Below are 143,548 nucleotides of genomic sequence, written 5' to 3'. Positions count from 1 at the left end.
CTGGAGATGTGGCCCATGCAAACCTGCTCCCCGAATGGCTCCCTCCTGGCACAGCTGTCCAGGACGAGAGGCACCGCTGTGGGTGGACACGGGCTCCCTGCGCGGTGACCTGATCTCTTCTGAGGTCACTCAACAGCACAGGCCCCGGGCATGGATGAAGTGACTTCCCAGTCACCTGGCTCCATGCAAGGTGGGAGCTGGACTGCAAAGGCTGTCTCCTGGGGAATTCTAGCCACTGGCCAACCACAGGCCTTGGTACCCCTAGGGTTCAAGCCCTTCCTCACAGCTGGGTCATATGGGCTGGGAGGTACACAGCCCTAGAGCCAGACTGCTGGGGAGGCCAAGTCAGGAGTGATGTCCCCAGCCAGCCGCCCAGGCAGATTGACCAGGCCCACTCGGCAGGCGGACCACACAGTCAACAGGCACTGATGAAGCCTCCCTCCTCTGCCAGACACCACACGGACTCTGCCATCAAGGAACTCCATTTTCCAAGAGGGCGAGCAACCCCCAGAACAGAAAGTGGGTGCTGGGGGTAGAGCCAGCACCCAGTACTGAGCTCAGTGCCTCCCACACTGACAGTGCCTGACACAGTCCCCACCTCAAGGAAGAAGGCCAAGACTGAGGGCCCTGCCAACCTCCAGCCTCAGCACAGGAGCAGCAGTGCTCAGGACCCTACGATACCTGCCTGGGGAGGCCCCCCTGGGTGTTCCTGATACGCAAGCAAGACACAGCATGCACTGTCCATGTACCCTGGTCTGGGTACATGCCACCTACCTGGCAGTCCCTCTGCTAGGCAATTAAGATTACAAGGTTAACAAACAACAACCAAAGGCCGAGCACAGTGGCACACGCCTGTAATCCCAGCAGCTTGAGGGGCTGAAGCAGAAGTATCTCAAGTTCAAAGCCAATCTCAGCAACTTAGCAAGGCCCTAAGCAACTCAGCAAGACCCTGTCTCTAAATAAAACACAAAAAGGGCTGGGAATGTGGCTCAGTGGTTACTGGATTCAATCCTCAGTACCAGAAAAAAAAAAAAAAAAAAACCACCAAAAAATAACAACAACAGTCTCTGTGCTGTGGGAGTTTAAACAGTGAGGCTTGGGTGAAGCTCAGTGGTAGAGTGCTTGCCAAGCTTGTGCCTCGCTGTGCTGGGCTCCAACCCCAGCAGGGCAGTAAATAAATAAACAGACTGGGGCGTACTGAGAACCAAACTAATAATGGCCACATGGCAGAGGTGAGGAGATCAAAGGCAGGATCCAACCCCTGGGCAGTGCACTGCAGTGTGGGTGTGTGGGTGCTCACGTGCACCCCATAACTGAGCTCACCTTTAGACTACAACCCACACCACTGTCTACCCACCCCACCCATCTCTGCCAAAGCAGGTCTCCTCAGTACATCCGGCCAACACCACGGACCTGGGAGCTTTGCGATCCTTAAGAGGATGCTCTCACCTATACCCCTTTTCAAGATTCAGGAAGCATTATCCAGCATGAAAATGGGGAGGTGAAGGCACCCCACAGCCCCACTAGGGGCCCTAGTGGAGTGCGTACCCCAGTGCATACCACCCCCCACAGCAGTGGCAGCTGCTCTGAACCACAGGGGATTCCCCTGCTAATACACTGCCATCACTACAGCAGCCCCCACCAGGGCTCAGCACCCCTAAGTGCCAGGCACGTGCTGAACAGGTCATTCACGTTTCTTAAACTACTAAGATTTCACCAGTGACTTGCCCAAGGTCACAGGGGCTCCTGGAGAATTTGCATTCTGGTCTGATTCATTCTGCACACCCACAGTTGGACAGATCCCTCAACCTAGCTAGCTCTTGTTTTCCAAAAGGGGCCCCCAGCACGCCCTCCACCATGCAGCCTTCTGGCCAGACTCCCTGTATAGGGGAGAGGAAATCCCCCAACCCATAGCATTCCCCACTCTCCCACCCAGTAACCTTTCCACAGCTAGGGTTCACCTCCTGCCCCCCAGGGAGCTCCCAGAGGAACTGGAGGGAACAGTCCACACCAGGACCCAAGTGTGTGAGCCAAGCCTATGGAAGGAAGGGAATGGGAAGGGGACTGACTAGGTCCTGCCATGAACTAGCCTCAGGTACAGGGAAAGTGACCCCGTTAGGCCTGTTCCCACCCTCTATAGCTGTCTTGGACAACTTCCTGGGCACAGTGGTGCAGGAGCAAGCTGAACCCAGCTCCAGGTGTCTTGGCTGACCTGAGGAAACCCCGACTTGCCCTGCAGGATGAAGGTAGAGGGAAGGTGTGCATGGGAAGGTGGCGGATTACCATCCTCCCTTTCAGGGGGGGTGTGAGGGCCATCTGCCCAGGAAGCATAACCTAGTTGAGATGCAGAGATGAGTCTCTCCCTGTCCCAAGGGCAACCCAGGGTCAGATGGGGAAATAGGCCAAGTACAGTCCCCACAGGCAGGATATGGCCACTGAGTTCCCAGTGACCACAAGCTCCATTCTCCGAGCTGTATTAAAACCATTTTGCGCGCATTAACTCTGAAGTCTTTGCAAACAGCTGGGGAGGAAGGTGCATGGGGTTCCCAATTTACAGAGGAGGAAAATGAGACTCAGGGAGATTTGAGAAATTCGCCCATAGCCTTGTGGCCAGAAAACAGGACAGTGAGGACTCACACCTGGTCCCTCAAACTCCAAAGGCCTTATTCTCAAGACCTACTTAGAACTTTTCTGTGCACTGTGCTCAGTACCAGGTCCAGATCCTCAACATCCAGATGTTGGATGGAGGAGGAAGTGAGTGGATGAGGGAGTGGGCAAGTGAGTGAAAGCACCAGGAGGTGAGCGAGTGGATACATGAGTGGAGAAGTGCACCCACCTTCTCCATGACCCCCAAGCAGGTGACTCCGTGAGCAATCAATGAGCAGACCAGTGGATTATGAGTCATCAGACCAGTGAGCAAGATGGCGTGAGTGTGTGGATGAGTGGTTAGGCTGCTGAGGAGTGGACCCGTGAATGGGAGAACGAATGTGAGAGTGAATAAGTGAAGGAGGAAGTGGACAAGTAGACTAGGAAACAAATGGTAAGGTGGCTGAAGGGCTCAGCTGGAGAGAGAAGTAGACCGTCTCTGGCAAATGGCCTCCTTAAGAGAAGAAGGAACATGGCTTCTGAGGAATTAGGTGGCCCATTGGGGTACTGGCTCATCATGAAGAATGCCTCCCAGGGGTCTCTCCCCGGAAAGAAGTCTCTAGAAAAAGGGACTCTGAAGGGCTCAGGGTCCCTGTACTCCATGACCAAATCAATGGCCTGGTCAATCATTGACAGGTCTTTGAGAGCTCCATTGCTTAAGAGGAACCTGGTATTGACCTGCTGACCCCTGCTGGGAGGAAAAGAGAGGGAAGAGACCATTGGCTCTGCCTGAAGTAGAGGTGGGGCGAGGTGGCCAGGAGGCCCTCAGTGCTATGCTGTGAAGGCAGGGAGGCCTGGCCAGGACAGCACTACTGAGCACTGGCACTGGGTCCTAGGGGGGTCAGTGCCCTGGCCCTGTTTATCTAAGGGAGTGGGAATGACGTGGCATGAAGTGGCTCACTGTAGAAAGGACCACTGCCAAGACCAGGGAAGACTAAGGGCCCCTCCCTCTGAGGTAAGGCCCACTTGGGATCTGGCTGTTGCTTCAATATAGGGCTGTGTCTTAGAATCATCAAACTGGAGAGAGGGGTATTTAGGGGTGAGCCCACCCCAACACTTCCCATGAGGTCCAAAGGGAAAGTTACTGGACCAAATCAAAAGCAAATTCAAGAGTTAAAGGGCACAAAGAGAAACTCCCCACATTCCCCATCCAGTCCCCAGTCAACTCTGAAGTAAGCAAGAGGCAGATGCTGGCCAGATTATTTTAGGAGAACACATTCAGATGCTGCTCAATTTTGGGACAGATAAGAGACTCCTGCAGGGGAGCAAAAAATGTCTTCCTTTCATCCTCAGTTTTTAGCTGTGCTACAAATTAAACTGACACAAGACAGATTAACAGGAGAAAAGTCATATTTAATTACATATGTTTGCACTTAGTCCCACAAAAATATGAGACTCAAAGGAGAATCAGATGACTGAAGGGTATGCAGCATCCTAAACTCCAGAAAGGAATGGGGACTGGGGCTTGGGGAGGGTGGGTGGCAACACAAATGAAGGGAGACTGGGTAAATAAAGGCTGCTTTGTTATGCAGACAGTCTCTCCGGGGGGTGAAGGTTGTCAGGAGTCATCCCTACCAGATACAGGCCCTTTACTAAAGGAGATCTCCTTTATGGTTGCAAATTTGTTACAAAAGAACAGCTTCTGAGCTCTACTCCTGGGACTATAGGCTCGCAGAATAATCAGCTCAAAATATGCCAGAGAAGTCTATTTCGGGGTCACATATTCTAGTCTCCCATATTGGGGTGGCACGTCCTGAACTCTGACACCCCAGAGCCAGGCAGGGCCAGGCACAGCCCCTCCCCAGGTGGGAGTCCTCGGGGTGGCTGTGTCCTGTGGTCCCTGGGATAACAGAAGACCTGAAGGGGCTCTGGGAGGGGACGGGGAGCGCAGGCCCTGGCCGTGCACCCCCCTGCCCCGAGCTGCCAGGCCAGAAGGAAACCTCGAAGGGGACTGAGGGGCAGGGGAGCACTGTCCTCCCTCCCCCAAATGGGAGGGTCCGAGGAACCTGGACAAGGACAAATGTTTTCTCCATCCGGCTCTCGGACAAACCCTCATGTCCAAAAGAAGACCTTCAGAAGACGACACTCCATCCTGGAAAACAATACCAGAAGGGCCAGTCGGGGCTCAGCACAGGGCTGTTGTGGGAGCCGGAGTGTTCAGAGCGGGACACCTTCCGGTCCCGCAGGGTCCCTGAGGGGGATACGAGCGCCCTCTAGTGTCAGCTTCTGGCACAGGCTTCGTAGAGCCTCCCTCTCCACAGACAGGACTCTTCCTAGTACAGGCTGGACCCCAGCCTCCTATGGGACTTAGAAGTATTGCAACCCTAACCCTCAATTTTCTTATGTTTTCTTTCATTTATTTATTTTGGTACTGGAGATTGAATCCAGAGGCGCTTTACCACTAAGCCACATCCCCAACCCTTTTTATTTTTTATTTAGAGACAGGGTCTCTCTTAGTTGCTTAGGGCCTTGCTAAATTGCTGAGGCTAGCCTCGGACTTGCAATCCTCCTGTCTCAGCCTCTCGAGCCGCTGGAATTACAGGCGTGCACCCCAGAGCCCTGCTCTCAATTTTCTTTAAAAAAAAAAAAATGATAGAACTTACATCAAAAGGTCAGTGTAGGGCTGGGGTTTTGGCTCAGTGGTACAGTGCTTGCCTAGTACTTGCACATGAAGTACTGGGTTCCATCCTCAGCATCACATACAAAAATAAATAAAATAAAATTACTACTTAAATAAAGGTCAGTGTATTAGCCGGGTGCTGTGGTGCACGCCTGTAATACCAGTCTCTCAGGAGGCTGAGCCAGGAGGATTGTAAGTTCAAAGCCAGCCTTAGTAAAATAGAGGTGTTACCCTGTCTCTAAATAAAATACAAAATAGGGCTGGGTATGTGGCTCAGTGGTTGAGTGTCCCTGATTTCAATTTCTGGTACAAAAAAAAAAAAAAAGTCAGTGTATTGTAGAATAATGATATAAAATATAAGTTATTTATTTTAATTCAACAACCTGTGAGGTAGGTGTCATTTCTCGTTTACAAATGAAAAGGCTTACTCAAGAGCAAATCGATAGTAATGGGCAGAATGTGGACACTCAGGTGAGAACTCTAGGCCACTTTAACTGCCCAGATTTTAACAGGAGAGGCTGTATCCAGCCAAGGGGGTACCCTTTCCTTTCTTGTTACCTGCTCCCTTAAGAGATTGCATTTTGGAGGGAAAGCAGAGAAATTAGTGTCCCTTCTCTCCATAGTGAGAAGGATCAATGGTAAGCCTTTCTTTATCTTGTTATGCTTTACAAAGGACCTTTGCCTGTGTTATCTCCTGTGCATTTCACCACACCAGCCCTGTGTGGGAGGAGGCATTTGTCCCAGGCAGCCATGTCATCCCAAAGTCAGCTGTCCACTCACTATCCACTCACTGCCAGCCCTGAGCCTACATAAGCCCCACCCCACCTGGGGCCAAACCCAAACTAAGTCTCAGTAAATTTAAAAAGATAGCACTCCGACCTTTAGATCTTTCACAAGGAAGATCTAGTCGTATGAGATGGCATACAAATGAATCTTCATATATTTCAAATAACTATCATCCTCCAACCCACGACAGGAGAACATTTGAAATCCATAACAGAAGTAAAACTGGAAAATACCCCAATTTGTGGAAATTAAACAAGACACTCTTAAGCAATTAATGTATTCAAGAATAAATTACAAGGAAATTAGAAAGTACTTCAAAATATAAAGTGATAGAAGTTGGTGTAAAAACAACCCATCAAAACTTATGAAATCTAAGGGAAGAAGTGCTGAGGGAGGAACTTCTAGCTCTGAGCAATAACACGGGGGCAAAGGGAAATTTCCCCTCTGCTCTCAGAAGTTTCACTGGAACAAACCAATACAGACAGATTAAAACCAGGCACAGTGGCGCAAGTCTGCAATCCCAGCAGCTCGGGAGATTGAGACAGGCGGATAGCAAGTTCAAAGCCAGCTTCAGCAACTGAGTTGCCCTAAGCAACTCAGCAAGATCCTGTCTCTAAATAAAATGCAAAAAAAAAAAAGGGGGGGGGGATGTGGCTCAGTGGTTAAGCATTCCTGGATTCAATCCCCAGAATTTTAAAAAAAAAAAACAAAAAAACGGTCAAACAGGAGAAGAGGCATACAAGTCACATGCGCAGAGGTAGTCACACAGGGTAATTACCCATGTCCCTACGTGCTTCAGAAACTTATTTCCCTGGGAGAAAAGGAGGATGGGGGCTTCTAAAGGAATTTGGTGGGCGTGGAGAATATACAATGGCCAGGGACAATGTCTGTTTGGCCTGCAGAATGGATAACCGTTTGGAAATGATTCTCTTTGGAATATTGAATGGGACCAAGGAGAAGACAATGGTGTGTGACAAAATCTGTCCGCAGACGGCCACCCCTCTTCCTGCAGTGTGAGTTTAGTTATGGAAACTCAGGGAAGGGGCTATGGGTGATTGTCATCTTCTCTGGTGGGTCCAGACTTTAAGCAGATAAGGAGAAGTCAGAGCAAAGTGTCTTCTGCTCTATCATCTTAAAGAATCAGCGTGCCAGGACTCTGTATTTTGAGGTGAAAGTCCCTGAACTCCTTCACTACAGTAAAAACAAGAAAGATCTCGAACCCTCAATCTAAATTTGCAATTTAAAGAACTAGAAAGAGGGAGAAATTAAACCCAAAGCTAGTCAAATTATCTCTGTTCATAGAAGATAGGATCTTACATGTAGAAAATCCTAAAAATGCAATTAAAAAAAAAAAAGACCTGTTAGAAATAATGAGTGAATTCAGCAAAGTAGGAGGATACAAAGCCAACACACAGAAAGTCAGCTGCATTTCTACTATTTATTTATTTACTTTGGTACTAGGGATTGAACCCAGGAGTGCTTAACCTTTGAGCCACATCCTCAGCCTTTTTTTTATATTTTGAGACAGGGCCTCCCTATGTTGCTTAGGGCCTTGCTAAGTTTCTGAGACTGGACTCACTCTTGGGATCCTCCTCCCTCAGCCTCCAAAATTGCTAGGATTACAGGTGTCCACTACCACGCCTAGCTAGTTAGTTGCACTTCTATACAATAACAATGATCAATTTGAAAAGGAAATTACTAAGACATTTTCATTTATAATAGCAAGAATAAAATTCTTAGGAATTAGTTTATCCAAGGAGGTAAAAGACTTGTACAATGAAAACAACAAAATATTGCTGAAAGAAACTAAGGGAAATATAAATAAATGGGAACATATTCCATGTCATGAATCAGAAGTCTTAATTTATTAAGATTTTAATAAATTAAGTCAATTTACAAATTCAATGAAATCTCTATCAAAATCTCAATGACTTTTTTTTGGCAGAAATAGAAAAGCCTTCCTAAAATTCATATGGAATTACAAGGGACCGCAAATAGTCAAAGTTATATTTAAAAAAATGAAGCTGGAGGACTCAGATTTTTGGATTTCAAAACTTACTACAATGCCACTATAATCAAAACAATGGGATACTGCCCTTTTTTATATATATTTTATCTAGAGACAGGGTCTCACTGAGTTGCTCAGTACCTCACTAAATTGCTGAGGCTGGCTTTGAACTCACAATGCCTCCTGAGCTGCTGGGATTACAGGCGAGCACCACTGAGCCCAGCACGTCTTCTTCAAAACAGGACATACTACATATAGGACGTATAGGCCAATGGAATTGACTAGAAACCCCAGAAATAAACCCTGAAATATATGGTCAAATGACTTTTGACAAGGGTGCCAAGCCTATTCAATAGGAAAAAGAACATTCAATAAGCGGTGTTGGGAAAACAAGATATCCACACACAAAAAAGCAAAGTCAGACCCTTACCTAACACCACATTACAAAAGTTAGCTTAAAATGAATTGAAGACCAAAATGTAAGACCTAAAACTATAAAACTCTTAGAAGAAAAGTAGGGCAAAATCTTCATGATGTTGGATTTGGTAATGATTTCCTAGATGTGTCACCAAAAGAGGGGCTGGGGTTGTGGGCTCAGTGGTAGAGCGCTCGCCTAGCATGTGCGAGGTGCTGGGTTCAATCCTCAGCACCACATAAAAAATAAATAGATAAAATAAAGATATTGTGTCCAACTACAACTAAAAAAATAAGGAATAAATAAAAGACATTCAAAAGAAATATAAATAAATTGAACTTTGAATTTCTTTTAATTTTGTGCATCAAAAGACCCTATCAACAGGGTAAAAAGGCAGCCTACACAATGGAAGAAAATAGTTGCAAATATCTAATAAAGCACTAATATTTAGAATATTTCTGGGGCTGGGGAAGAGATTGATTGGGGAGAGGTATGAGGGAACTTTTGGGCTACTAGAAATGTTTCATACCTTGACTGGAGTCTGAGTTACATCAGTAGAAGCATTCATTAAAACTCAGTTATAGTAAGTATATATATCATTGTATATAAGTTTTACTTCAAAGGGGGAAAATTCTGGGCTGGAGATGTGGCTCAAGCTGTAGCGCGCTCGCCTGGCATGCGTGTGGCCCAAGTTCGATCCTCAGCACCACATACCAACAAAGATGTTGTGTCCGCCAATAACTAAAAAATAAATATTAAAAATTCTCTCTCTCCTCTCTCACTCTCTCTTTTAAAAAAAAGGGGGGGGGGGAATTCCTACAAGCAACGACTGGATCCTGGTTGCATGTGGATGTACCTGGGGTGGAGGGTGTACTGATGGGTCCCCTCTCCAGCCTTCTCTCATTGCTCCACCTCCATGGTTTACTCCCATGAGGGAAGGCTGAGAGCCCAGCTTCTCTAACTCTCCCGTGCACACAGAGCAGTGGGACTGGATGGTTTGACAGTTGCAGGTTCTGAGTCCATAAGTCTGTCTGGGGCTTGAGACTGCATTTCTAACAAGCTCCCAGGTGCTGCTGCTGGTCCTTAGGCCACACCTAGAGGAGCCAGGACCTAGCGTCTGGCCTCCCCACCTCTTCACCTCCGTCTCTGTCCTCTCCAGCTTGGACGGCCTTCCCCGCTCTGGTATTCCCCTCTTCTGGACCCTTCCATGTCCCACCTTAGCCTGTCCTCCCTTGCTGGCCTCCTTCTTCCCCTCCTCCCATCAGAGCCTTCAACAAAGTGAGCCTTTCCCAAACAGGACACGCCTCAGCACAAGAGCAGACCCTGGTCTCATCTGTAGCTGGGGCATAATGCACCATTTCCCCTCACACAAGGTTCTGGCCTAGGTGTCCCCCAGTGACCCCTAGTAGCCATTTCTCTCCCGCTGCTATGGGCCTCTCCAGGCCCTGACCTTGGATTCAGCTCCTCTGGTCTCCCAGTTCACTCCTTAAAGGGTACCACCCATCCCAGGGGGGGGGGGGCGAGTCTCCAGCAGCAGCCTGGGCCTGGTCCTGGAGAAGACCCCACCAAAGACTCTACTCCCACCCAAAGGCCCTGAGAGTCAGGTCCCCCGCTGCGCTGCAGGCTCTGAGAGGGCAGGGACCAGACCTGGCTTTTCCTAGCTCTATCTTCAGTGCTTGGTGGAGTGGGGAGGGGGCTCCTTCCTGGCCTGGTCCCTGGAGGGCTGAGCAGGACACCCTCAGCTGACCTCAGGTAATCTCGCCCCCACTCAGTCTCTCCATCACCCTCCAGGCTAAATCCAGAGCCCACAGGTGGGGGACTTGGTGTCCTCAGAGCCCAGGCAACTCCCACTCTAAGCCCTAAACCGAGCAGCAGCTCCCAGCCCATCCTCCCCAGCACCCCCGCTCCCTCCGTGTGCTTTTTGGCGGTTTCTCTCCACCCTCCCTAGGATGGCTCTTGGGAGGATATTTTACTTTCCCAGACAAGCTCAGCTATGCAATTTCTCCTCCTAAGAGGTTAGGCTAATTGCTCTTCCCAGAAGAAAATCCTCAGAGGTTTTCCCTGTGGTGGAAGAGGAGGTTTGAAAATTACACATTGGAGGCACTACTGGGTTACTATATTAAGGCCAGTGTCACAGATGGTGGCACTGGAGAGCAAAAGCGCCACCTGCTGGTCAGCTGCGGGACTCGAGGAGAGGATGGGCCCAGCCGGGTCACTGAGACCACAGCACACCCAGCACAGGTCTGAGGCACAAGCCAAGCGTTCAGTCTCCCATTCGCTTTGATGTTTCTCATTTTAAAAGCCCCAGGACAATGCAATGTCAAAGGCACCGACTCCCACAGATTGTGTGATTTCCAGGGTGGTGAATGACACACACACTTTCCTAACGTGAGAAAAAATGATGACAGTATGTTCATACACATCTGGGGCTCAGAAAGTGATGCTCCAAAACATAGCAGCTTTGTGAGCTGCATATTTTGAACTACAAGAAACTAAAACTGCCTCCCACCCTCCTGTCTTCCCCAGCTCCTCTACTTCCTACAAAGAGATGTGTAGAAACCAGAATTCCTCTTCCCCAAAGCCAGCCACAGAAAGGTCACTCTCTCCCTTCTCCCTGGAAGACCTACGGTCCCGGAGGAAGGAATGCTGCAGAGAAAGACCAAGAAGAACCTGGGCTCTCAGATTTTTTTTTTAATGTCTTCATTTTGTTGATTTATTTTTATGTGGTGCTGAGGATGGAACCCAGTGCCTCACATGTGCAAGGCAAGTGCTCTGCCACTGAGCCACAACCCCAGCCCCAGGGCTCTCAGATCTTTGGCCAACCTAAGCATGAAGATGGACAGGTTCCCTGGGTCTTCAGGTCTTCTTTACTGAAGGCTTCTCTGTCACATCCAACTTTGATTAAGTCAACTTGTTATGCTTTTCTCTTGTTAAACCTTTGTTATTGAGGTATTGACCATGAATTTAGGATGGGTAAGGAAAGATATGAATTGGGGGCAGGAAGTTGCTGGGGATTGAATGCAGGGGCACTTAACCACTGAGCCACATCCCCAGCCCTTTTAATTTTTATTTTGAGACAGGGTCTCACTAAGTTGTTTAAGGCCTCGCTAAGTTACTGAGGCTGGCTTTAAACCTGCCATCCTCCTGCCTCCCCCTCCCCTCTCAGTCACTCAGATTACAGGTGTGTGCTACCACACCTGGCAGATAGTCATCTTTTTCACTCCTGTATACATACACACACACACAAGACACTAAGACATCTCTACCGCTTCTTATATCAAATTAGGTTATGCGGCTTTCATCCTTTTAGATTATTTTATTATATTTATTGACTTATTTTTGTGGCACTGGGGATTGAACCCAGGGTTGCTATACCACTGAGCTATATCCCCAGTCTTTTTTATTTTTTGAGACAAGGTCTTACTAAATTGCCAAGGCTGGCCTTGAACCTGCAATCCTCCTGCCTCAGCCTCCCCAGTTACTGGGATTGCAGGCATGTGCCCCTGTGCTTGGTAGTTTTAAGACTCTCAATTATGAAGGTGTGTACTCATTAATGCAGTATTCCCATTACTGGTAATGAACCCTACAGAGACATCCATGATCAAGGTTGCAAAGACTTCAGGAATTTCCTCTGCAGCCCAGATAATACAAGCAAAAGACCGGGAATCACCAGGACACTGGTTGAATAAATGACAGTGCATGCAGGTGATGGAAAACCACAGGGCCCTTGAAAAAAACAAGAGAGGCCACACCTGGTGCTGTGGAGCAGCTCCAAGCTATAATGTTGAGTGAAAAAGCAGCAGGATGGGTCTCACCCGTGCTGATCTTTGCACAACTCTATAAATTGACTTTAAAAATCACTGAATTGTACTTTTAGAACCAGTGGATTTTATAGTGTATAAATTATGCTTCAAGAAAGCTTTTTTAAAAGACCATAAAAGATAATATGTAACTTATTCTCTTCTATAAAACTAAATAAAAGACACATATATAATCATATATGGTTGTCTACACAGAGTAAAATTCTGGAAGAATTTATAGGATAGTAATGGTGGCTTCTTAGGAAATTTTTATTACTTTACTTACACTTTGTACAATAAATATTTTTTACTATGAGCATGAATATTCTTTCAATAATTTCTTTTGCAGTATTGAGGATTAAACCCAGAGGCACTTTACAACTGAGTTATATCCCCAGTCTTTTTTTTTTCTTTTCTTTTTCTTCTTCTTTTTTTAAAAAATTTTGCGATGGTCTGGCTAAGTTGCATAGGTCCTTGCTAAATTTCTGAGGCTGGCCTCAAACTTTTGATTCTCCTGCCTCAGCCTTTTGAATCACTGGGAATATAAGCATGGGCACCCAAGAATTTAAGTAAGAAATTATTTTAGTATTATTTTAAAACTTCAAGAATGTGGGGAAAAGTTACACTCATACATTGCTGGTGTCAACTGCAAATTGGTACAACCACTCTGAAAAGCAGTATGGAGATTCCTCAGAAAACTTAGAATGGAACCACCATTTGGCCCAGTTATCCTACTCCTCAACATATACCCCAAAGACTTAAAATCAGCATATTATAGTGACTCAACCATGCCAGTGTTCATAGCAGCTCAATTCACAATAATAGCTAAGCTATGGAACCTAGGTTGATCTAGGTTGATGCCTGTCAATGGATGAATGAAAAAAGAAAATGTGGTACATATACATAATGGAATATTACTCAGCCATAAAGAAGAATGAAATTATGGCATTTTCCAATAAATGGATGGAACCAGAGACTATCCTGCTAAGTGAAATAAGCCAATTCCAAAAACCAAAGGCCAAGTGTCCTCTGATATGCAGATGATGACTCAAAATAGGTGTAGGGGAGTGAGAAGTGGAGGTTCACTGGATTGGACAAGGGAGAATAGGGGGAATGAAGGGGGATGGGAATGAGAAAGAGGATAGAATGAATCGGATATAACTTTCCTATGTTCGTATATGACCACATAACTCCACATCATGTACAGCCGTAAAAATGGAAGTTATACTCCATGTATGTATGATGTCAAAATGAATTCTAAATATATAACTAAAAAGAACAAATTTTTAAAGTGTTAAAAAAAAATATTTTAGCCAGGCACAGTGGCCCATGCCTGTAATTTCAGCCACTTTGGAGGCTGAGACAGGAGGATCACGAGTTCGAAGCCAGTCTCCGCAAAAGCAAGGCCCTAAGCAACTCAGTGAGACCCTGTCTCTAAATAGGGCTGGGGATGTGGCTCAGTGGTTGAGTGCCCCTGAGTTCAATCCCCAGTACCCCCCACCCTCGAACCAAATTTTAAAACTTGAAGAAAAGAGGAACCATTTTTTACCAAAAGATATAGGTTTCATATACAAGGTACCTACTTCCTCATAAACAGAACTTAAAGAAAACTCTCTTTTTCTAAATTAAACACACAAGCAACACAGACATAAACAGCAGGGCTTTTCTTCTGTTTATAAAAATAATATTGTTTATTATATAAATTTTTAAATGGAGAAAAATATAAAAGAAGAAACAAAAAGCACCTATAATCCTATCCACTCTCAGCAACTGCAAACGTGTTGGGGTCTTTCCAGCCTGTTCTCAGGTACCCATATTTTCTGATTTACAATATTACTAAAAATAATTTTGTGTCCTATTTTCCCCATCAATTCCCATACCACACAAAACTCCCCCCCCCCCCACACACACGTACATAATATTACTTCCTATGGACATTTCCTAATTCATTTAACCCACCTCTCTTGTTGACGGATTCCAGAGATTCACTTTATAAACAGTGCTACAGCTACACAGAGACAGATCTTGGTGCACATCTCTGACAGCTTCTCAGGACTGATCCCTGAGCTAGATTATGGAGATGTCAAAGGACAGGTGTCGGGAGCCGCCCTGGATGTAGACGCTTTTAAGTCCTGATGCCTGGGGTTCTGACCAATTATTGCCTTCAGTCTGGCACAGCAGGGCCAGGTGGCGAAATTGGGCATTACCCTGCTTGGATAGTGAGGCGTGGCTCCAGGTGTAGGCGTCACCCACGGGGGCTGAGTTCCACTCACCTGTTTATTTGTAAACCTGACCCCTTGCCTCATCTGAATGGCTTCTCCCCCATAAAAGAGTACAGCACGTGCTCCTCGCTCTCTTTTCTTGCCTCTCTTGCCTCCCTGGTGGGAGCTATGTCAGAGGATCCGTCACAGAATGCAAAGAAAAAGGTATTTCTCTGTCTCTGTGTGATCATCTCTGGCTTGCCAATGCCCTCTCCGTGAGGGTCCTAGCAGTTAAATGAGAGTTGGGCCAATACACGGGCAAAGGAGGTGGCTCTTAGAATAACAGCAGCTGCTGCTGCAACCATCTTTACCAGATCCCTGCTAAGTCCACAGAGCCACCCTGGGCATTTTGTTGCTATTATCTCACTTAATTCTCACAAGAGAGGTGCTATTACTATCTCCACTTTACCGATTAGGAAGCTGAAGCATAGAGGCTAAGACACTTGCCCATCCTAATTCCCAGTTATTTAGTGCCAAAAAAGCCAAAAGTCCCATCTATCTTATTCCCAAACTCATCTGCTTCAAGGACAAAAAAAAAAACCCAAAAACTAAGTATGATACATTTTCCAAAGAAAACCACTTTTCTGGGGCTGGGATTGGAGCTCAGTGGTAGAGTGCTTGCTTGCGTAGCACATGTGAGGCACTGGGTTCCATCCTCAGCACCACATAAAAACAAAATAAAGATATTGTGTCCATCTAAAACTAAAAAAGAAATATTTTTTTTTTAAATAAGAAGAAAACCACTTTTCTGGGAGTCTGAGTGCCCAGCACCCACCAAAGTTTCAGAGTAAACTAAGACAGACTTATTGCTTTTGAAATGCTAATACAACGTTCATATAGGAAAAAAGAATTGCCATGATATCTCAAAACAAAAAAAAAAATTGGGGGCTGTGAAAATTTCAGTTTCAGGGCTGGGGCTGTAGCTTAGTGGCAAGAGTGTTTGCCAAGCATGGGGTAGGCACTGTGTTCGATCCTCAGCACCACATAAAAATAAACAAAATAAAGGCATTCTGTCCGTATACAACTAAAAAAAAAATTCTGATTCATAGCCACCTGCCTTACTTTAAGAGTGTGGAGCTAGAAGCAGTGGCTCAGGAGGCTGAGGCAGGAGGACTGGAGTTCAAAGCCATCCTCAGAGGTCAAAGCCCTAAGCAACTCGGTGAGACCCTGTCTGTAAATAAAATATTAAAAAGGGCTGGACAAGTAGTTAAGTGTCCCTGGGTTCAATCTCTGGTACCAAAAACACATGTGACAGAGTGGAAATGGAGTCATGAGCTGTGTATTAAAGGAATACACTGGGCAGCACAGGATGGTGGGAGAGCCAAATCGCAGGCCACGGCGAGGTGACGAGCAAGCTCAGAGACCCTCACAGCACCTTAATCAGTCCCTGGGACACTGATAGTCCCACCTGCAGCTCCGCCACAGTGAAGGAAGCCTTGTGGCAAAGCTCTACCCTTGGTGATCAGTCAGACAGACATGCAGGCCTCGGGAGAGCTGGGAGACCCAGATAGGCCAGTGCCCACAGCCCAGAGATGATACATGCAGCCCTGCCTGGGACCCCACAGGGATGGTAGGAACCAGTCAACAGAATGTCACTTTACTCTTTAGAGGGAAGGAAATTTGAAAGAAACTAGTGACATGGCTCCTTGTCAGCCAAACCACACAGCCGGCCTACAGGTCCCTGCCAAGTAGCTGCAATGGAGCAGCGGCCCGGGTGGGTTGGAGCACCCATGGCAAGCACAGTCCATGGGGCATGGAGCCTGCGTGGCAGGCCTAAGGCACTTGCAGTCAGCACCTTGGGCTGCCAGGGCAAGCCCATCAGTCTAAGTAAGGGATTCAGAGCTAACCAATAGCATTATTAATTTTCCAAAGCCTAATTAGTATAAGCTTGGGCCAATAGCAGTGAACCAGGTGCTATATAAAGCCCTGGAGAAAACCTGCTATCAGGGCCTGTCTTGTACTGCAAGAGTTCTGTTCCTGTTTCTATTCTTCAGTAAGTCCTGACTCCTACACTTACTCATCCTCACTCATCCTAGTCTGTGGATTTCTTTTCTTTTTTTTTTTTTGTGTGTGTGTGGTGGTGCTGGGGATTGAACCCAGGGCCTTGTGCATGCAAGGCAGGAACTCTACCAACTGAGCCATACCTCCAGCCCTGGTCTGTGGATTTCATTCTTTGAATTCATAAGAACCCAGAAAAAAGAAATTAACCATGAGTTGCTGGGGTCTGCTGAAACACTGGAGGGCATGGCCCCCCATTAAGAGCTGCAACACTTTTCCACTGCAGAGGCCTGCAAGTTTGTGCAGACACCCACCCACACCGTTTCCACCCAGCAAGAGCAGTTTCCACCCAGAAAGAGCAGTCAAAACTCCAGTTTCACTAGGAGTGAGCAAAAGCAGGGTGTGGGGACAGTGTCCTTGTCTTGCAGATTCTCCCTGTCTGGTCTAGATCAGCAGAAAAATAACTGCAGATGTCATTCTAAATTGTCTTCTGGCAATATTATACAAGCAAAAAGAAACAGGTGAAATTAATTTTTTAAAATTTCTTTTGTAGTTGTAGATGGACAGTATGCCTTTATCTTTTTATGTTTATGTGGTGCTAAGGATCAAACTCAAAATGACTCCCCTATTGCCTCATACATGCTAGGCAAGTGCTCTGCCACTGAGCCCTATAGCCCCAGCCCATGAAATTAATTTTAACTTTTGCAGTACTGGGGATGGAACACCGTACCCCCTGCATGCTAGGTAAGTACTCTACCACTGAGCAACATTTCTAACCCTTCTTATGTTTTTTGGTTTTTTGGTTTGGTTTGGTTTTGAGAAAGGATCTTGCAAAGTTGCCCAGGCTGGTCTCAAACTTGGAATGCCTCGGCTTTCCCAGGAGTGGGAATTGTGGGTATGCACCACCATGCCCAGCTCCTTCCTCCCCTTCTCTTCTCTCAAATGTTAGAGGAACAAAATGTAAAGATACCTCTTATAATTAATGGCATGTAATCCCCCCAAAACCAAATGCTTTCTCTGATATAAGGAGGCTGATTCATAGTGGGGTTGGGAGGGGAAGCATAGGAAGATCAGACAGACTGTAGATAGGGCAAAGGGGAGGGAGTGAAAGGGAGGGGGCAAGGGGGTAAAAAAAGATGGTGAAATGAGAAGGACATCAATACCCCGTCATCACATGTAGGAAGAAGACACGAATGGTGTGAATATACTTTGTATACAAACAGAGAGATGAAAAATTGTGCTGTATATATGTAATATGAATTGTAATGCATTCTGCTGTCATATATAACAAATTAGAATAAAAATTTTTTTTAAAAATTAATGGCATGCTAGATTCAATTGAATACGATATTCTTTTTTTAATTTTTTTCTTTTTTGGTATCAGAGATTGAAACCAGGGACACTTAACCACCAAGCTACATCCCCAGCCCTTTTTTATATTTTATTAGAGACAGGGTCTCACTGAGTTGTTTAGGGCCTTGCTAAGTTGCTGAGGCTGGGTCTGAACTTGCATTCCCTGCCTCAGCCTCCCCAGTCTCTGGGATGGCAGGTGTGTGCCACTGTACCCTGCTAAAATGCGTATTTTTTTTATTGAGCCCTAATTATGCTGCAGGCACCATGTTGGTCAATTAGCACACACCTTCACACAGCTTTGAGAGTCTTGCATTAAAAATGAGAAAAGAGACTCAGAGATTAACTAAGATTCCCCAAGTCACACAGCTAGTAAGCAGCAGAACAGCATTCACACCCAGGTTAGCTGGTCCCCTCCACCCCTATCCTTACAATTATATTGCTGTCGTCTCCTTCCCTTCTAGATGAAATGGGAAGGGACAGGGCCAAAACCAGTTTGTCATTTCTGTCCTCAGGTCTGTAGGCCCTGGGTAATTCTCCAGGGTAAATGACTCCCCTATTGGCTCTATTTAGACCCTGTTGTCATAGACTGGAGAGTTTCTGTCCCCCAAAAATCCACACGTTGAAACCTAACCCCTAATGTGATAGTATTAAGAGGTGGGGTCTGACCATGGTGAGGTCATGAGAAGAGCCTTATGAAAGGGATCAGCGCCCTTACCTAGAGGCCTCAAGCCAGGCTCCGTCGTCCCAGCACTTGAGAGGCTGAGGCAGGAGGATAGCTTGAGATCAGGAGTTTGAGGACAGCCTGAGTTACGCAGAGAGACCCCACCCCCAAAATAAAATAGAGACCCCAGAGAGCCCTCTCATCCCTTGTGCCTTTGAAGGACTCAGAGAGAAGGCCTTATCTGTGGACCTGGACATGGGCTCTCAGACACTAAATCTGCCAGCACCTTCACCTTGGACTTGTGGCCTCTAGAACCTGGACAGTAAAGTGTTCTTTGCCGGTCATCCAGTCCGGTATTCTGCTATCGCAACCCACATGGACGGCTTCCTGTTCAGCAGCGAGCTCAAAAGCTTCTGGGAACCCCGGGTTCTGGGCTCCTGGCCCACCTGGCCGTGGTAACTTGGCCCCGGGGGCCGGTCTGCACTTCCCATCCTCCCCAACCCTGGTTGTGGTTTCCTGTTCCCTTCCCGGGCCACTAGGCTCTTCCCTGGTCAACCCTGCTCCTCCGCCCACTCCAGGCCTTGGGTAAAGAGACCAAAGTTCCTTCCCAAGGTGGCAGTTTGGGGAAAGACACTAATTGCCAGTTCTCTCATCAGACTGGAACTGGCCAGCTCAGTGTCCAACCAGGACACTCCTCCCACTTTCACGCCCGCTGCCACAGAGGGGTCACTGACAAGGCCTCCTGGGTTCCAGCCTGGGGGGATCAGACCACACCAGAGTCATTGTCCCCCACATAGGCAGAGTGTCACTGCTCTTTCTCCGTGCCACAGCACCCCACCCCCACTCCCCAAGGATCTGATATGCTCTACATATGCCCCCTCCCACCACCTCTGGATTTTTCTTTTTTTTTTTTTTTTCCTTTCCCTTGGTACCAGGGATTGAACCCAGGGAGTCACATCCCCAGCCCTTTTTATTTTGTGACAGGGTCTTGCTAAGTTGCTGAGGCTGGCTTTGAACTTCGGATCCTCCTGCTCAGCCTCCCAAGCCAGTGGGATTACAGGTGTGTGTGCCACCACACCTGGCCCCTGGCTTTGTTCTTACAGACCACTGCATGTTCAAATTCTCCCTGACAGGCCTGGTGGACTCCAAGTTTCTACTTGGAATCGTGAGCCTCCGGTAGGAGGCTGCCTCCAGGGAGCTTTCAATGCTCTGAGGCCGGCTGCAGCCCCGTCCTGTGTCTGGGACACACCTTCCAAGCAGCAGTTCTCACACGGCCAGGGGCCTCTGCTCCCTCTCCTTCCCTTGACACATATGTGTGCCTAGGAAGAGTGGGACACTGCCAAGCACTGAGGATCCCCCAGGTAGGGGACACAGAGCAGCAGACAGGTGATGACCATCAAGGGTGGAAAATGTCACAGAAGCCACCTGCCCTGGAGCCACTCACAGGGCTGAGGGCCTCTTCTCAAAGCCGAGGTCAGGTGGTGACGTCAGTTCCACAGATGAAAATCAGCTGTGGTCGGAGGAGTGTTTGCCACGGAAATCAGAAAACTGCAAGCCAGGGTTCTTACCTCCCCAGACAGCAGGTCAGATATTCACCCCGACAGAGGAGCATGACAGGTCACGGGAGGGAGGCCACTGGCTCAGATTGGGGCTCTAAGATAAGGATTTAAGATCAGGTAAGATATTTGGAAGGTGAAAGTAGAGGAGAAAAAGTAGTATCTTCTCCTGTCTCCTCATGAAGTTCACGGCTGGTACTCCTATGAACACAATGTAATATTTATAAAACAAAATTAATAAAATTCAATTACAGATTAAATGCAAATCAATAATGTGCGTTGTATGTGACAGGAAAGCCTTCAGAAGGGAAGACCCAAAGAAACAGAAATATGTGTCCATTTTTTTAAGGACAGTTGTACAAAACTCTGACCAGGCAAGAGCATCTGACCTCGTGGTAATGAAGGGGGAGGGCTGAGCAAGAACATTCCTCCAGATTCTCCTCTGTGTCCCCTTTCTGTGTCTTCAAGAGACAAGGATGTTAATGAGTCAGAGGAGAAGGGCAAAAGTCAGCAAGTGGCCTTCCTGCATCTGTGGTTTTCTCAATTTCCTTGAGCTTCAAAAATGCTCAGTATGTTAAGGTGCCCAATTTGGGGGTCCCATCAGTGACCAAGGGGATCAGCAGCAAGACTGGGGAGGGAGGAACTTAGGGGGATATTATCAAGTCATTTTACCAACATGAGCAGCGGGAGCCAGATCCTACGGGGATGCAGACAGGGCAGGGTACACCTATCATGAGGAGGCCAGGCCACTTATCCACCATCCCTGTCACTCCTGGGTTGGGCCAGGGCACCTGGAATTTCTAGCAGGCTCTAGGCTTGGATCCAGGTTGCTCTTGCCTCTGGGAAAGGTCACTGCGAGCCGCCTTACTCAGAGGGCAAGGCCGGGGAGACCTGGGTGGGGGTGGGACAAAGATCGGTTTCAGGGAGCCCACCCAGACCGCAGGCTCAGCCTCCCCTAGACTGTAAATTCCCTTCTACCCACTGGGTCCTAGAGACCCTTTCAGGAAATCCATGAGACAGTCAGCACTCAGAAACAGTACCCCCAAAACGGCATCAGAGAAAACAGCAAAACCTGGGAAGGTCACTCTGACATTTTCCCTCCCTTCTCCCTGAAGGCCCCATATGACAGGTGCCCTGCCTTCTACACAGAGGGGGAAAGTACTACACAGGGACATCCAGAGGAATCTGAAAAAACAGAAGCTGCTAAGTTCTCTTGGTTTGGTGCCCTTTTGTTTTCCGATGCCACTTCTTTGCAAATGAAATTTCCCAGATCACATAAAGCTTATCTTGACTTGCTAAGCTTTTCTCTTGTGCATCTGTCTTTGCCAGCGTGACATTAACTTTGTGATGGGTGAGAAGAAACTCCTTTTCCACATCTACAAGATCTGAACTCTGTTGGTCGAAGGCCAGTAGTGCTATGGGTGACACAGCTGACTGTGCAGCAGAAGATCTCCTGCTTTGCCCTGGCATTCCCTCTTGAGGGTACAGGAACAATTTTCCAGAGCCTACATGACATATGATACTGCAGTAGATTAAAGGCAAGAACAAATATGAGAGTCCAGTTTTAAACCAGACATTAAAAAGATTTGTAAAAAATGAGCCAGGCATGGTGGTTCATGCCTGTCATCCCAGCGGCTCAGGAGGCTGAGGCAGGAGGATGGCAAGTTCAAAACCAGCCTCAGCAACTTAATGAGCCCTTCTCTCTAAATAAAATATAAAAAGGGGCTGGGAATGTGGCTCCGAGGTTAAGTGCTCCTGGATTCAATCCCAGTACCCACCCCACAAAAAAAAAAAAAAAAGATTTGCAAAAATACATACCTGTAATCCCAGTGGCTCTGGAGGCTAGAGCAAGAGGATCCCAAGTTCAAAGCCAGCCTCAGCAACTTAGTAAGGTACTAAGCAACTCAGAAAGACCCCATCTCTAATAAAATATAAAAAAGGGCTGGGGATGTGGCTTAGTGGTTAAGTGCCCCTGGGTTAAATCCCTGGTACCAAAAAAGAAAAAAAAAAAAAATATATATATATATATATATATTTTTTTTTTTGCAAAAATGCATTAAAGGGTAAGGAGTACAGCTCAAAGGTAGAGTGTTTGCCCAGCCTAGGCGATCCCCAGTACTGCAAAATATAAAAGAAAAAACAAAACAGATGGCCTCAATGATTTGTTTTGGAAAATACAATTTAAAACATTTTATTGTACTCATAACAATATTCATATGGATTCTTTTTCATTTAATGTGGTAAATATTTTTAATATTCATCTATTTATTTTTAGTTGTAGTTGTCAATACCTTTATTTATTTATTTTTATGTGATGCTGAGGATCGAACCCAGGGCCTCGCACATTCGAGGCGAGTGCTCTACCACTGAGCCACAACCCCAGCCCCTAAAGTGGTCAAATTCATAGCTACAACTTCATAAAAGCTTTTGGAAGTTCTCAGTACTTAAGAATGTAAAAGGGTCCTGAGCCCAAAATGTTGGAGAACTAAGGAGTCACCTGCACATGCGTCCTGGAGCCATGGAGAGCAAGTCAGGCCTGAGACTGAAGGCTAGGAGACCCCTGCGCTGTCTCCTCTCCACTGAGCCCATGCAGAGGAAGAGGAGATGGGCCCAGAGAGGGGAAGTGGCTTGCCAGGGCGAGCCCCCTTGGGAGTTGACGGAGGCAGGGTGGTCTGAGCCCACAGTGCTCACTCAAACACTGCCCCCTCCCTGATGAGTCCAAGGCCAAGAACGCATCCATGCTGGGCCCCAATCCCCCTCAGCCTGGTGGAGGAGCTGGGGCCTGGGGGAACAGGGCTCTGCCCCGGCAGCCTGCACTTCTGTTCTCACTCCCCACCACAAAGCCCTTCTCAAAGACATTCATCAGCCCATCGCTTCCCTACAGCCTAAAAGATCCTATTCCCACTGCTTAACAGTCTCAGGGACCCAGACTTCTGGTGATAACAAACGCACATGTGCCATCACCACAAACAAGGGGCAAAGGCAGAGCACACAGGTAGACAGAAGGGCAAATCCACACTACAGGGGTAGCTTCCTCCCCATGGGTGTATCGAGGAGGGGGGCTGCCCCAGAGAGACCACCTGCACCAGACCATCTCTACTCACTGCAGCTCTCCCCTCCCTCTCCCACCACATGCTGGAGAGACTGCAAACCCCACACCTTCCCCAAGCCAAGTTGGGAACTGTGGTCCCAAAGGCAGCAGCAGTGACCCCATGGGCCCCGAGGAGGCAGGAACCAGCCGGAAGTGCATATTTTGGGTTTCCACCTGGGATTAGCTCTGAAGGGTTGCAAAGGTGGGTTAAGCACCAGATCTGCAAATGGGGCCATCCTCCCAACCCGCTTCTGCCCCCAGGAGGGCACACAGGGACAGCCCAGGTAAACCACAGCCCCTCAACTCCAAGTCTGGTAGAACAAATTGTAAATGAATACAAAGGAGATGACAATAAGAAGTCATATACACACAGAGCTGGGCACTGGCGGATGGCTTATTCTGCTCTTTGGGAGAAGCCCACTGGGGTGTTCTTATCTTCCTATCCCTGTCTTAGATCGGGAAATAGGATACGCAGACAAAGTGGCCCAGTTGGGATTTGCACCAGGCCACAGTCCAAATCCTTTGCTCCTATTCTGAGTCAAGCCAAGACAGCCTCATGAATAACTGTAGAAAGGGGCCTCTATTTGTGCTTCCTGCCAATGTTTTGTATTTCTTTCTGTGGAAATAAAAATGATTTTAAAAAATTATAATTATTTTTTTCAGTGCTAGAAATCGAACCCAGGGCTTCACACATATTAGACAAGTGCTTTACCACTTAGCTACCTTCCCAGCCCTCACCATTTTGTAAAATTTTATTTGTTTTTATTTTTAAAAAGGTCTTTGTAGGGCTGAGGGTATAGCTCAGTGGTACAGCATGTGCTTAGCATGAGCCAGGCTCTGGGTTCAATCCCCAGAATGTAAAAAAAAAAAAAAAAAAAAAAAGTTTTTAAATTAAAAAGGTCCTTATGACCCTTTATCTGATAGAAGTTAGAAGAATATAAATAAGAAGTTTAAATCACATGATAACGCCACTCAGAAATAAGCACTGAAAATGTTGGGTGTGTTTCCTACATTAACTCATTTATTGACAATAAATACAATATTGTATTTACCACTAAAATGTTGGGGCTCAGACATGATACCCCAAAGTAGGGTGCCTTGGCCTGCTGAGATTGGAAAAGCCTCAGAAGCACAAAGCTCCGACTTTCTCCTTCCTTGCTTTCTCCATCCCATTTCTCCACCTAAGACAGACATACAAGTCAGGACTTCTGTCTCCCAAAGCAAGACATAGCTCCTAAAGAGATCACTCTCTGACTCACTTCCCCTGAAAGGAAGCCATAACACCCTCATTCCAAAAGAATCCTGCCCCATACCTGGGGCAGGTATGAGATTCTTTTGAAAACAGAGCAGAGAGGCCTTACTAAGTTCCCCCTGGTTTATTACTGCTATAGTTCAGATCTGAAATGTCCATATTAACATGGGCCCCAAGGCCCACTCTAAAGGCCTGATTGTCAGCATGCGTGGCTATCAGGAGGTGGAGAGACCCTCTGGAAGTGGGGTTTGGAAGGAGGAAGTTAGGTCATTCTCAGTGTGCCCTTGAAAAGGATACTGGTACCCCAGTTCCTCCCCCTCCCTCCCCCTCCCTCTCCTCTTCCCTACTGCATTGAAGTGGGCAGCTCCTTAATCCTGCACTTCTGCCAGGATATATTGTGCAGTCATAGACCTGAAAGCATCAGGACCAAGCAGCCATGGACTGAAACCTCTAAAACCATGAGCCCAATTAAACCTTTCCTCCTTATAAGTGGTTTATCTCAAGTATTGTGTCACAATGACAGAAAGCTACCATAGTCACCATTGCCTCATACCTCCTTGCATTCAGTAATTCTTCTACCTGACTGTCCACTCGATTCAACCTAGACATAAAAACACAGTTTCCCTGGTATCCGAGTCATCATTTCTGACAGCTCCCGGCCACATAGAAGTTTAAGTAAATCTGGTGCCTTCCCTTGTTAATCTGTCTTATGTTGTGGGGAGTGAGCCATGACCTTGAGATGGTGAGTGAAGCCGTCGCACCTTCTGGTCCTGCAGAGGGCCGCTGCCCTTAGCTCCTCTTACCTGCAGCCTGACATCTGCCTCCGAGGCCCCTCAGCATTTCCCAGACCAGAGTTCCTAGACCTGCCATGTGCAGGCATCCAGATTCTACGAGCACTTTAAGTCTTGTGTTTATTTAATTAAACAGCCTTAAAATATTTTTTAGTATTTTTTAAAAAAAATTTGGCACATATTTATAATAGGGGGTTCATTATGCCATATTTGTACAAACATGATTTGATCACTCTAACCCCCCAGTACCTTCCCTCCCTCCTCCCCCTGACCTGCTTGCTTATTTGACTATCTCCCTCTTTTACGTGTTTTTAAAGACGTGTTTTATATTGATAGTTCACATTTGAAAGGTATTTTAATAGAATAAGTGAGAATTCCCCAAACTGGGGCCCAAGATGTTTTCTTAGAAATCTCCTTTAATCTGACTTTTGTCATAGGCCTCTTAGCCACAAACCTAAGATAGACATCACTTTTTCTTCCCTGAAAGCCTGTTTGCCGGAGGATCATCCAATTTGTGGTTTTCTCCAAATGAAAAGGGTTTTTAAATATATGACCATAAAACTAAACTTGCTTCATGCAAAAAAAATAGGCAAATACTATAAAGAAGAAATGTGAGGGAACTCAAAAACAAAGGAACATGCTTGAGGAGTGGAGGAGAGAAAGGCCTTGGGTCCTGGGGGATGTTCTAGTCCTCCAGGGGGAGAGGAGTGAGGCATGGAGGCAAGCAGAGGCTCACCCTCTGGCAAGTCCCCAGGGCTGCTGGGATGGATGCAGTGCTGCTGGCAGGAGCAGTTGAAGTAGCCACTGACCCCCCGGCCCCTGCCCTCCAGGGCCAGAGGGCCCCAGAATCCATCCCAGGTTCCCAGGGCTGAGGCTCCAAGTGAAGCCTACATGACCTGGCAACTGCCAGAGACCACACCCCCAAGTAACGCAGAAGTTTAAAGTCCCCCCCCCACCACCGGCCAGCAGTGGGTGTCCCTGCCCAGCCTGCTGTCCCTCTCACACCCACCTCACAGAAACCCTGCCAGACAGCTTCTCAGCTCCTGAGGCACATCCAGGAGCCAAACCCTTCTCCGCACAGCTGAGAGGGCTCAGTCCCTACTCCACAGCAGGCGGGAGTGGTCACCTGTACCTGTTTACCTCTCAAATCCCTTAAGGTTCTGGCAGAGGCCCTGAAGGCCTCCCAAGGTCTTGAGCCTGGGAAGCAACTAGGCCTATCGCCACTGCCCCAGGGGTTTGCCATCTTCTTTTGGTGCCCACACTCAGCTGGAAGGCGGGCCAGGAGCTCACCCATGCATGCAGAGGCAGGAGGGCACACATGGGAAACGGCTGGCCTCCACCCTGTCAGCCTTCCCCAGGGTCTTCACACAGCTCTGGTTCCTGGGGCTCTGGGAGAACCCTAGACTTACCTTCACAGGATCTTGTCCTGAATTGACAGCACTCTGTGGGCTGTCCTGGAAAGCAGCTTCAGGGCGACAGGCCTCAGCCCTTCATCTCCCCTGCAGGACCTTTCTCTAGGAATTAGCTGCTCTAAATACCAGGATTGATGCTACCCTCGAGACACCTGAGCGGCTGCTCCCTAGGTCTACCAATCCTCCTCACTCAAGTCTGTTGACAACAGGTGGCCGTTTCAGCTCAACCAACATTGTTGTGCTCCTCTGTGACCCTTACCAGAAAGCACAAAGTTCCCCAGTGACACTTAATCCCCATGAGCGAAACCCACTGCAGACACATAATGGAATGATGAATAGAAGCAGGTAGAGGACGCTGAGTTAGAAGAAATGAGAGATGAGTTCCCTAAGAGATATCAGATCCTGGTGTCCACATCAACAAATCGGGAACACCCACCTCAAAGAGCCACCAAGGAGTGCTGGGGATGTGATGCAATGGTAGAGAGCTTGCCTAGCATGCATCAGGTCTTAGGTTAAATCTTCAGTAAAGAAAAAAAAAAGTCACCAAGGAAGAATGTGTATGTAAAAATACCTATCAAAATGCTTACATATAGCATAGGTTAAATCAGAATATATACTCCTCAAAAGTTCTTGCTGAGGGCTGGGGATGTGGCTCAAGCAGTAGCGCGCTCACCTGGCATGCGTGCGGCCCGGGTTCGATCCTCAGCACCACATACCAACAAAGATGTTGTGTCCGCCGAGAACTAAAAAATAAATATTAAAATTCTCTCTCTCTCTCTCTCTCTCTCCCTCCTCTCTCACTCTCTCTTTAAAAAAAAAAAAAAAAAAAAAAAAAAAGTTCTTGCTGACATCCAGACAAAATTTCCCTTTTAGTAATGGTGAGATTTTAATCTAATGCTTTTCAAAATATGGTCTATAAACCTCTTTAGGTGGCCACTGCATTCCAACCAGAATGTCTAAGGGACAAATTCCCAGTTGTCCTTTCCCCCTCTTACACTCACTCAAAAATCTCTAAAAATAGAGCCCTGGACTCTCCATTTTTAATAAACTCCCCAAGTAATTCTTGGGCACAGCAAGGTTTGAGGACTGGTGATAAAGTGGATTAGTATTGCTTCTGTAAATTAGAAAGACTGGGTTCACATTCCAGTTCTGGAGATCTCATTAACTTGAGATTTCAAAGCCTTGGCTTTCTGTCTTTTAAAAATTGAGATAATAATAGTATGTGTAATGACTAAATACAGGTAAATTGCTTAAGACTTAGGCCAACACAAAGTAAGGGCTCAAGAAACACTAGCATTTTTAGCTAGGGACAGGTGTATGCCTGTAATCCTAGCAACTCAAAGAGAGGGTAAGGCAGGAGAATCACAAATTCAAGCCCAGACTCAGCAACTTAATGAGACACTGTCTCAAAAAATAACAAGGGGCTGAGGATGTAGCTCAGTGGTAAAGTACCCTAAATTCAATTTCCAGCACGGAGGGGGAAACAAAGTTAGACACTGTTTTTCTTCCGCGAAATGTGCCTATTTGCTTTCTACTTACTGTCCCTCTGTTGCACAGATCCTGGAAATAGCCAGCCCAGCCAGGCCTGTCCAAAGCAGGTCAAGGAAGCAAGGTTTGGTATAAAATATTGTAATGTCATAATTGGCCACTGGAGGGCAGCATCCACCTCTCTTCCTCTTTCATACTGGGGATTGAACCCAGGGATGCTTCACCACTGGGCTACATCCCTCAGTCCTTTTTAATTTGAGAAAGCATTTTGCTACTTTGCTGAGGGTCTCTCTGAGTCGCTGAGACTGACCTCGAACTTATGATCATCCTGCCTCAGGCTCCTGAGTCCCTGGGATTACAGACATGTGCCTGGGTCTCATTTTCGAGAATAATTTTCCATAAAGAAGCACTTAGGACCTCTTGTTGTGGGAATGGGGAAGAAGCCTTCCTGGGGGTTTGTTGAACACTGAGTTAGTTGCTTTACCCCAGTCCTTCATTTACTTGCAACCTGCATGGCAGCCACTTATGAAAAGATGTAGCCTGAATTATAACATATAATATTATAGGTTATTTTTTAAAATACAGCCTATAGCTGGACATTGTGGTGTACACCTATTATCCCAGAGACTACAGAGGCTGAGGCAGGAGGATCGCAAGTTCAAAGCCAGCCTCAGAAATTTAGAGAAATCCTAAGCAACTTAGGGAGACCCTGTCTCAAAATAAAAAATAGCACCCAGCCCAGTGGCACACACCTTTAATCCCAGAAGCTTGGGAGGCTGAGACAGGAGAATCATGAGTTCAAAGCCAGCCTCAGCAAAAGCGACGTGCTTTATTATTTTATTTAGACCCTGTGTCTAAATAAAATACAAAATAGGGCTGGGGATGTGGTTCAGTGGTCGAGTGCCCTTGAGTTCAATCTCCAGTACAATACATACATAGACACACATAAAAGATCTGGGGATGTGGATCAGTGGTTAAGCCCCCCTGGGTTCAAAAAAAGCCCCCAGTATCAAAAATAAAAAAATACAAAATACAGCCTATAAAACGTAACCTACATAGAAAGATTTTGCTTGGGAATCCAGTTTCCTCATTGCCTTGAATCATAAAATTAAAAAATTTGTTCCCAAATGTGGGGTTTCTCACCAGGTGCTCAATGACAGTTTTCCAACCCCTCTAGTGCCACATTCCTGCATACCAGGACCCCTCCTCCTCCATATTTTCCCACCCCCCAACCACAGGGCTGCACATGGACATAGATGCCGTGGCATCTCCTCCTTCCTGCACAGCAGCGATGTGATCCAGTACTAGGGGATTGAAAATAGGGCTCCCATCTCAAGGTCAGACAGAGGCTGCCAGGGGGGTCATTCCTCCCAAGCAGGTGCTGAGAGTGATCATTTGAGGTCTTCCTTTGGGTTACCCCCCAAAACATCCCCTACATGAGGTCTGTGTGGGAGAGGGAGAGGATGGATATGGAAAGAGCTATTAAGAGGGACAGACAGCCAATCAGGGAGCACTGGGAGCTCAGCCACCACAGAGAGCAGCAGCACCGAATCCCCAACACGTGCCCCACAATCATCCCTCCAAGGGGCAAGAGCGCTGGGCCGCTCATACACCCACCCTGAGGTAGCCTGCCCCACCTCAGAGGGCAGAGTGGCCTCCGGTCATTCTGGGAAAGGCCCCAGGAACAGAGATGCAGGTACTGGCAGGTGGAAGTTTGCTGGAGCAAACTGAAGGGGGACAGGGTATGGGGTGGGGTGGTGACAGAGGCTGCCTTCACCTCCGACTCAGGGACTGATTGTCCATCCTCAGACTCTGATTTCCCTTTCCTTCAGCAACAGCCCCGGGCCTGATATTTTAAGCTTTTTGCTGCTGTGACTAAAAAAAAAAAAAAAAAAAAAAAAAAAACCTGACAAGAACAATTTAAGAAGAGGAAAAATTTGTTAAGGGGCTCACATTTTCAGAGGTCTCAGTTCATAGACGGCAGGCTCCATTCCTCAGGGCTTGAGGTGAGACAGAACATCATGGCAGAAAAGTGTGGCAGAGGGAAGCAGCTCACATGACGATCAGGTAGCACAGAGAGACTCCACTCACCAGGTACAAAATGTATACCCCAAAGTCATGACCCCAATGACCCACCTCCTCCAGCCACTCCCTACCCACCTTCAGTTACCATTCAGCTAATCCCATCAGGGGGATTAATTCGCTGATTGGCTAAGGCTTTCACAACCCAATCATTTCTCCTCTAAACCTTGTTGCACTGTCTCACACATGAGATTTTGGGGGACACCTCACATCCAACCATCACACCTGAGGTGGGAATCCATTTCGTCCCACTTCTTGTCTGTAGTGCTTATTGACTAGCATCAGCATCTGGAGAAGCAGCCCAGTCCTCCTGTGACTTTGGGGAAAACCAGCTCCATTTCTGTTGCTGGTAGAGCCCTGATACATCACACTGAATCCAGGTGCCCTGGGGCTGAGGGAGCTGCATCCTCTACTCTAGGAGGAACACAAGACCCAAGCCAGGCCTAGTTGACCAGCAAATCCCCTTTCCCTAGCTGGGGCCACCATATTGCATCCCACCAGCAGATGCCACTCTTTTTCAAGTGTCTTAGCTAGATTTGGAATGGCAGCGTGGGGAAACTGAGGCTGCTGGAAGCTATTTTGCCAGCTCAGGGGGGAGAGATGTTTGGGAATACAGTCAAGCCAGAGAAGCCAGTTCCTGCAGGCATCACTTGAGCCCCTGCCTCAGCTATCTGGGAAGCCAGTAAATGATCCTGCTGGCTTGACCAGCTTGGGTTGTGTTTTGTGTCTCTTGCACCTAGAAGGGTCCTATCCAATACCCAGACTAATAGTTACTGAGCATTGCCCACCAATGACACTTGGTTGGGTACATTCATGAGTTGTTATTTAATCATCTCAAGTTAATTTTATAGGAAGCCAAAATATCTCTAATTCTCCCCCACACACCCCCGCCACCCACCTTGAATTCAAACTCTGCCATTCTGTAGACCACTGAGCTATCAGTTGGGAGACCTGGGTTCCGCCCTGTCTCAGTCTGCCCCTATGAACTAGGGCAAACAGCTAGCACTCCCAGGCCTTGGTTCTCTCCCTACTGATGGAAAGGTTGGACTCAGTGCCTTCAGAGGTCTTGCAACACTAACCTTCTATGGGCAGTCTTCCCCTTCACGGCCTATAAATATGGGCCTGTTAGTGAAATCTCCCACCTTTCCTTCTCCCACCTTTCCCACTGCCATTACCTTTGCAATAGTAGGGGTCCCTCCCTTTCTTCTTTAAATGCTGCTTTCATTGTGGGGTCCCATTTAAGACTAAAATCTTGCCCTGAATAGAGGCTGGGTAGTACTCCTTCTCCCCTCCTCTACCTCACCCCCACAAAAAAAGATACTGGAAGTTACAAGGGGAGACCTCAACGAATTCTAATCCTCAGAGTAAGTCTCAAATGACACTCAGTCCCTGATTCCATCAGATAAATTGGGGTCATTGATCATCTGCTCACACCCATCTCCTAAAGTAGGGTGCATCCTCTTCTATTGGTTATTGGTTAGGACTTTGGGTTAGTGTTCCAAATCTAACTTGAATTAGGGAAGGGAAATGTCCCCACGGGCTTGGGCTGATATACGGGGTGCAGAGGATGTAGGCACTGAGAGCTCCTGCATTTCTAAGCTACTGGCCCAGCCCAATTAACCCACTTCACTGCTTCCAAATTGTTATCATTCAGATTAGACTCTTCTTGGTCCCTTTTCCATGTGATCTCTCACATTTTCCCAAGTTGGAGTTGGGATTTGGGGGGGGGGGGGTTGTTTTTGTTTGGGGACTAGCTTTGGAGTAGAGGCAATGCAAACCCTGGGCACTGTGGGATGGGCCTCTGCCACAGCGAGTCAGGAGCACAGAGCTGCAGGAAGGGCTGAGATATGCAGGAGAGATAGCAGGATCCCCCTTGTCAAGAGCTTTCCAGGTCCTGTGGCTCGTCCCTAGAAGCCGGCTGTCTCCTAGCTCCTGAGCTCGGACACCCTGAAGCCTGTGGTCATTTCCCCTGTGTCTTTGAACTGGCTCGTTGACCATGTTACTGACAAAAGGTCCGCTGTGTTTGCTCAGGTCTTTGCTTTTCCGACAATGTCTTCCCCGCCTCCAGGCTTTGGAGAGCCTCAGTGATCAGAAACCAACTTCTCGGCGGCTGTTCAGGCGATGTTCTCAGTGGCCTGCAAACCTTGGGTCCTGCTGCTGCCCAGTTACTCCCTGTTCTATCCCCATTCATGGGGCCAAGGGAGGGACAGCCTGTGACTCTGGAGGAGACCTCCATGGGAGGTCACCTCCTCCATTCAAAGATTAAGCCCTCAGCCTTTAGCCCCTCAGCCCAAAGCCACCAACCAGTTTAGCCAACTCACCTACCCACTGACACACCTCTGCTGGGCCCGGCCACTCTGGCCCTTCCAGGACTTCAGAGCTTTGTAGCCTCAGTCTCCCTCCTCTGGGGGTAGGGCCTGTGGCCCAGCTGCTAAGGCAACAAGGGCCAACATCCCACACTTAGGCTTTTGAAGCTCCAGCAGTTCCTCTCCCAAGTCCCACACCTAGAATATGGTTGTTCTCGCTAAGGGGTGGTCAGGATTCCCAGAGGATGAACCACAGAGCACTTCAGTTCCCAGTGGTGGTGTTGTAGGGACAAACGAGACAAGGCACTGAAGATAGCAGGAAACAGTTTTATTTGGCTGCAGCCAGGTTCTGAGGGTACAGCCTTTGCTGTAATCAATCAATCCCCTGAACCCCAAGTTCAGGGAGTTTCAGAGTTTTATACCCAACATGTAAGGGGAGGGGCTCAGAAGTTCACAGTCTGCAGAAGTTCACATAAAAGCAGCTTTTGTTTTCACTGTTCTGGGCAAGTTAACTCTTCAAGGACAACACCTGAGAAGGGGAGAGCTTCTTCTCCCCTTTCTTTCCTCCCCCTGCCAGCTGTTACCATGAGCCCAATTGTAACTTGTCTTAAAAATGTAGACATCCCTGTGAAGCCCAGCTCAAGGCCAGAGGCCTTGTTTGCACATTTCTTCAAAGTACTATACTGGATACGTTTGTGAAAAACTAGTAAGGGGGTGTCCAGCACCTGGAGTGCTGGTATCTTCTCGGCCAGTGGCCAAGTAAACAGGGTGACATGAAAATAGGAAGTTTATCTACAATGGACTCTTTTGCTGACAGTCCTAAAATCAGCCATGGTGAAGAGGGCTTTTCTGTGGAGAAAGGGGGTACCACTTCAGTGGTTGCAGCGAATTGCCACAAATGTAGTGGCTTAAAACAACATGAATTTATCATCTTTTAGTCCTGGAGATTAGAAACCCAATGCGGATCTGCAGGGCTGTGTTCTTTCTGGGGGCAAATCCCCTGCCTTGGCTTCCTAGCTTGTAATGGCTGCCTGAATTTTATAGCTTATGGCTTATGGCTTCTCATCATCCCAACCTCTGCTTCCACTGTCCCGTCTCCTCTGACCCTAATGCTCCTGCACCTTCTCATAAGGCCTCATCCAAATAACGTAGAATAAGCTCCCCTTCTCAAGATACTTATTCACATCTGCAAAGTCCCCTCTGACAACAACACAAGTTCCAGGGATTAGGACGTAGATATTGAGTGGGAGCACATAGAATTGAAGGAGGGATATTCTTAACAGGATTTCTCTATAATCAGGTTTTTTCCTTTAAGAATATCTAAAATAGCCAGGTGCAGTTCTGCCACGCAACCAGCACTCGAGCTTCATAAAAGAGGTTCAAAGCATAGAAATTAACTAGTGAGTTTTAAAATTAAAATTACCTTTAATGCCCAGCTCCGGAGATGGCTTCTCCTAGCTCCCGCCTCCAGCCACCTAATGCGGTGGTGAGGTTTACACAAGAGGCCAGCAAGAGAGGGAGAGCATGCCAGGGAGTGGGCTTTTATTGGGAAACAAAAAATTCAAGGGAAAATCTCATCCAATGAAAGTGGAGGGGGACAGCATTCCAAGGTCAGGGTCAGTGACTGGTCTTCGGGTCAGTGGCCAGGCACCCCTCCACACAGACAAGCCCTCACACCTGGGACAGGGTGGGGAAGGCTCTGACACAGTTGTCTAAGGGCCTCTCACCCAGCCAGGGAGGTAACTCAAATCATGTGCGAGAATAGCTTCCCACATGCAGTGGCACGCGCCTGTAATCCCAGCTGCTTAGGAGGCTGAGGCAGGAGGATTACAAGTTTAAAGCCAGCCTCAGTAACTTAGTGAGGGCTAAGCAACTTGGTGAGGCTCCTCAGCAACTCAGCAAGACCTTATCTCTAAATAAAACAGGGCTGGAGATGTGGCTCAGTGGGAAGGCGCCCCTGGATTCAATCCCTGGTCCCAAAAAACAACAAACAAGAATATCTAAAATAGCATACCTAATTAAAAAAAAAAAAAAAACCCTGTAGTAACAGTACTCACTGCTACTTATTGGAAGCCTGCTATGCACCAGGACCAGAAATAAAGAAGCATTATCAGTCCTAGTTGAGAAAGTCATTTGCCTAAGGTGACCCAGCTGGTTAGTGGCAAAGAGACTTGAGCCATTTGTTTCGCTTGCCAGGCAGTGGTGTTACAAGAAGTTGCATTTCTTCCCTCAGGGACACAGGGCAGACCCTAGTCTAGGCTGCGTGGGAGAGCTTTGGAGCCTTAGATTCAGAGATACCCTCACCACTCACATTACCTGTGGATGCACCAAAGGGCCTGGCACAGGCGAAGAACTGGCCAAGTCCCCCCATCTTTCCTCACCACCTCAGGAAGTCTAATCTATGCTCAGTCTTAGTATTTGTTATGCTTTGGATATGAAATGTCCCCAGAAGCCCATGTGTTGTCAGCTTGGTTGCCAGCCTGTGGCACTGCTGGGAGGTGGTGGAACCTTCAGGGAGTAGGACCTGGTGGAAGGAAGTTAGGTCACTGGGGGCGTGCTCTTGAAGGGGGTATTGGCATGGGGCCCTTACCCTCCTTTGCCTCCTGGTGGCCATGAGGTAAACAGACTTTTGCCACACACTCTCCACCTTATATACTGCCCCCTACAGACCCAAAGGCAATATACCATGTAACTACTTACTGAAACCTCTGAAATCATGAGCCAAAGTGGATCTTTCCTCCTTACAAATTATCCCAGGTATTCCATCACACTACGGAAAGCTGACTAATACCTGTAATCATGTGCCCAAGGCCAGACAGCTCTGAGCTGATTAGCAACTGAGGGCATGAGACGGGCTGGGGACTCACTACATTCAGATCTAGCTAAGGGGGCTGGCAGTCCAGAGAGGAACTGTTTTTCATGGATTGCCCTTCATGAGGCTGTCAACAAAGTCCTAGAAAGGTATAGTGAGAGGCAAATTAAAATACAAAATAAAGGAATGGTCCACACAGACAGGGAGAGAGGCAGGGAATCCATCTCACTGACATAGGAACAATTAATTTTCATCTTGGCCAGAGTAGCAAATTCCATCTGCCCAATCATTTAAAGTGAGCTGGAACAGGGACCTTAAAAAAATGGGCACATGTGATATACAAAAGATGTCCAGGGGCAAGTAATATAGGTCACACAAAAGGCATGGTCTCAGGGACCCGTTTCAGAGAAGAGAGTCAATTGGGTGGAATCACCTGGAAGTGTACACACCTCAACGGTAAAATGTTGCAGGGGACAGATGAGAAAAGACACCAAATAGGAGAAAGAAGCAGATTTATTTGGCTATAGACAGGTTCAGAGGACAAAGCTTTCCCTATAATCAATCAATCCCCCTGAACCCTGAATTCAGGCAATTTCAGAACTTAATACCCAGCACTTAAGGGGAGGGGCTCAGAAGTTCACAGTCTGCAGAAATTCACATAAAAGCAGCTTTTTCTTTCACTGTTCTGGGCAAGTTAACTCTTCAAGGACAACCCCTGAGAAGGGGAGAGCTTCTTCTCCCCTTTCTTTCCTCCCCCTGCCAGCTGTTACCATGGAGCCCAATTAGTAACCTCTTCTCTTTGAAATGTAAACATCTCTGTGAAGCTCCAGAGGCCAAGTTAAAAGTATCTGTTTTTCTTATCATACTCTGTATTTTCAAGCACACTTCTACAAACTATTATATATGTTGTTACTTTAGGTAGTCCATAAATGTTTATGAAAAACTAATAAAGGGGTGTTCAGCTGATCTCTTCCAGGCCAAGTAAGACAGAACAACATGATATAAGAAGTTTAACTACATTGAATTCTTTTGTAGAGATTCTTGTGCTGATAGTCCTAAGATCAATTGTGGTAAAGATTTCTGGAGAGGCTTAATTAAGACTTTCTGTGGAGTAGGGGAGTGCCACTATGCTACCATCTCCACATTATGAGACCACCATTCTGAATCTTTGATCCCCAAAGCCAGCCAAGGGATTTTAAATCTATTAAAAAAATAAATAAGTGGATAAAATAAATCAAATTCTTAGCACTACTATTTCAGCCATGTTCAGCAGTTCTGGGCCTATCATGACAACCTATGGATTAATCCAGGATGCTTCAACACTCAACAGAATCTGGTGTATATTAACTTTGTGGTTTTATTAGTCTGCAGTGTGTAACTGAAAGAAGACATGTGATTTTAATTTTGGAGGTGTAAGGGAATTGATAGTCAGTAAACACCATTAGCTTGCTCAAAGGGACTTGATTTATGACATTGATAACATTTTCAATTACATTGTGCTGAGCAATACTTCACTGCTTGGATTTGAAAATGCCTAAGTGGAGAGTGTGACGTCCTGGAGAGAAAATTATTAAAACATGTAAATATGGCTTAAAATGTTTAAGGAATTTAATGAAGTTTGCTAATGGGGTTGTTTGGGGGATTTTTTTTTGTACCAGGGATTGAACCCAGGGGTGCTTAACCACCCAGCCATCACCCCCAGACCTTTTTTATTTTTTGAGACAGGGTATTATGGTTTGAATGTGAAGTGTCCCCCAAAAGCTCACATGAGACATTGCAAGAAGGTTCAGAGAATAATTGAGTTATAAGTCTTAACCCAATTGTTGTGGTGTAAACTAATCAATAAAATCAGTAAGAATCTAAGTTACAGGTTATAGATTAGTGAAAAATATAGATTATAGATATAAGATTTTGATAAGTGAGATAAGACAATTATAAAGCAAGAAACGGCATAGACTGGTCTTCTATAAAAAAAAAAAAAAACTGTTGCATGACCCATTTCTGAGAAACAGAAATGAAAATTGTCTTCTTTTAAAAAATTGTTTTTCTGTACTTTGTACCCTGCAGAATGTACTCAACTCAGGAGACGGTGGTGGTCATGGTGAGCTACATTCTGGGTTTGAGTACAGTCATGGGTCTACATGACTTTAAAATAGATTATTGTCCCTGCTCAGCTGAAACTCAGGATAAGGTTGTCTAACGCTTGTTTGGACCCGAGATGGAAAAAAAAAAAAAAAAAAACTGCTTTTTTTTTTAGCTTCTGTAACTTGCTTGCTTGCACGACACTGAGAAAAGCCCTGGAGTTGTGATTTTTGGTCCTTAAATTCCCAAGACACAGGCCAGGAAATTGCTGTTCTCCCACAGAGCATCAGTCTCTACAGGTGGGGAGACAGTCCCTGGCCAGGTAAATAAAGCTCTCTTTTATTTGAATTCAGACTTTCAGACTTACAGTATTTTCTGAGGCGGCTCCCCATAACATCTCGGAGGCCCCAGCGAGATGAAAGAGATATTTTTCTTCTCATAGGTAGGAGAATGCTCAGAAACACCCAGGAGACCTGGTGGGCCGGAGACAATCTGGGGAAGGCCCCAGGTCCTCTCCTCATCGGCTCCTGCCAAACCTGCAAACTGCCTATTTGAGAGCACTTGCAATTTGCACCTGTGACTTAGTTCTCCCGGGAAAGAAGAAAAACTCGGTTTGTGTGAAGCCACAGTCTGGGGACATCAGTGAAGGCTGGACGCAGCACCTACTTCCCAGTCTAGGGAAGCATCAAGGTGTCACTCAGTGGCCCATCTGGGGCTAAAGACCCCGGGGGTTGGAAACCCCATCTAAATCTCTGGTCAGTTAGGTTTGTTCATGGCGCCTTGTCTGTTGTGTGTCTCATTGTTGGTCTCAGTCTCACTATGAGCAAAATCAGTCCACTTCATGTTCATTCTGTACACCCCTTAAATGTCTTCTTGTCTAACGTTAGAGTTTTCAGAGAAAATAACTAATTATAAAACACCATGTAATGTTTCCTCTCTCAGAAAACTTTGTTAGACTGGCCAGCCTTTAAGTCAGATGGCCCCCAAAAGGGGACCACTGGCCTCTCCACCACCTATCGAATTCAGTCATCTCCGGGCGGCCTGGCCATCCAGATCAGTTGCCCTATACACAGGTTTGAATTGAAATCCTCCTAAAAGAGCCAAGATGGTTAAGATTTTGCCTTACAGGAACAGCTAAGAAAAACAAAACTGAAACTGTATGGCTAACAAAACCTTCCTCTCCTGCAAGAGAGCTCTGAGGACCAGGATCTTCCTCCTCCGGATCCCTCTGTCCCTCAGGCACGGAATTCCCCCTCGACGCCTAAGCCTTCCCATCCTATACCCAATTCTTTCTCTTACTCTGGTCCCCACACTTCCCCTCCATCAGGCTCCCCCTACCACATTGGGAGAAAACAGAAAGCCCTTTCATAATACATGTTCCTTTTTCTACTAGTGATTTCTCTGTTAAAATCAGAAGAAAAGTCCCAAAACTTCTCTCGGTGTTGATGGCCAACCCTCTGATGATCCAACTCATGTGGAACTCATTTTCCCTTCAGTTCATCCCAGTTGGACAGGTAAGGAGGTGACTGACCAGTGCCACCAGGCTCCACTGAGAGAGGTCAAAGCAGCCGCTAGAAAACCCACCAAACTGGCAGAGGTAAGCGAGACAATTCAAGGCCCAGATGAGCCCCTGGCGGCTTTCCTGGAGCGCCTTCCCTAGGCTCATCCTGTGTACGCACCGATGGACCCAGAGGCTCCAGAAAACAGAAGGGCTCTTAATATTACTTTTGTGACTCAATAGGCCCCAGATATTAGGAGAAAGTTAGAGACAGAAGGATTTGAGGGAAAGATGCTGTCAAAATTGGAAAAATAGCCCAAAGTGTCTACAATAGTAGAGGACCCCCCCCCCCCAAGTAAAACAAGTTAAAAGGTTGACAAGAGTCATGGTGACAGCTGTGTCAGAGTCTCGAGGTGCCTAAGGCCTCAAGCTCTTGGACAATAACCCCCAAGAGCTCCACTCCCTAAACAACAGCAGCCCCCAGGAATGGAAACTGAAGGGCCAATTTCTAATGAGAACTGACTTAAGGGACAATAGCTCACTAGTTCCTTGTAATGCCAAAATGCCCCTATCGCCTATTGGGCAGAAACTTGCTACAAAAATTGCAAGCTACCATTTCTTTCCAGAAAGGCACAGCCAACCTGCCATTTAAAGGGCCAGAAGTTATTATATACTTATCATTTGGGGAAAAATACCTGCTCTTATACCTCACCTTTCAATTTCCTCACAAGATTAAAAAAAAAAAATCCCAGGGGTTTGGGCAGAAACCAATTCTCCTGGATTAGCAGTGCACCAGCCACCTATTACAGTGCAGCTCACCAGCACTGCCACCCCTGTGCAGATCCGACAGCATCCTATCAGACTAGAAGCTAGAAAGGCTCCTGATTCCCTGTCAAGCAACCTGGAACACGCCATTGCTGCTTGTCCAGAAACCTGAGACAAAGGACTACCGACAGGTACAAGACTTAAGAAAAATCAACAAGAGAGTGGAAATTATTCATTCCATGGTACCAAATTCCTACACTCTTCATTGCCTCCTTCTCACCAAGTCTACACTATCCTGGACCTCAGAGATGCCTTCTTCAGCTTGCCACTGGCCAAGGTAAGCCAACAAATTTTTATTTCTAAATGGTCAGACCCAGAAAGGAGATTTTTTAGGACAATTGACTAAGACACAGTTGCCACAGGGATTTAAAAACTCTCCAACTCTATTTGATGAGGCCCTAAAGCAGGGACCTCACAGCTTACAGGCAGCAACACCCTGAGACTGTACTTATACAATGTGTAAATGATCTCCTGATAGCAACCAAAACTAGGACTAAATGTGAACAGCCAAGCAGAAATTTGTTAAAAACCTTAAAAATCTTGGGGTACCAGGTGTCAGCTAAAAAGACCCAAATGTGCACCTCATCAGCCACTTACTTGGGCTATAACCTTAAAGAAGGAAAAAGGACTCTGTCACAGGACAAAATTAAAGCAATCATGCAGATTCCTCACCCCAAGACTAAGCATCAGGTGCAAAAATTCCTCAGGGCCGTTGGGTATTGCTGCCTTTGGATCCTTGGTTTTTTTGAACTAGCCCAAACCCTGTATGTTAGTATAGGGGGGGAAGAAGGACTCTTTGACTTAGACTGAGAAAGAACAAGAGACATTTAGTCTCTGCATCTGCATTGGCCCTCCCAGATGTTCTAAAGCCATCCCAACTGTTTGTACATGAAGTCAGGGGAATAGCAAAAGGGATGCTTACTCAGACTTTGAGGCCATGAAAACGATGAGTGGCATATCTATCCAAAAGACTGCGGGAGGATGGCCAAACTGCCTCCAAGCCATCACTACCACAGCAATCCTGGTTAAGGAAGCAGAAAAGCTTACACTGGGACAAGATTTACAGGTGATAGCCCCACATGCTGTGGTAACCTTGCTCTGGAGCCCTCCAGAGCGCTGGCTCTCCAAACTCACATCACCCTTTTTCTAAACCAGCCCAGAATAAAGTTCCTAAAAACCTCAGCTTTAAACCCAGCCACCCTTTTTCCTGATGAAGATCCTTCCGAGTCACTGCACAACTGCCAGGAAATCTTGGAGTTGCTCCAAAATGTCCAGCTAGACTTGACGGACACATCTTGGCCAGAATCAGATGAGACACTCTACACTGATGGCAGCAACTACATCCAAAATGGAATCAGGTGTGCAGGGGCGGCTATAATTACTTTAAATAAAATTATCTGGGCTCAAGTTCTGGCACATAGAAATTCTGCACAAAAGGCAGAACTAATGGCACGTACCTAGGCTCTCAGACCCGACAAAGGAAAGACTGTTAATATCTGTACTGACAGTAGGTATGCCTTTGCTACTGTTCATGTACATGGAGATCTCTATAAAGAGAGAGGACTATTAACTTCAAGAGGAAAAGATATCAAACATGCTGAAGGAGATATTAGCTTTGCTAAAAAGCCCTCTGGTTACCAGAGAAAGTGGCTACCATACATTACAGAGGCCACCAAAACAGAGACACCAGAGGCAAACGGAACTCCTTTGCTGACAAAATAGCTAAAAAGATGGCTTTAAAACCAGTGGGGACTTACAGATCTTGCCTCTATTGCCTAACCATTTGTTGCCCACTTCCCCCATATATATAGAACAAAAGAAAGTCCTAGGAAAAACCTTAAAAATGACTGAGGACCAAAACAGATCCAAGATTCTTACCGGACAAAAGAATCCTGATGCCGGAAACATTGGAAAAAACTGTTAATTAAGCAATTACATCAAGGAACCCATATGGGTAATACTAAAGTGGCTAAATTGTTACTGCAGGCGGTGGGTGTGGGGGGGGATAGACTTCACTGAAATAAAACCTGGACAATATGGTTATAAGTATTTACTGGCACTCATGGGACACATATTCCAGATAAATTGAGATATTTCCTACCAAGACAGAGACAGCAACTATGACAGTTATGAAACTTATTCAGGAGATAGTTCTCTGATTTAGCCTCCCAATAGCCATGGGGTCCAATAACAGCCCAGCTTTCATAGCTCAGATAACTCAATATTGATCCAAGGCTGTTGAGATTCAATGGGACCTACATTGTCTATATAGGCCCCAGAGTTCAGGACAAGTAAAGAGGATAAATAAAACTGTAGAAGACACCCTTACTAATTGCACTGGTGTGGTCTGGATGAGCCTCCTTCTTCCCTTTGCTCTAAGACCACCCTCGCTGGTCCTATACTGATGGCAGCAGCTACATCCAAAATGGAATCAGGTATATGGGGGTGGCTGTAGTTACTTTAAATAAAATTATCTGGGCTCAAGTTCTGGGACGTGGAACTTCTGCACAAAAGGCAGAACTAATGGCACTTACTCAGGCTAAAAGATAAAAAACTAAAATAAGTAACTACACACTTCTTAAGTCCTTATAGGCTCTCCAGCAAGCCTCTCACCAGATTCAGGCTTTAACAAAAAGCCTGACAGCCAGTTGCAGGAGAGACCTTCAGTCACCCACTCCAGCAGAGCCATCATCCATTTACCTTAGAACCTTGCTGGCACAGACCCTTTCCGGTCATCCTAACACCCCTACTGCTGTAAAAGTCACCAGAAAACAACACTGGATTCATCACTCCCAAATCAAGAAGACAGCTCCAACAGAAGATCCACCCGAGGACCACCGACAATGAACAGTACTCTTGATTTTTACCTCCTGTTCTGTTTCACTTTCAGACATGCACACTGCACACAGCTCTACTCAGAAACTCTTGAGGCTAGAAAATGACAGGAGCCTGCTTCTAAAAGACAGTTGCTGATCGAATGACTACCAAGCTGCTAGTCCTTAGAAAATATAATTATGACATGGTAAACTTAGATAAAACTAAACTTAAATACACCAATGATTTGATTTAATCTCATAAAGCCAATGGGGAATGTTGTGGTGTGAACTAATCAATAAAATCAGTAAGGATGTTAAGTTAAAGGTTAAAAATTAGTAAAAAATATAGATTATAGATATAAAATTTTGATAAGGCAACTATAAAACAAGAGCCGTCATAGACAGGCCTAAGACTCCATTTTGCTGCCTTCTATTAAAAAACAAACAAACAAACAAAAAAACTGTTGCATGACCCATTTCTGAGAAACAAAAACAAACTGTTTTCTTTTAAAAAACTGTTTTTCTGTACTTTGTACCCCACAGAATGTACCCAACTCAGGAGATGGTGGTGGTCATGGTGAGCTTCATTCTGGGTTTGAGTATAGTCATGGGTCTACATGACTTTATTAAAATAGATTATCGCCCCTGCTCATCTGAAATCAGGATAAGGTTGTCTAACACTACACGGTTAAGCTAACTGCTATTTTTAGCTTCCTTGCATGACACTGAGAAAAGCAACTGAGTTGTGGTTTTTGTCCTTAAATTCCCAAGACACAGGCCAGGAAATTGCTGTTCTCCCACAGAACATCAGTCTCTCCAGGCAGGAGACAGTCCCTGGCCAGGTAAATAAAAGCTCTCTTTTGTTTGAGTTCAGACTTAAAAGCATTTTCTGAGGAGGCTCCCCATAACAATCAGTGAATTAATCCCCTGATAGGGATTAACTGAATGGTAATTGAAGTGGTAGGGTGTGGTTGGAGGAATTGGGAATTGGGGTGGTGGCTTTGGGGTACATATTTGTTTTAGGCAAAGTGGAGACCTCTTTCTGGTTCCTGATCATCATGTAAGCTGTTTCCCTCTGTCACATTCTTCCACCATGATGTTCTGCCTCACCCCAAGCCCCAAGGATTGGAGCTGGCCTTCCATGGAGTAAGACCTCTGAAACCGTGAGTCCCTCAAACTTTTCCTCCCCTAAAATTGTCAGATCCTTTAGTCACAGCAGCAAAATAGCTGATTAAAATATAGGGTTTCAATAAACTGCTGAGGGCCTCACTAAATTGCTGAGGCTGGCTTTGAATTTGCAATCCTCCTGCCTTAGCCTCCCAAGTTGCTGGGATTAGAGGTGTATGCTACCACACCCAGCCAGGAGATGAGTAAGAAAATGGGAAAAGCTGGAGCAAACCATCTAGGAGTCTTATTAAAAATGCAGATTTTGATCCAGTATGACCAGATTTTGATCCAGTATGGCCTGAGATTTTGCATTTCCAACAAGCTCCCAGGTGATACCAGACAGCTGCTGTCCGTGGGCCTTGATGTGCTGAGGACTTAACTCTGGGTCTCACATATGCTAAGCAAGTACTCTACCACTGTGCTATACACCCTAGCCCTTTGTGGGACAATTTGAATAGGAAGGGGTAATTCTGAGGTGACTCAAGCTGTACCCTGTAGGAAAAAACAAAAGAAGTCATGGATGTCACATAGCTATATGATGCTATAGAGAACAAAGGAAGATGGGGCTTATCATCTGGGAGTGCCCCACACATTCTTGATCTTATTTTTAACTTCTGTGAGGAAACCACCTTTTCCTTTTCCAAATGAAGAAACTGAAGTGTTTCAGTCAAAAACACATCAGAGGTGGGTTCAGGTGTGTACAGGTGCCCCTCACCATCTCTAATCACCCCCATATTTCCAGAAAACAGCAAGCAAGGAGCAAAGAGACATCATGGGAGCGTTGTTTTAATATGGTCTGTGCCAAGCAATATCAAAGTTGTCCATAATCTCCAAGTTTGTCTATTTTTGATAGCAATATTAAATTCTTTTTAAAAAAGTATGCACTGATAAAGAGGTTAGCCACGCCTCTGAGGAGATTTAAAAATCAGAAGCCACATAAATTATCTTCCTTAAAAAACAGCCATTTCAAAAGATTTTCTTTAATATCATAAAATATTTTCATGGACAAGTGAGCTAGCAAACACACATGCACCAATGTGTCTTTGACAAGAGTACCCCCTCCCCCCACCCCCCCCAAGAGGACATGAGATTGGAGAAATGAATACAGCAGATGAAACAGATAGAAGAAGAAAAAAAAAATCAGTAAAAGAATGGAATAAAACTTTGTGCTTGGTTATTTTCCTATGTCACAACAAAACAAAAACATTTTGGTGCAAATAGTTAATTTTTCCTCTTTTCCATTTAAGTCTGGTGGAGAAAAAAAATACTTTTTCTATAATAAAATATGTAATTTTTTGGTTTTTTTTTAAACTTTTTAAACATAACTTTTTTTTTTTCCTTTTTTGCAGAAAATAATTTTGTAAACTGTCACTTCGCGGGCAGGGAGGTTCGAGGCCGTGTGGTCCCAGCTTGCTCCGTTGGAGGCTGAGAGCTGAAACCGAACTCGGGCAGGAGATGGGGGCAGCGGAGGTGCAGGGCGGGGTGCGCACGGCGTAGGGGCCGAGGGGCTGGGGCGGGTTAGAGGTCACTCTCGCCATACAGTGCCGTGGAGAAGGACATGTAGTCCAGAGCACCGGGCACGGAGTCTGGGCCGTTGTAGGGGGCCATTCTTGCGATGCAGTACTCGGCCTGGTCGGGCGGCAGCTCTCGGCGCAGTTCGTCACCTGTGATGTAGTTCTGCAGAGAGAGCGTGGTCAGGTGCCGCAAAGCCAGTTGGCCGTAAAGCAGTATGGTGCGGCACAGCACAGCAGGGCCGCAAAACCCTGTGGCTGTAAACTTTCCTGTGACCTTACATAACCTAAGCCATCCCCATTTACACTCCCTCCTAGTTCTTTTGGATCTATACATATAAATCCAAACATATATCCACACATACACACTGTGTATATGTATATATATATATACCTAATATATTTTAAAAAATCATTTCATATTTTCCACTTCTATATCTACTTTAGCCTCTTTCCAAAGTAATTCCACATTTAATTACACTAATAATCTTCTCATGTATCACACTACTAGTCTGCAATAATCCCATGATGGAGCAATGTCAACAGGCACTCTGCTTGAACACAGATTCCTGAGGGATCCCACTCCCACTTAATTGGGCTCTCTGGAAAATCTCAACCAGAGAGTTTAATTTTAAGGAGACCTCCAGCAGATTAAGATGAGCATTCAGTTTGGGCATCCCTGCCAGACAGATTTAAAACCTATCTGGCTGTCTTAACCATCTTCAAAAGTATGACCCTTACCCCATTCTAGCCAGCTATCAGTGTGGGTCTTTGCCTTCACCCTGCCTCTCTTGTGTGCCTGTGATTGGTCTGCTCAGAAGCTGTCTTTTCTAGAACATTAGAGGGATCTGGGTTCACTGATGATCATTTCAGATGGCTAAGACCTGGACTGGGCCTCTGGCCTCTGCATACAGATAGCCCCTCAGTGCCCCTCCCACTTTTCCAATGCTAAGTGGGGCTTGACAGGGGACTCAGATTTGGAAACCTGAAGCAGGCCACTGCTCAAGAGCAGAAAAATGAGAGGCATGCTTCCTTCTTTCACCCCATTCCCTTATCTTGCGTCCCACCTATATTCCATACCTGTGCCCAGCAGGGCATAAGGATGAAATCCCAGGGATTCTCAGATGGAGTTCCATTGTTCAACCACATACCCCAACCCATTCTACTGCCTTCCACCACCTTCCACCCTCCATCATCTCATCACAATGTGGAGGAATCCTTCACTGATATGTAGTGCTCCTGGCAGGGGACCCTTTAAATTAATGCCTCGTCCTAACACCTTTGCTGAGCCCCAGGCATTGCAAAAAGGGGTAGAGGTACAAGTAACCAGAGGCATAATGGGGTCCTGGAGAAAGGGGCAATGAGGTCCTCACATCCCACCCCATCCCTCCAGATCAGATCCAAGCAGTGCCTGCCACCCAGCACACCATAGTAGACTCACCTTGTCTCCGGCCAGGATCTTGAAGGAAGCCATGACCTGGTCTGCTGTATCCGTGTCAGCCGTCTCTCGGGACATGAAGTCAATGAAGGCCTGGAATGTCACTACCCCTAGGCGGTTGGGGTCCACAATGCTCATGATGCGGGCAAATTCTGCCTCTCCCTGGAGGAAACAGCCAACCCAGGCCTGTCAGCCCATGGCCTGCTGAGAATATATCAGATGGACCTCAAACCCCTGGGGATCAGAGTAGCCTATGGCTGGGTCACACTAAGGATATGACAGAGTCTCAACACTCAACAGTGGAGACCCAGCTCTGGGCTTCCCACCCGATACAGGTGTCTGGGTTCCCCCTGGAGAAAATAATGCTGGTATTCATTATAATGACAATACCATTAACAAAGGCTAATTCTAATATGCCAGGCACTATTCTAAATGCTTTTAGATATTTTAGTTCATTTAAGCCTCTCTAGAACCATATAGAATCTTATTAAGTCCATTGTACAGATGAGAAATCTGAGGTCCAGACAGACTAAGTGGCTTTCCCAAGGTCACATAGCCAGTGAGTAGGGAGCTAGTATTTGAACTCAGACAGGCGTTGTCTCTCTACCACTCTGTATTTTCTAAGTGCCAGCCTTATGTTAGGTTCCCTCATTTCATCTTTACAACAGACCTATGGGGTTCCCTTTACTTCATCTGAGGCCACAAGCTAGTAATGGAGGAGCAGGAATTTACTTCCAAGTTCATGGTTTCTACCTCAGCCCTCACCCTTGCTGGGAAGTCCATGGGCTCTGCACTTTGCGCCATGGCCGGAAGTTACCTGAATGCCCAGCCCAACACCCTGCCCTGCTTAGAAACCTAGACAAGGGAGGGCATGCTAAGAAGGTTACAGAGAGACCTGGGACTATGGCAGAGTGGTGGCAGGCCTCAATGGAGCCATCATCAGGGCAGGGGAAGAAATTGAAAGCTCCAGGCCCTCATGTGAGATGAACCAGGGCCAACCCCAAACCCTGAATGTCCAAACCACCAATCTTTCCTGCCTGCCTTGGGGTCAGCCCAGTTCTCCATAGGAGTGAAAAGCTGGTCTCTACAGTAAGTACCAGAGACAAGCCAGTCTAGAGACGGCAGTGAGAAGGCCCAGGCCTCCCAGCCACACACAGCCTTCATGGCTGGACCTTGCTTTCAAGGACTGGGGATTTGAGTTTCCTCCGAGAAGGGCAGCCTTAGGCTCAGGGCTTAGGCCTGCATTGCTAGGACTTGGCTTCTCCAGCCAGCTAGCTGCCTCCTTCCAGGGCAGGCCCAGGCCTGGCAGACAGAGGGTGGGGTTTACGTTACCATGTTGTAACCCATGGAGATAAGGCAGGCGCGGAAATCATCCGTGTCCATCATGCCTGTCTTCTTCTGTGGGGCAGTGGCACCAAGATACAGGAGGCAGAGACAGGTGGAAGAAGGAAGGGCCAGCCAGGGGCCAGGAAGACAGGGTACAGACAGCCAGAAAAGAGGGTGAGGTTTATGGTTTGCGGGTCAGGAAGGAACAGAGAGGAGGAACATGTCCAGGAAAAATGTCCACAGAAAAGAGAAAAGCAGAGAGGGATGCAAAATCCATCCACAGAATGAAGAGCGGCGAGGAGAGATGAATGTGGGCAGCAGGTTCCCATAGACGACAACCAAGGGCAGGGGGCAGAGCGGTGGAAGGAGAAGCCCGACACAGGACAGGCATGGATGGCAGGAGAGGACAAGGCCCATGGCCCACAGGAAGGGGTCAGGGAGAACCAGACAGAGAGAGAAGAGAAAAAGGAGAAACGCGTTATTTCTCGCCCCGGAGGCCACCCCTGAGCTGCTCCATGCAGGAGGCGAGTACCTGGGGGTCGTTGCCAATGTCATAGCCCAAGCTGATGAGGCAGGCTTTGAACTCCTCGGGACCCAGCGTGCCGGAGTGATCCTAGGGCCGTGGTGCGCCAGGCAGCCAGCCATGCGGTGCCAGGGAGGTGAAGGCCGTGAGGGTGGGGGTGGGCCATGCCCCAGTGGAGGGTGGTGTGTGGGGAGACACAGGGACAAAGGCATGCGATGGAGAGGGTGGAGGTGGAGAGGCAGGGGAGAGGGAAGATAAAAGTGCACATAGTTAGACACACGGATGACGTTCCAGAGGGGCCCAGTCTCTGGCACACACAGCCCTGCTCTGTGAAGCAGGGCAGGAGGGGCGCAGGAGTGAGAAGCTCCCCGAGGAGTGTCCCAAGCCACCCAGGTCTCCCCCAGGCTCCTCCCACCCAGGTGCCTGGAGGGCAGGAAGCAGGCAGGGTGGTGGACAGCAACTGACCCCATGCTTCCCCTACCATTGTGGCTGCCCCAAGCCCCAGGGCACTGGGAAGGGGCAGCCCACTGAACGCTTGGCCTGTCCTGGGGCTGAGATGAAAACCCAGGACAGAGGACTCCAATATCCCCAGTAAAGGGTCCCAAAGGCAGCAGGTTGGGGTAGGAAGGAGTCTCTTCTCTGTCCCCTGAGGCAGAGGTGAGGGTCGGTTCCCACAGCCAGGGACAGCAGGCCTTCATTTGAGACTCTGGTAACCTCACTGTGAGGGTTGATTCCTCATGGTAGGAGAGCGAGGGCCAGGGGTCAAGGGTCTTCTCCCCACCTTCAACAAGAGCACTCTCTCCAGGAAAGCAGGGAGGCTTAGGGGACGTCACAACAGACTTGCTAAGGCAGGCTCCGTGAGGCAGGGCCAGGCTGGCGGAGCTTCCTCCTCTCCCTGCTCCTCACCCGCCCGGGAACCAGGCCCTGCATAGTGGCCCACACCCTGGGCAGCGCCCTCCAGGGCCCTAGGTCAGGGGCTGGGGGCAGCTCTAAATGAGTGAGGAGTGGGGCTCTCACCCGGTCAAAGTGGTTGAAAGAGGCCCGGAACTCATTCATCTGCTCCTGGCTGATGCCCTTGGCATCCCGTGTCAGGATCTGGTTTTCCACCTCGTTGATGGTCCTGGCGATGGTGGTGAGCAGCTGCTCCCAGCCCACACGGATATGCTGCAGTGGGCAAGAGGCTTGTCAGCAAAAGGGGCCCCAGGGCCTCATGCATCTCCGTGGAGATCCCCCAGGCCTGGTCTGCCCCTCCCTATTCCTCCTCTCCACTCTTGAAAACAGTCAAAGTAATCAAACTGGGCCTTCTGTCTGTAGTCACAGTATCACCAGAGGGAGAAGAACTGAGACAAGGACAACCTATCAGGACACAATACTCTAGAGAATGAAGGGGGCATGGTGCTAGCCTCTGTCTGGGACAGCAAGAAGACCAGGCTTGGCAGTGGGGGTCGGTTGGGGAAGGAGAGCAGACTTGACATGGGAAAGATTAAACTGGGTGATTCCCTGAACCCAACCCCCACCACATACACAAACCCCGTGCACGTGCTCGTACACACTTCACAGTCAACACAAGTGCTGTTATGTGCCACGGGAGGACCTTCTGGTCAGCACCAGGCCAAATACACAAAGGCGGTCCCAGCGGTCACCCAGTGATGGTGTGGCCGTCTAAGTTTGTGTAAGCATCCTCTATGATGTGCACATAGGAGGAAATTGCCTAACAACATGCTTCTCAGAATGTCAGTCATTTGAAGCTGGTGCCCAGGCCAGTGCCTGGAGCCCACCAGTATCAGATTCGCAGGGTGTGCTTATTAAAAATTTAGATGCCCTTGGGGCTGGGGCTCAGTGGTAGAAGGCCTTGCCTAACATGCCTGAGGCACTGGGATCGATTCCTGGAACTACATAAAAATAAACAAAGGTATTGTGTCCATCTACAAAAAAAAAAAAAAAAAAAAAAATAGATGCCCAAGCTCTCCATCCCAGAATGAGAAAGCAAATTCTGGAGATAAAGCCAAGAAATATACACTCCCCAAAAGTTCCCTGGATATCCAGAAGGCACTGCAGATTGAAGATGGGGAGCTTCAAGGGCAAAGAGACTTGAGCACTTATCCTGCTAGTATGACCAGACTCCTTGGGAGGGGGTTAACTCCTCCTCAGCTCACCCCAGCCCAGGTGGAGGACAGAAGGGGACCTGCAGCTCTGCCCCACTCACCTCCATGGTGTAGTTGGTGTGCTTGTTGTCAAAGATGAGAGCCTCCTGGATCAGCTGGTGGTCACCTTCCAGCTGGTCAATCTTTGGCTTGTAGTTGACGATGCTCTTCTCATATTGTCGCAGGTGGCTGAGCTGGTCCTCCAGGGTCCCATGCATTTCAATGGAGATCCTCCCAATCTCCTGCTCATCCAGAAGGAGGTATCTTGTCAGCCTGCCCCACCCTTCACTCATGGGTTGGGGACTGATCTCTAAAGGTCATATAGGTTAACTACCAGGAAGATTTTCAGTTCCCATCCCAGGCCTAGGGAGGCCAGCACTGGTAACCACTACAATTTAGTGTGATGTTCCTTGGTATGGAAAGAGCATCGTAAAGTCGTGAAATAAGCATTACCATCGGATGAAATCTCAGGTACTTGTCAGCCTCAGGACAGGGCTGCACAGTCAGTTGCTGACCTAAACATTCACTCCTTCGCTTTCTTTTCAAATCCTCTTCCCAAGCCTCATTATTAACCACTGACCATCTCAGGGATCCTCTCAGTGTCCCCTGAGCCAGGTCCTCCCCACTGGCCACCGCTCCTGTTTTGCCTCCTAGGCTGCCTGCCTAGCCCTCCTGAGCCCCCATCACCACCTCAAAGGATGAGACCTAATGTTCACATCTACATTTGCCTGTCTCACTCACATCAGCCAAAGCACTCTCGGACCATTCAGTTCAGTCTTGCCAATATCCCCTGAGCATTTACTAAGCACCATGTGCTGGAGGAGGGGAAGATGCACACACAAACATGAACTTCAAATGTTCTCTGCCCTCAAGGAGCTCAGAGACCACGCTCTAGCCAAGTGGTGCACTTTCCCCACTAACGAGCCCACATAATTCCGCCCCCCGCAAATCTACACTTGATTAGGGACAGCTCAGCTTGCTTTCTGGGCAGATCACCCTCTTTGACTGAGCCCGTTGCCAGGGGAGCAGCAATGGAGGAAGGGGTGGCCCAGCCAAGAGGAAAGCCATAGGGCTGAAGCTGACCCAGGTGTTCAGGAGCTGGTGGTCCTTTGGGACTGCCATACGCAGCTCTGTAGTGTGCGCTTACTCCCAGATCAGACACTGGGATCGAGCCCATCCACCTTTCCTGCACAGGACTCCACACTCCCCTGCAGGGCAGCAGAACAACTGTGGACTCAGTCTTCAGTTCTCCGTGGGTCCTGCCCAAGAGGAAGCAGGCCGCCTGCCTGGCAGGAATGGTGCGGGGAAACCCCCAGCTTCTTACAACAGGACCCACCTCCATCTTGGTCTGGATCCAGGGCCCAATGACGTTGGCCTGGGCCCCAAACTGCTTGCGTAGCCTCTCATTATGCTGCTGGCGGGCATGTTCCTCGGTCAGAGCTTGGTCCCTCCGCGGCACAAGCTGCCGCACCTGGGGTGGAGACAACCGCAGGATGTCAGGGGTGGGTCAGAACAAGGACAGCAGTCAAGATGTTGACCTGTTCCAGAAATTCACTCACTATGCAGACAAATAATGAATGTTCACTATGAAACAATAAAAATGAATCAAGGAAAATCAGTCACCAGGCCCTTCAACTCACGTGGTCCCATTTGCCATTGATCTCCTGAGGCGTGATGGTTGTGTAGGGGTTGGTGCCTGCCATGTTGACATGGTAGGTCTGGACGATCTTGGACACCTCGTTGTGGATGCCCAGGATGGCCAGGCGCTCCTTGTCAGCATCAGGGAGGGTGGCCTTGAACTGCTCGTGGGCTGTAGTCAGTCCCTAGACAGAAACGAGGACGCAGGATCAGTACGGACATTCAGAGGGGCTGTGTGTCCCTTGGACTAGATGAGTGAAGGGAGCTCTAGAAGTCCCAGGACAGAGGCAGGTAGAAGGGCCATGGGAGACCTGGAGGCATCTCAGCCACTTTGGTGGCTGAGAACCAGGAAGGCAGGATGGCCATAGGAAGGGGAAGGCAGAGCTTCCATCAAAGCCATGGCTGCATCTAAGGGACTGGTGAGGCTGTCCAACCTCTCTGGGGCATTCAACACCCCTCAAATCAAGGACAATGGGGACCCCTGAGCTCTGCTCTCCAGGTGACCTCCCCCAACAATTGCTCCCTCAGCTCTCTGCAAACCCTTTTGAATCTAATACTTTGCAGTTATATAGCAGATAGAGGAAGATGTTAATTATGCAATGAGCTCCAAGATAAATATTATAGTACAAATCAAGGCTCCGGATAAATAATACATAGCAGAATTTTTTTTTTTTTTTGGTCATACCAGGGATTTATCCAGGTATCTCCAAGCTACATCCCCAGCCCTGTTTTTTATTTCATTTTGAGACAGAATCTTACTAAATTACCAAGGCTGGCCTTAAACTTACAATCCTCCTGCTTTGGCCTCACAAGTTGCTGCAATTACAGGCATCTACCAGAAGCTACTTTTTGTGTACAAAAATGAAGGGTAGGGGGTGTTGAGAAAAACATGTAAATAAATATACTTGTTTGTGTATGCAGAGATATTTTGCTTACCTCTGGGGAGGGGAAATGGGGGGTTAGGGGACAGGAGCAGATGGGAGACCTTATCATACACCCTTTTACTTTGGGATGTTATAGCATATACACATATTATCTGGTCAAAATAAATGAAATGCAAAGTTTCAGATCTATGGAATCCTGGGATGTTCTTCCTCATCAACCCTACGGGGGGGAGTGGGACCTACAGAGCATGGGCCAGGAGCAGCTGGGGGAGAGGTCTCTGGAGAGAGGATGTGGCCTACCTGGATCTCCTCGATGGTGTGCACGATGAAGGTGTCCTGCAGGTCCTCCATGGCGCCCTCCATCCAGTTGTTGAAGGGAGCGGCCCGCTTGGCATACTCCAGGTACAGCTGGTCAATGGTCTCCAGTAGCTTCTCCGTCCGCTGGGAGTGCCGAATGGGGTGGGGCGGGGTGTTTAGCAGAGGGATGCCCAGAGAGCCCCCACCCCCACCGAGATTTTCCTGGAGAGCCCTAAGGGGTCCCAGTCTAGAAGCAAGGGACTGAGCCAGGCAAAAAGAACAGGCTGTCCCTAGGTGGATGGGCCACCTCTCGCTGGAATCACCTGGCCTGGCCCCCAGAAAATCCGACCCACAAAACAGGAAAGTTCTCAAATGGCTGAGGTTGGGTCGTTCAGTGAACTCAACTGGGAGGATGAGATAGAGTTGGGGTCAGAGAGGAAGCATTTCCACAGTCAGCCCAGGGTGGAGAAGTTTGGGGAAACCAGAGCCGTTTAAAGCAAAGGGAACCAAGGAGGAGGAAGGGGCACACCCAGAGCCGCAGGCCACGCTCTACCTCTAAGGTCCTCACCTCTAGAGCTTCCCTTCGCTTCTGAGTTAGAGCTCCCAGATTGTCCCACTGGTCACAGATCTTTTGGCAGCGAGCATTGACACTGGGTGAGTCGTAATAGTCGAGCTCACTGGGGAGAAGAGACAAGGAAGTCAGGTGAGGTTGGTTAATTTGGGGGCCTACTCTTCCTCCTCCTGCAGGTGGGAGTACCAGTGGTGCTGGAGAGCCAGGGGTGCCCCCTTCTGCAGACTTTCCAGTACCCCTCTTACTTCCTTGGCCTCAGAAGACTACAGGCAGGAGATCAAAGGCCAGTCCCCCTCTCCAGTGGCCCCGCCCCAACCAAAGCAAGAGGTGATAACTTCCTTGACCTCAGTGCCCGATGGATGGCAGGGAGCCACCAAGGACCAAGGAGACAGCTCAGCACTCAGAACCAAGGTTGGGTCACCCTCTGGTCCCATATTAGTGACAGATGAGGACCAAAGGCCTCTCACAGGAAGGGAATAGTCCAGGGTTCCTTCCCTACCCGAGGCATTCCTTGCCTTCTGTATGGACTCCCTCCACACCTGGGCACCATCTGTACTCCTCCCTCACATCCCCCATCCACCTGGCACTCCCACAGCAGCTGAGAAAGCTGAGCCTCAACCCTGTTTCAGGGCACCAAAGGATGGGGGTAACTGGGGCAGGCCTACTTGAGCTCCTGTGCGATGGCCGCTATCTGCTCCACGCGGTCCTGGTGGGCAGCCAGATCGCTCTCGAAGGCCTCGTGCTTCTTGAGCAGGGCCTTGATCTCAGACAGGGTGGCCGTCTCATAATCCTTCTGCCGCAGCATGGCCTCTTTGCCTGGGTTGAGAGAAAGGGGTGCCCGGCTGAGCAAGACATGGTGAGCAGGGTAGGGGGCATCTTCTTGGTCCCAGGCATTCCTCCCTCAGGCCCAAGCAACTCCACTGGAGGTGTGCACCACACAGTGATCCGCGGTGTGAGAAAGCAGAGGTGCCGCCAGAACAACCACGGGGAACAACTAGGAGCATCAACCCCCCGAAGTCTCTTAGAAGTCTGCTTACAACAGCACCCGTGGGACCTTATGAGCAGTAAGGGGTGGAATACTGTCAGGGGTGGAAAGAAGTGGATCAGCCAGGCCACTGAAATTTCACCATTCCCAATGCTTTTTTTTTTTTTTTTTTTTGGCACTGGGGAGTGGACCCAGGGCCCCCCCCCCTTTTTTTTTTTGTATTTTATTTAGGACAGAGTCTCACTGAGTTGCTTAGGGCCTCGCTAAGTTGCTAAGGCTGACTTTGAACTCACAATCCTCCTGCCTCAGCCTCCTGAGCCGCTGGGATTATAGGTATGTGCCACCATACCCAGCCCAAGGTTCCTTCCATGAATGCAAGCTTGTTTGATTTCGAAGCTCTCTGGATGCCTATATATCAGAATGATTTAGGAGCCTACTTATTTACTCCTATCCAGTTTTTCCTTATATGGACATTATGTTAAGACACTGGGCATAAATTGTTTTCTGCTTTTCAAATATTTAGCAGCACATGATCAGAATTTCTCCTGTGGCTCCACAATCTTCCCATGTCCTGTCCCTCAGTGTCCAGGTGGGATTGGTTCCAGGATCCCCTGCAAACACCAAAACTGGCAGATGCTCAAGTCCTTTATATAAGATGGTGTAGTATTTGCATATAACCTACGCACATCATCCTGTACACTTTTAATTTTTAAATATTTATTGTTGTTGGGTTTGGGTGGTATTGAGGATTGAGGCCAGGGCCTGGTGCATGCTCTAGACAAGCCTCTATCACGGAACTACACCCCCAGCCCTTTTTATTTTATTTCAAGACAGGGTTTCCCTAAGTTGCCCAGGCTGGCCTCCAGCTTGTGATCCTCCTGCCTCAGCCTCCCAAGGAGCTGGGATTGCAGATGCACAGCTTCTCCTGTATATTTAAAATGATCTCTAGATTGCTTGTAATAACTAGTACAATGCAAACGCTATGCAAATAGTCATTATGCTGTATCATTTAGGGTACAGTACAGATGAAATTCATTTTTGTTTTCAACATCCCAACCCACAGTTGGTCGAATCCTCAGATGCAGAAACCATGCCACAGAGGGCAGCCTACCCCACCCACCCAGTTGATGAACCATTCACGGCCCTGCTGTGGGCATGAGGGCGAGATGCACTGTGGTAGATGTCTCACCACAAAAGCCTCCAGGCCTGATTTCCTGAGGTTCAGGGTTGATTCCTTAGTCTCAAGAAATGCAACTCCCAGGTTAGACTGCAATTAAGTCATTGGGTGTGAATGCAGATAGCCAAACTGCTTTCCCTAGAGGTTATGCTGGCTCGCCAATGGGGCCACCCTTGCCTGTGTCATGGCTGTGAGCTGTTTCTTGACCCAGGAGAGGACACGAGCAGCAAGTGGGTAAATCAGTGCCCTCTCCACCATCCCCTTCTACTCAGAACTTGCCCAGGCGCTTCCCACAGGGCGGTACACCCACACCCCTTAGCTGAGTCTAGCTCACTCCTAGGCCCCTGCATCAAGCCAGGCTACTCCCAAATGGCCACAGGGTGTGGCTCTCCTTATTCATTTCTAGTCTGAGAAGCACAAAAAAGGGCTGAAAGGGGGAGTCTTAGGGCTTTGAGCTCTGCCAGTCCACAGGTCTGCCCCAGGGGCGTCAGCTGATAAGACCTGCAGGGCAGGAGAGGCAGCCATCCCTTCCTCCAGCCCTGGCAGGAGTTCTAAGGAAAGACCCCCCCAAGTCTGACTGTCTCTCTTCACAGTTAACCTTGGCCACTCATGAGTAGACTCCAGACGTGGTTCCAAGTACCTCAAGGTCAAAGAAAGGGGGTCACACATGTTCTAAGGCAAAGGCCAGGAGAAAGAGGAAGAGGGAATGACACAGAAGAAAAAAATGTCAAGAGCTGCTCTTCACTGAATGCACTCTACCCATTGGGCCCGGAACCAGGTGGAAAATGAAAGCCTCACGAACACCCTAGAAAGAGATTTCACCAGGTTGACTAGTGTCACCCTCCCCACTCATGTCACTCCAGCAGATATAAGCAAGGTAACATGAGGTTAAACTGATTTAAGGTCTTTACTAAGAAAAGGAGCAATTCAGTCTCACACAGAGAAGCCCCGTGAGGATGCAAGCAGGGACCAGAGGACACAGCGACAAGACAGGGGATGTCAGGGACGGCTGGCCTCCACCAGAAGCTGGGAAGCAGCACAGAACATTCTCTCCCTTTGGAGCCTCCACAAGGAACCAACCCTGCTGACACTTCAGTTTAGGACTCCTGGCCTCCTGAACTGTGAGGATGAATTTCTGTTGCTTTAAGCCACCGCGTGTGTGGTGATGTAATGAAGGAAGCCAACACAGGAGGGCACACCATCCCCTATATGTAGATTTGGGAACAGACTCAAGGTTAAGGCACCAATTCTAACTTATGCTGCTTCCAAGGGGCAGAGTCAGGGTTCAAACCCACTCAGTGACTCAGGGGAGGAAAAACAATGACAGTGACAAGAACAATTACAAATTAGCAGTTAGATAGCACTATACTATGTCAGGAACCCCTCTCAGTACTGTCTATGCCCCAATCAGGTTGGAACTGTTATTTTACAGATGAGGAAACCAAGGCAACCAAAAGGCTAATGAACTTGCCCAGTGCCAGAGCACCAGTACAAGACAGGACTAGCAAGAGAAGGAAGGGCTGGTGGCCGGGTGAGAGAGTTGCAAAGCCAGAACATCTGGGAAGCCCTCACCATCCGTCCAAGCCTCATGGATGGAGGCCTTCTGCCGGAACTTCTCCGCCAGGTGGTCCAGCCGCTCCAGCCTCCGGATCTCATTCAGCAGCCACTCCTCATAGCCCTTCTCTGCCTGCTCCAGGCAGCCCCAGGCATTGTTGATGTCCTGCAGGGATGGGAGGCACGGGGTCAGGACCTGGCCTGGGACCCAGCCCTCTGGGACTCCTACAGCTGTTTCATGTCTTCCAGGAGGAACCTCTTCCCAATCTCTGCCCCACACCCACCCAGCCAGCCATCCAGACCATGTCCACATAAGCCACCCAGCCACAGGGCTTCTGAGCATGAAGTCCTGTAGGATGAGAGCTCAAGGCCCTCCCTGCCCAGGTCTGGCTTCCCACAGGACTGTGGTCAATCTCAGAGGTATTCAAGGCCAGTCAGGGAACCAGAACAACGATGAATGGGGCAAGCAGGCACTGGGGCCACCCCACCGCCACCACCACATTCCTGGACTCAGGCCTCTGGGGCTCTGGGCAGTAGCCTGGGTGACCCAGCCCAAGGTTCTGAGAGGGACAGCTGCTGAGCACAAGCACACACACCCCTTCAGACAGGGCCACCTCTACTGTCAGTGCAAGGACACCCAGGTGAGCGCACTTGGGGCTGAACCTGGCCTATGCCCCATCTTCTCTACCATGCCCCCAGGGCCAGGTTGCATCTGTCCCACCCAGGGCAATTTTTCGACTTTGCAAGAGCACCCCAGTTAGGGCCAACAGCTGCTCTGGCCACCTAAAAGCTACTGAATCAGACTTGGGACCCAAAAGAAGGCTATAGTTCTCCATATTGCACATAATATCAAAAAGTTGTGGTGTTTTGTTTTATATTAAGGATTGAATCCAGGGGTACTTCACCACTGAGTTATATCCCCAGTCCTTTTTATTTTTTATTTTGAAACAGGATCTCATTAAGTTGCTAAGGCAGGTCTTGAATTTTCAATCCCCTTGCCTCAGCCTCCCAAGCTGTTGGGATCATAGGCGTGTACCTCTATGCTCTCGGCATATATATATATATATATATATATATATATATATATATGCTTTAAGATTTACCTAAAAATCATATTCATATATAAAGACTAAACAATTGTTTCCGATTTTTTTAAAAAACATTTATAATGGGTAATGAGATCATGAGTAATTTCTAATTTTATTTTACTTAATATCCCACCCTAAAAAAATCTACTTATTAAATAAATTAACATTTTTTTAAAAAGTTATTAAAGTTCTATGAAAGTAAAAAAAATTAACTTATTGCTTGGTCCAACATTTCCAAGGACATTCTATTTACAAAATGATTTGGGGGGGCAGTGGGGGGCTAGTGGTGCCAGGGAGGTCTGAGGTGGATGCTCAGCCTCTGGAAGGGCTAACCTGACCTGGGACAGTCAGGGCAGAAGCAGCTGTCCCCTAAGCTTGGGCTGGAGCCTGGGTGGGAATCTAGAAGGGAGCACAGAGGTAGAAAACAACCCACCCCACCCACGGTGCTGCACTGGTCCTAACAGAAGTGGCTGGGGGCTCCCGGCTGCTCACCGAGACCATCCTGCCCTCGGAGGGCATGAAAGCAGGCCGGTTGCTGAGGCGCAGCTTGGTCTGCAGTGTGTTGAAGTTGATCTCCAGCTGGCACTTCTCCTGCACCTTGGGCGGCTTGTGCAGGCGCCGGTAGTCGCGGAAGTCCTCCAGCTTCTGCTGCATGGCGTGCATGGTGTTCTCGGGCACCCGGTTCTCCAGCCAGGGGATGGTGCGGCGGATCCACTCCAGCAGCTGGAGGGAGAGCGTGGAGGCCCTGGGGCTGAGGATGCTGGGAGGGGCTGAGGATGCTGGGAGCAGGAGTGCTTCCTCCCTTCACAGGGCAAAGGGTCCCTCTCACAGCACAGTCCTTCCCTACTACCATCCTTGGGCATTCCCAGGCAAAGAGGCCAGGGCCCAGGGTGCTCCCTTTAAGAACCAGAGACTGCATGAAGCCTGGCTACTGGGACCTGTCAATTTGTGGCCAGCTTCATTCACCCTACCCGCCCTTCAGGGGAAGAACCATGAAACCGTAGGCTGCTGGCCAAGAGTCAGAGTCCTGAGTTCTAGTTCTAGGTCCTACTAACTGAGTGGGCCTCAGTTTCTTTGTCTATGCCACAGACAGAGGATCTAAAGGCTGCTCCCTGAGGTCCTTGCCACCAGATTTTCTGGGATTTAGAATGTGGGTCTCTGACCCCAAAGAGCTTCTAGGGTAGAGAGCTGCCCAGGGAACAATCTGCTTGCTTTTCTTGACTCAAGGTAATGGTGATGGAGAAGTCGAAGGAGAGTAGAAATGATGGCAAGTACATGCAACACCTGCAGGGTGCCAGGCACATTCCACGAATTAACTCATCTGAATAATCACAGGAATTTTATGTTTTAAGTATGTGACCTCCTCTTGACATGGAGGAGGCAACCAATGCCCAGTGTGGGACTGGCCACGGCAACCTGGCTGGAACAGTGGGTCAGAGATTTAAGCCCTGGCTCCTCTCTACTTTCCGAGAGAGCCAGAGCAGAGCCCAAGCTGTCCCATGCTAACTGCGTCAGGATCATGGATGACACCTAGCCTAGGACTATGTCTCCATGATAGATTTGGAGGTATAGGTTCTGGGGGCTCCTTTTCCTTCAGGATGATGAGGTGCAGGAAGGACCCTGCTGGGGCCAAGTCAGGAGAAACCCAGAGGGTACCCACATCGCTGGCCAGCTTCTCGTAGTCTTCCATTAGCTGCTCGTTCTCCTGGTTGACGGCCAGTACCTTGCAGATGCGATTGGCAGCTGTCTCCGCCTGGCAACAAGACAGAGAGTCATGAGCAGCCGGCCCCAGCAGCAGGGGCACGTGGACACACCTGTGCTGACCATGCTCCTCCTCCTGAAGCTCTCTGTGGATGGAAGGCAGCCTCCGAGGTCCTGAAGTCCTCTCCCTCCTCCTTCTTCCTCACCACCCTCTTTGCCAGCCCCCATGGCCAGGTCTCGTGGGTCATGGGAGCCTGGATAATGGTCTCAGTGGCTGACCCAGGCTCCTGGAGAAGGACCTGAGTCTGGGACCCAACATGCATGTTGGGAAGAAACCAATCCAACGACAGTTACACTCAAAAAGCACTCAGGTCAGGTGGAAAGGTGAAGAAATGCACACCCATCCTGGAATTGCAAGTGGAGGCCTTGGATGCAAAGGTTCAGGGCCTCAGTCTGGATGTGCAAGGATCTTAGAGATGTGGGAATTCAAATCTGGGAGTCTGGGGAGAAGATGCCAGCTGAAAAATAGGAAGACCTCTAAGAATCCGTGCTAAGGATCCCTGCAGAACCTCCCAAGAACCTAGGCCCATCAGGAAACCAAGGGGCATAATAAGGGCAGGACAAGGGATCAACCCAGCACGGTCACTGCTGGGAAAGCTAAGTACCGGGCACACAAACACCACAGACAGGCCTCAGCCTTGAGAGGAAAGAAAGCGGACAGAATGGTAACCAGACATAGGCCTGGAGTCCCCTCAGAGACCCATCTTCCGCAGCCTAACTCCAGCAAGGTCCCCATGTTCCTCGATCTACTTCACTTAGGTGGTTTGGGATGGAGTTGTGTCCTTGTATACTCTGCCTCTACATCGAAGGACAGTGAACTCCATGCCCTTTGGGGGCCACAGGGCAGAAGACAGCCAGAGTCAGAGAAGATAATGCCTGGGGGGAGAAAGATGCACCCTGGGAATATAGAGAAAGGTGACCTGCAGCCATTAAAGGATGCCTGATTTACAGGGAAGACAAAACCTCACATCCGGTTGATGAATGCCACAAAAAGGGTTTCAACTGCAGCAAGACCACCTGAGGCCAGGCAGAAGGAAGAACCTGAGAATGAGGACTCTTAGAACTGGCAGGAATGATGGAGAAGACGCAGAAGCTTTTTCTGTGAAGAACTTTTCAAATAGGATGCAGGCCCCGCAACTCACGGGCCTTGTGAGTGACTGTGCTGGGGTATACATTGGGGTGGGACAGAATGAGATCATCACCTCAAGGTGCAAAATCGAGAGACTGTATGCTACAGGGCAAGGTGTGATAGTGGGCTGGGACTTCACCAAGAAAACGTGGGGATGGCTTGAGGGTGACCTAGGAGTCCTTTGGACAGAGACTTCAAGGTCTTCAGAAACTGGGGCAAGGCGTCATCCTGAGGCCCTCATCTCCTGTCCCCTGTCCTGGAGCTTCCATGGCCATCTCTCAGTGGAACTCTAGATTGGCATCATTCCTCTTGAGAACCACTGAGTAATAACGGGGAATCCCAAAGGCCCTGAGGAGGGAAATTCCCCCCCTGGAGCCTGTGCATAAGATGCCGTTGCAGAAAGACAGCAGGGTCATGGAAACCAAGCCCATGAGGCTGGCTGGGGCGGGCACACTGCCCGAGGTCACTGAGGGCACCTCCACTGAGGACGAGGGCAAGGACCAGAGGCGTTTGACTCCAGGCTAAAATTTACGTAAGGAGGTGGGGTGGCCGCAGACCCTGCCACTAATGCCCTCATGAGCAGAAAAGGATCGGGTAGCTACCCATCCCAGCTGAGCAGCGGCTGCAGCTGTGATTTCTGACAGGAGAAGCCCACCTGCACCTCGCTACCCTCCTGGTGGATGCTGAATCCTGGGCTCTGTTGCCCTAAACTGTGACGTCACCCTATACTGTGACGTCATCAAACTGATGCAATGGGTGGGGTCTGAGTTGGTGGGATTTTACATGCGTCCATGGGCCTCAAGAGCCCCAGGGTCACTTGGGGCTTCTTTGGATGAAGTCTGGGGGAGATTCCCATGTGGGCTTCTAGGGGACTTTTCACAAAGATCCAACTTCTTTCCCAAGCCTGTGTCCCGGCCTGTCCCTCTCAGGGGGGCCTCAGCAGGAGAGGATGACTGAGAACAGGACCAACACAATCACAGTCCTGCCTTTGGGGATCACAGGGATACTGCTCATGAAACCAAAGGTCACTTTCTTTTTTTTCTTTCTTTTTGTGGTTCTTGGGATTGAACCCAGGGCCTTCTGCATGCAAGGCAAACACTCTACCAACTGAGCTATATCTCCAGCCCCAAAGGACGCTTTCTTTACAGAGGGTCTATGGGCAAACATCTCTGGGTTGCCTCAGAGGTCAGCACTGTTACCTCCCGGAAGCAGGAACCTGAAACTTGATTTTGTTTTTAAATATTTTTAGTTGTAGATGGACATCATAACTTTTACTGTTTATCTATCTATGTATTTATCCATCTACCTATTTGTTTATTTATTGTGTGTGGTGCTGAGGATTGAACCTGGTGCTTCACCCATGCGAGGCAAGCGCTCTCCCACTGAGCCTCGACCCCAGCTCCACACTTGATGTTTAGAGAAAAACAAGAAACCTTGCTGCTTCCCTCACCCTCACTGCCAACTTCCTGACTTCCTCACCGCCCAAAGGAGTGGGGGGGGGGGGGGCGTGTGCTAAACTTGCTGTCAAGTGGCTCCCGTAGGAGGACAGGCTCAGTTACCACCAAGCCCCTCCCAGGAGGTAAGAAGAGGTCAGCCAGGAAGCACCGGCTCAGCTGGGCCTGGAGTTCAGGGAAGCTGAAGCTCACTTTCTAGCTTTCCCCCCCTCACTGCAAGAACCCCATGCACCATGGGGTTAGGAGAGCGACACCCAGACCATAGGGATCTCAGAGAGACTGCATCAGTTAAGGAGCCAGAGAGAGAGGTGGTCCCAGGAAGGAAAGACACTCCCTGGGGGAATTGCAGAAACGGAAGCAGCTTCAAAAGAAGACCAGGCAAGTCCCACTTCAGGTTGGTTCCTGCCAAAGGAGAGGGGATGCTCTGGAACCCCAAAGCAAAGAACCAGAATGCCCCGACCTTTCTGATGAGGACAGATTGGTATGAGATCACATGACGAAAGCACAGACAACCAGGGGGCAGAGAAGACACAGAAATAGGCAAGGTGCTTTCCAAGTGTCAGGGAAAAGACACCAGAAGTTGTGTTTCCTGTTGCGCAGTTTGTACTTTCATGTCTTTCAGCGACCTACTTTCCATCTGTACTATCATCCAGCTTAACACACAGCAGGACACTCCATTTGGTATCCGAAGTAAGTTTTAAAAGGACTGTGGGCTGTTACCTCTGGAGAACTTCACAACCCAAGCCAGTGGTTCCCTTCATAGTCAGCACCAAATTATCTGGTGCAGGTAGAGGCCAGAGAGGAAATGTCCTCAACGTGACATAAAATATCCAAAGAGGAACTGGCCCGAGGGTGGCAGAGCCCCTCTCTCCAGCTGCACCTTGGCTCCCCCAGGAGTCCCTGCTCTAAAGCAACCAGACAAGGCAAACTCACTCTCCTTTCTAGGGCTTCTGTCCCTGCACAAGTTGCAGCCACCTTTCTCCACCTGGGTTTGCCCCTTCCCAGTGGGAACCCCGATTCCACCCTGAGCCCCAAGGTTAAGTGCTGCTGCTCAGGAAAAGCCCACAGTCAACCTCCCCTGCTCGGATCTGCAGCAGAACGAGCACTGCTCAGGCCTGATGGTTCCCATGTCCAGGGCTTTCCCAGACAGACCATGAACTCCAAGGGCAGGAAGGGGGTTCCTCCCTGAGAAAGTCCACAGCAGTGGAGCATGTGCCTGATGGACCCATGGATCCCTCCATCCAGAAAAGCATCCAGAAACACCTGCATCAGCCTAAGCTCCTGCCTACTAGGGCTGATTCTCAGAAACAAGTTCCCAAAAGACCATGAACTTCAAAGGAAAAACTATATAAACCAAAGAGATGCTCTCCAGCCATTCTAAATCCCCAGAGTGGAGGAGAGCAAGAGAGAGTTAGCACCAAAACCAGCCTGCCTGACAGAAGTTGGTCTCCATTTAACGAGGAAAGTCAATCAACACACTTACATGTGTGGGCACATGTGCTGGGTACGTGTGTGTGTGCAAACGCACACATGCATTCCCCTGCTGCCTTTCTAGTTCCACTATCCACAGTTTGTCCAGAGAAAGGCAGGAGAGGAAGGAGGGCCCTGGGTGGGCATGGGTTTTGGAAGAGTTCTGGTCAGTGCCAGCCCCCGAGACAGTCAGTCAAGGCCAAGGCCACGTGAGGCAGAGCCTCCTCCTCCTCCATTATCCCCTTCCCACAGGAGAGGTGAGAACCCCTGCCCCCTGCCTGCTTAGCTCTAAGTAGGTGCTTCAGAAGTGGCTGGGGACACCCAGGACACCAGAGGAGCACCACCCCTAGTTTGTGACCTTGTCCTCAGATGGAAACAAAAGCAGCATGAAATGATTGCAACAGAGGTGGGTAAACGGGACGAGGGCACAGGGGAGGTATAGAGGATTGCAGAGGGAGAACAGGCCGCCACCCTCCCCTATGCCACACACTCCATACTATATCACACCCTGTGGCTCCCGCCCCACGGCACACACATGCACACTCCCTCCCCCACACACAACCACATGCCCCTTCCCAGCAGCAGCAGCCAGGACACAGACTTCAGAGACAGGTAAGGCCAGTGTCAACAGGCATGAAGCCCGGGACAGAACCCTCAAAGAAGGGGAGGAGGTGGAGGAGGAGACAGAAGGAGAGAAAGGCCCTGCAGAGTCAGCCCGGTGGGCACGGGCCAGGCACTCTCTCTGTGGTCACCAGGTCGGGAGCCTGACCTCAGCAAGCAGAGACGCTGCTCAGATCCTGGCTAGGAGGTGGGGTGGGGGGCGCAGGGTCAGAGGAAGTCAAGGAGACAGAGGGGTGTGGGACAGAAAGAAAGCAAGTAGGATCCGGCCAGAGGGGGCTGAACAGGCAGTCCTGCCTGCAGTAGGTGGTGAGGTTGGCCTTGGGCGCCCAGCTAGGTAAGGAACGGGCTGCTGGTGGTCCATCTGGTTACTTTGTGGAATTTTTTAAAGGTGCCTCCTCCCCAAAGCACTATTATTTGAAAAAGGTCACACTGATTTTTTAGAAGATGTTTTTACTGCCATCTGCAGGATAATTTTTAGTCACGAATATTCAAATCGGGCTGAGATTGTGGCTCAGTGGCAGCACCACATGAAAATAAATACACAAAAGAAAGATACTGTGCCCATCTACAACTAAAAAAAAAAAAAATATTCAAACCCCCATTGTCTGTGGCACAGGCCAGCTACTCTTCTGTAGGACACAACCTCCACAACCATCCAGGGCAGGCCTGGTTGGGAGGTATCAGGCAGGGCTCTGGCCTATTCACCAGGGAGAAGGCAGGAAGACTTCTCCCTGCCCTGGCTGCTGGCTGAATTTGAGAAGATGACCTTGCTTAAGCAAGAAGGAGGGAGGGAGAGACAGAGGTAAAGGGGTCTTGGGTATTTAAGGGACTAGCTGAAAACCATAGCTAAGCGCTTCCACTGCGTGGGACGTGGACTGTGCTGGGTCTGGTAAAGGAGCTAGGGTGATAGTCCTCCCCGTCTGGGGGATCCATTGCCTCGGTGCACGGGGAGATGTGGGGGCCACGCAGAGGCAGGGTTCCTCTGGCATCGTCAAGTGTCCTGGCCGGGGTTCAGGGAGCACCCCGTCCTCCTGCGGGGAGGAGGAGCTTCTCTCGCCTCCTTCGCCCCAGGCCTGCTGCCGGAGTGTCCAGAGAGGACAGAGGGAGGGTGGGCGAGGCCGAGGGGGAGCTCACCTTCTGCGCACCTGGGAAGGTGTGGCAGTGACATGAGACACTAGGTCACATGGCCTTCCCATCCAGCCTTAGCGTGCCTACACATCTGCACAGAGAAGGAGAAGAGATTGAGAGGAGAAAGCAGCAGCAGCAGCACAAACCCAAACAGCCATGTCGGACAGAGAGAGCACGAGACAGGAGCCAAGAGGCGGAGAGAGAAACGGGAGGTGGGAGGGAAAGGGGCAGGAGGTGGATGAGCAGGTGGAGATCAGCGAAGGGTAGGGCAGAGGGCGGGAAAGGGCCTCCTGTCCTGCATTTCACGACAAGCCACTCAGGGGCCACGCAGAGCACCTGGCAGGCCCACAGACCCAAGCCAGAAGGGTTCTGTGGTCAGGGCAACTCCGCTTCTTCTGGGGTCCGGCCTTCAGGGGAGGCCTGGGGGAGGGACATCTGCTATCCAACCTCAGTAATGGAACATTCCTCGCATACTGATGCCCCGCCTAGTGCGGAACCTGTACAACTGAGCTGTCACCTGAGGCCTCCTGGAGCAAACCTGGCCCAGGACATTTGAAGGGGCTCACGGCCGCCCACCTCCTCTCTCCCCTCTTTCTCCCAAGGGTCGCAATCCTGTCTGGGAACACAGAGTGCAAAGTGGAGGTACTGGGGACAGAACTGCGTCCTCAAGGGGAGTCCTGGCACTGTCAAGAACACAGCTGGACCTGGAGGGCGGCAGCCCACTCCCCACACTCAGGACCACTCAGGAGGCTGACATCGCACACGCAGCCTCTCCTGCCTCCACCAGGTGGCTGGTCCCAGAAGGCCCAGAAGCTCTTGAGTTTCTCAGTAACAGGAGAAGAAGAGAGAGGGAGAAGGGAAGGGAGAGGGCAGAGGTGCAGGGTGGGAGAGGAGCCAAGCCAAAGAGAACACGCCATCTAAGAGCCAGGACTAACTCTACCCACGAGACGAGGCCATCCATCCAGGCACTGGACGGGGCAGGCAGGTGGGAGAGGCAGGAGGGCAGGGCTCAGGGTCCGGCATGAGGTGTGCTGGGCATGGAAGGAGCAGGGGCCCCAGGTACCTTCTGGGCTCCAGAGAAGGCATGGTAGAAGCTGGACACGTAAGTCATGATGGCTTTCTCATCAGGCCGAGCAGTTCCAACGATGTCTGTCAAGAAAAATTGGGAGTTAAAGCCAGCAGGTGACAGTTATCCCATTCCTTGGCAAATACCCAAAGGACTTAAAATCAGATTACTATAGTGATGTAGCCACATCAAATGTTTATAGCAGCTCAGTTCACAAGCTAAACTATGGAATCAACTTAGGTGCTCTTCAACAGATGAATGGATAAAGAAAATGTGGTATATATGCACAATGAAATATCACTCAGCCATAAAGAAGAATGAAATCATGGCATTTGCTGGTAAATGGATGGAACTGGAGAATATCATGCTAAGCGAAATAAGGCAATCCCAAAGAACCAAAGGCCAAATGTTCTATCTAATATGTGGATACTGACTCACAATAAGGGTGGGGTAGGGGAAATAGAAATTCACCAGATTAGACAAAGGGGAATGAAGGGAAGAGAGGGGAGATGGGAGTAGGAAAGAGAGTAGAATGAATCAGACATAACTTTCCTGTGTTCATGTATGAATACACAACCAGGGTAACTCCACATCATGCACAACCACAAGAATGGGAATGTTAGGAGTCGTCCCGGCTCCAAAGACTAACTTCCCCATCCCCCAAGAAGAGTTGCCCAATAGTGAGCCCTGCTGGCTCACATGATCCTTATCCACCAATCAGTCTAGTCCTGCTGGCTCACATGATCCTTATCCACCAATTAGACTAGCCCTGCTGGCTCACATGATCCTTATCCACCAATCAGACTAGCCCTGCTGGCTCACATGATCCTTACCCCCCAATCAGACTAGCCCTGCTGGCTCACATGATCCTTACCCACCAATCAGAAAGCACCCCATGCCAACTGTCAAACCCTTCAACCATTAAACTGTCATAACTGTCAAACCACCCCTGGCTCTATAAATATGCAGAGCTGATCCTCAATAAACAGGCATTTTCTCCGATGGCAAGCCCTGATCGTTCTTTCAGGGAAGTTATACTCCATGTGTGTAATATGTCAAAATACATTCTACTGCCATGTATAACTAAAAAGAACAAGCAAATAAATGAATAAATGAATGTATGAATGAATAAAATAAAAAGCACCCGGCACCCCTCCCAATAAGACGCAAAAAGAATCCTGTAGGACCACGAAGTCTTCTCACCAAAATGCCCAGCCAGAACCTAGCTGGCCTACTGCTGATGGGAATGGAAGAGGCAGGGAAAAAAGAAAAGCCGTAACCCCAGGAAGCAATAGACAAACTGGGAATACAGAACATTCCATAGGAGAGCAGGCCCCTACCTCCAGAAGTTCAATGGGAGGAATGACAGAGTGAGCAGAGAAGAGACATCCCAAGTGCAAAGCCAAATGCCACCCCTGACCCTTGTGTGCCTCCCAATTAGAACAAAACAACTCTTGGCTCTTGGTTTCCAGTACAGGGATTGCACCCAAGGCTCTGTGGGTGCTAGGCAAGGGCTCCACCACTGAGTTACATCCTTAACCCTTCAAAGACATCTTTTAAACAACTAGGGAAATTTGATTATGAACTAGATAATAGATATGTCAAGAAATTATTGTCAATTTGCTAAATACAAATATTATTTTATGGTTACCTTAGAAAATATTAATATTTTCCAGGTATGTATTCTGAGGTAGTGGTGAAGTTATGCAATAGCTGAGATCTGACTCAATATATGTCAATAAAGAAAACAGAAATAAAAAGAGAAAAATAAAGTGACAAAATCTTAATAATCTATATCTGGATGATGGATATACAGAAGTTCATTATACTATTCTCTTTGTTTTTGTAGACATTTGAGATTTTTCCTAATGACATTTTTAAAAAATGTCTTTAGTTGTTGATGGACCTTTATTTTATTCATTTATTTATATGCAGTGCTGAGAATCAAACCCAGTGCCTCACACATGCTAGGCAAGTGCTCTACCACTGAGCCACAACTCCAGTCCCCTTCATCAAATTTTTTACTTTTTTTCTTTCTTTTCTTTGGTACTGGGGATTGAACTCAGGGGCACTCGACCACTGAGTCACATCCCCAGCCCTGTTTTATATTTTATTTAGAGTCAGGGTCTCACTGAATTGCTTAGCACCTCACTTTTGCTGAGGCTGGCTTTGAACTCATGATCCTCTTATCTCAGCCTCCTGAGCTGCTGGGATTACAGGTGTGAGCCATTGTGCCCGGCACCATTTTTTTAATTTAAAATGTCACTGGTGGTTGGGGGCAGGGAACAGAGGGAAAGGGGACAACCTTCACATCCCTTTTCCAACCTCTTGACATGAAGCAGGCACTTTCAAGATGGCGTCTGAGCATATGGGCCCAGGGAAGGCCCAGAGGAAAGTGGCCATTGTGTCCAGGGCAGAAACAAAGACTTAGATGGATCCCAGCCATGAGCCTCCCGGGCCCCCATGATTCCCCTCACCTGACAACTTCTGTCCCCCCACCACCCATCAGAGCTGCTGGGCATGGTATGAGGCAGAAAGCTGGGTGCAGTGGCCAGGGAGCACCGAGTTTCCAGCCCCAGGACCCTATTAGTGATCAGGATGTTCTTGTGTTAAACCCTGGACCTGTCTCCACCCAGGTGGCCGGACTAGCACCTCTCCCTCTGGGCCTCAGGAAGCCAGGGAAACCCTTATAAGCGGGCAACTCCTGGGATCCTCAAATGAGGTCCCAGATGGCCAGGCCTTCTCCCTTCCTGCTGCAGGCTGCTGGGGCCCCTCTTAGCCCCTGGGGAGCAGCTGGAAAGGACCAGAGGTCCCAAAGGGGAAAGAACACTGTTACCTTCAGCATCAAGCATCTTGGGGATGTCCAGATACTTCTCTGCCACATCGAAGGCCGTGTTCAGGTTTGTGAGTGGATCATCCTAGAGGGAGAAGAGGAGGAAACAGTGATAAGGGAAGCCATGACAAGTCACAGGCCACCCCTGGGAGGCCACCAAAACTGGGGGGCAGAGGGGCCTTCCCGCAGCCCCTCCCAGGCTCCAACCTCAGGGCACAGCCGTGGGTGGACAAGGCTGGCCTCATCACCAGGGTCACTAGCTGGAGGTTCAAAACAGTCTCTTTCCTCCTTAAGCTTCATTTTCTTTTCCAGGGAAGTGAGAATACCTGCCTGTAGCCTGAGTCAGGATAGGAAAGAATTGCTAAGAAGTACATGCTGGGAGCAGGGTATCGGCTGTCCTGGCTTCTGGTTTCAGCCACCAGCCAGAGGGACTCATGGGTAAGTGACAAGTACTCAGTTTTTCCATCTGTCACTCAAGAGTTGGGCTAGGAGATCTTAACTGTGGCTAGTTAGGGGGACAGCAAGGGCCCTTTCCTGTTTTTATTTCATGAAATCTTGGGGTTTCTTCAGATAGCCACAGCTTCTAAACTACTCCTACCTCTGCTAACTTTTCCAGGAAACTGAGCAGGATGAGGAGAAACTGGGATCCTTGTGCATTGGAATGTAACCTCATCATGGTGAGAATAGAATAAGATGTAGCCACTTTGTGGCGAGACCATATGATCCAGCAATTCCAACTTCTGTGGGCACAACCCCAAAGAATTGAAAGCAGGGTCCCGGTGACATATGTGCACACTCACATTCTCAGAGGCATTATTCACAAGAACCCAAAGGTGGAAGCCAAGTGTCCATCAACAGAGGAATGGGAAAGTGGACCACGGTTCATACACACATGGAATATTACTCAGCCTTAAAAGGCTGGCGAGAGTGAGGGGCCCCTGCACAGTATCTCAGTTTTGCAACATAACAAGTTTTAGATGTGTAATGTTTGCACAACAATGTGAGTGTATACAAGGGCACTGAACTGCACACTTAAAAATATTTTTTTTAATGTTATGTATTTATTTTACCATAACTTTGTTTTTTATTTTGGGGGGCTCTTTTTTTTTTTTTTTTTTTTTTTTTGGTCCTGGTGATTGAACTCAGGGGCATTCAAGCACTGAGCCATATCCCCAGGTCTATTTTTATTTTTTATTGAGAGACAGGGTCTCACTTAGCTGCTTAGGGCTTCACTAAATTGCTGAGACTGGCTTTGAACTCGGGATCCTCCTGCCTCAGCCTCCGGAGCTGCTGGGATCACAGCGTGTGCCACCACACCTGGCTAGTTGTTTCTTTGTTATTGTGGTTTTTTTTTTTAAAGAACTTTAATGTATGGGGTGAAAAAAACCAAACCTTTCATGAGGAGAGTCCCCACTCCCCTGCTGTTCCCTGAGACTGATCTAAGAGGGCCGGTTCTGCCAGTCTAGGGCTGCTTCCCTGTTTTACTCAGATGAGAATCACAAGCAACAAAGAGATGAAGACATTGCTCAAAATAGAGCAAGTAGAGTCCTTCTAGGAAAGTCTCTGACAGCAGCCAGGATGATAAAAACACAGCCAAACGGCGAAGGTCATTTCCACCTGGGCCTGGCACATCGGCTGCCAGCACACAGGCTTAGGTGCGCCCCAGCTGCCCCATGTGGGACCGCCAAAGGGCCTTCCCACAGCCAGGGCCAGAAAAAAAGAGCTTCCCAGCTGGAGCCCCTGGACTCTGTCCCCAGTGCCCAAGGGCCAGTGGGTTCTGGCCATTTGTGTGTTCCAAAAGGCCTTCACTGTTCCCTGGGCCTGGCTCTGTGCTGGGACTTGGGCTGGACTTCAGTGATGAGCTAAAGAGAAGGGGAGGCCCAAAAGGGCTGAATGTGCCAGGGCAAGTCAACAGACCCAGAGAGGGACAGAGGGTGGGAAGAGCACTATCGGGTACCAGTCGATGACCCCTGGACTCCCAACGAGCCAAGACGGATGGGACCTCTGGGACAGGGATGGGACTTCAGAGGCACGGACAGCACAGACCCCTCTCTATACGACAGCAGGCAACGGCTGTGTGTTCACTTGACTGCTGACGCCCACACCCCCCACAGGGGCACAGGCACACACACGCCCATCACCAAAGTGCAGCAGCGCAACAGGAAGCAGGCATGTATGACGCCTTCAAAAGAAAACGTCGCTGACTGTAGGGTTTCCCACCTTGGACCTGTTTGATTTGGGCACAGAGTTTCCAGGCAGGCCAGGGGGTTCTCAAATGGACTTTCTTTCCCTTTCAAAGCAGCTGATCTAGTGAGCTAGGATCCACCTTCTCCCCAAAAGGTTAGCTGGGGAAAGGCTGCTGGACAGCCGTGCACAAGGCCACCTACAGGGCCAGGCCAATGGCCTTCTGCAGAGAGGCCTTTCCTAGGCCCGAGGCCCTGCAGACAAATGGAAAACGGGAATCTCCTCCTTTCCTCCCTCACAGAAGCCCCCTAGTGGCTTGCTCACCTACACCCCCAGAACAGGGGACCTGCCACCACCACAAGTTGCCGGGGCAACATCAAGCCCTGCTTGGCCACTGGTTAGCCACAGTCCTTTCCTGGGGCTCAGGCAAGGTGGGGTCTTTATGGAACACTGTGCCTTCTAGGTATCAAGATGAATGTGAGAAACATAAGGCAATCATTCCTAAGCCCCCTCACCAAGAGATTCCAGCACAGGTGACATTCCAATTCCAATTCCATTCTAGACCACCAACCAGAAGCTTAAGGAGAGCTCCCGAGCTAGCCTTTCCCAAAGTGGCCTTTCCCAAGATGCTCATGACAGGTCTCACCAAGGTCACGACCAGTGCCCTTTAACCACTATGCTGGTTCTTGGGCAGCAAGATTCAGGGAGGGTGGTTTGCTGCTCGCCTCTAGATGGGGCTCTGTCCGGCTAGCCTTCAGGGCCAACATCCCTCAGCCGGCACTCTCAGAGTGCAGTCCCTGTCTTGCCCTCCCTAAGCCTTGTCCCCAGCTGCTGGAGGCCAGGGGATCAGGGGCTGGTGGCACGAAGTCAGGTGAGTGTATGTACCTTCCGCAGCTTCCCGTAGTCAATCAGCTCAGGCCGGTGTCGGTGGATCAAGGCACAAAAGCCAAGGCCATCCTTCCAGCTGCCGGGAGAGAAAAGGGGGACAAGCTGGTGAGAAGGTGTCTGCAGAGCGTGGCCAAACAGGGGCCACCAAGCCCTACCCCAGAGCAGAGCACCAAGAGGAGGAGCCTCCTGTATTCAAGAAGAATATGTAACTCTTCAAAGCACAAAACAAAGCAGGCCAGAGAGACCCCTTCGTGCCATAATCCCAGGCAACTTGAGGTCAGGCCTTGGTGGAGGGTTGGCAAGTTGAGATAAACCACTCACACACATCCCTCCCCCCAATGGAGGTCCATGGCCCTAGTCTGCTGACCTGAAGCCCCAGATTGGGAATTCCTAGACATTTTTCTTGGGAATATTCCTAGTAACACATATCAACCAAAGGCCTTGTCCAAGGCCCTGCAGGGAGGGGGAAGAGATTCAAGGGGACAGCAGAACATTCTTTCCCAGAAAAGCTACTTCCTCCTCAAGGGCCTCAGCTGTTCTAGAGCTGAGACTGAGTGACCAAGGGGGCCTATAAGGTCTTTCTTTTCTTTTCTTTTTATTTTTTTAAAATATTTTTTGTAATTGTAGATGGACAGCATGCCTGTATTTTATTTATTCATTTTTATGGGATGCTGTGGAGTGAACCCAGGGCCTCACATGTGCTAGGCAAGCTCTCTGCCACTGTGCAACAGCCCCAGCCCTACGAGGTCTTGATGGAAGCAGCCCAATTTCTGCAGGAGCCCCTGCCCCTGGCACCCACCTGATGTGGAAATTTTGGATGTTGACATTTTTGTAAGGGGCCGTCTTCCTCTGACACCACAGGAGCAGCCCTTCCTTGGCTGAGGTCTCTGTAGGGAAGGGGACGAGCAGAGGAGTCAATGGGCTGATCTAGGGGAGGGAGGGGCGCTGGCTTCCAGGAGGCCCCACTGCAACCTCTAGATTCTAACCCTGCTGCTACCAAGGAGGAAAGACGCCCGGCCATCACTTCTCTCTCCTTGACAAATCTGAGAAGTCATTTGAGAAATAGAAGAGCGATGTAGGAAGCAAGCTAGCCACGAGACATTCAGAGGCATTTCCCCCACTCCCATTATTCAAAGTGGTAGGGATACAAGAAAAGTCAGCAGCCTGTCAGGCAATCACTTTGGAAGCCACTGGATTAGTCCGGGAAATCTAAAGGACCAGGAACCTCCAGACACAATCATGTAGCCTGAAGAGCCAGAAGAAAGCCTGAGGATTCTTACTCAGGTTTCTTTTTTCCATCTAAAAAAAAAAAACAAGGTTTCTTTGTATTTACTGCATGGATTGCAGTGTTGCCCTCTGCTGTTGTGTGCATGAAAAAGTCACCTAGCTGTAAGTTAAGGCAGGCATCTAAGGAGACGCAGGGACCTCCCAACACCTGAGAGGCTGCACACTGCCCCCTTGTGTTCACACTTGTGAATTGCAGGTTATGGTATCCAGTGAAATGGGTCATAGTTGACCTCATTTACTTCAGACTCACAAAATGGACTTCAAAATGATGGTAAAGCATACCTAGAAAAATTATAATTCAGGCAAAAACAAGAACAAAACTTTGGCAAGGTGAATGTTTTTTGGTTCAAGCTTTTTCGTTGACTATATAACAAGATTAAAATAATGATTCAATGGGAAATAATAAAAAGTCCACTCAAAAGAATAAAAAGCATGAAGAAGGCTATCGGTAAAATGGATTTACAGCCACTACCATTAACAAGTGATTCAATTCACCAACTCTAGCCCTTACCATTGCATACAAACAGAACTTAGACCCCCATACTGCTAGTGTGGAACCAAGATTCGCATAACAATGCAACTCAATCCACATCATTTTCATTAAGAAATTCCTTTGAATAAAAATGTTTTTTTTAAGATTTCTATGCCATTAATATGAACTAAAAATATTTTAGAAATATTATCTCCATATCACTTTTTAAAAATTTGTTTGGGTGCATGTGTTTTATCATGTGCATGGCAATGCATAAATGTTGCAAAATCAACACAGGCGTATCAGACATAAAGTTCAAAAAGTGCTGGAATGTGGAGTCAAAAGTTTAGATAGAGATCACTGTCCCAGACCAGGACAGGCCCTGAATTTCTGAAAAGTGGCCACCAGAGGGTGCTGTGGGAGCAAAGTGGAGAACCAAGTCCTCATCTTTTCCCACCCAAGGGCCAGGCAGGGCTTCCAATACAGTATCCTATAGCAGACTTGGGATCTTCACAGTGGGGCGTTTCCATGGGGCCAACAGGCCTATAGCTTGCTTATTCCTTTGATGTACTTGCTTCCTGCTATAAACTTTCCTCGTAGACAGCTTTTGCTGTATCCCATAAGTTTTGGCCCAACATGCCTATAGGAATCAGCATCTCAAATAGTTCATACTTTTCATCATAGACTAGGAGAGAGAACAGATATGGGTAAGCAGAAATGGGTAAGAAGCCCAGGACACAGCCTGTAATCCAGTGTCACGGCAGTCGTGGTGTTGGCGGGTAGGGGTGGGGTGAGGGAGTTCTCCTGGCTGATCCCAGGGAGGAAGACACACACAGGCCGGGGAGAGACACAAGTTTGGCAACGAGGCAGAAACCCACCTTCCACAGAGATGTCCTGGATGGCAAAGCGGAGAATGATGGTCCAGATCATGCCCAGGGTCATTTTCACATTCCCATCCACGATTTCTAGAGAAAGAGCAACAGGACATGTTAGGATAGGTTGTAGCAGGAAAGAATTAACATTCCCTGAGCTCCTGGGTCACTCCATGTGATACTAAGAATCAAAGACCACACAGCCCTACTTCTCGAGGAAAAAGAAGAAGACACCTTTATTTATTGATTCAGTGCTGAGGATGGAACCCAGAGTCTCTCACGTGCTAAACACATGCTGTACTTCTGAGCTACACCCCAGTCCCTAATAGGAGGTTTGGTTTGGTTTGGGTGCATTATAATTATATATAATAGTGGGATTCACTGCGACATATTTGTACATGCACATAACGTAATTTGGTCAATTTCACTCCCCTTCTCCCACCCCTTAGTTCCCCTGCCTCTACTCTTCTAGTCTTAATGGGAGGTTTTGTTTTTTGTTTTTTTTTCTTTAAAGTTAGCACAATCGACCACAACAGGTGCCAGGAGAGAAGTCTATTGGAGGCACAAGGAAGGTGTAGGTGATTCTACTTGGAGACAGTGGATGCAGCATCAGAAAAGGCCACAGGGAAGCGGGGGTGCCCTTAGCCCTTGCACTGTGCCTCTGGCCTGACAAAGAGGGTTTGAGTTTCTATGCTGTCTGTCACAGATGTCACAGATGATGTCCCAGCAGCCCTGTGAGCTGGGGGTCTCTGGGCAATCACAGCTCTTAAAATACCATCCGCACACGGAAAGCCACTAAGAGCAACAGAAAGTCACAGATTTGACATGGTTTTGCCAATCACCATTTGAATGATCTAATGACTCAAAAATCAAATTTATAATGCCATTAGTTAGGTTATTAAATTTTTATTTATAAATCACGCAACAGCTTTAAGATCTCAACTCAGAGAGATAAGCCGCTGTATTTACTCTAAGTAACAATTTTTAGATTCTTAAATGCCATAAATTCTATTAATGTTCTCTCTTTCTCCCCCTCATCATGCCCAAAGGCAGGGCATTCAAGCATAAAGAAGCCCTGTCTTCAGGAGCCTAATGTGGAGCTCATTATGGTCTTGGTAGCTGAACAGGTGCAATAACCTGGCCCATGTTGAGGTACACTTAGTTAAATTTTAGGAAAGACAACAGGCCCACAAAAGGGGTCATTTTCAGGGAGTCCAGATTCCCTCTGCCCATGTTCACTAGGGTTTGTATTCCATAAACTCCTTACTTACAGTGTGGATTCCCACCAAGAAAGCTCCACTAAGAACTCAGCCCTTCCTCAAAGGCAAGGTCAACGCCACACACTGCTCCATGACCACCAAGACACAGAGCTCAGAGCAGTGGCTGGCCACAGTGGATTCCAAGGGGTGGGCAACCCTGAGGGTCTTCCTCTGGGTGCTGGGCCCACCTGAGACATGGGATGGGATGTGACTCTTCCTGCTATTAGAGTCCCAGATGCCAGGTTCAAAGCCTTGGGTTAGAGAGAGAGCAGCAAAAATATGCCGCCGTTCATGAACAAGTAGCACAGACAGTGAGTGTTTGACAGGACACACTAAGGGAAGCCCAAGTCACCCAGCTTTGATGTTTTAAAACATGGACTTTCTGCTGGGCATGGTGTGCACGCCTGTAATTCTAATTACTTGGGAGGCTGAGGCAGGAGGATTGCAAGCTAGACCCCAGCTGGGCAACTTAGCAAGGTCCTGTCTCAAATTTAGAAATAAAAAGGACTGGGCAGTTCAGTGGTAGAGCACCCCTGGGTTCAATTCCCAGTCCTAGAGAAAAAAAATCACACTTTCCAATGGTTTAACATCTCTAACATTTAAAGAGTTTAAACTCATTAAAAAAAAAAAAAAAGCCTCAACTCTCAATAGATAAAACAGGTAAAAGACATTAAACAGACACATCACAAAACATAAACTACAAATAACCAATTCATAAGACTTTCGAATCTCACTTGGACTCAAAACAAATAAAACACATATTCCCGGCTATTAAATTAACAAAGTTAAAAAACAAACTTCAAAAACAGGCACAGGCCTTGGTACAAACAAGGTTATCACATTACAGCTACATGGGTAAATTGGCTTAAAAAAAAAAAAAAGACTTGCTGGGAAATAATTTGGCCACAAGAAGCAAGCATCTTAGAATTGTTCAGCTTTTGGGCAGTGAAATTCTATCTCCAGGAATCTATCCCTGGCCCATGACCTGAAAGGCAGAGTGAGGCTTCTGTCTAAATAGCTTGTTGTTTGGTTACTTATCACAGCCCCAAAGGGGAAACCGTGTGAATGCACAGAGTACAATAGTAAATCCCCAGAGCCCAGCGCTCTGCTCCAAGGCGCCCCTCATTGGGCAGAGGCGCCCCTCCCTTCGGGTCTGGCGGCTGGGCCTTTTGCCCTCCCCTCCCCCTCCCTGGAGGTCCAGTGGTTTGTCCTCAGGTCAGCTCACTGACACCTTCCTGGACCACCCACTTTACTCCCTGCTTCATTTTTCTCCACCTGACAGTCACATGTCTGAATGTTCTCTCCCCTTCTAGAATGCGAGTTCCACAGGGTCAGGAGTCTTTCCTGGTTTTGTATCCATCACTACCTGGAGCCCAGTACAGTGCCAGGCACTGAGAAAGCCCTCCATCTGTTGATGATCGGATGGCTGCATGGACACCAAGCGGGCACTAACCACAGTGGGCAGGTGGGCCAAGGTGATACATTCTTGTCATCGGCCCCCTGAGAACAAAACACTTAGTCTCTTCCAGGGCAGGGCCCAGGTGTGGGAAGAAGCCCAGCTGTGCTCAAACAGATGGTTAAAGCAGCCATTTAAACATCACATTCATGAGTTTTTAATGACTTGGAAAAAAATCTTTATAATAAAACTTTCGGACACCATTTCATCAAATATGAGGGGCTTCTGTTTGTTTGTTAAGCTTAGAAAAAGTGGTAACCCTGCAGCTGGGCCTTTCCAGGGGTGGAGGCTGCAGTGCTAGCTCCCCGCCCCTACTCTCCACCCCTTTGTCCTGCCGCCCCTTTGTCCCCCTGCCCCTTTGTCCCCCTGCTAGAAGGCCAAATACCTTGGCCTCCCGCTGGCCTTGAGCTCAGGGCCTGCAGCTTTGTCTTCCCCACAGCACTCCCAGCACCCAGGGGGCCAGTGGCTTTTTTGGGGTCCTAATTACTCCTCTCCTCTTCTTCAGAGCCCCCCCAACGGACCTTGGTTTACTGAATTTTCTTTCATACCAAAGAAGTTGTTTCACCAGAAAACAGAGGTTCAAGGGATAAACAGAGTGAGGTAAGTTCAATTAAAGAGCCCTCTCCAGCCCAGTTCCACCGGCTCCTGTCCCATGTCCCAGCAGAGCAGAACTCTCCCGAAAGCTCCCCTTCCCACCCCTCAGCAAGGGAGATCCTTTTCCCAGGCCTCTGTGCCTGGGCAGCAGAGGTGACCCATCTCACAGGCACTTTATGTCAGGAGGCTGCACCCAGAGAGTTCCGAAGCCACACCTGGGCACTGCAGGAAAACCACGTGAGAGATTCCCCGAGCCCTGTGGGAGAAGCAGCGGCCAGCCCCGTGTGAGTGTCGCTCCTGGTCTAGGGTGCGTTCCCAAGCTGCTCATAGGCTCCATTTCGCCTATCCACCTTCAGAAAGCAGAGTGAATCATGCTGCAGAAATCCCATGTTACAGAGACTAGAACCCCAGGGCCACCACTTTTCAGACCAAGACTTTTGTTATTTGCACCCACAGCCCCCTCCATTCTGACAGATGCTAAATCATCAAGACTATCTTCAGACTCTTCAGCACCCAAACCATCATCAAGTTTTCTCTGCCCAAAGATCTTAAAATATCCTTCTCTGGTTCCTTTCCCTGGTTAAATTCCAACCATTCGCCTAGGCCGCAACTCAAACTCATGAAGTCCAAACATTCTAGAATCAAGAATGGTGGAATAAGCCAGGCGCGGTGGGGCACATGCCTGTAATCCCAGCGGCTCAGGAGGCTGAGGCAGGAGGATTGCAAGTTCAAAGCCAGCCTCGGCAAAAGCCAGGCACTAAGCAACTCAGTGAGACCCTGTCTCTAAATAAAATACAAACTAGGACTGGGAATGTGGCTCTGTGGTTGAGTGCCCCTGAATTCAATCACTGGTCACCCCTCTCAAAAAAAAAAAAAAAAATAGAATGGTAGAAGAATTCTTAAACATCTATTCTAACTTCTGCCTGACATGTGGAAGTGTTCTGCCTCTGGCCTCCATTTGGACACCTTCAGGCACAGGGACCCAATGAGGAGCACTCATTCCATTCCCCAAGGCTAAGCATTGTCCAGAGTCTACCTGTCCATAGGGCAGGGCCTGGTTCTGCACTGTAGAGTGGACCAGAGGGTCTAGCTCTTACAACAAATGACTGGGCCTGCTCCTAGCTCCGGATGCTCCTCCATTAGGAGGAGTGACAGCATCCCCCGCGCTAGCCCCAGGAGAGCTCATTCCCGGCCACCCCATCCACTGCCTTTCACTTCATACTCTACAGCAGCAAACCTCATTTCATTAAAAAACAAACTCACTGGGCGGCTAAGCTAGCTTCCTGCCTTGGCAGAGCAGCCCTTCCCACAGGGTCCTCGGGCTCAGCTTGAAATGAGGAGATGATTCAAACCAGGAAGCCTCAGCTGGACACACTGGCTCCCGAGGGCAGTGGGGAGATAAAGAGCATCTCACGTTAGGCCTGTGTCAAGGGAACTGGAACACCAGGGCCGGCCAGGGGAGGGACTTTACAGGACAGGTGGCGAGATCAGAGTCCACACCAGGGCACGTCTCAGCTCCTGGTCACTCTGCTGGGACCTGACCTGCCCCTTCATTACTGAGGTAGACCAGAAGTTCAGGTTGGGTTCTGGAGCCCACCCACCTGGTTGAGCACTTTGGGTCTGAGCCTGGGCCCCGTTGACTATACTCTTCTTCTCTGGCAATTTTTCTGAGCCTCAGTTTCCTCAACTGTAAAATGTGGCTGGTCCTTCCCATCCTACAAACTGGCATGATGGGAGAAGGAGATGGCCCATGGAAGGTGTCTGCCCAGCCAGGGGTATTAGAAAGTACACATCTCTTCCACTGCCCCGCTTCCATCCTCTCCTCTCGGAGTCTTTTATTTTAAAAAAAAAAGAAGAAAAAATATTTTTTCTTATTCTAGTGGATTGCCAATTTTTCCTCTCTAAAAATCAGTATTTCTGGCTTCTTTTGAAAAGCCAGAGGAGCCTGCCGCGCTAGACCTGGATTCCCAACCCCGCGATGACTGGTTAGATCTATGTGGCGTCTGCCCTGCTCTCTCAAGTTCACCACAGTCCCCACCTACCCCTTCCACTCGCCCCGGCTCACCTCACAGTCCCCCGCCTCCCTTCTTTGGGGGGGAGCACTGGCACCAGGCCACTGAGTGCGGCTATGTGGCTTTCCGTGCATGGTTAGCTAAACCAGTTTCTGCCAAGTTTTTTATTCCCCCAACAAATTCCTTTGTTCTTATTAAATGGCCAAGAATATTTTCCCGATCACAAAAGAGAGCACTCGGCTATGTGCAGGTGCTTTGAATATTTCCTGAGCCCTCCACCACCATCTGAGGGGATGCTCAGGGTCCACTAGACACGGCCCTAGCCGAGTTCTGACTAGGGCAGAGGTTGGTAAACATTTTCTGCAAAGAGCTTGATAGGAAATAGTTTTGCTTTGCTGGCCATATGGTCTTGGTAGCAAACTACCCATTGTGGCCTGAGAGCAGCCACAGATGACACGCATACAGTGGGTGTGGCTCTGTTCCAATATTTACAAAAACCCGTGTCAGCCAGACTCAGCCCCATGCACTAGAGTTTGCTGATCCATCTTGAAGTTTCTCAATTTGGGATTTCAGCATAAAAGCCCTCATTCCAAAAGAAAGGGGACTCTGAGCATCATCCAGAAGAGATCTGCTCCTGTGGGCTTACCAGGAGCAAGACCCCCACTCTGTCCAAGGACTGGTCCCTCTGGGGCCCTTCTCTGGTATCAGGCAGACCTGGATTTGCACTCTGGCTTGGCAACCTACATAATGCAATGTAACCTCTGCATGCACACTTTCTCACCGTCAAAAGAGAATAATAACTAGAGCTACCTCAGAGGGTCACCGTGAGGACTAAGTGGGATCGCTGGTTAAAGACCTCAGCCCAGCACTTTCCACCCTGTGAATGCTTGATTCTCAGCTACAGCTGTATCATGAATGGGTGAATGAATGAGGCGGTGCTGTATGCATCTTTAGATCTCTGCCTCACACAGCAGGCGCCCAATAAATACTTGCTGAGTCCAAGGGGTACATCAATGAAGGGCCCTGGTTAGCATATTCTAACTGCCTCAACCTACCCCAATCCTGCAGAGCCACTGCAAGGCACCCCAGGACTCACGCGACCTCCTTTTAATTGTTAATAACATGCTCAGAGTCGTTTAAAAAGCTTGGGGGGGATTCAGATTTTTTAAAGTGATGGCAAAAGAACCAAGAAGCTACACTGCAAGAAAATGCTATTAAAAATGTGTTTTCGGGGGGCTGAGGCTGTAGCTCAGTGGTTAAAGTGCTTGCCTCATATGTGTGAGGCACTAGGTTCAATATCAGCACCATATAAAAATAAATAAAAATACTGTGTGTTCATCTACAACTAAATAAACATTTTTAAAAAATGTGTTTTGGGGGATCAGACCATCTCCCCAAGGGCTATGGAGCCTCGTGGCTCCCACCAGCCACATATAGCAGGCAGCAAAGTGTGGTGAGGCCAAAGTAGAGGGAGGCAGCTTTCCACCTTGCCAGACTCCACAGTGCAAGGACTTGGCAGAGGGGCGGCAGGAACAGTTGCAAAGAAAAGGGGGTGTGAATCCTTGGTGTGGGGCGGGGCTGAGCCAGAAAGAAAAGTGCTGCCCTTACATGAAGAATTCCAGGCTGGCCAGATGGAGGTGCTAGAGGACCTGCTTCCAAAGGCCAAGTGATACTTGGGAGTCAGGGCGGAAAACACCAATGAAACTGGGGTGCACAGGACATCAGGCCTTACTCACCCTCGGCACCAATGGACACCAGTTTGACCCCTTTGCTTGCTATGAAATCGAGGGCCTTGTTGACATTGGAGATCTTGTGGACCCGCATCTTGCCTCTCTCCGGCTTGGCCAAGCGTTCGCCTGATTGAATCAAAAGGAAAGAAAGGGGAGGTGAGATGAGATTATCCAGGACTGGGGGCTACCCTCGTAACCCCTCACCTGAGGTGCGTGTGTTTGAGGTGGCGTCCCTGTGCGGGCATGCCTCTGAGCACCTGGGGAATGTCACCTGGCAGGCGGGGAGAGGGAGAAGCCACCTGCCTCTGCTCTCCTCCGCTACTCAGATGGAAACCGCTTGCATTCACTCAACATCTATTTATTAAGCCTCCAATATAATCAAGCAGCTGGATGCAGTGCTGGGGATATGGGGGAGGGGGCAAGCCAAACAGTTTCTGGCCTTTATAAAATTATAGTCCAGAAGGACTCCCAGGCCTTAAAGAAAGAGACACCCAGAGACACACTATGGACAAATACCAAGAAGGGTCGGTGCTCTTCCCAAGAGGAGGAATTGAGGAATGGTCAGGGGAGGCCGAGGTCTCTATGGCCAGGCCACCACTGCAGGGAATGGTGATAAAGAGAGAAGGAACAGCACAAGCAGAGGCCCTGAACTCTGAGGCTATGGCCAGGTCACTCTAGAGCATTTAGAAGAAGTCCCTGGTGGCGAAATGGAGCTATCTATACCATAGCATCCCCTCCCCATTTAAGAACACTGCTTCCCTGTGAGCACCCAGGGCTCAGCTGCCAATCAAACCTCCACCCTACTTCCCCTCCTCTGCCCCAGCTTCCTCCAGCCTCCACTCAGAGGAGTTTCTTCCGCTCAGGCTTCCAGGTCAGAGGGTGCAGCAGAGTGAGGAGAAAACCCATTCTGCAGATATCCCGTTAAGAACACTTCAATCCCAGGACAGAGAGCAACCAGGAACCTCCCGAAAGGATCTGGAAAATGTGTAAGCACATGGCCATACCTAGGGAAAGGGGACACGGCTTTCAGAACCCTGAGGGGCCAAAGACCCCAAGGGGCTTAGATCACTATCCTAGAGCCTGGCCCCAGCGTAGCATGGCAGCTCTGGCTGAGGGCACAGGGACTACAGCTGGGACAGTGGGCCCGGCCCACCCTGTCGGTGGTCACCTGCCAGCTTCTAGAAGAGACAGACTTCCTGCTGAGATGTGACTGGGCTGTCCGCTCCTAGGAAAGCACAGCTGAGGGCCTCTCACTTGGGACCCTCCTGAGGCCCTGGCCACTGCCCAGCAGGGTCTTGCCACTGCCTGCCCTCAGGAGGCTCCCTCCCTGGACGGCTGCTCCTGCTAATGCCCAGCCCTGGGTCCTGCCATGCCTGAGCTCCCGGCCACTCCCCAGCTGTGCACACTCGCTGTACCCAGACCTCCACGAGGACAGAGGACGAGGCCAGGGTTAAACACTGGAGGGTGGGAAGAGCTTCCTGGGCTCACATCAGCAGTTCTCAAACTTCAGTCAGCACAAAATCCCCCAGAGAAGTTGCTATGTAGATCTCCAGTCCCCCCAACCCCACCACCTCCAAGTGGCTGGTTTAGGAGGCCTGGGTTGGGATCCGGGCATGTGGATTTTAACAAGCAGCCCTGATGACGCTGGCGTGCATAGTCCAGGGACCGCACCTTGAGAGGCTCTGTAGGCAGACCCCCCCCCACCTTCTCATCCCGGCAGTCAGCCCACCTCCAAAGACACAGGAGGAGAGCACCATGTCACTGGTCAGGCCTCCCCCAGCCCTTAGGGGGGGTCCACAAGCTTTGCAGAAGGGCCTGGTTCCCTGTGGGCACAGCCTGACCTGTTTGGCAGGACAATCGAGGTCATGCATACGAGCCTGTCTCTGGGCATCCATCCAGTCATCCTAATATTTCCAGATGTCACCTGCCTGCCACAGTTCTAAGCACCTGGGACACAGAAATGAAATAGTGCTTACCCCCAAGGAGACAGCGTGGAGTGGGAAAGAAAACAAGTGAGCCCCAACAGAGGAAAAAGTGGGATATTACTGGCACTGGACAGGGATGGGGGAGTCCGCCTCTGTGGGTAGCATGTCTGGGAAGCCCCCCTGGTGGACATCCCCAAGCCAAGCCAAGCGGTGAGGAATGCAGATGAGTAATGGCTGGTTGACTAGTTGGTTTTCAGCTGGGGAATGTTGGAGAGATAGGAAAGGACATTCTAAAAAGCAGAACAAAATGGTATAGTGTTTCCTTAAAAATTAAACAGAATCACCACATGATCCAGCCATTCGACTTCTCGGTGTACAACCAAGAGTTAAATGTAGGGGCTTGAAAAAAAAAATGTATTTGCGTACTCATGTTCACAGCAGCATTATTCACAACAGCCAGAAGGTGGAAACCACCCAGGGATCTATGGGCAGATGGCTGGATAAGCAAAATGCACTAATATACCCAATGGAATATTATTCAGACGTCAACAGGACAGGAATTCTGATTCGTCCTACATGAATAAACCTTAAAGATATTATGCTCAGTGAAACAAGCCAGTCACAAAAGGACAAATACTGTGTGATTCCACTTGTACAAGATAACCTAGAGTAGTGAAGTTCATAGGGACAGAGAGTAAAAGGCATTGCCACAGGCTAGGGGGAGGGGGGCTTGGGGAGCTTGGGGACAGAGTTTCAGTTCAGATAATGAAAAGGCTGGAGATGGACAGTGGTGCCATGCCAGGCAGTGTGACTACACGTCAGGTCACCAAACAGTACACTTAAAAATAGCGAAGTGGATGCCGGGCTCAGTGGTGCACCCGTGTAATCCCAGCGGCTCGGGAGGCTGAGACAGGAGGATCGTAAGATCAAAGCCAGCCTCAGCAACAGGGAGATGCTAAGCAACTCCGTGAGACCCTATCTCTAAAATACAAAATAAGGCTGGGGATGTGGCTCAGTGGCCAAGTGCCCCTGGGTTGAATCCTGGGTACCCCAAAAAACAAATCGGCCAAGTGGTGAATCTTATGTATAATTTAACACATACACGCAAAACCAAAAGCACTACCTTAAGGTTTTCACCTGAAAAGAAAGTATACAAAAGAACTTAAAATAAAGGAAGAAAGAAAGAAAGGGTCATCAGAGCCTGTGCAAAGGCTCAGCAGCAGGGGGTGCATGTGTCTGGGAGACAGTCGTCTCCCATTGCAGCAGCCGCCTGAGGCCTGCTACCTTTTTGGGAATGGTTGGTTGAAAAGAAAATAGGTGCCAGCTCACCAGGAGCCTTGCGAGCTGCCCCAAGGAATGTGCACTTGGGCTCAAAGCTCTGGGGAGGCACCAGGGCTTTGAACAGGGAACAGCATGACCGTATTTGGCCTGTCAGAGGATCCCTGAGCTGCAGCTGCGGCTTAAGGGATGGAGAGTGAGGAGGTGGGCAGGGTCTGAGCCCGTCAGTGACCATCTGGGTGGGAGCAGAGGCGGGCCCCACGGACACCAGAGTCAGGTTAAAAGTAGAATTCTGAGGAAGGAAATAGATGACCAGAACGTGAATGTAAATCGGAAGGAAAAGCAGAAACAGAGCTGTCTGTGATTCCCAGATCAGGCTAAGGAGGACAAGAAGGAGACCTCAGGAGGAAAGGAGGTTTGCTAGCACCAAGAGTGTTCAGGACAGTTTGGGCATGCCAAGGACACTATAATTTGGATACGTTTTGTCCCCCAAGGACTCAAGTATTGGGTGCTTGGTCCCCAGTGTGGTCACATTAAGAAGTGGTGAGACCAGCCGGGTGCAGTGGTATCCGCCTGTAATCCCAGCAGGTCAGGAGGCTGAGGCAGGAGGATCATGAGTTCAAAGCCAGCCTCGGCAACACAGAGGCGCTAAGCAACTCAGTGAGACCTGTCTCCAAATAAAATTCAAGATAGGGCTGGGAAGGTGGCTCAGTGGTTGAGTGCCCAAGTTCAATCCTCAGTACCCCCCACCACACACACACACACACACACAAAGAAATTTCAGAGGTGGGTTCTAGTGGGAGATCATTGGGTTTGTGCCTTCTGGAGGAATTAGGATAGTTCTTGTGGGGCTCTAATTAGTTTTCAAAAGAAAGTGGTTAGAAAATAGAAGCTTAGTCCCACCACACTTTCTGGCATCCTGTCTTGCCAAGTGATTTCTCCCTCCATGATGCCATCTCCCATGATGGGATGTAGCCACAGAAGCCCTCACCAGAGGCTGAATTGATGAGGTCACCTGACCTTGGATTTTCAGCCTTCAAAACTATGGGCTAAACAAATATCTTTTCTTTATAAAGTACCCCGGCTCAGGCATTTTGTTATAGCAATGGAAAATGAACCAATATACTCAAATAGGTTGAATATTTAAGACAGGGCTCAAAGAGAAAGGAGAATTCATGGGTAAGACTAGATCTAGGACTCATTAGCATGAAGGATGGGATGGCTGAAGAAAGCAGTTAAGATTGCTCAGTGTATAAACCAAGGCCAGATGCTCAGGGACCACTGACTTCAAAGATGGTGGAGGATAAGCATTTGCAGAAAAGCTCAGATGTACCCTCAAGTGGAGCAGCGCTTTCAGACGTCTGGACAATGTGGGAATTGCATAATCGCCTGTGTTATCTGGGGTAGTTAGGTAGTACAGGAGCCAAGGTTTGGGGATGATCTCCGATGGTTATATTCTTAGCCATTGAATTCTGGCAATTTGGGGAAGGAATCTCAGAGACCAGCCTTCAAAACGCTTACTTTTAAAGCACGCCCAGGTTCAGAGCCCTGCCTCAAAAACAAACAAAAACCTACTTTTGTAATTGAGGATACTGAAACAGACTGGGTGTTCAAGATACCCAGATGGTCAGCAGCAAAACCCAAACAAGACCTAGTTTCCTCATCGGATTTCATACACTCATCCCCATCGTGGTTCAAGAGACCTGAAGCCTGCTATGGCCATGGACAGAGCAGAAGCAGGGGGCCAGGACAGAACCCAGGGGACGCCCCTCATCCTGGGCTGGGGCCACCTCACCTGAGATAACCTCTAGCAGCAGCATGAGCTTCAGGCCGTCTCGGAAGTCCTCCTCGATGTTCTCGATCTGCGTGCCCGCCTTCCGCAGGTGGGAGTTGCACCATGCTGTGAATGTCTGGGCAAGAGAGAAAGAGCAAGGGGTCAGCCTCCTCCACAAGCCACATGGTCCCTGAAGTGGCTCTGGGCAGGGCTTTGACAGCTCCCCAGGACCGGCTGCCTCGGGCTCTCCCTCCAGCTGTTCTGTATAAGGGGAGCCTGGTGTAGCCGCCCTCATGGACAAGCCACCTAACAGGGCCAGGAGGGTGGACGGCTGACAGGAGAGGCCACAGACCCTCTCCGCGCGGTTGTCTCAGACAGGTCTCCCTTCAGCCAAGGAGTGAGCTCCTCAAGGACAGCAGCTGGGGTGCCCTCCTTGGAGCCCAGCGCCCTGTGGGGCACCCGTGGGGCAGGTACAGCGGCATCCTCCTACAATGCTCTGCCACCCACCTCTCTTCCAGACCCACTGTCCCCACCCACACTGAGAAGCACCACAGTTCCATTATCTGCAATTTCCCTCTTGGGTAAATTAGTTTCAATCTTCTCATTTTGAAGGCAGAGTAACTCAGAGGTCAGACCACACCCCGTTGCTGCCTTCCGTCCATCGGGTTATTAAGTCCTTTCCCACTGGGGAGCGAAGGGCAAGGATTCCTACGTTTTGCTGGGAACAGAGCTCAGCAGCATGGTGACAGAGTTTGGGTGGAGTTACCTTGAGCTACAAAAGGGCAAAGGATTCCAGAAATGGAAACTAAGGAGGTCAAGTACAAAACCCATCACTTTGTAGCTACTTCTCTATTGAGCAGATCACAGAGAGGACGCCCACCAAGCTGTCCTGGGCTGACAGCACCCCTCGGTGGCTCGCACAAGGAGCAGGGTGACTCAAAAAGGAGCCACGGATATGTGCACTTGATGTCACACGTCCATATAAAACCTGGGCCAGTCTCTCTCTGCAGCTGGCACCGTCTGTGGAAACTAGAGAAGAACTCCAGTGCTCTCTTTGTTTTTTCAGCCCTAGATGTCCCCTGCTCCCCTGGCAGCTCTTAGCCCACCTGGCCTGCAGCATCCCAAGGGCGAGCAGTATATTATTTATTGTAAAAGTATCAGCCATGCTAGAACCACCCCTGCTCTAGGGAAGGTCATCAGATACACGTCCTTCTGCCCTGAGAAACTACAAAGTGCAATGGCAGCAGGCACAGCAGCACACCATTACTTAGAGGGGAAAGAGCCAGCTGCCTAGCTTTACCAGCAGAGCCTCGGTGCAGGGAGAGGAGGGACAGAGACGGAGAGGTGGGGAGGGACTACATTATGACATCACCCAGCTCTGGGTCTCATTTTTAAATCCTGTCTCATTAGCAACTTACCGAAACGGTATACCTTCCTCTCCCTACAAACACACCTGCACTCATAGACCCCCAGCACTCCTGTGACAGAATGGGGCGCATATACCCCCACACTTTGGTTAGACTGGCAGTGATGGGGAGGGAGGCAGGGCACAGAGTGACTCCATGGTGTGGAATGTCCTCTGTGTCTTGCTTGGCTAACTCACATTCATCTTTCCAAAACAGGGTGGAGACATCACTTTCTCCAGGAGGCCCCCCTGGATGGGGGGCAGAGCTGGCAGCACCAAGCACTGCCAGATGGGGTCAGCCCCGTGCCCCAGACTGGAAACTCCTGCGAGTCAGGACTCAATGTTCACCTCCATAGCTGGGAGTCCCCGGGCGCAGAGTCAGGGTTAGAGCAGTGAACGGCACAGCAAAAGCCCCTGCTCTCGTGCAATGGGTTAGCCTGGACATGGAGGACAGCTCAGAGGACTGGGGCTGCCTCGGGGTAGCAAGGACAGGGTACCCTTCCTCTAATTTGGGCTGGACAAATTGGCAAGGCCTTAGCTTTTTTTTTTTTTTAATTGGGAATTGAACTCAGGGGCACTCAATCACTGAGCCACCTCCCTAGCCCTTTTTGTATTTTATTTAGAAACAGGGTCTCCCTGTTGCTGAGGCTGGCTCTGAACTTGCGATCCTCCTGTCTCAGCCTCCTGAGCTGCTAGGATTACAGGTGTGAGCCACGGCGCCTGGCAGACCTTTTTTGATGATATAAAACAGGAAAGATGGGGCTGGGGTTATGGCTTAGTGGTAAAGTGCTCGCCTAGCATGGGCGAGGCCCTGGGGTCAATCCTCAGCACCACATAAAAATTAATTAATTAATTAAAGATATTGAATCCAACTACAGCTAAAAAAAATTCAAAAAAAAAAAAAAACCAGGGAAGGATTTTTTACATCTTTAGAATAAATATGATTTATTTTGGTTTTGCCAATCTTCTCCCTGCCATCATCTGTCATGTGTCACTGTTCCACAGGACTGTCACCTTATAGGATCACATTAGGTGGGATCTTATGGAGGGACTCTTTTCACTGGTCACCATCTTGTATTTCCCAGCACCTTGCTTTCATCAGCCTCAGCTAAAGGCCAGCTGCCACCTTGAAGGAGACTGTCATCCCCAGCAGCTTTGTTGAAGGGAAGGGCTGGTTTGAGGTCCAGGGCAGCTGGCTGGGGTCCTGGTGGGAGGTGCGCCCAGCTGAGGGCTGTGTTTTCTAACAGGTCTTGAGGAGGCTGATGGGGGGCGGGGAGGGAGGGAGAGGCTCTGCTGTCTTTTGTAAGAAGTCACGGCTGGTGAAAGAGGAAAAGTCCTGTTGAAAGCTGGGGCTCCATTTCCTGGGGAGGCGGAAGCTGCAGGAGACCAAACACACCTGTGTTTGTTCTGGTCTCTGGAGAAAGTCCTGGTGCTGAGACTCAGGAACTAAGCTTCATTAAAACCCCCAGGCGGTGCCCTAAGCCCCTGGCCCCACAGCTCACAGCCTGGAAACACCCTCCTCAGGCCCCTCCCAAACTTTAAAGTGCCCCACAAGCAGCACATCACCAAGTTCTGGAGCAGGGAGGAAACGGGGGCAGTAATTCTGTACTTAAGTGCATGCGCTTTGGGCGGTACCAAAAGGTTCAAGTCTCAGGGCCTCTACTTACTAGTTGGGACCTTCAGATTAACCTCCCTAAAAACCAGCTCCCCCAGCAGTAAAATGGAGAGAGTCACAGCACTTCATAAAAATCAAGAGGTTTAACTAAAAACTAATGACTAAGTACCTGCCACTTAGTAAGAGCTCAATAAACAGTAAGAAAGGAAAGACAAGCTCCCCCAAAACACGCCTGTGGCTGGGCTGAGGAGTGCTCCCTCTAAACTGCCTGCTGGGCATAGTGGCTTGCCCGTGGCCCACGCCTGTCATCCCAGCAACTTGGGAGACTCAAGCTGGATCAAGACTCAAGGAGGATCACCCGAAACACTAACACCATGCCTCTGTACTCTGTCACCCTTAGCTACCTGGTGGAGCCCCTGTGCTCTGAGTTCCCGGATGCCCTGAGATCTCAGGAAAAGTGCTTGGAGCCCAGGACCAGGCTGGGACATGCTCACAGAGCCACAGCAAGGACTAGCTCCTTCTGGGCAGCCCCCCTCTGCACTCAGCCCCGCATCTCCCCATTTCTGCTCAGCCTCTGAGGCCCAGCAGAGGGCTGGTGGGGCAGAACCAGGCCCTGCTCCACCTCTCACTGACTGGAAGCACCCACCTGTGCCTAATGACACAAAGGTGGCTGGAGGAAGGGGTAAGTACACTTGTCCAGCACTGCAGTTCAGGGCTCCAGCCCAGGCCCTGGTCAGCCATGGGCACAGGAAGCACCTTTGTCTACCTTCTCCACAGGCCTCAGTCCTGCTTTTATAGACCCCCACATCTTTCCAACCACCGTGTCAACGTATTGTTAGTACACCCGCTCCACCTCCGGCCTACGAGCACCGGGATGTGCCACTGTTAGCCACTCAGGCCTCTGAGAGCCTCTGTCCTCATATCTGTAAAATGGGAAATCAAGAACAGGTGTGCAGCGTGTTACCTGTCACTACCAAGAGGGCTTGGGGACAGTGCTGGGGAAGGACTCAAGCAGCCCTAGGGGCTGAGCTGAGGAAGGTCCCTTATAATTGTGATCTGACAGGAACCCAGGCAGCCCTTGAAAATGTCATTTGGAGATTTACCTGAAGAGTTCACTCAGACACTTCTGCATCTAAACCTCGGTGCTTTTGGAATCTGGGGTCAGAAAATTCCTTGTTGTGGAGAAGGACTGTCTTCTGCATCACAGGAATCCTGGCAACGTCCCTGCACCCCACTTACTCGACGCCAGTAATACCCCATCCAAACCTATGATATCCAAAAATCACACACACACCCGTTGACAACCTGGTCTAGGGCCGTGGATCATCGTAATTAAAACAGCAGCTGTGGGGACTGGGGACTGGGGACTTTCTGTGGTCCAGGGCCTCTGTACTTTATGCCCTTTAATTCATTGAATCTTCACTTAGACACAGTGAGGCAATAATTCCTGTTCTCCCCATTGTACAGATGAGAAAAATAAGGAACAAAGGGATAGCGTAAATGAGCAAAAGGAGCCACATGGAAGAACAGTAGAATGAGTGAGTTCTCGCCTCCATGTACTCTCAGGCATTTTCTTAAAACTCTGGTGCTCTTCGGCTATCCTTCAGGGTGCTGTTTGTTTTGTTCTGTTTTGTTTTACCCACAGGACAACATGACCGGGCCTAGGAGGAGTACTTGCAAATGTACAAGAGTGTATTTGAGCTGCTAAACGGCAACTGGAACAAAGCCTCAGTGCCAGAGCAGGAGGTAGCAGGGATCGGGAACAGCCCCTCCTTGCGGCCACCTGTGGACACCTCCAGGGAAGAGGAGCTAGGTATCAGGAGTTTTAAATTTTTCCCTGCTGCTACAATTTGAAAGATTAAACATTCCACAAACCACCACACCAAATAAAAATAAATAATTCAGAATTAGCCTGCTGACATAAGACTCATTGGACCACTTGGTAGTGCACGCCTGTAATCCCAGTGACTCCGGAGGCCAAAGCAGGAGGACAGCAAGTTCAAGGCCAGCCTCAGCAACTTAGCCAGGCCCTAAGCAACTTAGCCAGACCCTGTCTCGAAATAAAAAAATAAAAAGGGCTGGGGATGTGGCTCAGTGGTTAAGCACCTCTGGATTCAATCCCTGATACCAAAAACAAAAAGACTGATTGGATCTCTGGTTCCACTGTGGGAAAACATGGAGTCTTCCTTAGTTTCCTAACAAGTAAATCACACACACAATAACACATGGTGTGCTGAAACAAGCACCCAGTGGACACATCTGTGCCTACCACAGATGACTCTCCTAAAAGACCACTGGCAACATTAGCCATCTGGGAACATGCTAGCAAGAGCTGAGGGACTTCCTGTGAGGAGTAGAGAGCACTCCTTTCACTTGGGTTTGACCAATGACCAATCACTTTCACAATCAGATGTGTCACACGCATACCACCATCATGACTCGTGCACCGAAACAAGAGTATATGTCATCTATTATTTTTGCAAACTAAGTTTCTGCTAAAACCCATTGTTAAGGTGGGTATGACGGCAATGTCCAAAATATGTCACTGTGAGCAGCCTGATTTGGTGCAATTCAGAAGAAAGCCATTTGCCAAAGCAAAACTAAAATGGTATAAGCCTTGACCCACATTCTGGGACTCCATCCTGGGTAAATAATGCTAAATAAAGAAAAGGTTATAAGCATAAAAACATTTTTGTTGGGCTTATTTGAGAGGCAAAAAAAATTAGAAATAGCTCCAAATGATATTAAGGTATTAGTTAAGTAAATTATGGTTTGTTCACTTGATGGAACAGACATGGCCAAATGATGGGTCTGAAGCTCCATCATCAAGGGGAAGGATTGCTTATATATAATTATCGAAATAAACCAGGATACCAAGGGGCACATGCTGCAGGTTTAAAACTCTGAGCGATCTCACAAACATGACAAAAATGACTAAAAACCAAACACATCCAAACACAAACAGTGCTGTGCTCCAGTCCCTGAACTGGCCAGGATCCTTCGCCTCTTTCCTTGCCTGGTCACCTGCAAATGCGCCTGGTCTGCCTGGCCTTTGTCCCTGGCTTCTTGCTGCTAGAGCTCTCTTGCATGTTTACCTTCCCACAATCCAGACTGTGTGCTCCTGGCGGATCTCCCCAGAGAGGCCAGAGAGCTGACAAAGGTGTGGAGTCAACAGGATAATCCACCTGCAGCCAAATGAGACTGGCTCAGCTGTGATAGGACAGCAGGGTCACCTCACTGGCCTGGTGGCCACAGTGTCACGTGCTGACCACACCTATCCTGGGCCATCCCCCCTCTCCTGGAATCAAGGATACCAGCCCTGGTTCACTCCAGGGGAGTTATTGTTCAAAGAACAGGGGTCAGGAAACCCAGGCCCTGCCCTGGCTCAGCTGGACATGTGACTGTAGATAAATTCACCCTGTCCAGCTCCAAAACCCTAATGAGTCCTTATACTTTCACAGAGCTCAGCGACTTTTCCCATCATAATACACCTAAGAGATACACCCACGACAATCTTTTTTTTTTTTCTTTTTTTTTTTTTGGTGCTGGGAATTGAACCCAGGGCACTTAATTAACCCCTGAACCACATCCCTGGCCCCTTTTTATATTTTATTTAGAAACAGAGTCTTGCTGAGGCTGAATTACTGGTGTGTGCAATAATATTTTGCAAAAATAATAGATGACATATACTCTTGTTCAGGGGCTGGAATTACTGATGTGTGCCACCACGCCCAACCAGGACAATCTTTTATGCCTGTGCAAGGCTTATACCTATCAATAGGTGCTACTCCATGTCAAAGGATGCCAATAAATTCCACAGGGACAGTTTCATCTCCATGAACTCAACACGGGTAGCATCTCAGCCTCCAGATTGCAGCTCCCAACCTCCCAATCCAGCAGACACCTCTGATGAGTTTACTAAACGTTCTTAAAAACTTGATGCCAGTATATCCCTGAAGGACACACAAGGACCTGGAAACTGTGGCTGCCTCCATGGAGGGAGGCCAGGAGGCTCCCAACAGGGGAGGGAAGGACATTTGTTTTTCACAGAACACGCTTTTGTTTCTTTTGAATTTTGTCCCATGTACTATCAATATCTATTTTTAAAAAATAACTATGCAAAAAAGGGCTGGGGATGTGACTCAGTGGTTAAGTGCCCCTGGGTTCAATCCCCAGTACAAAAAATACTAATAACTACAATGCAAATATAAGCAAAGTAGGTCTGGAAGTGTGTGCATTTCACTCCGGGCTGGGATGGAAGGGACTCACCATTTCTCTAAGATTATTTAAGGAAGGAGGGTGTCGGGGCTCATGACTTACAGAGGGAAGAAAGGGATGTTTCTAAAATAAAGAACAGGGGGGAAAAGGAAAAAAAAATCACCCAATCTGTGGGCAGGTGTGTGTGGTATTGGGGATTGAACCCAGGGTGCTCCACCACTGAGCGACACCCCCAGCACTGTTCATTTTGAGACAGGGTCTGGCTAAGTTGCCCATACTGGCCTGGAACTTTCGATCCTCCTGCCTCAGCCTCTGGAGTGGCTGGGATTACAGGTGTACACCGTGGCACCTGGCTACCCCATTTATCCAAAATAATAAGAGAACCAATAAGAGAGGAGAGAAAGGGCTCTTAAGGACTTGGAAATGCCCTCGTCAACATGGAATATTATAAAGAAAGCCACAATTATGGACACCGTGAAGGAGGTGAGTCTAAGCCAGAGATGGACACATGCACCCCACCCCCAACACAGCGGAGGTGGCAATTTTTAACTGGGAGAGACACAGGCAGTGCACTGGCTTTGGTAGCCCCAGAAAGCTCCCCAAACATGCCTCTAAATCTCCTGAAGGTGGTGCAGAACTTCCTGGAGAAGCTGCCTCTCCTTCAGGGGTCTTCCTCTTCCTGGCACAGAGCAGTAACAATTCTGATTCAGGCTCAGAGTCAAAAATCAACTCAGTGGCTCCCTCAGCCCTCCACCTCCCAGGGAGCACCCTGCTGCCTGAGACTCCCAAAGCTGCCACAAGTGGCGTGTGGGCATCAGGTCAAGTTCCCTTCTTGGCTGATGCTGGGAAGGTAACTGCAGAACAACCATGGGACCCCGCTGTGTCCCCTGGGCCACCCTGGAGTCCTTCGGAGTTCTGCGCACGTGTGGCCGGTCTCGTCAGGGTGTGGGCCCTGGGTGATTTGTCTAAGCAAAGACCAGCCCAGAAGTGATCTCAGATGCCCAGTGTTCTGGGTTCTGGTAACATAAACAAGAGTATCTGGTTAACTGATCAAGGGCCAACTGCCAGCCTTTCAAAGCAAGCAGGCAGCTGGTTCTCGCAGATGAAAAGCAGAGTTCTCAGGAACATCTCCACCCAGATCTATTGACTTTCCACCCACCTGGGGCGGCTGCTGAAGAAGATGGCAACCACCAGGCAGCCCCCTTGGAGCTCACAGCATGCACTGCCCCCATGTGCATGCTGAGGTCCTGAAAACTCAGTGTGCAGGTGGCCGGGTGCCCGAGGGGCCTGGACTGTGAACCCAGCGGCCCCAGGTCTCATTAGACCTGCCTCCTTGAACAGCATTCTAAACTCGGCCTCAGGATGCCCTTCTGTACCACGGGAATAATAAGTCTTAAACAAAGCATAGAATGGGACCCGTGGACTTAAAACACTTGGTCCAATGCTGTGTCCACAGCAGACACTTTAAAATGTTGATCCAGCTGACCCTTGCCACCCACTGGCTGAGGCAACCCGTCCAGGATTCAAGTGCCTCATCTGACAAATGCGGATAAACAACATCACTTATCTGCAGGGCTGTTGTCAAGATGAGGACAATGGATGAAAAGGGGCCAGGAAGATGCCCTGGTTACAGCAGAAACCCAATAAACCTCTGCTGTCACTTCCCATCCTCTGTTTAATCAGAGTTAATCATTCACAGAGCTCCACGCATTGGCAAGAAAGAGTTCTTATTTTTTCCTTCTGGTGAGACTGGGAGGGACAGCGGACCTGCATTTCCTGGCTAATGCCCATGTACAGCCCCTTTCAGGAGTCACAGTGCCAGACACCCAGAGGGTCAGCAGGGCCAAGGAGCAGAGTACCCCAAGCTCATCCTGGGAGCTATTTGATCTCACAAGCCCACCTTGCTCTGAGAGGCTTCCAGGCCCACCGTGAAGCCCAGGTTCAGCCTTCCTGCCTCTTGCAGGAGTTACCTGTGGGCCCCTGGAGGATGCAGAGCGATTGGAAAAGTCAGATGGGGACATAATCTCAGTGAAGAAACGAAGTCTGTGCTCTTAGCTCCTGGCCTGAGAATCAACTGCCCCCTCCCTCCACTCTGCCACCGTCCATGGCCTCCCCTCTCCCAGAAACCAGAGAGCTCCCAGCAATTGAGCAACTACCCGGCTGCCACAAGCCATCAGTTATGGACTCTTGAACTCCAGACTTGTTGCTTGGCTGTGAAGTTGTAGGATTATATTTCCATGAAGTTTCTATTAAAAACATGCAAAACTAAGACAAAAATGACTGGGCATGGTGGCACACACCTGTAATCCCAGCAGCTCGGGAGGCTCAGGCAGGAGGATTGAGAGTTCAAAGCCAGCCTCAGAAAAAGTGAGGGGCTAAGCAACTCGGCGAGACCCTGTCTCTAAATAAAATATAAAATAGGGCTGGGGATGTGGCTCAGTGGCTGAGTGCCCCTGAGTTCAATCCCTGGTACAAAAAAAAAAAAAAAGACTTAAAAAATTAAGATGAAAATATAAAAAACTTAGAGGGCTTCTAGAACATTAAGATTTGTCTTTTTTTTTTTTTTTTAATCCGCTTGGTCCATTAGCAAGAACAGGGTCTCTAAGGCACACCCTGGGCCCTCACGCCTTAGGGAGGGAGGAAAGGACTGAGCCAGTTCTGCCCTTGGTAGCAGGTAAGCAGGCTGGCATGAAGATTCCAAGGCAGGAGGAGCTGGTCTTCTTGAAGCAAAGTGGGCCCCAGCTCCAGAAGGTCAGTTTGGGGACAGCCTGCTCTGTGCTGCTGTCCCTGAGATTGGCCTCCCACGTCTGGAGTCTGGTTCTGGCCCTTGCAGATCTGACAGCACACAGACCTCTGAAGGCTATGGCTCACAGGAATGGCCTGCGCATTCCTTCCCCAAAGAAGGAAAAGCCACCCAAAAATGAGGTCATTTGGTTTTTCTGGCACAGTTGCCAAGAGCTACAGGTCACCCAATTCCACAGAGAACTTCCCAAGATGACAAAGATTCAGTCCAGCTGGTCATCATCCAATATGGGGATGTGAGTCTGACTGACTCTTGACCCTAACATGACTCCTTCATGTAGCTGAGGTGTGACACTGAGCTTTAATGGTCTCACCTGTGAAATGGGAATGAGCACATCCAGCTCTTCTGCAGGTGTAAAAAGAATGAAATAACATGCTATTTGACTTACAATGGGACCCCCCCCCCAAAAGAAAATAAAGTAAAACACAGTTTTAATCTGCTGAATGTGCTTTTCTAACCAGGAATGAAGAGCCTACCTAGATTCTGAGCCTCCTTTGTCAAAACTCTCTCCAGGAGTCAAACCACTGATTACAAATTTGCAAGAAAGAAAAAAAAAAAAACACTGCATGAACAACAGCAACAACAAAAAATTGCCCAAGTCTCTTCTCTGTGCCCCTAAAATAACCCCGAGACCAGAGCTTCTGTTCTGGCCTGTCCCACTGTTCACTCTTGGTCATCCAGGCAGCTCCTAAGAACTCTGGCCTCCAGGGCACAGGCTAGAGGATCAGCTCAACTAACACCTTTTGGTTACCTCGGAGGGGCTTCTGGAGGCCCCAGATCCAATGGGGAGAGACCACCACACCTCTCTGTCATGGGCATGAAGCACCAAAGAGCAGCAAGGGCCCCAAAGTCTGGGCTCACACTGACCAGCCCAGTGATAGATGAGAAGCAGAGAAGAAAAAAGGAAGGGCAGAATAACTCAGCGCAGTGAGTCTCCCCTTGAACCCGCCTCAGAACCACGGGAAGGATGGTTACTGGGTCCCACCAGCAGAGTTTCTGACTCGAAGTTCTGGACAGATGGAGAAATGACATTTCTAACAAATATCTAGGTAATGCCGATGCTCCTGATCTGGGGATCACACTCTGAGGACTTCAGGCTAAGAAAACAGGTTTGAGCACATGGGAGCTGGTTCATTCAAGACTTGCACAAGTTCTTGAGCTTTCTGAGCCTCAGTTTTCTTATCTGTAAAATGGGAATAACCATTCTCACTGGGTTGTGGATGGTTTTCAGTAAATTAATCTACGCAAAAGGCCTAGCACATTGTTAAGTAGTTAACAGAGTCTAGAGTTCATTACTAAAGTACAAGAAAGAAGCCAGGCACCGTGGCATACACCTATAACCTCAGCTACTCAGTAGGCTGAGGCAGGAGGATCACAAGGTTGGGGCCAACCTCAGCAACTTGGTGAGACCTTGTCTCAAATTAAAAAAAAAAAAAAATTAATAAAAAGACTGGGCATGTAGCTCAGTGGTAAAGCAGCCCTGGTGCAATCCCCAGTACTACATACATACTAAAGTAAAAAAAAAAAAAAAAAGAAAAGAAAAGAAAAAGAAAAAGGTTGCTCATGGAACACAGACTACTCTGGGGCCCATGGAATTGTCCTCACATACTAAATGGTCCCCAGCAGCTTGGAAGAAGGGTCATGGGGATGCCCTGGTGCCCAGTGAGTTTCTGCATCTGAGCCAGCAGCCTCCAGCACTGAGCCCCAGCCTCCCTGAGCCAGTCAAGGAGACCTATCAATAGGATTTCAGCTCATGTCCAGCCCAGATTCTAAGCCAATGCCACAGGGCCACCCACTTCCTTTCAGGGAACCACCACCCAGCAGCTACATGACCTCCAGAGGGAAAGCTCAAAGCTCCAGGGAACCCAGAGCCCTCAGGATGCCAGCAATGCCTCAACCAGAAAGCAGGGGTGAGTCCCTAGTTCAGCATCCCAGGCCACCATATACTGCACCCGTGATTTGTGCCCCAGGGGTAGGATTGGGGGAGACACCCCTAAGCAGACCAAGGCATTAAAATTTTTATCTATAATTGCCTATCCCTGGGGAGCACGGGTTTTCTACAGAGGATCACCATGATTCTTGACTATGACAGCCATTATCCCATGTCTAAGAGGAAGTTTCTAGGCTCCAGGAGAGAAGGGAACAAAGATGCTTGGCACTTTAAGACTTCCTCCTAGGCTGCATATTAAAACAATAATTTATCCCTTTACACCAAACAGCCTGATAAACAATTAGAAAGGTGATTACGTCAAGTGATGACAGGGTACAGGGATTCAGGAGCCCTGTACCTGCCTGGCTGGTGGACAGTGGACTACAATGCCCTTCTAGAGAATGATCTTACCCTACAACCCTGCAACCACAGTCTGGGACATTCTCAACTGGCTGAATACTGAGATGCAGAATGCTAGTCACTGAGTTATTCTTGACAGCAGGGGAAGAGCTGGGGATGATCTGCATGTCCACCCAGGGGAAAATGTGAGGGATGCCCAGGGGCCTTGCATGGATCCAAGACAACAGCGGGTCATGATATTAGGGGCCTAATTACTTCAGTATTCTTCACTTGACGTCCAGGAAAACAATGCTATTCTCTCAAAAGCACACCCAACACAGACTGGCACATTAAAAAATAGCTTAGAAGGGCTGGGGTTGTGGCTCAGCGGTAGAGTGCTCGCCTCGTACGTGCAAGGCCCTGGGTTCAATCCTGAGTTCTGGGGAGGAGGGGGTGGAGATGGATGCTGAAGACAATGTGGACCCCCAGGAACCCCCAGGAACGCCCAGGAACCCCAAGGAGGGCAGACAGGGAATCAGACCCTGCAGCCACTCAAAGATCCTGCAGTGCTCGCTCACTAGTGAGCATGGAGTCGCCTCAGCTAATCTGTTCAACAATCTACGTTAAGGGAAAAGAAAACCAGGGTCAGGGGCAGCAGCAACCTCCACAGCTCCAAGGCTACTACCAAGAGGCAGAACTGAGGCTTGAACCAGGGTGTGCAAGATGTCAAAGCCTGAGCCTTTCCACTGTCCAAAGTCTGAGGCTCCTTCAGGCAAACCATCAGCCTCATGAAAGTCAGCAGGACTACCCAGGACCACCCAGCTCTGCCCATTACCCTGCACCCTGCCAGTGCCCCATGAGGACCTATTCAGCTGTCCCCAGGCCATTCTGGGCCACAACTGAGAAGGGTGCTAAAGGGCAGCCCGGGACACTGAGCCCCGAACCACCTCCAACACTCCCATCCAGCCAGGAGAGAAGGCCTGGACCCTCGGGCTCCCTGGGGATGCAGAATGGGTGAGGCAGGTTTTTCTCCTGTGTCTGTTTTGGGGAGGCAGAAAAAGGGTTTGAATTCTTGCCTCTTTTGGCTTCTGAACACAAAGCCCATTGAGAAAGAAGTGAATAACTAAAGGGACAGCCAGGCGGGTGGTGCAGATGCCAGGGAGTGCGCAACCAGCTTGTTTGGGCCCAGGTCAGCAGCCTCCCTCACCGCAGGCCACGGCAGCTCCCCCTGACTCCCCCAAGCTCCAGGCAGGGGGCAAACTGATTGATTCATTCATTCAGTTAATTCTTACTGAGCCTTGATTCTTTGTCAGGCACTGAGGCTACATCATGGGCAAATGGAGGTACAGTCCCCTAAGTCACAGAGCTTGTGGTCTCAAGAGATACAAACAGTAACCCAAGACCCTGTCAGTGAGCTCAGGTGCATACAGGAAAAGTCCTGAAAGCCGGATGTGTCTGTAATTCCAGTGCCTCAGGAGGCTAAGGCAGGAGGATCACAAGTTTTGAGGCCACTCTCAGCCAATAAAAAAAAATAAAAAGGTCTTAGGACGTAGCTCAGTGGTTAAAGCATCCCTGGTCAATCCCCAATACCAAAAAAAGAAAAGAAAAGAAAAGAGTCAGGCTGGGGATATAGCTTAGTTGGTAGAGTGCTTGCTTCGTATGCACAAGGCCGCATGCACAAGGCCATGGGTACAATCCCCAGCAGAAAGGAAGGAAGGAAGGAAGGAAGGAAGGAAGGAAGGAAGGAAGGAAGGAAGGAAGGAAGGAAGAAAGAAAGAAAAAAAGAAAGAAAGAGAGTCCTAAAGTCAAGGTTCAAACAGGGCCCTGAGGGTGCTGACCCTGGTTCTGGGGGTGGTAGGAGTGAGGGTCTAACCCCTTCTCAGAGGAAGTGTGAATCCCTAAGCCTGAGGAGTGCTAGTTACATGAAATGTTTACAAATGTGAACAGGTGCCATGTAATCTCTTATCCAAGCCGGGACACTTGAAAGTAAAAGCTATTAACAATTACATCAGGACACCAGGGACAAACGGAGCTGCAAGGTCACCCTATGTCACCTGTGCATGTGTGGGAGACAGGGATGGTCAGGAGGGTGGTACTGCCCTAGCAGAGGAAACCCAGTGGCAGAGGTCCTAGGGAGGAACACAAGGTTCGCTCAAAAAACTGAAAAATGGTCCCTGGGGCTGGTGCAGGAAGAGGAGAGTGTGCCAGATGCCAGGGTCAGCAAACCACTGGGGAACGCAGGCGCCTGCAGGATGCTGTGATTACTTCCCCTGGGAACAATGAGGGCCACTGAAGATGCTTTTTATCTGATTTCACCTGAGATAAATGAATGAGGGGGTGGTGAGGCGAGCCTGGGAGTCAGGAGTAGGTCAGCACACACCTGCACCTTGGAATGAGACCTGGGAAGAGCAGAGAGGGGAGGACACAGGCAGCAAAGTGGCCAGGTGGGGACAGGTAGCTCAGACCAGCATAGCGGTGGCCACAGAGGGACCCAGGAGGCAGGACAGGAGGGGTCAGAGGCCACACCCAGACTTCAAACCTGGGTATGAAGGGGGAAGTGCCGTAACTGACAGGCAGCTGCCCACCCACACTCCTCGCCCCGTCCACAGACCCCAGACGGACAGTCCGGTTGGAAAAATCAGAGCAGGACTTCAGAGATCAGGGTTCCATCCCCAGTCCCCCAGGCCAAGTGCTCCACCAGCATTAATTTCATCCTCCCAGCCACTCTCTGAGGGAGGTACTGTCACCAATTCATGTTACAGATAAGAAAACCCAGGCTCTGAGAAGCTCAGTCACTCAAGGTCACAGTGAAAGTGAATAGTAGGTGGAAGAGGCAGAGTCCCACCCGGGGCACAGAGCTCACACTGCTCACCACGGCCGGGTCAGCCCAGGCCTCCCTGCCCCTTCCCACCCGGTGCCCCTTCCCGAGGACCTGGCAGCAGGTCAGTGCACCAAGCACGCCACACACCTGGCTTCTCCTCCACCCTCACTGCCACCAGCCCACCTCACCATCCTCGCCCTGCCCCACTGCCTGTCAAACAGCATGGCGGGTGGGGAGTGGAGGCAGGGGAGATATCATCCTCCAGAGCAGGAAAAGAGGACCCTGTAGGTGTGTTCTCAGAGCACCAGACCACGCCAGCGGGCAAGCAGAGAGAGCCAGCCTGCTCATGCCACTAGAAGGCTTCCAGATCCACCAAAAATGGACATGGGGAGAAACGGATGCCACCCACACACTGGACTCCACCAACAGCCCTGGGGAGGTGGGCTGCCCTGTCCACCTACTTCCCCCCTTGCTCCCCTTGATCTCGGTTGACTCCCAGTGGCTCCGAGACTCGGCATGCTCACCCAAGCCCTGGTTTTCTTTCATTTAGAGAGGTGCCCAGTGGGGTCAGGGCCCCACCTCCCAAACTGTCCCTCAGGCTCGTCTCCAAAGGCCCCTAAGGCCACCACTGCAGCCTGCATTCCTCACCTCCTTCCTGTTGCTCAAACTCAGTCCATACTCCACCTTTGCCATGCTTTAGTGGAATGTTTGCAGGGACAATGGAAAGATCTCGGGAAGATCTGAGTTCTAATTCCACCACCAGGGAGCTGGGGGCTCAGGTCCATGCCGTCCAGCTTCCCTACCCACCAAGCTTCCCACGCTCTGTGAGGCCATGTCTGCCTCCTTTCTGGGCTGCTGTGAAGACCAAGTGATACAGCCACCAGGGGAGCACTCAGAGGGAAGCAGCGTTTCTCAAATGCTAAGCAGAGATCCCACCCTGACAAGCGCCATTCTGGTTCAGGAGTTCTGGGGTGGGGCCCGCCAACGGGTCCTGTAACAGCTACTCCAGGTGGATCCTGTCATCAGGCAAGCTTGGGCAGCTCAGGGCTGCAGAGATGCCCAGGAAGTCTGAAGCACCTCACCTCGTGTGCAGAGAAGGTAAAGGAGAGTTTGCTGAAAGCACACCTTGGTTCATCCAAAACAGACAGCTGTCCACACCCAGGGAGCCCACCCGGTGCAGGACCCAACCTGGGTGGTTTACTTACATCACCTGGTGTAGTCCTAGCAACGACCCTGCCTGACAGGCTGCCTGCCTTTTACAAATGAAAGAAACCTAGAAACTGGGCTCAGTGGTGCATGGCTATAATCCCAGCAGCTCAGGAGGCCGAGGCAGAAGGATCCCGAGTTCAAAGCCAGCCTCAGCAAAAGCAAGGTGCTAAGCAACTCAGTGAGACTCTAATAAAAAAGAAACGCAGGCTCAGAAGAAGGTCCTGCTCAAGTACACAGCAAGATGGCAGCGCTGCTGACTCCAAAGCCAGGCTCTCCCCAACACCCTGCCGCCTCTGCAAGCTCTACTCTCCGGCAGGGCAGGCAGCGACGGGACTTGCTCTCTGATTCACTGCCCTGAACCTGGACAAGGATCACAAGGATCACCCTGAAGGACAAAGGGGAATCCTACTGCATGGAGATGGAGGTCACCGTTTTCTTTCCCCAAATATGACGAAGAGGGATCACCACAGACTGGGAAGCAGGACCTACCTATGACACAGTCAAGTAGCAATCCAGGGCAGCCAGGAATTCTGAGCCAAAATGTCTGGTGTTGAAATGAAAGGCTCCAAGAGGGTCTGACAAGAAAGGGTGCCCACAATCAGAGGACACAGTGCCCATGTAATGAAGCCCCAGGGACCCTAGACTCCTCACCCTCGCACATAATCCCTCAGAGCAAGTAACTCTCATCTCCCTGATAAGGAAGCAATGGCCTCCTGCAGGGGAAGCCACTGCCACCCGGCCTCCCAAGTCTCCCAGCCTCCCAGGTCTCCCGGCCTCCCAGGTCTCCAGGCCTCCCAAGTCTCCCGGCCTCCAGCCTCTTCTTCCTCTCATGCAGCTTCTCCAGGGAACCTGGCCTGGAACAGACAAAGGAGAAGTAGAGGCAAAGTGTGCAGGGTTCCCAAACTCCCTCCTACAGGGAGTCCCCCCCAGGCCTCTCCTGCACAGGGAAGAGTATAACAGTGACAATAGCTGACACTTCCTAGAGGCCCTTTCTACTGAGGGGTCACACTTACTCTTCAGAGCAAGCTTATTAAGAGGTAGGTTTCTTTCATTCCCATTTTAAAAAAGAAAAAACTGAGGCTCACGTGAGTTAAGTAACCCAGCTAGCAAAGAGCTGGCCTCAAACCAACACCAGGTGTTCCCTCAAGTTCTTTCCACCATTTTCTCCTTCTCTCTCTCACTGGGTATCCACTCAGTATAAATCTGACCTACAGGGACAACCTTAGGATTTTTCTTCTTTTACATATATATTTTTAGTTGTAGGTGGACACAATACCTTTATTTTTATGAGGTGCTGAGGGTCGAACTCAGTGCCTCACATGTGCTAGGCAAGTGCTCTACCACTGAGCCACAAGCCCAGCCCAAAGGATTTTTCAACTTTACAGTGGTGCAAAAAAAAAAAGCAATGCCCATTCAGTAGAAACCACTTTACTCTCTCCCTGGGCTGGTGACATGCCGCAGGAGGCTCACTCCATGATGCTGGGCAGTGGCAGCATGCTCCAGGTCCGTCAGCCATGAGATCCTGAGGGGGAACAACCAGTGCTCTACGTGGACCGTGTTGCTAAGCCAAGACGTTCTTAAGTTAGGTGTGTTGAGTGTGTCTTTTGCTTAGGATAGTTTCAACTTACAATGGGTTTATCAGAATATAACCCCATCGCAAGTCGAGGAGACAGCTGCTACCAGTCTCTTTAAAAAAAAAGTAGTCAAGGAACTACGTCAAGCTGACAGACACACACTGTCACTGAGAACAACACAGAACACCCAAGAGGAGACCAGGTGCAGATTCCTGCCAGAGCCAGGAACACAGACTGGTGGCTGCCTGCACAGGGTCCAGGTGGGTGGGGGGTCTGGGTGGGACTATATTTGAGGGCTGACATGACATAGGAGCAATTGCCAGGTACAGCAAGCTCAATGAGAGGAGGACAGGATCCTGCCATTAGCAAGGAATGGATAGAATTTTTCCCCAAAGGAAGCTAGAAAGTTTTGCATTAGTCACTGTAACTCACCAGCCAAAAATGTGTCACATACTAACCCTCTGGGAAAGTCCTTGAGAAAGAAACAGCCTGGGGCGGGAAGAAGAAAGGTGTCTGCAAGCTCTGGGGTCCCCACTCCTCCCCAGGGTGCCCAGAAGGCTACAGCCCCCTTGCCTTGGGTCCGAAGCCAGGGGAGGTCAGGAGGAAGGGAAGGCAGAGGGACCTGGCCCCAAGAGGCTCTTCTCCACCAGAACATGCCGGAACTTCCCATTAGCTCCATGGTCCCAGACTTCCCCACAGCTGCACCACACTCGTATGTCCTTGGGGACTGAGCTGGCTAGCCTGCTGGCCTCTGCAGACTCCTGCCAGCCAGGAGAGGAGGAGAGAAGGGAGGTCTGCAAGATCTTCTGTTGACCTGTCAACCCACCTTGGGGCCTCCAGGTGTATTTACAATCAGTACATACATAAAACCTAGCAATTCTACTTCTGGCATACATACCTACACACACACACACACACACACACACACACACACACACACACACAGTCAAATGCAAGGACTCAAACAGCTGCACACCCTAATTCATAGCAGGATCATTCACAATAGCCAAAATGTGGAAGCCACCCAAGTGTCCATCAACAGATGAACAGATAAACATAATGTGGTAATTCAACAGAATAAATATTGTTCAGCCTTAAACAGGAAGGAAATTCTGACATTGCTACACCGTGGACGAACTTGAAAGACACTAGGCTAAGTGAAATAAGCCAGTCACAGAAGGACAAACACTGTGTGATTCCTCTTCCATGGGGTACCTAGACTAGCTAAACTCACAGCAAGAAGTCTCTCTTCTACCAGGGGCTGGGGACAAGGGGAATGCAAAATTGTTTAACAGGTACAGAGTTTCAGTCTTGCAAGATAAAGAAAGTTCTAGAAATGGATGGTGGTGACAGCTGCACAGCAGTGTGAACGTAACCCCAATCCGCTGAGCTGTGAAAATAAAACTAGTTAAAATGTAAATGTCACTATACATGTTACCATAATAATGTGTATGTTTAATTTTACATGTATATGATCAAGCGTATAAAATTTGATATGTGGCAAAGAAAAATAACAGTGTTATCTGTGGGGAGTTGTATTTTATTTTCCCAAAAGCAGGCCAAACTCTTATTTAAAAAAAAAAAAAAAAAGACACTAAAAGGTTTGTAAACCAAAAACATTTCCAAGAGGGTACTTAAGAAGTCCTGGTTAGGAAGCCAGGTGTGGTGTCACATGCCTGTAACTCCAGCAACTCAGGAGGCTGAGTCAGGAGGATTGCAAGTTCAAAGCCAGCCCCAGCAACTTGGCAAGACCCTGTCTCAAAATAAATAAAAAGGGGCTGGGGATGTAGCTCAGTGGTAGAGCACTTGCCCGGCATGTGCAAGGCCTTGGGTTGAATCTTTGGGACCAGGACAACAAAATGCAATGAAAGTAGACTTGAGGTGGGGCCCAAGTGGACTGCTTAGGCCCTTTCCTGACCTTCCACCCTTATAGAACAGCAGGAGGGAAGCATGAGGCAAGGGTTAACTGGTGGCCCCTCCCTGGTCCCTGCCTGCAAGGTGACTCAAGCTGAAGTTTCCCCGGAAGGAAATGAACCAGTCTGCCTTTTTCCCTTTCTAGGAAGGCACAAGGGAATGATGTGGCCCAATCCCAGAGGCCTAGACTTTTTATTCAGTCTACTCTGGTGACACACACACCCCACCACCCCCACCACCCGCCTCCAGGACAGGACAGGACAGGGCAAGTGTAGACTGCTCACCCACTGAGGAAGACGCAGGATGGGGATGTCGCAATGGTCAGGACAGGACCTTCCGTCCCTCTGCCCTCTACTCCTAACATAAATATACGAGACCAGGAGGGTGTAGAGAGGCTCTGGAACCCAGCAGAGCCGGCTCTGTTCCTGTTGGCCCCATGGCCTGTGTGGCTTTGCCTCAGTTTCCTCAAGTTGAAGGGGGTGGGAGAGTTAATATCTCAGGCCCCTTGAGGCTCTGAAGCTCTAGGCTTCTGTTAGAGCTGGGTGACGTGCTGGGACCGAAATGACTGGGGAGACTTCCTTCAAGCAGAGACCAAGGCCTGCTTTCCCTGCCAGCAGCCGCGGTTCTGACTGGAACACCAGGCCACCCCCTCAGGCCCAGCAACCCTATCACTCACTCGTTTAATATTTTCTAAGCTCCTACTATGCAAGGTCCCCTGCTCGTGCTGGGAGCCCAGTCTTTGGGGTAGTCACAGCCTGGTGAACTTTCCAGAGTTTCAAGAATGAGGCGTGGAAGGGAAAAAGGGAAGCCACACAGAGCCATGAAGAGCACCACACCAAACAGAGCCGGGAAAGCAGGGTTTGATCCCCAGTCTGTTGGACGTGGTGCCCGGTCTTGGAGGAGCTTCTTCAGCCCTGGGGGCCTCTGTTTCTTCCTCTGGCAGAGGATGCTGGCTCTGGTCTCCACAGGGGCCTCCAGCCCTGACAGTCCACACAGGTAAGGTAGGAGCTGTCTCGACCCCTTGATCCTGGGGTCCTGGGAGGGAGGCTTGTTGGAGCCCAGCCCCGTGCAGCAGCTTCCTGCAGCCCCCACTCAGACCCAGCAGCCACTGACCCATCCGGGACCCTGCAGACTGCAGACAAGCGAGCTGACAGTCGGCCAACTCCAGGGAGTTCTGAGGCACGAGGGACGCAGCTTCAGTCTGGCAAAGTCCAGCTGCTGGAGGCAGTTTGAAGGCAAACATCCTGCTTTCCATTCAGGGATGAAATGGATGTCGCAGTGTTCTCAAAGTTGGAGCCATTTGGCTTAGGACAGGGTCAGAGGGCAAGACGGCAGCTACTTGCATTGTCCCTGTGTCACATGGCTTACTGGGGGAAACTGGCATCCCTCCCGGTCCCCATCTCTGCCGGATTTTAACCATAAACACAGCCCTTTTCTGAAGGGAAGGGTTTAACACAAACCAGATGCGGTGGGGACTCTCCCCCACCCCCCTCCTTGGCCCTAAAATTAAATGCTCAGTACCTCCTCTGCCAAAATTCACTGCAAGGTCCGGCCTTAAAGAGCCAGAGCCTCCGGTTCTCTCTCTCGCACGCCCTCGATCACATCCCCACTTACACAAAATGTCAAGGTTCCCCAAATGGCAAGTGTGACTGGCAGGCCCCCTGGGAGTACGTGGCACCCATGCAGGCAGGGACGGATCTGAAATGAGAGGTCGCTGGAGAGCTAAAACTGATTCTCCACCACCAGGGTCGCCACCAGACCAAAGGGGACAGAAAAGGTGACTTCAGGGAATCGGGGAGAACTTGGGGATTTGCCCCTGGGGAGGTGCAGATGGGGCTTGTGGCTGGAGCACAGCCCAGTGAGCCAGTCTGCATACTGCCCCTGTCCCCTAGGTCTCTGGAGATTCCTGGAAGGATTCATTCCCTGGATTTCAGCTTCCAGTGTCTAGCAAATGGGTGAATAACAGACATCTTACTTAATTGAGCTCATACAAAACTGTGATGATCTAAACAGAATCTATCTTAGGACAACTGGACTCTGGGGAACGTTCTAGGCTTCCCCAGTCATGGACTGGTTGCTTCTCTATCTTGAAAGCTCTCCTGGTCCTGTGGATTCTTCCGACCCCAGCTGAGGGCCAGACCATTTTCATAGAGAGAGAGAGAATTTTAATATTTATTTTTCAGTTCTTGGTGGACACAACATCTTTGATTGTATGTGCTGCTGAAGATCGAACCCAGGCCGCACGCATGCCAGTCGAGCGTGCTGCCTCTTGAGCCACATGCCCAGCCCCTCCCGGCCCTCTATTTTTATTTTTTATTTTGTGGCAGGGTCTTGCCAAGTTTCTTAGAGCCTCGCTAAGTTGCTGAGACGAACTTGAAATTGCAAACCTCTTGCTCCAGCCTCCTGAGCCACTGGGATTACAGGCAAGCACCACTGCAACAGACCTGAGTTATTATTTTTAAAGACTGAAAAAATATTCCACCACTATGATGTATGAAAATGGTTTGTTAAAACCCCCAGCTTAGGGTAGTTAAACATGAAAGCACTTTTTCCTGTTTTGCTCTTATTGATACCACACAGAATATTTCCAAGCATGTCTTTATTTCTGTTGGTCAATTTCTATCAGCCTCAATCCTGGGGATGGAACTATTAGACTAAAAGGTATGTAAATTTCATAGCTTGGTTGTATCGAGAACCATAGTGTTATCCAAAGGCTGTCCCAAACTGCAACTTTTTAGAAATAAGCACATTCCTATATCTATAATGCATGAAGGAAGTAGGGAAGAGAGAGAGAGAGAGAGAGAGAGAGAGAGAGAGGGGGGGGGGGGAGGGAGAGAGAGGGAGGGAGAGGGGGAGGGGGGAGAGGGGTCTGGGGTTGTAATTCAGTGGTAGAGCACTTGCCTTACACATATGAAGCACTGAGCATGATTCTCAGCATCACATAAAAATAAATCAATAAAATAACGGTATTGTGTCCATCTGCAACTAAAAAAAATGTTTTTTAAAGAAAGAAAGCTCGACCACCCATTCTATCAGAATCTTATCCTTCTTTAAATTGTTTCTCAGATACATTGTTTTGATTGGAAGATGTCACCTTCTCTGGGCCTCCAAGTTAAGCATTCTAGAGATCCTTTTTCTTACATCTTAAATCAAAGTCCTACCTCCCCTCCAATCCTCCCCATACCCCTAGCACACCCTGACGCCAGCAGCTGGTCAGGGCTGCCCTATGTGCCCCAGATATTCAATTCCCTGCTCCACTCCTCAACCGCCGCCCTCCGTTTCCCAGCCCCCTGAATCCCGTTCTGCTCAGTGGTCCCACAACTCCCCCGTGAAGCTTCTACTCGGCACAGAAGCAGCCAGAGGGTTTCTTGGCCTATGAGCCTCCAAAGAGACCCCTAGCAGTGTGACATCTAGGGGATCTCCTGTTAACCTGAGTCTGCCAGGACTTCCAGGATTCCCATGGCCTGGGCTTGTCTAAGGAGGCAGATGGAGTCTGTGCCAACAAAACACAGCTGCAGGCAGACCCCCAGAGGAAAGCCACTCAGCCTTGTGACAATGAGGAGGTGCTCACAGAGCCCAGGGCCAACCCAAACCCCCACTGTCACACTGCCTGGATGGGAGCTGGAACCCAGACAACAGACACGGTCAGAATCTGGCTCAATGAAACTAAAGGATCAGAGGTCACTAAGGTGGGCCTGGGAGGGGCACCAGAGCAAGGAAGGATGCAGAAAGTTGAAAAGACCCCCTCTCCACAGGAAACAGAGCCGGCAGGTCAGTGGAGGACACAGATGTTTGTGTTCAGTGGCAGGAGAGGGCCCAAAGCGCAGCACAAGCTGCGGGGTACCAGTGGGCAAGGTGGGCTGTCTTTGCCAGGCAGAATCCCAGGATGAATGAAACTCATCAGGACAGTCCTGCTATCGCTGCAGATTACTTTAAAGCAGCCTTGCAGATGCCAACAGGCCCATCTGCTCCAAAGCCAAAGGCAAGTGCCAATCAGGAAAGCAGTAATAGACTTCCTTCCCTTTCTTTACTTACCTTCCTAATAACAGAGATTTGAGGCCCAGAAGAAGTACCTGATTCCAATTCGAGAGTAGCTAGCAAATTTCTGGCCTATGTCACAAGGAAACAAAGCTTCATCTGAATATCCTAGGGGAGAGTGAAGAGGAGTAAGGGAGTTTGTTTAGCTGAACTATTCCCTTTCAGACTCAAGCAATGATATGCCTCCACAGACTCTCTAGATTTATCTAAAAATTAACTGAAGTGCTTGCTAGAAATGCAGATTCCTGGGCTCTGATTAGAGCATTCGTAGGTCTAGATGAGGCCCAGGTGGCCCAAAAACCACCCTTTAAGGAATACAGCCCAGGAGCAAAACTTGGGTAACAGAGGGTAAACACATGCATGGGAAGCAGCACATCTACAGGGAAGTTGTGGTCACCTGAAAGAAGGGACCATTTAATACAGGCTGAGGTGGGAGGCCCTTTCATTGTGTAACCCGCCTCCAGTCCTTGCACAGTTCCTTCACCAGCCACAGCTTGAAGTCACTGTGCCCCAGAGGCTGCCTCTTGCCTCCCGATCACCGTGAATCTTCACTGGACCTGCCAATGTGGCTCACTGTGGTTTTCTGGGTAAGGAAGGGCAAAGAGGGTACAGTGTCGGACAGACCAGACAGAACAAATCAATCCCAGCCCGTCCACATGGCCACAAGCTAGAGGCACAAGAGGCCCCAATGGGAGCTATTGACTCCAACAACATGAACAGCAGCTGAGACATTCCAGTGGCTTTCCCTTCGCCACCCCCCGAGGAAACATCCCCAAACCAAGACTCTCTCTGGCAAATCCCCTGGTTCCAGAGTTCCGATCATCCTCAGCCCTTGGAAATCGGAAAACAGTTCCAGAGTGTGGGTCAGATAGGCTGGCCACGGGATACAGGGATGGGGAGGCAGAGGCAGCCCTAGGGTTTGGATGCAGGAGTGTTCAGAGGTGATATGATCAGGTTGTGAGCTCTAAACTCATCAGTGGATCCATCCAATGGATGGGTTACTGCGTTCAGTGGTAATTGTAGGCAGGTGGGGCGAGGCTGGAGGAGGTGGGTCACTGGGGGTGTGCCACTGGGAATTTCATCTTGTCTCCCCCGCTCCTCTCCCTGCCCCACCCCACCCCCTCTCTGCTTCCTGGCTGCCACAAGGTGAACCTCTTTCTCACCTCAGGCCCAAAGCAATAGAGTTGACCATCCATGGACTGAACCTCTGAAACTGTGCACCAAAATAAACTTTCCTTCCTCTAAGTTGCTCTTGTCAGGTATTTTGGTCACAGTGATAAAAAGCAGACTAACAGAGACATCAAGCACCCTCTAGGGGCATGTCCAGTTCCACACGTGGTTCAGAGGTCCAGATAAGGCTAGAATGTCATCATTTAAGCCTTCATCTTTTCTCTCCCCAAGGGACCTTCAGCTGTGGTCCCATCCAACTCCATGCAACGGCGTGAGTGGCAGAACAGGGGCCTTCTGGGCATCAGCTCCTATGCAACGCACAAGACTGGGCCACGCAGGTGTGTGACTGCTGTGTGCACAGCGCCAAGAGCACCCACACAGTCACCCATTTTGGCCCCAAGGCCACCTAAGAAGTCTCTGGTCAGTTTTTAAAGCGCCTAAGGACTGAGGACAAGTAATTCCATGAACAGACGACCTTTTTCTTCCTGTTCTAACTTCTGGGAAATTTAGTGAGATACATAATGGCTCTGGTGACAGTGGAGCTACTCAGTAATGGAAGTGACAGGGGTAGAAGTGGGGGGTCAAGAGTTCAGCAAGGCGTCTAGCCAACACGGAAGGGGTAACCCCCTTCCCTGGAGCTTCCTTCTAAAGATCAGGGAATACAAGAACACAGGTACCCAAACCACGGGATGATTAACTCAGAGAAGAGAAGAGGGGAAGTGAGACCCAGGCCAGAAGCAGCGGGCTGGGGTTCTTGTCTGTGACTTCTCCCACTCCCCTCAGCTGCACCCAACACTGTGGCTCTGCAGAGCCTCAGAGACAGGAACTTGGGAATGTGGTCAGGAACCAGATCTGGACAAAATGGGCCAAAATGGGCCCACACAGATTCTACTTACCGATTGCTTCTCCCCTGAAGCTCCTCAGCTGGGCGCCTCTACCTACCCCTCGCTCTAGCCACTGAAGAAGCTGCTAAGGTGACAACAGGTGACATGGACTTAACATTTTCCTCCCAAACACTGAAAATTCTGAGTTTCCCAAACCATGTTTTATGTAGTCAGCACTAAATTAAAACGCTAACAGGGCCTTTAGAGACTCAGAAACAGAAGCCCAGGACCAGAGCGGTCAGATGGTTTGGGATGAAGGAAAATCAGCTCCCTCCAACAGGGGAGCACCTAGGCACAGTCGCTAACAGGGGACTGTCCCAAGCTCAAGAGGCCAGAAGGGGCCACGAGTTCACAGTGGCAGCACACCAAACCTTATACCTCTGTGTGGTAGAAATCTGGTGATCATTGTTTTCTTCTTTATAATTTACCGTGGTTTCTATACTTTTCAAAATAAGTATTAAAATATTCCCTTTTCATTAGGAAAAAACAGTTATGTATTGCTGATGGTGCATGAAGCTGATCAGTCTGTTAAAAGCAACTGATTAATATGTAAAAGAACTCAGAAACGATCCTCCCTTCCATGGACTATTAACCCAGCCCCTGGGTAGTATCTGAAATGTGGGAAAATGTCCACGTGAAGGGAATATTTCAAGGCATTTTCTATGACGGCTCAAAGTGGGAAAACAAAACCACACACTAAGGAGAGTATGCCACCTGCCCTGGCCTGAGGCAGTAGGTAAAGGAGAGGGGCCAGCCCGACTGACCAGTGGTTTCCTTCCTCGAGAGCCTTGCCCCTGCTTTTGTGGCAAAGGGCCCAAGGCCAGGAGCACCTCGCAGCCGCACAGAACAGCTCCCACCCTTCTGGTGCTTCCAGAAGGCACCTTAGCCTGACAGTCCCAGCTTGTGTCAATGGCCAGCCGGACGAGGCACCAGGAAGTACTAGGAGCATCAGCTCCAAGGACCTGTGCCTCTCTGAGGTCAGAAACAGCAGAGCTGGTTTCACGGCTTCAGTCCCCCCAGAAACACCTTCAGACAAGAGATTTACACCAGGCCTTTGGGGTTTACTGGGAGTCTTCTTTTTTTTTTTTTTTTTTTTTTTTTTTTTTTTTAAAGAGAGAGTGAGAGAGGAGAGAGAGAGAGAATTTTTTTTAACATTTATTTTTTAGTTCTCGGCGGACACAACATCTTTGTTGGTATGTGGTGCTGAGGATCGAACCCGGGTCGCACGCATGCCAGGCGAGCGCACTACCGCTGAGCCACATCTCCAGCCCACTGGGAGTCTTCTTAAGGAGCAAGAATACAGAAAAGGTTTCTGTGTACTCCATGAAAAACGGACACCACTGTCCCCTGCACTGCTCTTCTGAAAGTGGTCCAGCCTTCAGCATTTAGTGCTCACAGAAGTGTGTCCTTCCCATGAAATGGTATATACTTTCTCCTATTAGGAATAAGCACTGCTTATTTCCAATTTCCCTTTTTGTTTTGGTGGGCAGGAAGCTCAGAAGCAGGGTCAGTACTGACTTAGAAAAGCTAACCACTTTTAATATCAGGCTAAATGAAGGCAAACACAGAAAGATAGATACTACATGATCTCACTCCTGTGAAATCTAAAATGAACTGAATGTACAGAAACAGTGGAGCCATAGTTATCAGGACTGGGGTGAAGGAAACAGGTGAGGTCAGTCAAAGGGTACAAACATTCAATTACCAGATGAAGAAGCTCAGGGACCTAACACAGCATGGCAACTATAGTTAATGATCCTGTTTGGTTTAGTTGGGATTTGCTAAGAGTTCTCAGTATCCTTATCTCACACAATGATAACTATGTGCAGTGAGGGATGTGTTCATTAACTTGTCTGTGGTCATCATTTCACAATGTATCCGCCTATCAGATCATCACACTATATACCTTAAATATATATGATCTTCAACTGTCAATTATACCTCAAGAAAAGCTGAGGGGAAACCAGGTGAGGTGGCACACACTTAATCATCCCAGAGACTCAGAAGGCTGAGGCAGGAGAATCCCAATTTCAAACCAGCCACAGCAACTTAACAAGACCCTGAAATAAAAATAACTTCAAATAAAAAATAGGGCTGGGGTTGTGGCTCAGTGGTAGAGCACTTGCCTAGCATGCTCGAGGCACTGGGTTCGATCCCCAGTACCACATAAAAAAAAAATAAAAATAAATTAAAAAATAAGCAAAATAAAGACATTGTGTCCATCTACAACTAAAAATCTAAAAATAAATAAATAAAAATAAAAAGGGCTGGGTATCCCGTTCAGTGGTAGAACACCCCTGGGTTCAATCCCCAGTACCGAAGGGGGAAAAAAAAAAGGAAAAACGAAAAAGTTGAGAGGAGAAAGTTTTGTTTTTTTTTTTTTTAAACTAACCTTTTTTAACAGTGTTTCCTGAGCCCTCTGACAAAGCTCTAGTTCTTCTAACTGGAAGACTCAGCTGTCCGCAGCCCTATCATGTGTCCACCTCAACTTTCGGGGGGAAGAATACATATATATTCATGAAACAATCTTCCTTTCCCCAGGGAAGGAGCATAAAGGCACTGTAGCTATATAAGAAAAAAAAATGTTTTTGATAAAATGCCAAGAGGGGAAATAAAAAAAGCCAAGCTCCATTTTATATGCACTATGATTACCGCTATCAAAATCCTGCAGGCATGAAGATACAAGCACAAATAGGTTTCTGCAAATATAAAGTGTTTTGTTTAGGTGAAAGAGTTAGACAGTCCTTTCCCTCTGAAGTCCTTTATCTTCTCAGAAGGAAATGGGAGGCCATGGGGGTGAAGCCAGCAAGGGAGCTGCTGCTGGCCTTTCCTAAGTCATCTCAAGGGCTGCTCCTGGGGTGGAGGAGGGGACCCCATTTGGATCCTTAGAGGACGGCTCCCAGTGGCATTTCTGAGGGCCCTGAGGAAGGTACCTGGTGCCCTGAGTCACACACATTGTTCAAGACTCCTGCAGTTAGTCCCCTGTCCTGACTTGTTCTGCTGAGCACTCAACCGGGCAGGCACACAGGGGATGGGGTGCTGAGAGAGAAGCCAAGGGCCACGACTCCAATCTCCAGGTGCCTGGGACTCTGTCACCCAATTGGTTGCTCCTCAGCCTTCCTGGGTCAGGTCAAATGCTGAAAGCTCTCCTCTTCCACCTCCAGGGACCATCCCCATCTGCCCAACAGACTCTCCGACGGCCAGCGCTTCTCCTTCCCAGCCCTCGGCACCCCTGAAATCACACCCTCAGCAGCTAGCTGCCCAACCCCAGACTCTGTGCCCAGGTCCAGCACAGCTGCGGGTGGTGCCGGTCCCCAATGGCTGAGGGACTAGAACAGTGGATGGCTCCCAGAATGGCCAGGAGCCATCTTTACTGGCTGGTGAAAACAGCCTACATCCAGGCCAGGGCAATGCTGGGGGATCCGAGGAGCGGGTATGGGCAGGGTCTGCCGCTCAGATTCCCCCCCAGCCTTGGAGGGCTAGCAGAACAGGCAGGGCTGGCAAACCACCTCGCAGGTGGGATGAGCTCACTCCCTTCCAGGGCATCCTTGGAAATGGAAACCCACAGTAGAGATGGTTCCCATGGCAACAGGCCAGCACCTCCTCCACAGCCTTCCTTGGAGCACCATTTGCAGATGCCCACGGTCACTTAACCCACCCTCTCTGGCCTGAATCCTCAGAACACAGGAGAGGCCTTCACGACAGGCAGCAGAGGCCACCCACCCGGACTCCAGTACCCTGAGTCTACTCAGGCACCTTCACATGCCACTCCCACCCTCCCGGATCATTCCTCCTTTGGAGAGTTCACTATGAGAAATTCTATTCTGAGCTAGACTCCTTCTCCCACTTGGGCCCACCCAATGCAGCCCCTCTTCCAAATGACATCCTAGGTCCTTCTCTAAGCAGCCCAGCTTCCAACAAGTAGCCCTCTGCACACTTCCCACCCTTCCCCACCCAACACACAGGCTTCTGCACACGGATGACACTAGTCTGCAATCCTCTCCACATGTGGGTGCAGGTCAGACGGCCATGTGCTGAGCAGCTCTCAGGACAAGCCCATGCTATTGCCCTGAAGATGGCCAGAGCTTGTCCCTCCACTGACTCAGCCACTCAGCAGGCACCATCACCCACCCCCAGGCATCTTTCGCTCCAGCTGCGTCCGCCCACTCCCTCACACTCATCTCCCGCCCTTCCCTCCCCAGAACTTGCTGCTGCCTTTCTCCTGCCTATGGTCATACTCTTTGCCAGGCCCATCTCCCTGCACCCTTCGCCACCACCCCCTTCGCCTGACTCACTCTTACGTTTCCCGATTTTTTACTTTGCTGTGCTGGGGATCCAACCCAGGGCCTCATGCATGCTAGCAAGCACCCTGCCACTGAGCGCACCCAGCACTCCAGATCTGACTTTTCACTCACAGTTATCACCTCCTCCAGAAGTCATAGCTGCCTCTTCCAGGCTAGATTGGGGTCTACCTCTCTGTGCTCCCTTTTATACTGGCTGTGACCTCTTTGTACAAGATAGGAAAAGTGACAATCCTGGGTCCCTCACCCACTGGCCTGCTCAGAAGCACAGATAAAGCACTGGCTGTTACCTGGAAGGAACTGGTCTATAATGGGCTGCAAAAGCCTCAATGATCCATAAGATTATAATGGAGTTCAAAAATTCCTATCGCCTTGTGACTCATAAGCACTTAGCTTGTGTAAGCATACTTTCTGAGGCTCACACAACCATGCAATCACCTGACAATGCAATTTTTAGACCAAGCCCCCATCGTTAAGTGATATGTGACTATCTGTTACATCTGGGTGGCAAGCACACGGGTGTCCGTTTTACTCTTCTCTGTACTTTTGCACATCTCATGTGGAGGATCTATGGCTGGCTGTGTGGTGCTTCTGATCCCAATGTGTCGTTTGAGAATCTCATGTGTTCTGCTGAACTCGCCCCTCAGACACTCTCCGGCCACCCCGGGGCTAGAGCTCAATACTATAGCTGAGCACCTGCACGCGCCTGGCAGAGCACGAGGGTAGGCTTTATTCACACCATAACATCACTCCATCTCCCCTTATGCTTTTTCACTTGAGAAACTCCCAGCACGGCGTCCTAGCACACTGATCTCAGCATCCATAAAACAACCCAGATGGTTCAACACTACAGGCAGGTCCTGTTGCTAACTGTTGAAGCTGGGTTAACAGGCACACAACACTAGTCTCTCTGTGCCTGTGGGTGAATTTTCCATAATAAATTTTTAAAATTCTTCCTGCCATGCACCGTGGATAAGGAAAGAAATAAGAGTCAAACACTCCATGAAATGATACCTTTATTAAACTCTAAAGTACTTGCTAGCTGGGTGTGGTGATGCACGCCTGTGATCCCAGCAACTCGAGAGGCTGAAGCAGAAGGACCACAGTTTGAGACTAGCCTCAACAAATAAGCAAGGCCCTGTCTCAGAATAAAAAAAATAAAAAGGGTGAGGGATGTGGCTCAGTGGTAAAGCACCTCTGGGTTCAATCCTCAGTACCCCCCCCCCAAAATAAAATACTAGGTGACGGGACTTTTTCAGCTCCACTGTAACCTGATGGGACCACCATCATCTAGGCAGCACACCACTGTACCATGATCCACCAGGGTCCCGCAGCTCCTGTAAAACAGGTCCAGATGATAACAGACACTGAAACTTGACTTGAAAAGAAGGAATCCCAAAGGCAAGGCCAGATTCAAGAGACAGACTCAGTCTGGCTCCTGGCAATCTCAGCACACAGGAGAGGCCTTCACTCCTGAGCAATGGCCCAGCCCCCATGTAATGGGTCAGAGGGGCCCACAGCCTGGGAAATGCTTTCCACCTGGCCTCTTCCCAGTAGAGACTGGTATTGAGCAGGGAGACTGGTAACACGTGTTCCTTGCATTCTTCGGGGACACGCTCCTGCTCTCCCAGCCCAGGATGCTGCAGCCATCCTGGGAAATACACTGTTGCTGTCTTGGGTTTTGCTGTGCATTACTTCTCAAGGTTTTGATTCCCAGTTAACTGGGCAATGCCCGCTCCCTTGTTGTGGGGAGGAAGCAAGATAACTGTGGGCAACAGCCAGCCGGCACAGGAACTTGACTTGAAAGAGGGGCAACTCAACCAGCTGTTTCAGAGGGTGCAGGCCTGCATCACCTCGACACAGCCAGGATAGTGCCCAAGAACAGCAGCCATCGAAGGCTGGGCCAGCACTGAGCTCTCAGGAGGACAAAAGGCTGGCCCTGCCCAGAGCAAGGCGCAGCACAGTCTCACTCTCAAGACCACCCTTGGATGTGGCTGATGCTGGGGTGACACTTGGGAGTGGAGGGAGAACAGGACAGACATGAGAAGAAAGAAAGTGGGCAAAGAGAAGCCTGGAGAGGTGGCTAAAAGCCCCCATCTGGCCCTGAGCCACGGCCCCGCCACTGCTTAACACAGCACCAGGAATTCAGTCTCCATGACCAGAGAGGGCCACTTCCTGCTTCCTCAGGAATGTGCTGGAACGTGCAAGTCAGAAGAGAAGTATTTGGAGCTCAGCGAGTGGGGAGACTCAGCTCCTCCGTCTCTAATGAGGGGCTTCTCTGCTCACCACCAGCAAGGATGACCTGGCGGAAAGCAAGGAGCCAGGGCAGTGGTCAGCAATATGGGCTCTGGCCACTCAGTCCTGGGGCCCACGTCTAGTTCCCACCAAGAGCTGTGCCAACAGAGGCAAATTATTTAATCTCTCCAAGCCTCAGGTGTTTGGTGTTTTGTTTTGTTGGGTTTTGGGTGGTTTTTGGTTTTTTTTTTTTTTTGATGGGGGACTGCTAGGGATTGAACCCAGGGGTGCTCAACCACTAAGTCACATCCTCAGTCCTTTTTTATATTTTATTTAGAGACAGGGTCTCACTGAGTTGCTGAGGCTCACTAACTCTCATTCCTCCTGCCTCAGCCTCCCAAGTCATGTGCACCACCACAGGTGGTGCCTCAGGTGCTTTTGCAGAGCAGAAATAAAAATACCAAAGTAGTTTTTTGTTTTTTTTTTTTAGAAGATGGCTATGATGATTTACTGACAGAATGTAGAGCTGGACTCTGCACACAGGAATAAATGTGGGCTGTAATTACCAGGACCATAGCCACCACTGCAGCCTGTCCCCAGGAGTCAGTGCAGGAGGGCTGGTGAATAAAGGCCCACCCACCTGTCCATCACTACCTCCAACAGGTAAAATTCACCTGAAATGGAGGAACCTGCAAGGGTGACTTCAAAAGGTGGTTTGTATATACTCAAAATAAAGAATCCTTAGAAATCCAGCCCCACAAGGAAAGAACTCAGAGTGTCCTTGGACAAATCTTGTCCGACTGCCATTATGGACCTCAGTCTCTTCCTGTAAATACGGGAGGGTTCGATGACAGTGTAGGCTTGAATATTCTATGATATAATTTCTTCAAGCTGCTGCAGGGGAGAGAAGAGTCAGAGCTGGGTCCTGAAAGTGAAGGAGGGCAGCCTATTGCCATCAGTCCCTTGGGCAAATTCCAGGCTGAAAGTCCTCCTCCGGACCCACCGAGCCCACAGGGCAGACAGCCACCCTCACACCAGGCCTGTGCGTCAGGCAAACCGACACAAAAGATGAATTATGAATTATCAGTCCACCTCACAAGGAGGTAGAGATGTTTATCCCACTCCTCCTGAGCCACCTACCCTGGAAAGACCTGGACACCAGGCTGGTGGCGAGGCCAAAGCACCCTCCCCTCCTCTCCAGGCACCTGGCTTCCCACTCAGAGCCACACCCTAAGCAGGCATTTTTAGAGTCAGAGCAAAGCAGGGCCCTGGACCCAGAGCACAGGCTTCTAGGTCTGCCCAGAAGGGAAGCTCCGTCACCTGCCCTGCCACACCCTCCCCAGAGGGTGGGGACAAATTCCTGAAAGCTGAGGACACAGAAGGCTCCTAAAACTGAAAGACTGTTTGCCAAATAGCTAGCCCTGATGGCCAACTCAGAAGCTGGAGGTCAACCTCAAGGACACCTGAAGAAATAACTGATTCTGCTGAGTGTCCACCCAAGAGGTCAGAAACACAGAACACTGGCACTGCCCTGAGCCCAGGGATGGTTTCCAACCGCCCTCCTCCAATCTAGCCCCCTCGATTTACAGGTGGAGCCCACCCTCACAGGGCCACAGTCGGCACTAATGCAACCCCCCCACCCAGGCCCTGGTCCAAACCACTAGCATCCTCTTGTTCCCAGGAGACTGGACGGGATTCTACCAAACAGTTTTCTGGCTTAATAGTTCAAAAAGGACCTTTCCACACCTACCCCCTCTCCCAAATGCCACCTCCAAAGTCCCAACAGAAAGAGAGGAGGCCAGTGAACCAAGGTGCTGTAAGACCCCACCTCCTGTGAGCAGGAGGCACCCCGGTGCTGTGCAGATCCACACCCTGGGATGCGGTTGCTAAAGACAGCTGCTGTCCCCTACTCAGAAGGGAATCCTGGTCCCCAGCCAAGAGACTGGAAGGAGAAGGAAAACTGAACGTCTTACTTCCTTGAGGTCCCCAAACCCATACAAAGGATCAGAAACTCCCTAAGATTTTCTGAATCAGAGGCCCTGGCAGCAGGCAATGACCCCACCCTCCATGTAGAGGGACATGCTGGCATGTCTAGCACCTCAGGAGAGGAATGTGAAGTGGGCAGCTGGCCAAGAGAAAAACCACAGCTGGTCTTTCTATAACAGGGGTGGGAGGCCAGTGCCCTCACCCCACAATTAGACACCAGAGGAGGGGCACTGAGCAGCATCCAAGGCGCTGACCCCATCCCCACCATGAGGCCAGCTTCCCTGGCCTGTGGCCTCCTCCTGACTCCAGGGCACACTTGAGTCAGAGGGGCCAACCAGGCCCTTGCCCTGGGCCCAGGAATCAACCCCACTACCAGAGCAGTCCTTGATGACTGAAATCATCGCCAACAGCATCTGCCAGACATATCCTGCTGGACTGTAGCTGCCCACACGCCCAGCCAGAAGCACCTACTATGTGCAAGCTCTTGCCTGCTTGCTCTTCAGAGAGCTGGTCAGGGAGGCTCCTGAGAAGTGACACTTTCCAAGGGCCCCCAGGAGACCCTTCAGGCCCACCTTCCATCATCCAAGAAGCCTTGGGTCAGTGAGGATCAGCAGCATCAGCTTCAAATGTCCTTAGGCCAAGAGTCGTGCAGCAATGCCCCAAGAGAGTGCACCGAGGGCCACCAGCAGGCTGCCAGCACACTGTCCTCTCCAGCTTTCCAGTCCCTCCTGTAGCCCAGAGGCTAACTGAGCAAGACAGGAAGAAGTAGCCTACAGTCAGGGAAGGGGAAAAGGAGGCAAGAGCCAGGAGACCAGGCAGGGACAAGGACGACATAGCTGTGACACCACTGGCTATCCCTGGAGCCTGGAAAAAAGGGGGTCACCATGGCTACCCACCTCTGCCCTCTTCCAGGCTTCATATCCAGAGCACAAATGCTTGTCTTGCAGACTAAACTGGCTTCCAAACACTGCAAGATGCCACTGAGAGACACGAACTATAAATTCATTTAGAAGCACTCCCAAGTTCACAGTCACTGCTTATCTGCTTCACCGAGATGTAATGAAAGAATAACTGCTACCCTGGGAAGAGGGAAAAATGGCAAGGTGGCGCTTGTCTCTAAGAACCTGTCAAAGCCCCAGAAACAGTCACAGACAAAGGAGCAGGTACCCACAGGGCAAAGGAGCCAGATGCCAAAAACACACCTGGCAGGAAAGAAAACAAGAAATGGAGACTGACTTCTGCCCTCCCTCATCAAACACCAGCAAGTCTTTGAACTCTGACAGAAGCACTGGCGGCAGGAAGCCACAAGGGCAGAGAGCCAGGTTCCAGTTCCACCTGCCACCTGCAAGAAGCTGAGTGACCTAGACAAGCCCTCCAGGCCTTAGCAGTCTCAGCCATGAAACAGGGACGCGCCACTCCGGCCAGGGACATCTCAACAGTTCAGGCAAAAAGCACAACACACAGAGCCATGATCAGGTGTGACACTGCTGACCTGACGCCTTCTTTTTCCTTTTGTGGTACCGGGGATTGAACCCAGGGGGCTTCACCATTGAGCTGCATCCTCAGACCTTGGCGTTTTTTTATTTTGAGACAGGGTCTCACTATGTTGTTTAGGGTCTCACTAAGTTGCTGAGGCTGGGCTTTGAACTTGCGATTCTCCTGCCTCAGCCTCCAGAATTGCTGGGATTACAGGCATGTAGGCCACACTGAGCCTGGCCTAAAGTTTTAAAACAGGCACAAACATATAGCCAGCCATGTAAAAATGTAGGCTTAAGAACAAAACATGGACATGGGACAGTGGAGGGCTCCCGCAAAAGACAGGAAGGGAATTCAGGAAGAGAACGCTGGGGCCTCAACTCTGTAATGTACTCTTTCCTTAAAAATTCTGAAGGCAACACGATCTTTGTGAACTAGTTTCAAGATCAGAAAGATACAGAAATACCTGCAGTAATCACCTGAACCTTTCAGTTCTTCAGAAACATCTGCACTGCCCACCAGCCATCTCATTCAGGCCTCATGGATGACTATCTGCAAGACACACCACAGCACCAGGGTGTTTCAAGTCAGGGGCAGAGGTGGGACAGGGGAGGATCGGACGCTCAGTGCCCTATTTCCAGACAGTCCCCTGGACCAGCAAGGTAGGCCTCAACTGGGCCTTCTCCTGAACCTGTGGCTTCTGAAAAGGGGATCGGGGCAGGTTCCCTATCTGGGCACCCTGGGGAACTAGTGTGGCCTCACTGTGTGTGCCAAGCAGCCTCACTCAGGGAGTGCTAGATGGATCCATCAAACTAAGACCCCAATGAGGCATTACTCAATTTAAAGCAAAAAACAAAACTATATATGGTCAACCTCTGAATTTACTGTTGCTTAACCTTAATAAAGAAGAAGCTGGGCATGGTGGTGCACACTTCTAATACCAGCTACTCAGAAGGCTAAGGCAGGAAGATTACAAGTTTGAGGTCAGTCTCAGCAACCCAGGGAGGACCTATATATTCCCAGCACTGCCAAAAAAAGAAAAAGAAAAAGGAAAAGAAAAAATAAGAAAAGAAGAAAATGTGTGGGAATACAGCTCAGTGGTAGAGTGCTTGCCCAGCATGCACAAGTCTCTGGGTTCAACCCCTAGCACTGTAAAACAAATGAAAACAACAGAAAAATAGAAACACATCCTTCAGGGCTTCACACTTGCAGAGACACTTTCAAACAGTCCTGGCCACCAGTAACCTCGATGAAGGGCAGGAAACCAGGGGTCTGGCCCCATTTCCCTGCCTCCAGGAAAACACGATTCATGAGCCGCCGCCTCCTCCGCTTCCCAGCCCCCAGGGCTAAGTCTGGAAAAGCACTTTGGGTTCCTGGAAAGAAAGGCCCTTCCGAAATATCGGGAACTGGACTGGAAAGTGCCATTATGTACTATCTGGAGGATGTCTGCTAGGTTTGAAGGGAGCCACTCCTCTGCCAAAGTCGAGGCTGTGGCCAAACACAACAGAGGGGGCTTCTGGGAGCCAGTCACGTGGGCCAGCCGGCACTCACACGGACAGGGGAGGGAGGGATCCTGCTTTCTGTTGCTGGGACTTGACTGACAAGGATTAAAAGCTCTACTTTTCTCTCCATCTCCAAACCACAAGATGTGAAGCGTGGCCATCTCCACGTGGGACATAAGGAGAATAGATAAAGTCTGGTCTCCATGGCCCCCTCCTGCCCACATGCAAGCTTGGTGCCTTTCTTCCAACAAGGAAAGCCAAGTTCCACCAGGGGACCTGCCTGAAGGAGGCCACCCACCTCGAAGTTCCCTCCTCTGGTGTCATTTCACCTACAGAGGACTTGAAAATAGAGCTCAGCACCCGTCCATCCTACTCCCATCAGTTATAATCAGCTTTGCAGATGGCTTTTAAAAAATAAATCTTCAGGCCCATAAAAATGTTCCTTTACAAGCCCCAACCTGGCCTCCAATCAGTCCCCACAAACTCTAACCACCAAGAAACGGAAACAGCAGGTAAGGAAGAGGAGGCTCCCTCCCCGCTTCTCTGCACAGAGCAGAACCATTTAGGGATTTTGACTTAGACCCTCAGCCGCCCCATAAGGCTCAAAGGTGGGGGTCAGGAAATGGCCCTGTCCTCTTGGTGCTCTGACCCAGCCCAGCTCCACCAAAGCCAACCTGAGTTCCCACACTTGCCCTCGCCACTTTCTTAACAGTCTCAGGGTTTAAACAGAGCCTCACACTGTGTGGGTTTCACGTGCACAAGATTCTAAAATCAAAATAAACCTGAGCCCCAGCTACCTGGTTCAAAGCCTGTTTGGTGCCTGTGGTGACCACAAAGGAAGACTCTCCAAACAAAGGAGGCAGGGAAGGAGAAACAGAAAGGAGGCAAGAAGAGGCAGCAGAGGGGGGCAGTTCCCAAAAGCTGGAGTCAGCACCAGAGAAACCACCAGGGACCCAGGGGGCCCTCCAGCTCAGACCCAAGTCTATCCCTGACAGTTAGTCTTTCTACTGAAAAATGCAGAAAAACATAATTAGCATCCTCCACTATCTTTTCAGTCAACAAAAGTTAACTTCAGGGCTTGGGGACACTGAGTGGCAGGGTGCTTACCTAGCTTGCCCGAGGCCCTGGGTTCCATCCCCAGCACCACAGTGGAAGAAACTTCAGAAAGGCCTATGCCTGCCCCCTCTAGTCTCAGGACTCTCTAGTCAAAGACTTGGACTCGATTCAACTCTACCCCCTTGAAGTTGCAGCCCCCGGTCAAGTCACTTAACCTTTATGAGCCTTACTTTCCCTGGCTATAAAATAGAAATAAGACCTCAAAAGTGGTCTCATCGTGATTTATGAAAGAAATCACATCATATTTAATGTGAAAGCCTAAATGTTAAAAATCATGAATCATCTCATGAGTACTTAATTACATGCCATCTCCAATATTATTTCACTTATATTTAAGGTTTGTCTCTCAATTAAAACAAACTCCTTAAGAGCAAACGGGGTGTGTTTGTGTGTGTGAGTACTTTGAGTTTGACCTCAGCATTCTGAGGTCACACGGCCTGACTTCATCACCTGGCTTGGCACTGGTCACTCTTGGATAAGTCACCTCCTCTGGGCCTCAATATCCCTGTGGGTAACAAGAAAACCAACAGTCCCTTCCTCAAAACGTTGCTGGGCAGACTGAGGTAATCCAAACCATTTAACCTTTAATCAGTATCAACTAATATCTTTATTTAGTTGGCAAACAGAGACACTGTTAATAAATACTGATTGGCTGGTTGATATGAAACAGGCAACTCTTTCTGGCCTTTTTTTTCCCATCTTCTCTTCCCCTCCCAGGAGGTAGATGGTGTTTATTAACACTGACCTCAGCATCTAGGGCTTATGAAATGCCCAGTTCTCTTTAAGGGCCAAAGGTACCAGCACTGTCACTTCCAGCCCATTCTCTGTGCAATTGTGAGCATGTGACTCTGTGGCTCTGGCTCGGGATCTTCGTCTATAAAGAGTATTCTACATACATGACCAAGCTGCCAGGAATGTGAACCAGGGCCACCGACAGAATGTGGGTGACACACAGTCCACATGCAGGAAGGGTTTCTCTACCCTAACCCCCACCCTGTGGGTGATGGGCCTGGAGAGGATCCCACTTCCTCTTAGTGGAGAATCTCCCAGCCCCAGAAGTGGCCCACGGTCGCCAAGGACCAAGCAGGCAGTTTCCAGGGGAACAGCATCCTCCGTATCTACGCCCAGTTCCCATCCTCGGCTGACTTTTATTCTCCTCCCACCTCTGTAGTGGGCTAAGTCACCTTCCCCGCGATTGCTAGGCAACCTCCCGGAGAGGTGCCCTGCCTCCCCATCCTGCCTCTCACCCTACACCTGGGACCCTGAGGAAAGCTGCCCAAGCCTGTTAACCCCAGCGATGGCAGGAGAGAAGCCATCTAGGCCCACCAGGGCAGCGGGGTGGGACTTTCCCCAAGGGCTGGGAAATGAGGAGGGCCTCCCCCCCTCCCCTGCCCTCCCCAGCCTCCTGTTTGCCTGTGCTTATCTGTCATCTATTCTTAGGCAGTTTCCAAGAAAGGGGCCACATCAGACACCAGGCTTTTTATGAAAGCTGTCCTTCCTGATGATTTTCCTCTCCTCTCTCCCCCATTAGCCCAGATCCTTGGCCCCAGAGTCAAGATGAACAAAAAGGACAAGCGATGAGGATGGCAGATACCATCAGAACTTCTATGAAAGGGGCTGGAGACGTAATTGGCGGTCGAGCCCTTGGCTAGCATATGCAAGGCCCTGGGTTCCAACCCCAGCACTCAAAAAAAATCAAAATTAAAAAAAAAGAAAGGAATTCCTGCGACAGCATTCACCTCTGGGAGGTGAATGACAAGCAACTGTCATTTTCTTCTTTATATTCCATATTACTTAGTCTCTTCTTAGGTTTTTTCCAAGTTGAGATCTAATTCCTATACCCTCAGCATCACCATTTTGAGGAGCAGAATTCAGCGGTTTTAAATATTTCACAAAGTTGTGCAACCATCACCGCTATCTAATTCCAGAACATCTCCTCACTGGGGTTTTCTTTGTATACATTTGTCTTTGGTTAAATGTTCCTACACACACATGCATGTATTTCATAAGCATCAGAGCAAAGTCGTGAGGAGTGGAAACACCAGGCCAGGGCCGCCCTGCTTCAGATCCCAGCACCACTGCTGGCTGGCTGGCTGGACCATCCTGGAAATGTCCTGCGTTGCTGAGCCAGTTCCCCCATCTGCAAAATGGGGAAGCAGTTGTATCCACCTAACAGGGTAAGAGCACATTTTAGAAAGGGTGAGCCATTATAGTAAGAATTTTCTTGACTCTTTTAAACTGTGGAGGGCAGGAGCCAGCACTTTGTGGTGGCGAAGGCAAAGTTGCCTGTTTGAGCAGCATCTCAGGGTGCACAGGATATAAGAAGGCTCTGTTGAGAAGCCACATTCCCTTTTAAACTTATTCCCACCCATGTCAGATCTGCGGAGATGACCCAGCTCTGGCTGCTGGGGACAACCAGTTTCTACTCATTGGTCCAGGAAGGGCTAGATCTGGACCAACTCCTAGCTGCTGTGCTCACACCACCTGGGCTGAATCACCGAGGGGCAGGTCGGGTTCAAGGACACTGCCATACTTGGCTTTGAGGCCTACATATCACTAGGCTGGCCTCACAATGCCCCACTCACCCAAATCCTACCAGATAACTTCCAGGAAGGATATAACCCCATGGGAGTAGGGGAGGCAGGGCCTGACTAACCCTCTCTGGTGGCTCACCCCACCTGCTGGGGAGGAAGGACTCAGGGAGGCTCTGGCTTGATGCCCAGCTGGGGAACAGGTAGGAACTCTTGGTTGTGCATGGAGAGCAAGGAAGGTGGGCTGGCTCTCAGGGTGACTCTGCACCCACCCTGGTTTGCTGAGTCCCCTGCAAACTCCCTGCTGCCAAGGCTCTTGGCCTCAGTTAGGACCAGTTTGTATGAGCAGTACTCAGTAGGATGCTGGCACCTTCCCAGATAGGGACAGAACCCTGTGCTGAAGAATGAGTAAGGCTAGGGCTGACCTGTCTGAATGGAACCAGGGAATTAGGCTAAAGGGGTTTCCTCTGCCTGTACCCTTTTGGCCATGACCTCTCCAAGGACCTGCAAACAGGAACCATCCAATCCACCTCTAGCCAGAGGTCTGCAGGCCATGCATCAGTGTCCTTGAGGAGAAACTCAGCCTAGTTTGTGTGACCCTTCCTGCAGAGAGGTGGCCCACTGACTGCTGTCAAGGGGGAATACAGACAGGGTGGGCAGGGAAGGTGCTCCTCAGCTCCACAACAGACCATTAAATACACTAAGGGCAGCTCAGTGGGGCTAGCTGGCTGGGATGACGCCGATACCCGAACAGAGGTATGGGCCTTGACAGCCAGATCTGTGACCTGCTCAGACAGCTTGGCCTCAGCAAAGTGAGAGGTCAGCCCTGGGAGGGACCAAAAGAATGAGAAAAAAGCCCAGTGAAGGAGAACAATGGAGGGGGGTGTCACTGTGGCTCTTCTCTGCCCTTCCAGGCTTCATCCCTCTCCCCTTCTCTGTTCTATTCTCCCTCATGCACACGTGCACACCCAGGGAATGTGGCTTCCCAACAGAACCTTCTTATATATATCCCATGCACCCTGAGACACCACTCAACAGGCACCTTTGCTTTCACCACCACCCCAGGACAAAGTGCTAGTGCCTGCCCTCCATGGCCAATGTGTCTGTCTTGGCCACTCCTCTGGGTCTTCCTGGTCCCCTCTCCACCTAAATAGTGATCTCCTGACCCCCACACAGAAAGCAGAGCATCTGATGTGTTCAATTAACACCCGCTGACCAACTCTGCAGGAGGAATGGCCAGCATTCTTATGCTACGAAGGACCTGGATGGGCTCTTTCCTCGAGCCACACAGAAGCATGGCCATGAGACCAGGTCACATCTCAGGCTGCCCCACCCTGGCTCTAGACCCACGGGAGGGACCATGTCTTGTGTGACAAGTCCTCAAGCCATATTTATGGTTTGTGGTTACTGGCCAGGTGCCCAGCCCCAGGCCTTCCCTCAGAAGATGGAAAGAGAGGGGGGCCTTGCAGCACCTCCCCAAGAAGTGAGATTCAAGCCAACAAGTTTCTTCCTTTTCTTCCTCAGAAGGCCACATAGTGACCACGCAGCCTGCAGGAGCCTGCCAGCTTCCCTCCCACACACCCAACTCCAGTGCTCAGCAACACTGGGGCCGCTGGAGAGCCCCTGGAGGGCTGCCATTCCTCAAAACTGGAAAATCTGGTGCACGGTGATCTTCTACCTGCCTGACCTAGGGCCAACTGGCTCCAGAAGCCTGATGGTCCAGCCCCTGACCCTCCCAATAACTTCGTCAACCAGCGGGGCACCTGTTCTCAGCACAACCACATGGAACAGGGTTTGGAGAACAGGCTTGTTGCATCAAGTCCTGGGTAAAATGGGGCTGGACAAGCTGCTGGAAAGTGTGGGCAAGACCCAAAGAATGCCCTCAGCTACACACTCCTGGGCTAACTGGCAGACAGAGGTTATTTATACCAAGTGGCCATTTTTCCTGTACCCTAATAAGCAGATGAATTTGGCGGGGGGGGGGGGGGGGGGGTGTACCAGGGGCCTCACTAAATTACTGAGGCTGGCTTTGAAATCATGATCCTCCTGTCTCAGCCTCCCAAGCCACTGGATTATAGGTGTTCACCATCATGCCTGACACCAGACACAATTTTTTTAAGCACTTGTAACATCCATCCCTTCATTCTGTATACCAAGTAGGAAAGGGCAAGCAAGGGAGCCTACCTCATTCCCCAGGTGAAGAGATTGTGCAATCAGAGGGGTTTAGTGACTTGAAATGAACTCAGGGTTAGAGACAAAGGACAACACAAGTCCCATATGCTTCAAGCCAACTCTGGCTTGTCAAAGATAGGTTTATAGTCTATGTCTTGCCTATTGGGAAAAGGCCATAGGAACTCTGGTTACTCCAAAGAGTTAACAATGATTGAGCACTCACTATATGCTAGGTGCTATGCTAACTCTCCTACAAACATAGCTTCCCTTAAACCTCCACCAAAACTGTATCAGGCAGGAACTATATTATTTCCATTTCTCCAAAGGTATCATCAGGCACAGAGAGGTAAGTGGCTTGCCCAACGGAGCACAGCCGGTCAATGGAGAAGCCAAGATTTGGATTCCCCAGTGTGCCCAGAGCACATTTATCTGAGGAGGCTGTAATCAGGATACAGCCCCAGGATAGGGTAGTTTATCTGGAACATAAAGCATTTCACTTCCACTCCCAATCCCCAGCCTGGGACTGAGAGCCAGGAATAATGCCATTTATCCAGTTTTTCAGTGATACTTCTTAACCAGGCCACCTACAACAGTGCTGCAACTGTGATGGGCACTAGGAATTCGGGAGAGAACAGGACAGGCTGGGTCTCTTGGTGCCAAGGACACTGGCATGGAGTGAAGCCATCAGGAGTGGAGAATAGTAAAGAGTCTCAAGATGGAAAACCCAGTTTTTTCTCTTTCAGGTTTCATTTCCACCAGGCATTACCCTGGTTTGGGATGTTCTGTGCTTCCCCAGGTAAACCCATCCACAGTAGGCCTTCCTCTCTGCAGCCCTCCACCTTGACTTGTGTCTTTGGTTTGTGTCCTGCAATGGTCTCCTGTCCAGAAGTGAGCCTAAGCCAGGAGGCCCCACCCCAGACTCTCCTGATCAGCCTATCTCCCAGCTGCACCCTACTGAGTAGTTTCCAGCAATTCCATATGGAATAGAGAACTGCTGTTATGAGCTCCACCTGAATTGCTGACCCATAGAACAGAGATACAATTAAAAGGTTGTTATGGGCTGGGGTTGTGGTCCAGTGGTAGAACGCTTGCCTAACACATGGGAGGCACTGGGTTTGAGTCTCAGCACCAAATAAAAATAAATAAAACAAAGGCATTGTGTCCATCTACCAAAAAAAAAAAAAAAAAAAAAAAAAGGTTGTTGTTTTAACCCACTGAGTTTTAAAATTTATTGCACAACCAAAGATAACCAGAATATATAAGTGTAACAAAAGTAATTATAAATATTGGAGCTTATAAATGAAGTTATACATGGATGTTTTCTCTTAAAAAAAAAAAAAAAAGAAGAACGAAGCCTGTCTCCCTATGACCTGGGTTGGCATGGATACAGAATTAGGGTCTGGGCTTAATCCACAGCCATCTTCATTCACCTGCCAAGGCCGCCTCTTTGTTTCAACATCCATTCACTCTACAAATATTGATTAAGCTTCTCCATATAAAGAAGCCCTGAGGCTGGCACCTGTGGGAACACACGTCCAACCAGAATCTCCAGGACTTCAGAGGCAAAAGGGAGAATGCAATTTTACAGCACAGCTGCCATTTTACACATCTTCTCCAATCAACATACATCAGCTCATTTTTATACATAAGGACTTGATGGTTCCAAGAAGAACCTGCCTGAGGTCACAAGTACAGAGCCAGGCTCCTGCTCTAGTCTACGCTCCCTCTGCCTGCCTGACACCTGCATGTACACACATACACATACAGGCACACTCAAGATCCATGAGAGAATGAGCCGGGATCCTGAAAAGAACAATTGCTCCTAGGAATGATGGTTTAGAACTCAGCCTGGAAGATCGGGAAGACTCTGGAAGCCAGTCAAGTTTAGGAAGCTCCTCTACTTCACATACTCTGTTCCCAGAGCACTGCAATCTGGGTCTGGAGGTATGGAGACCAGCCTGAACAACTCTGTACTAAAACATTCTTGGAAGGGACAAGTCACAGCCAACCCCAGGCAGCTCCTTGAGTTGTGCCTCCTGCCTGCTCAGACTCCCACCTGTATCTGCACCAGGCCTCAACTCCATCAGTGAAGTATTTCCTACTGTACTGTTTAATCAAAACTCCACAAGAGCCCTGGAAGGTTGGCAGGGCAGGAATGAAGCCATTTACAGACAAGGAAAAAATAATGGAAGCACCCCAAAACAGGGACCTGGTCTGTCTTGCTCCGTGCCCTGCGCCCAGCACCTAGAACCATGCATGGCTCAGAGTCAGCGTTCACAAAGCCATCTGTGGAACCATCTAATGAAAGTTCAGAGAAATAAGAGGCTGCCCAAAGTGTCAGAAATAGCCATGGTTGCCCCAAGAGTAAAAACAGAGTCTTCAGTCTCCTACCTGGTAACCCTGGGTTCCAAGGTACAGTGCCCTACCTCCCATACCTCCTCTGCCTCCCTCTCCAATGGCTGGTCTCTGTCCTCTTGTGGACCCTGGAGAGTGCTAAAAGCTACAAGTAGCTTTAAGTCTTATGTAATATCAACTCCTTATATCCTTATCACGATGCTGAGATACGTGCAGGAAAGAAGTTCTGCCAAAAAGGAAACTGAGGCCCACAAAAGGTGACAGACAATTAAATGGCAGGAGAAAATTTAAAAAAAAAAAAAAAAAACTAGGCTAAACCAGGAACAGTGACACACACCTGTAATCACAGCAACTTGGGAGGCTAAGGCAAGAGAATCTTAAAATCAAGGCCAGCCTCAGCAACTTAGTGAGAATCTCAGCAACTTAGCAAGATCCTGTCTCAAAAAATGAAAAAAAAAAATTTTTTTTAAAGGGGGCTGGGGATGTGACTCAGTGGTGAAGCACACCTGAGTTCAACTCCTAGTACCAAAAAAAAAAAAAAAAAAAACTTGGACCTGATTTTCCAAGTCAGAACCAGAGACACTTCTGCCAGTCCCTGGCCAGGAACCCTAACAAAGCAGGTGAGAGCCCCTGGTCCAGAGATCCTCTGTCTCTGGATACCAGGCCCTGCTGTGCTGCCTCCTTCCTCCCAAAGGAGGGGCAAGTGAGGAGAAGCTGGGCTCAGGACTGGCTACTTCCCCTCTCTGGCTCATTTCCTCATCCTCATGTGTGCCTGGCTCACAGAGCTGATGGGAACAACTAATCTAGGTGACATGATTAAATCAGTGCCTGGCACACATCAGCCCTTGCAGCCCCTGACACTGCTGCCTTTGCCTCCTAGATGACCAAATTTCCCAGATGACCTGTTCCTACCAGCTCAGAATCCTGGGAATTAATCCTGTTGTTAGGTGAATGTGAGAACAGGAGTGTGACCCTGGTGAGAGTTGGTGGTTGCTTTTGCATTGCTTCATTCACTCAGTAAAACTGAATGTTATGTGTAGGACAAGGGGCCTCTCTGTCCCCCAGGAACTGGGTCTCACAGCCCTTACAGGGACCAGGTTCCTAGAAAGCTCTATCACTCCTACCCATCCCAGGCATAAGTTAATGCTTCAAGCAGAGACTTCTCTACTACTCCCCATGGACGATCCCAAGATGTCCATCATCCTAATCCCTCTTCTGTCCAATTTAAATTAAAATCCATGTCGATTTAAATTTTTCTTTAAAAAGAAAGGTCACCCTTGGACACAATACCTTTATTTATTTATTTTTATGTGGTGCTGAAGATCAAACCCAAGGCCTCCCACATGCCAGAAGAGTGCTCTACTGCTGAGCCACAACCCCAGCCCCATTTAGATTTAAATTTAAAATTATTTTCAAGGGGCTGGCGTTGTGGCTCAGTGACAAAGCACTTGCCTCACACATGTGAGGCACTGGGTTCAATCTTCAGCACCATATACAAATAAACAAAATAGATATTGTGTCCATGTATAACTAAAAAAATATTTTTAAAAAGTTATTTTCAAGGAGGCTTTACCTTGAAATTAAAAATTTAAAAAAAAAAAAGAGAGAGAGAGAGAAAGAAAGAAAGGCATCCTACCCCAGCCTTATCCCTCATGGACACCTCCAAATTCCTCACTCAACCTTCAGTTCCATCAACAGCTCAATGGTGCCAGGAAATAAGCTAAATGGGGGGGGGGGGGGCTGGCAACAGCCCCTCAGCCCCCAGGTCTCCCGTAGGAAGCCGACAGGAAGATGGGTAGGGTGTGTTTAAGCAACTGCTAAATTACAAAGAAGTCAGTTCAAAGCCAGGGGAACCTTCCCAGGTTGATGTCCTCTAGTGCCAGGCCCAGCAGAAGCCCAGGCACATGGACCTCGGGTCACCAGTCTGAGGAAGCCCATTGTGGTGTGTTTCAAATTACCTCTGCGTGTCTGATGAAGTGAGTAAAAGGGAACGGTTTCAGGGCTTAGGATTCCTGAGTGAGCTAATACAGGATGCCTTTGGCTAAAAAAAAAAAAAAAAAAAAAAACTTCAGTCGGCTCTCTAAACTCCCCCCCTTTTAAGTTTAAAAAAGGGAATGAATGTTACCATTTTTGGACATGAGCATTCTCCCTTAAGCCCAGCCCTAACCGCACTATCCAGAGGGACGCGCCATCCTGTCCCCCCCCATTCCCAGATCAGCGGGGGAGGGGGGTATGAAACCGGGAGGGACCGGATGGGAGCGGGCAGCTGGGGGGGGGGGGTTCAGGGTACGTGGCTGCCTGGGGCAAGGGCTCACAGAGCAGGCAGGAAGCAGCAGCGGGGTTGGTGCGCCCTCCTCCAACAAGAGTGGTTTCTGACCTCTTCCTACCACTAGCCACTATGCCCGGGTCCCATCGCCAGCTTCCCAGCCCCAAGCCCCAGTGGCGCAGCGCGTACCATGCACACGGCGCCAGGGACGCAGCTCCGTGGTTAAGCAGGGATCCCCACTGACCCCAGATAGCTCCGGAGACTGTTCCTCATCCTAGAGACCCTCAGCTGAATCAAGGTGCCCAAATTAGCTTTCCTCCCAGGAAAAGAGCAGGTATGGGAGTAACAGGACGCAGACGCAAAGCTTGCAGCTACCGACCCACAGAGTTAAGCAATAAAACGGTTCTGGGTCCTGACCCCGCCCCCACAAGGCCGGCTAGAAAGCCAGCGGACGCCCTCCAGGTTTTCTCGGCCCCAGCCGCACTCCAGCAGGTCCACCTCCAGGCAGATCCGAAGAACGCCGCCAAGCCCCCCAGCGCTAGCTCTCCGACCGCCTTCGAGCTGGAGCTAGGGAGCCTAGAGACCGGGGCAGCTGGCCCCTCAGGTACTGAGCCCTGGGCGGCCCAGGAAGCGCGCTGCCACAGCACGCCATATGGAGGCGACCAGGGGGCGGGGAAGGGAAGGAAAGGGAAAACCGATACCAATAGGCAGCCACCGAACTGGGGTCTCAGCCCCAACCTCAGGAGCACCGCCTCCGCTCCCTGCCTACGCGGGGATGGTGGCAGCAGTAGTCGGGTGGCCTGAATCATCCGCCTCAAGGAGACCTGCCCGCCGGCGGCGCCACCTCCCCGTGCCGGAGCTCGCCGTTCGCGGGCTCTGGGGCAGGGGCGCTCCCAGCTTCCGCCCCGAGCCTGTAACCCAACACCCCACCTCGCGGTGGCCGCGCAGTCCCCGCCCCCGCCCGTGCGCGCCCGGAACCCGTTCCCAGCCCGGAGCCCGAAGCGCGGCAGGCAGAGCAGGTCCCAGCTGGGGGCTGGGGGCTGCGGCGGGAGGGCGAGGGCGGCTAACCTTTCTCTGCTGCTTCTCCCAGGCCGGGTCCAGAAGCAGGTCCCGGTCCCAGTCCTCTTCGGGCTGCATGTAGTCATTGGTTTGCTGTGAATCATAATGGTCCATGATGGTGTGCGCGTGCTAGGGGCTGAATTTCTTCCTCCACCTTCTCTACGGGCGACGGCGGCGGCTGCCCCGGCGTGGGGAGGGAGTCGGCCGGGCTGGGCGGGCTGGCGGGGCCGGGCTAGCTCCCCTGCGCCGGGTTCCGCCGCGGCGCTGCTCGAGGAGGCTGCGAGTGCTGGCAGAGACAGCGGCGGCTGGAGCTCGCGGACTGCCTGCCTCGGGGCGGGCGCTCGGACCTAATCTCCACGCACACTGAGCGAGGCGGACACACTCGCGCTGCGGGAGCCGAGGCGGGCGGGGGCGGGGGAAAGGGGCAGAGCCCTCCCGAGGTTCTCCATTGGCCAGACCGAGTTGCCCAAACTTCCCCCCATCGCCTCTCATTGGGAATTCCTGGCATCCGTCAGGCGGGCTGCGGTGCATATAGGTGGACTAGGCGGCCCCCTCCCAGCGCGCACGCCCCCGCCCACTCTCCGGGTTCCCACTCCCCCGCGGCTCATGTGACACCAGCTTAAGCTGAGCAGGACCGAAGCCGGGGGACGCCTCCAGAGCTCGGGGACCCAGCGACAGCGCGCTTGGGAACCCCGGGAGCCACCGGGAATTGGACCCATTCCCCGCCCGAGAGAAGGCCCCGAAGTTGGGCGCACAGGCGTTGTTGCGCTCCCACGCGTGCTTCAAACCCCCGGCCCGGCGGGGGCTGGAGAAGCGCGGAGAAACCGAGGGAGCATTTTATTTTTTCCTTCTCAGGGAACCTGGTCTGGACAAGTCGGCACCCTAGGAAAGGGGGCGGGGAGGGGCCCCTTAGGGGAAAGGAATTTCCTGGGAATTTCCTGACTCCACCACCATCCCCGCCCCTCCCGGGGCGACCCGGCTGATCCCTGCCCTGTGGGAGCCAGGTTTCTCGCCAATAAACATCCTTCTGAGGCCACTGAGCTTTCCCGCGTCCATACAGGGTCCTCTAGGGGCCGGCGCTTAGACTCAGGGGACTGCTCCGCCGCGGGCTTTCTGGGTGGAGGCTGCGTTGCCCGGCTCCCCGGTATTCCCGCGGGCAAGCTTTGTGGCTGGAGCTATCTTTGATTGGCCTTCCCCTTCACACAGACCCTCAGCACCACCCGAAAAACTGGGAAGAAGGGCCCTACAGCATAGCCCCTTGCCATATACACACACCTGACATATGAGGAAACTAAGGTCCTAAGAGCTGAGCTGGACAAGAGTTTTAGCAGGCTCAGGACTCCGAAGGCCAATACTGTAACCTTATGCCCAATAAACAAAGCCTTACTGTTACTGGATGAGGAAGGAGAACAAGATTGACTATACTGCTGCTTGGAACCTGGATGGCCTTTCTCAGACCTAAGAAGAATGAAACCTGTTAGTCCAGCCATGATAGCTCCTAGGGAGAGGAGAGGCAGGGCTCACATCCAGATGGGCTCCCCTGTGGAATGGTGAGTCTAGAAATCAGTAGTCATTTCTTCAATAGAGGGTTCCCATGTGGACAGTGGAAGTGTCAGTGTCACCACTATACCTAGCATGGTAGGGCTTAATTTAGATAGTCATCCTTCCTATTCAGGAGGATTGATTCCAAGACCCCTGCAGATACCAAAATCTACAGATGCTCAAGTCTGTTACATAAAATGGCATAATATTATGTAAAACTCAATACATCCTCCTCCGGTATACTTTGAGTCACCTCTAGGTTACTTATGATACTGATACAATATAAATGCTATGTAAATAGCTGTTACACTGTATTGTGTAGGGAATAATGACAAGAAAAAGAAGTGTATACATTCATCAATCTTCCCCCAGGATATTTTCAATCTGGTTGGTTGCATAGCAGATTCAGAAGCAGGAAATGGAAGGACAACTGTATTTGTAGAATGAATGGCTAGGTCAACTGCAAAACACAAAAACACATGAGTTCACAAGCAAATACGTCAATCCAGAGGTGAGTGAAGGAGTTAGAAGAAAACATCCACTGATAGGAAATTCCCTGAACTAAAATACTTGAGAGGCCATGTATGGAAAAGCAAAGAAAGTGCCTCTGATTCTTGGAGAAGCCAGCTGATGCTGTTGTAAGCAGATATTGGCAGTGTTGGTCCACGCATCATTAGTCACCCACACACGTTTATGCAAGTGTCACCATCAGCACGGTGCCTTCCACAAGCTGCTGGCCAAGGAAGCACTGCTTCTGAGCCACAGAGACAGTGGATTTATGGACTATTTTATAACCACTTCTAAACTATGGCTCTAAACCTAACATAGAGGGTAATGATGGTGCTATATCTATTTATTCACTCAATAAATATTTCTGAGCACTGTCTGTTAGGAAATGTGCTAGACATTGTGTACATAGAGATGAAAAAGACACAATCCCTGCCCCCATGCAGCCCAGCAAGGGCAGATGCAGAAACAAAACTGTGATGCAGAGAGTGGATGCAGGAAGAGATCTGAGGGGGTTCTATAGGCACACAGAGGAGGAGCACAAAGCTGCATGGGAAAGGAGGCCTGTGTTTACCTTTTTGAAGGAGGTGAAACTTGAGTGAGACTTAAGGAATGAGAGACAGAGTGTAGGAGCTCATTCCAGGCAGAAGGAACAGCATAAGCTTACAGGGACAGGAACCATCAGGGTATACAGAGGAATGCCTCGCATGGGCTGGAATGGGCTGGAACAAGGCCAGGTGGGGCAGGGGTGGGAAGTGTTTAGAGTTGCAGAGGTGGGCTCATATGCTGTGTCCAGTGTTGTCTAAGGGGAACAAGGCTGGCTGGACCAGTTGCAGAGGTTTTATCATAATCCAGATAGGAATAGAGAACAGTAGATAGACAAAATACTCAAGAGCTAAAACTGAGACACCTAAGAATTTTATTTGACATATGGAAGAGACAGGAGTTTTCATTGAGATCTAATATGGGAAGAAAATGTACTTTACCTACAGTGTGTTATCCTATTTAAGCTCCTTCTAAGAGGAAAAAAATGAACCAAGGTTCAGGTAGCTAGTCCAAATTTGCACAGTGACTCCTAGACCCATGCCTTTATCCAGCGATTCTCAACCACAGAATATTCACACACCTGCCCCCATGGGATATTTATCAATGTGCAATCGTTTTTGTTTTGAGGGGAGACTTTGCTACCGGGGATTGAACCCAAAGTGTTTAACCACCAAGCCACATCTCCAGCCCTTTTTTATATTTTATTTAGAGACAGGGTCTCACTGGGTTCCTTAGGGCCTCGCTAAGTTGCTGAGGCTGACTGAACTTGAGATCCTCCTGTTTCAGCCTCCAGAGCCACTGGGATTACAGGTGTGCACCACCATGCCTGGCTCAACGTGTAATCATTTTTGATTGTCACAGCAGATGAGTTATTATTGACATCAGGTGGAGGGAGGTCAGGGTTGCTACTAAACATCCTACAAATGGATGGAACCACCTTCCCACAACAGGGAATTTTCTGGCCCCAAATCCCAGTAGTGCTGAGGTTGAGAAATTCTGCTTTAATCAGGAGTTTATAGTTTGGGTGATCTGAAGAATGGCAGAAGTACAACCAACTGAGACAGAACAGAAGACAAGGTTTGGGAGCAGAATCTTTGTGTGTGTGTGTGTGTGTGTGTGTGTGTGTGTGTGTGTGTGTATGTGTGTGTGGTTTTTGCTGGGGATTGAACCCAGAGCCTTGTGCATGTTAGGCAAACACTCCACCAACTAAGCTATATCCCCAGCCCTGAGAGCAGAATCTTGAATTGAGTTTAAACACACTGAATTTGAAGTGCCCTTAGAATTCCAGGTTCAGCTACCCAGCAAGCAGCACATGGGTGGTATTGATACCATGAGAAGATCATGAAGGATGCCCATGTGGAGATGAGAAGAGAACCAAGGCAGAACTCTGACCTGCAATACTTAGAGAACCAGATCCCTGAAAGAGACAGAGAGGAAATGATCACCCAGAAACAAGGAGAGTCTAGAATTTACTGTGTTGAGCTGGTCAAGGGAATTAGATTTCAAAGTGAGAGGAACCAGCAATATCAGCTATATCAGAAAAGTCTGGAAAGTAAGGCCCCAAAGTATTCTTTGGAGGGGCTGAAGTTGTGGTTCAGTGGTAGAGGGCTCGCTTAGCATGCACGAGGCACTGGGTTCGATCCTCAGCACCACATCAATGTAAAATAAAAATATGGTGTCCACCTAAAACTTAAAAATAAATATCTTTTTTTTAAAAGTATTCTTTGGATATGACAGTGAAAAATTCACTGATGGCCTTGGCCTGTGGATTTTAGGAGTGGCTGAAGCTGTAAATTTAAGAAGCAGTAGGAGAGAGGGGCATGGTGGGACATGCCTATAATCTGGTGACTCAGGAGGCTGAGTCAGGAGGATTGCAAGTCCAAAACCAGCCTCAGCAATTTAAGCAAGGCCCTGTCTCAAAAAGGGCTGGAGATGTGGCTCAGTGATTAAGCACCCCTGGCTTCAATCCTGGTACCAAAAAGAAGAAGAAGAGAAAGGAGAAGAAGAAGAAAAAAATTAGGAGGTGAAATAATGAAAACAGTTAATATAGAAGGGGAAAAATCAGGGACTGGGGTTGTGGTTCAGTAGTAGAGTGCTCGCCTAGCACATGTGAGACACTGGGTTCGATCCTCAGCACCACATAAAATTAAATAAATAAAAGTAGTATGTCCATCTACAACTAAACAAATTTTTTTTAAAAAGGCAGGGGTGGGTGGCTGGGGCTGGGGCTCAGCGGTAGCACACTTGTCTGGCATGTGTGAGGTTCAATTCTCATCACCGTGTATAATAAATAAAATAAAGATCTATCAACAACTAAAAAAAATTTTTTTTTAAAGCGAGGGGAACAATAATAGGTAGTAACTAGAGGGAGACTGTGGTCAAAGGAGGATTTCTTCTAGAATTGGAGAAACTGGATTTGCTTATAGTCTGAGAAGAAGGATACAGTTGAGAGGAAAGGGTTGACAATATAAGCAAAAGAAAGTTAGGGATGGGGTTGGGGTTGTGGCTCAGTGATAGAGCGCTCGCCTAGCACATGGGAGGCACTGGGTTCAAACCTCAGCAGCGTGTAAAAAATGAAATAAAGATATCATGTCCAATATCCACCTACAACTAAAAAATAGATATTAAAAAAAAAAAACGTGCTCCATTTAAAAAAGAAAGAAAGAAAGTTAGAGATAGCATGAAGTCATTGAGGCAGGACTCTGTTGGGTTCAAGGACACCCATTAAAGAATAGACCATGAGGGCTGGGGATGTGGCTCAAGCGGTAGTGCGCTCGTCTGGCATGCGTGTGGCCCGGGTTCGATCCTCAGCACCACATACAAACAAAGATGTTGTGTCTGCGGAAAAACTAAAAAAAAATAATAATAAATATTAAAAAATTCTCTTCTCTCTCTCTCTCTCTCTCTCTCTCTCTCTCTGAAAAAAAAAAAGAATAGACCATGAATAAGAAGAAAGACCCTGGTCTTCTGAGAAACGAAGAGGGAAGTAAGAATTGGTGAGGCTGTGAGGATAGCATGTGGGAAGGGAGTCAGGAAGTGGGTGGGAACATCACTGAGAGTCTTGGTCTTCTCAATAAGGGAGGAGGCTCTAATGGACCAAAGCTGGTGAATGGATGAACTGACCAGCCTTCTAACTAGCACAATCACACTAGTGATGTGACACTGCTGATACGAGTCCTAGTCCTGACATACAAGAAACATGACCACTAAAAATGTTCAATTTTTTTATAGGGATGTTAAGGTATGTTTATAGCATCCATTTTTTTTTTAAGTTAGGGCATAACATACAATAAAGGGCATTAATCACATGTACTAATCTTAAGCACATAACTCCATAAAATCGTACACGTGTCTACATCTATATTACCTCCACCTAGGTCAAGATATGAAGCATTTCCAGCACCTCAGGTTCTCATGCCCCTTCCAATCCACTCTCAATCCACACAAATACTGACCATTCTGACTTTGTATTATAAATAATTATTTTTATTTTGTTTTTGAACTTCATATAAATATGTAAACTTTGGTTTCTGGATTATTTAGCTCAATTAAATGTCTATGAGATTCATTCATATTGTGGTTTATGTCAGTAGTTTTTTTGTTGTGGGTTTTTTGTTTGTTTGTTTGTTTGGGCTTGTTTGTTTTGTTACATGGATATACCCCAAGTTGATAGGCAGGTGTATTGCTTACAGTTTGGAGCTGCTATGAATAAAGCTACTATGAACATTTTTTGTGTATTTTTATGAACATATGCATTCATTTCTCTTGAGCATATACCTAAGAATGGAGTTGCCAGGGCATATATTTTACTTTAGTAAATATTGCCAGTTTTTCAAATTGGCTGTAACAACTTACTCTCCTAGTAGCAGGGTATGAGCATTTCCATTAATCTAGATTATTGAGATTCCATTACTCTAGAGTATTCCATTACTCTAGATCCTCCTTCTACCTAGTATTGTCAATTAAAAAATTAAACAAC

At 49.3% G+C, this 143,548-nt stretch overlaps 1 protein-coding gene across 3 annotated transcripts; it reads right to left on the bottom strand.

The window, feature by feature from the left end:
- Positions 1-44,526: 44,526 nt before the first annotated feature.
- Positions 44,527-137,367, bottom strand: Actn1 (actinin alpha 1). 3 transcript variants are annotated; one of them, XM_026385148.2, is made up of 22 exons: positions 136,984-137,367; positions 88,077-88,191; positions 83,085-83,204; positions 76,034-76,120; positions 74,196-74,283; positions 73,394-73,472; positions 70,328-70,409; positions 67,489-67,574; positions 60,523-60,615; positions 59,355-59,585; positions 57,793-57,940; positions 54,724-54,874; positions 54,056-54,164; positions 53,491-53,631; positions 52,309-52,491; positions 52,005-52,139; positions 50,731-50,910; positions 49,542-49,688; positions 48,534-48,614; positions 48,008-48,073; positions 46,679-46,837; positions 44,527-45,403 (listed from the first exon to the last, which is right to left on the bottom strand). In XM_026385148.2, the coding sequence occupies exons 1-22, from the start codon at positions 137,086-137,088 to the stop codon at positions 45,245-45,247; spliced, it is 2,745 nt and encodes a 914-aa protein (XP_026240933.1). In that variant the 5' UTR covers positions 137,089-137,367; the 3' UTR covers positions 44,527-45,244. The 3 variants fall into 3 exon arrangements, with proteins under 3 accessions (XP_026240933.1, XP_026240935.1, XP_026240934.1); XM_026385150.2 differs by lacking the exon at positions 48,534-48,614; XM_026385149.2 differs by lacking the exon at positions 48,008-48,073 and having other exon boundaries at positions 136,984-137,366.
- Positions 137,368-143,548: the final 6,181 nt, after the last annotated feature.

Source organism: Urocitellus parryii, chromosome 6 (assembly GCF_045843805.1).
Source record: "Urocitellus parryii isolate mUroPar1 chromosome 6, mUroPar1.hap1, whole genome shotgun sequence".
Classification (NCBI taxonomy): Eukaryota; Metazoa; Chordata; class Mammalia; order Rodentia; family Sciuridae; genus Urocitellus; species Urocitellus parryii.
Note: the sequence above shows the minus strand (reverse complement) of the source record. Positions and strands in the feature narration are given on the sequence as shown.

Excerpts from the sequence above, each read along its gene's own strand:
- Actn1 (XM_026385148.2), bottom strand. The coding sequence starts at position 137,088 with ATGGACCATTATGATTCACAGCAAACCAATGACTACATGCAGCCCGAA. Across the intron at positions 73,473-74,195 it reads ATCCAAAATTTCCACATCAG|CTGGAAGGATGGCCTTGGCT; the intron begins GTGGGTGCCAGG and ends CTCTCCCGGCAG. Across the intron at positions 48,074-48,533 it reads ACATTGGCAACGACCCCCAG|AAGAAGACAGGCATGATGGA; the intron begins GTACTCGCCTCC and ends ACTGCCCCACAG.